The following is a 111,682-nucleotide window of genomic DNA, read 5'->3' on the forward strand; positions in this document are numbered from 1 at the left end:
CAAACTGTACACTTCAAGATATTTCATTAATGAGGTGCAGTGCTCAGTCACAAAGTTAATTGATTAGTCTTATTTCTGTGACTGGAGTGGAAACACTAAAAGATAAGATGGGGAGGAAGAATCAGCTAAGCCTTTGAGTCACAAAAAGGCCTTATCCCTTTGATGAGAAGTGTCAGATTAATCTTCATAAATGGTCATAATTACTTGTGCCTGGAGCTCAGCCAAGTCATTCCAAATAAAAATTAAATTATACAACTGATTGCATGTTCAGTCTTATCTCCAGAGTGTTAGAACCACCACAGTCCTACAGAAAGACGCAGACATTTACTGTATGCTTGTAACAGGGTAAAAGACATTTGCCTAAATATTGAGTAGGCTAACCTAGTATTTATTGATTATCTTTTTCCTTAAACAATAGTTTCACTAAAGCTTGCCTACACAGACTGTTACAGTTACTGTTAGACACCTAGTTTCTTTGGTAATCTGCAGATTACTCTCCATTCTTCATTAAACTCAGTTTTAACTATAATCAGCAGACCCATATCAGATGGGAAATTCATGAATGCTGTTGAAAAATTTTAGATCTTGGGGAAAAAATAGTGACATTATTTAAGTTCACTTACCAGAAAAGGGATAAGTGTACAGACACCAAAGCTGATGACATCTAACACCAGAAGCAACACTTGTCTTGGAGGTTGTGAGGATAGTACTAGTCCTCCCGAAGAAGGAACACTTCTAAAAGCAAAATCTTCATCCATCTAGTAGAATACCACTTAGCACGCACAACCCAGTTCTCTCCTGTGATTATATATGCTTCGGAAATTAATGAAATAAACATGAAACACTACAGATTCATCCCCATAGCAGAAGTCCATAACTAAAAGAGTATACATTCAAGAAAGAAATTATTTGGTCCCTATATGTTCCTTATGCAGCTTATACCATCTTAATATTAGGTCTTTTACCTGGTTGTAAATCAGATATTCCAGAAACATAGCATGTGGAGCTTTTAAAACAATGTTACAAAACTAGCTTTTCCTCATATGAGATGTTGCTTACTTTTTTCTTTAGTTATTCCAATTCCAAATCATACTAAGTAATGCAATAGCTGAAGCACCTCCACTGATTTATCTTGGCAAAGACAGGACAGCTTGCATATTGCTATATTATCTGACAAAACTAATAGGATGCCAGTGTACATTTAGAAATCTAACAGGATTCCACTGTATATTTAGGAAATAAAGGCTGAAGAAAAAATATTTGTAGTATAATTTTATTCACCTAGAAACAAAAGGTCAAAAGTCACAGCATGGAAGTTTATTTTATTTTGTAAACTCATTAAAAAGATGTCCACGTACAAAAGAAGGACATTTTAACAACATAAATGCAGACAAAGGAAACTATGAAAATTCAACACATAAAAAGTTGATTTTTATTTTCTTTCTGCATAATTCCTTGCATGTTCCATACCAGTCTGCACACAATCTTAAGTAGAATTGTTAGAATCATTAAAATTCAAGAGGCTGAACATAAAATCATTTGCTCTGCTATAGGAATGTGTTGCTGAAAGATACAAACCCTGTAGCATGTTAGCTAGAAGTAAGACACAAGACTGAAGGAACTGGCTGAAAGGCTTCTAAATTGTTATTGCGCATTTGTCTTCTGAGAATTCAATCTCAGTTTTCTTTCTGCAAATATTTAGAATATTCCTTAGGGAAGTAACAGCGTTAGACTGAACAGTGGTTTGTCAGAAGACATATGTTTCCATATTGCCCTAATACATCTAATGCAGATTCAAAAATAAAAACATTTCTGAAGTAGAACCATTTCAGTCCCAACAAGTGTTTATTGTGCACCAAAACTTACAGCAGCTATATGACAAGCTACTGTGACATATAATGCAGTCTTCAGTATTGGATACTCTTGACTGCAAGTTTGGACTTAAATCCTTGAGACACTGCCAGTGAAGGGTCAAGTAGAAAACTACATTTCTGTTTAATCTGAGCTAATCTGCAGTTTAATTTGTCCCTGTTTCTCCCCCAAAAATGACTCTCAGGATTGAAAATTTATTCTTGTAACCACTACTTGAGGTTTCTGTAAAATGTTTTCCTTCCGGTGTCCTCCAGTGTAGGCTTGAGACTGTTGACTGTTTCTCTAGATCCACTGTTCTTCACTAAGCCGAGTTTTTCAGTCAGAAACAATCCATGTCACACGTGACTCAATTTCCAAGTGTAAGTGTCCCAGCTTTCAAGAGTTAAGTAAACATCCATGATGAACAAAGAGCAACTTGAATGCCTAGAGTTAATACACTTCCAAGATTTGTGTTTGTCCTCTGCCAGGACGTAGTGCAAGAAATGAGCCCCGCCAACATAAGGCACTTACCTATGTTACATGAGAGGGGGCAGGGGCAAGAACTCCTGTAACATGCAACTCTAGTAAGAGTCTCACTGGAGAAAACATAAGATCTCGCAGACTCAGGGTGCGCTGCCACTTCCTTGTGTGCTGCTGTAATAAAGTCTGCTCTGTAGCAGATATTAGATCCTCCCATTGGCAGCCACTTCATTAATCTTCAATTTTTGATGATCATATTTCACAGAAACAATAAGGAAAAGCAAGAGGGTTGCTCCTTGGATAGCAGCCAGCAAAAAAAAATAATAGTTTAATTGGCAGCCATTAATATTACCTAGAAAGAATTGGGGAGAAAAAAAATACCATTAATAAACAATATACAAATAATAATGTCAATCCCCTCAAGCTTAAGTAGTGAAGACTCTTCTGCAAAACATGGGCAAAACCAAACCAAATCACATTTCCATCCAACGGCATAGTTTTGTTTTTAATTATCCAGAGCAAAAGATGGAACTTCTGAGGAAGATGCACACAGTACAAGGATTGCTTTCTTTTGTGCTTCAATGCCTTAAACCAAGTAATGTCCCTGAAGAAGCTGATATGCTGTTACTGCATGATTTCTTACTTACAAAAAATTGCTGGAAGTGCCTCCTACAACTGTAATAACTTTGTGCAAACAAAGACTACACACATAGAGCAGTGGGCATGCTTCATGAGAGTCAAAACAATTTTAAAAGGCTAAGAATCTTCCTTTCTTCCCCCTCCACCCCCCCCCCTTTTTTTTTTTAAGTCTGGTTTCTATACTGCAAAATTGCAATGCTTTGCTGACTTCAGATAAAACAGCTAAAAACATCAATGTGTATTTTCATATATGATTTACTTTCTTTGTAACGTAAGTGATAGAGTAATAGAGATCACTTATCAATTTTTGAGGAGACAACTAATTTCAAAAGCAAAGAAAGAAAATATCCCTCTGCTGTGGCCACTAAACAGACCCGAAAAATAAATTTCCTCAAATAAAGCCCTGGCCTGTAAACTGTCCAGAAACAGCTCCCAATGAAATGCAGCATTCAAGATGGAATCAAAGCTACACTCATACAGGCTAGTAACTTAAAGCCTTTACCATCTTCACTAGATATGCTTTTAAGGAGCCTGGAGAATGCAGTGAAGTGATAAGGCTTTAGTCAAGGAAAAAAAAAAAGAAAGTCTCTTATGTTTTACAGCTTAATTGAAACAGGTAACAGTATATTTTTTTGTACTATATATACCAGAGTTCTCTCCAGCAGCCTTTTCAGCCCTGCTTAATGCTATATGGTCTCTCTGCATCTGGAGGCCCGTACCTCCCTTCTCTGCTAAGTCAAAAATAAAATTAAAAGAATTAAAAAATGAATGCTATTAAGGAAAAAGTTTTGCAACTCTGTAGATATAAAGAAAGCAATTACTGAGATTTTTCTCTCAGCCTTCTTTTGGAACAAAGTATAGAATTCATGAAACTATATGTGGTTTCTTTTTGGTTCAATTCACCTTTGACAATCCCTCAAAGTTTTTATAAATTAGTGATTTGCACCACATTAAATAATGTTAAATTAAAAAAGCTCATTGCTAAAACATTATTCCTCTATTAAGAAATGTGCACTAACTATTGCTGGACTTCCAAGAACAATATATTGTGGCTCATTTCCAACGTGGCACATGAGCCACAGCCAATTGGACCATTACGATTATCAAAAAGGTTAGAGAGAGTAAAAATAGTGAAGTATACGTCGATCCTAACAAGCTGTTCATGCAGCATGCCTATAAATGTTCAGATTAAATTACTTTAATTACTCAAACTTAAGATTCAATTAAATGAACTTATAATAAAATGCAATAAAATTAAACGGAGTCTTTCCTTGACATTTAAAATACAATATACATGTGAATCTCCATTTCAAGAGCAGACGTGTTTAAAGAGTAGTAATTATCCTTTATGAGATGGGATATTAAACCCATGAAATCTCAGTTTTTCCTCAGAGAAATAACAGTCATTTCAATGGCAGCAATCAAGACTGAAGTGCCAGCAGAGAGTGAACTTTCTCAGTAGATTTCGGAGGCAGCCAGTTACCTCAAATGATATCATGAGTTAGCATAAATAGCAGAAACTTGGTGCACATGCTTATAGTCATTATAGAGCATCTAATGAAAAATTCAGAAGTCATTCATTCATAAAGACTCCTCCTTACAATTCCTACCCTGGAAGACCTAAGTAAATTTTAGATGTGACTTTGATAACTTTCAATAACGATATAGCAAATGAAAATGAGTTATAAACAGTTACTGATATAAACAGTTAAAACAGTAGCCACTATGGATGCTACAAATCCGAATCACCCACTGAGCGCTTCAACCCTGAGCCAGACATATAGCTGCTGAGAAGGCTCGATTGTATATCGAGTCTTTGGACTAAGAAAGGTAGTAATAACCAGTTCTGACAGCTGTCCAAAGGACAATCCACTGAGCTGAGCAGCTTATTCAAAACAGATGACCAATGAGTCATGAAAGGTAACATCTTCCAGTTCTAGCCAACTCTGGATATATTTAGCACAACCTAAATATTTTACAGAGAGAATATTAGGCACTGTCTTCTCTTAGGCTGCTTCAGAAAACAAAGGGAAGGGGCTAAAAAGGCACCATCAAATATCACATCTATTAATTTGTATGAAATTATTATCCTCCTATTGAGCCCTTATCAACTGAATTATCTCTATATAGAACTGCAGATACTCTTCTAATTTTGAAATTGACTGGGGGGAAAAAAAGTCTCAATGTGATTAAATTTTCATTTGGTGAGGACAATTCCATAAAGTTAAGGCTACTTGTCATCTCTTGCAGTTTTTTGAAGAACAACTTATGAACCAAAGATGACAACTTGGGGCATACGTAATGTTCCAGACAACATTACTTTTTGGTAGCATGCAATCAAGCTTAAATGGCAAATTCTCTCATACCAAATTTAAAGTAAGTTTAGGCTGTGCTTTTAAGCCATGTATACACAGTAGGTCTAGCATACGTTTTAAGAACTTCTCACACTCCTTCTGTTGGAACTAATTAGCCCATTGATGATGGTATGATTTTCTGAAATTCCCAAGGTGCCACCTACTGGTGCCAATAATTATTTTTAACTTCAACTGGCAATACAAAGCAGACGATCCATTGGACTTTTTTTAAGAGTATAAATAGCTAGCAGACAGAAATGCAAAATTAACTCATGGTAATTTCAATGAAGTCTCTTGAAACTAGGAAGCTGAATAGTCACTGAGAGAGATGGGTACATTTTACCCCCCGTAACCTCAGAAAGTAATTTCAGTACTTTATACCGAATATATTATTCTTACACACACAATTTAAATATTTTTTACTAAAATACAAAAATTTATAAGTAATTTCTAGTGATGAAATGCAGTAACAGCTGAGCAGGTAATTGAGAGGCCTTACAGAGGCAAAATACTACATGTGTGTTTCCCATGCTTTCATGAGGGCAATGTATCATTTTGCATAGTCACATTACTTCATACTTATATGCAAGATGAAACTTTAACAAAACAATAGACAAATTTATATTTTAAAAATAATAACTGTGCTAAGACTCAACAGTTCCACATGCTTGTTGCTTAACTAGTTCTGAAGGAAGCCTTCTACTTTATAGAGTATGAAGACACTGAAAATAACTTACCAAAATCTGTGTGATTACTCATCCAGCCGATTTCTTTAACAGACACCAGTGCCAACAATCCAGAGCCAACAAATGATCCAATCCCCGAAAAGAAAAAAAACAGCCCCATAATAGCACTCTGCATAGATTTGGGAGCAGCTGAATATGCAAATTCTAGACCTGTATTAAAAGATTAAATGCTATTGGAAGACCTAAGAAACAATAGTAGTTCATTCTAGTTTAGTGTTACAGAAGTTACAGATGTCTACTACTTCTGGTATGTTAAAGACCAGATAGCCTTGGATTTCAGGAAACAGGGAATTGAGGTAGTGAATCCCTATCAGTTCCCAGTTCCCTCTAATTGCTTTATGAACCCTGTTAAAGGTCATCAATACATCAACCCATTAAATGGACAACATTTGAGACATGCACTTTGATCTTATTAATATTACATGTGTAAAATCAAGAAATCTTCTGAGGCAGCATATTCATTTTTCTGTCTAAAATTATCCTCAAAGAAATGTATTAAACTAACTCTAACCTGGCAAGTTCCATGTTCCCCATTTCACTTGTTTCTACACTGCCTATCTGTTGTGCAGTTATTTACAAAGCACACAGCGTTCCCTGCTGAGAACAAAGTACTTGGGAACTGAAGGTCCTGCATTGACCGTGAATATTTACTTCTCACATACTCAGTGTCTGTATCTCTGAATGTCCAGACAGAGAAATTAATCGTAGCTGGAAAGATGGTAATTAATTTTAATTTAATTTTGATCTAGAATTCTCCGAGCTCCTTGGAGCTGGCCTATTCTTTTTAAGGCTTGTAGAAATGGAACTTCAACTTTAAACTATCCTTACTCAAATTCCAACCAGAAAAACCAAGAAAAACATACCAGTGACATCAATTTGAAAATCTGTGCTACTGAATTTTAATATCAACAGAACACACTGGGTTAGGCTCTGCCTTGCAAAGGCTAATGCCCACGATTAACTCTCAGTTTTAGAATAATGCTCCTGTCAAAAATCAAATGGGATTATTCACAAGAGACAGTGAAATACATTCTTTGCAGAGCTTTTTCTCTGACAGGTGAAATGCTTGTTTCAAAACAGTCTACTTCATACTGAAAATTAATGCTACCTCATCTAACATTTTTCTTGGCAAAGACAGCATTATAGACCTGAAAATGGCACAAATCGTATGTCTTGCATAATAAAGGTATGCTTTATTTTCACCATTGATGGAATTTGACTTTTGCTACTCCAGATAGAGTTTAATAGAAATAGACTGGCATTTCTTTTCAAGAAAAGGCTTAACACTTCAAGCCAGATAGGTCAATTTGCCTGTTGTGAGGGAGGAACTTTGTTCTTGTAAACGAAACGGAACTATATGTTCTCACTGATCTAACAGCATTCTGCATTGCTACCTGAGAAATCTCTGATAACCAACACACTGCTGCTCTTTTCCTTTGCAAAACACGTTAGAATGGGCCAACAGCAACCTGTCTGTGATTCTAGAAGGGAACTGAAACGTTCTTCGTGCAACTCAGCTGTGTGGGTTCCTGTAAATTCAAACTGTAACGACAGAATTGCTACAGAGATAGAGAGACATCTGCAAATGGGGAAGGGGGGTGGGGGCAAAATTGTATTTATTTTGAGAATTAAAAACTCAAATTTTTTTTCTAGGCTTTGCCACTAAGATAACAATTCAGATTTTCCAAGGAGTATTTATCTGGCCAATCTCACTTAAAAATAAAAGTAGACTACTCTCAGGATACAGTAGCTTGGTTTTTAACCTCTTATTAAGTTATCATAGCTGTCACAAGTCTGCAGAGTATCAGTCACATTTTAGTAACCGGGCTGTTGTACATTCCGTACAAGTTAAGCTCAAGTATATCACATGAAAGGATCTGGCCCATTTCTTCTCTTGTTCATTTTACAGTTATACTGGATGCGAGTGTTACTGCTGGAAGATGATCTTAAGACTCAAAACAAAAACCAAAATGGGTGTAACACTATGCACTTTTTGCAACAAAATAAGGCACATTTCTAAACCTGAATAATGTTTCCAGCAACCCTAATATTTAATCTGGCATAAAGAATATAAAATCTTTTCTTTGCCTTCAGAGATATTTTTGCCTGCTGGCAGCCATTGATAACAATTTCATGCTACCTCAAACAAGCAGTTTTGAAATTAAACTCTCTAGTTGGTGTTGTCATGTGAGATTACGATTCCCAGTTAAATAAGGGTGCTTTAAGAGGATTGACAGAATAATACAAAAGATTAATGCAATGTGTGTCATCTTTTTAAAGGTAACTCAAGTGTAACTAATGTGGCTTAATCAGAATATGCTTAGTTTTACAGTAAACAAAAAACCAAACTTATGTTTCTGCTCTTAGGATATTTAGTCCCTTTTTGTTCACAATAAACATTTCCAGATCACTATAGTTTTGTAACCATTAACACTTTGCTTATTTTAAAGCCAAATTTCATAGCACAATAGACACCTTTATCAACTTTTAATAGAGTACACTTTACCAATTTCATAATAAGTCTTGAGAGGCCTTCTTAAAGATACCAAGAATTCAGTTTAGATAACAATCAGAAGGCAGGGAAAAAAGCTTTGTAAAACAAATCAAATGAAAGTGTAACATACAAAGCAACTAAGATCTGCAGAGAACCTCTGGTTCAAAGAAAGAGAAGCATTTGCATTTTTCCTAACATTGACCAACAGTTTTTGAAGTTATAAAGCTGTCAGTACAGACCCAGCAAGGGCAGAACAGCAGGGTATTCACTTAAGAATAGCATAAGCCTTAAAGACTTTACTTCTCATGAAGAAGTCCACTAAAGCAGTTGAAAAAACCAACCCTCAGCTTGGAGTTCAGCAAACAGAGAAGGCATCAAGTCCTTGACCTTTCCACAAGCTGCAGACAGGTTTCTTATTTTTCCCTTGCGAGCACCTATAAACTAGTAACAGTGACTGACAGAGAAACAAGAACGTGTAAGAGGGAAGAAATTTATTTATTTTTTCATGAACACTTGCATTTCTGTTAAGTCATCTGTTTATCTGAGTTCAGATTTAACTGGCACAATCCCTAAAGTTGTAACTAAAGGTATTCATTTTACTCTTTTGATAAAAATGCTAAATACAGCCTTAGTTTTAGTAAGTAATTCAATTAAGCAAAACTTCCATCTTCAGATTTTTGTGTGTTAGCAAGACTTCCATCTTCAGATTTGTGACAGCTACTGTTCACACATAATGAAATGTACTGTAATATAGGACAGCAATGACTATGCAGATACGTCCTCTAGCAAAGGATACATATTGATTGCACTGCTAAAGCATACTTTCCATTTACGAATCTGAAGTGTTTAGCATCTTGGGTCTTAGTGTGCTTTAAAGATAATGAACTCTCCCCACATCTTACCAGCTGTTTACTGAAGCAAATTAATTCAAGGACTTGCCTATACATCACTGGGAAGGGGAAGGGTGGAAACTACACGAGGAACCAGGAATGGGACCCTCATCAGATATCAGACAATGACCTCAGACCTTCAGCCAATCGACACTTACAGATGTATCTACAATACTGACTGCTGCAGTACAAAAAGTGAAGAACTAGGATTTCAGCAGGCGCAATCCAGTAGGACCTTATGTCCAAATCTTGTGTTTACTGTCCCAAGAGTTTGTGCTAGGTGCTGGTTTCCAGGTAGATGCTGTGCATGCATAGAACTAACCGTTTGTTGGAGGACCCTGCATTCACATTGCAAATGGGACACTCCCAACAACAACCTGGTGTGAGATATTAACATATCATCCACCAGGAAGGAAACAGTACACTAGTGGTGTTTTTGAATGCATACCGCAAAACTACAAATACACACAAGACAAAGCCATATCTAAAAAGAATTCCTCCAACATACTAAATAACTAAGGTAGAGTTTAACACGTGATGGATATGTCTAATTCTTCCAGTCACATGAAATCCCAGGCCAGACAGCTGGAAGAAAAGCTTAGAGCAAATGAGCAGATAGAAAAAAAAAAAACTCAAACCCCACATTTTCTTCTACTTGCCAAGCAATCCAACCACCTTGTTTTATTTCCTAACAACTGTGATGACAGTAGAACACATGTAACCAGAAACCTGATGGAGCAGAAGTTCTCTGTTCCACTAAGAGGGAACACATGGGCCATGTGACAGCTGGGGCTACCGCCAGCAAGATCTTACAGAATTAGAGAATCTCATTTTAACCCGCTGTGCTTGCCCAGCGTGAGGAATGAAAGTAACCTCCTACAGGGGAAATGAAACCAGGAAATTCTGTCATAAGGAATCGAAGAAAAAGAGCTATCCGTAATGCCCGTTTGAATGGATGATCTTCAAAGTTCAATATTCTGAAACAGTATTTCAACACATTAATTAGTAACTATAGCTAAGCAAATGCTAAATTATTTTTAAATCAAGTCACTGGAGGAGTTCCAATATATTACATCAGGTAGCTCTGCAGTTCTATTTAAGCAGTATCAGAATAGCTACTTCGGCGATCATGAAAGGTTTCTGTTACTGGTAACTAAGCATTGCTCCCAAGCACTGGATATGTAAACACTGTGCTAAGAGATTCGCAACAGCATTTCACTTGTTTAATCATAGTAAACCAGTGTTAGGCATACCACAGTGCCAACACATAAATTGCCTGTGCTTTCTTCCTGCTAATGAGCCCTGCACGTATATGAAACAGACCAGAAAATAAGATTTTATAGTCCTATTCACCCTCTTCTTCCACTTCACTTTCAGCTTAAAAATCAATATGATCACACAGCTGTCCACTACATCAGACAGAACAGTATTAAGAAATGTAAGATCTCTTGCATTTGTTCAAGAAAGGCAAGCTTTGAACAGTGTTTCAGTTTGCCTAGTATCACACTGAAGTGTGACTAAAACAACTACAAATAAAGCAGATAAAACTGTATAAAAAATAGCTACTTCATTATTAACATTCACAAAAAAACTAGTTTAGATTGTCACATAACTTTTCATTTCAGAGATGTAAAATCTCAAGTAACACGGTGATAAATGGTGATAAATCTTTCTAAACATGGTTTATTTATTTCTTCCTTTTTCCCCTCAGAAAGGTGTTTCCACTTACTAATTGACTTTCTAAACCATGAGCTCAGTTTTTAAGCCAAAACAATTACAAAGCACAAATTTTATTTGCAACACAGAGGAAGACTCAGAGGAAACAATACTGCATTAAAACTATTCTTTAAATGCAGTATTGAAAGAGTGTATTGTTTTCCATTAGGGCTTGCAAATATCCAATGCTAACTGGATGACACGCAAAATGTTGGTCTGCTTGAAATTCAGTCTTGAATACATATTCTTATATAGCCAGTTTTCACATGTGAAAGACAATTGTGTGCTTTGCCACTTATATTAAGTTATATTGTATAATAATGTATTTGGGAACATTAGAGCTTATTTATAATGATTTGAGAAGTAAATATTTCTTTTCTAAGAATCCACCATTTATGATAGATGTGAAAGCAGATTTAAAACACACAGAGACTCTTACCTGCGATACTTGCAAATATTTCACTGAATCCAATCAGCACATATTGAGGAATCTGCCACCATATTGGCAAATCTGCAGCATGGTATGTAACATTTCCAATTGTCTGATTAATTGTTTTAACCTTTACAATTTTCAGTCTGTTGCTTTCCAGAATTCCTACATGGAGGGGGGGGAAAAAAAGGTTGACCTAAGATGCAAACACTGTTTCTTCATATTAAGAATTAAATTTGGATTCAGTCCTGCACTGCAATTACAAATTATAAGATAAGAATATGTATTTCCTTATTTCCTAACATAAAGCATTTCAGACTACTTTTGCTATTGTTATTTCAAGACATATAGTTCTTCCGCCATAGAATTAGTGATTATATTCTTATTCAGTAGCAATAATTATACAAATACTTAACCCTTTTCCAGATGGATTAGCTGAGAGCTTTCTCATACAAACTCTTGGTTTTTTTTAAAGACAGTCTCGTTTTCACAAACTACTATTTTGCAGTGTTGAACCACTGCATCTGCCACCATAGTATTAATAAATTAGAAACCATTTTGCTTATCGAAATGGCTACACTAGTCCTGTAGAACTATGAAAACCCTCTATGAATATGATCATGACATTTATATGACACTTACCATCCCAAGAGATCCAAAAGCTCATTAGAGCATGATTTACAAGCAATACGCTGCACAGAAAGCACTTCATGTAGAATGAAAAATAGACATGATAGTGTAAAATATAACAATTTTTAGCTTGCTCAACACAACAGTTTAGAGTAGAAAGTGAATATCGAATAATGCAGTAGGGTTTTTGTTGAAGTTGCCCAGATTAAAGGATTTGCCTCACTGTTACATAAAATGCACAGGAAAGCTCATAGTTAATAAAACTCCCTGCTTCACCCAGAAAGGACCTCTATAAAAGAACTCTCAATATCCTTGGAAATAAGGTGGATTTATTCATCACCAATTCAGAGGAGCAAGGCTGAGTCAATGACACTACTTCCTATAATACATGTTACACACACATGGCCTCCCATTTAGTGCCTGTCAGTTTCGGTCTCTTTCTACTTATTGAGCCAAGATCTGACCTAATCTCGGGGCACAAAATATCACTCCTATTACAAAAAAAATTGTACAAGGCTTAGAAGACAGATGCGATGCTTCATGGATATCATACCATGTACGAGTGATTACATCTGCTTCCTCACTTCTAGCTTTTTCTTTCCTAGAGGCAGCCAAAGGATGACACGGACATTTAATATGATGTTGACTGAAGTTATTGACAGCACTTTTCATATAAACAAGCACAAGCAATTTCTAATGCACAACACAGTATCTGTTCTCCTGTTTCTTCCCAAATCTGTGACATACAAACCTCGAGGGGGCCAACCAGATCACCATCTCTCAGCTAAGTAACAGTGTTCCAAGGGAAATGACTGATGTTTGCCAAAACCACCTCATACCATGACATGCAATTAGTCCTGGTCATGGCAAGAGACCCAAGCTGGGAAGAAAGCATGAGGAAAGCTCCCTGTAGTCCCTATATATAGTCTGTAGGTGAGGCCATAACTAAACAAGAAGTTATAGAACTCACATGCTTAAGAACAACATTGTATTTCATCATTGTAGGGAGTTAAGAGCCAGAGCTCTAAAAACCAGACTGAGGGAGCACACATTAACAAGTGACTTACAAAGTACTTTGAAAAGGATGGAAAGCTGCATTTGTATAACCCATGTTTATTCATTCATAGCAGTTCAGAATCTCTTCAAGTACAAAATCTCACAACAGCTCTACAGTCTAATCTTCCGAGACGCAAGAGTTGTAGAGGGAAAACAGGTTAGAATTACTCAAGTTTGTTTAAATACTACCTTAAGGCCCCAAAATGTTTCTTAAAATGAGTGTTTTCCTTAATAACATCTGTTTTTGAAGTAAAGACTGTTCTGAACTTAGTACCTCTTAGTGCCAGGCCACCATGTTTTCTCTACCTTCCTCACTTCTTTTTAGGTGACCACTGACCCACCTTATTTTTAAGTATCTTTCTTTAGCTCTTCAGCCACCTCACTGCCCTCTGAACTATGAAGAGGTGATACAATTAAAATAAAGCTGGATTTCTTGATGTTTTTGTTTTAATATAGCTGACAAACATTTTAGAGTGAAACAAAATGTAAACAAAGCAGTACAGTCAGCTAAGAACTCAGACATAATTTAATTCATACACATTCAACTCAATTATTGCACCTCAAAACATCTAGTGATCCTCAATGTGTTAGATACTCTTCACAACATAAGCAAATTTAGGAGGCATTTAGCCACAGAGGAGCATAACTACCATATACCAAACTCTGCCATAAATTTATCTTCAAAGCTGAGTACTTCAGAATCTAGAATCTATTGATTCTTTCTTAGACTTTGATAGACAAGCTTCAAGTTTAATCTTACAGTTTTAGTAGTTAAAAGAATCTTAAGTTCTTGCTATAATTGTTTAAACTCTATAAATGAAGTAGATTTTCCAGTTGAATAACCTTAAATACTGCTGCTCAGAATTTAAGATAAAATGCATGAAGCACAGCAGATGTTCATTAAATCTAATCAGTTGTATTCTCACACAATTTATAAGATATTTGAAATAATCTAAACAATCTAATAGGCAGCCTAAGTAGTGTCCAGAACTAATGCCAGTTAGATAAGTAAGTTAAAATGGACATATGGCACAAACAAATCATTAAGATACTTCCAAGACTGCAAGTTAATATCTTAACATCTTCATACATTTAAGATTTTAATCAGTATCTCTCTCTAAGGCAGAAATAGTCGGAAGTAATGTTGTATTTTAAGAATATTAAAATACAGCTTCTATAAATATAATTTAATGAGAAAATAAAAATTTTATGAAACACATAAACCAACAGAAGCTTTCCCCCCTGCTGGAAATAAACTGTTTCCTATGCCCCAAGTTTGCCGCAACTGAAGCTCTTAAATTCATGTTATGATGAAGGGATGTTAAGTTACTCCAAAAGGATAACCTTTCCAACCAGATTGCAGATAACCACCTGAAGAATTCACCTTCTCAGCTTCTACTGTGGAAGAGTTAGGGGGGATCAAACCAACAAAAGCATGCGTTACATTTGCAGATGAATCGAGAATAAGAAGGCATTTGAATTTTTTAAGAATTCTGCTATATGAAACCATTCCCCAACTCAGCTATCATAGCTCGATATGCTTTTTTCCCCCAGTACTAATAAAGACAGATACTGCCGTCTTTGAATTCACTTATATGTGAGCCAGCAGGTTCTGTTTAAAGAGCTGACATTTAACTGTTTTACATCATCTTCTTTTGCTGGTAACAGTGTCCTAAGTAAGAGGAAATAAGAGAAACATTCCTATTTTAAGTTTAAATGACTTTGCTTTAAGAACTTTACTTGCTCACATACAAAGTGACCTTGGCCTAATAAGGTAATTATCTCTCTCATTGAGAGAAATCTTAATAGCCGTATAAAGTGTCCCTCTCTCTAAAATATAGGAGATTACAAGTGCTGAAATTAATTTATTTAATGCTATAATGCTTTATCAATATGTTCATTACAACGATACTAGGTGAAGGCTATAGGTTCTATGAAGCATTGCTCAGAGATGTTCAGTTCCACATCAGCAGTGCTTAACAACTTTAAATCATCTCAAAAGCAGCTGATTTATGGTTCGAACAGAGTTGCCATCTTTTTCCTTTCATGCTATGGCTAAGCTATTTTACACTACAGTAATTCCTAAACATTAGGGAACATTAAGGTAGGGGAGAAAAAACCCAAAGTGGGAGGAAACTCTTGTTCAGCCATAACCTAACTTTATTATTTCAGATAAAGGGAAAGGATTTTAGGTAAAATTTCACTTTTTTAATACTTGGAAGCCAGACTATATGAAGGAACATACTTATTTCTGAACTAACTTGTTTTTCAGGATAAATAAATTTTCAACTTCAAGATAAATGGTTAATAAATCAGACAACATGGACTTCCACAATTCCATAAAGATTATTTTAGAAGGACTAACAGCCTTATATCCAAATGCTGTACACTTTGTTCAGGCAACCCAAACCCTGATCATGAAGCTAAGGCATTGGTTGAGAAAATATGGTCAGAAAACAAATAGTTTTCTTCTACCAAGCATACTAGAAAGTAACACTGTAAGTGAAAACCTTAACTAACAAGTTGGTTTTAAAAGGTATACTTGAAGTCTATTTCAGGCAGGAAAAATGGTTCAATTTTACTGCAAACGTTCAAAACGGTTTAGTAACTTTTTGGATAAAATCTCTTTCATTGTGGGAAATGCATCCATGCAGTTGTATTCTAACTATCCCATGAAAAAGACTTCTGAATAATCTTGAATTAAAGATTCATGAGGGTTTTCTAAAAATGCTGTTGCAAGTAGCTGAATAAATAGCTATGTAGGTAGATCTCAAAGTTGTTCTCTTACCTGCAGCAAATGCAGAACACATGACAAAGAACATTCCAACTGCAATCCTCTTCAGTGAGGACGGGAGCAAGCCATTCCTCTTTAAAATGGGGTCCACCAATTTATCTTTTAAGGGTATTAGGATCAGAATAAGCACTGCATCAAACATAGTCAACCAGGCTGCTGGAAACTGAAAGGACAGATGACTTAAGTTAGCAATTTCATACTTAAGGGTTGATTTTCACTATTATTTAACAAAGGAAAAAATATTTTCCACGAAACGCTGTGGTCCAAAACAAACCACAGTACACTGACAGACACTGGGAAAAGAAAAATCAGAGTGTGTAAAAGCTGAAGAAAACACTCAGCTATTCAGGTTTTCATTTAATTTGGCAGTTCATAATTCTGTTAGCTCAGAAGCACAAATGATTCCTCACCATAGCAGCTCCAACAGTATTGCATATTCTCACTTTCAAGATGCATCTCCAGCTGTGCTGAGGTGGGTGTTGGTTTGGTTTTTTTTGGGGGGGTAGGGTGGGGTGTAGGAGCTGTCCGCTGGAACTGAAGAACATCAAGCGTGCGGACTAAAAAGGTTCTTTACACAAAAGCAAATAACACTGCACATAGTTCCAAGGAAAATGAGGAATAAGAAATTACTGGGGAGATGAAGAGAGTACTCTGAGAAAACAAAAATTTAGAACTCAGCAAAGATGTTTTGCAAAGGATTGTTGGTTTTTTTAAGATTTCTAAGTTTCAGAGGGCTCATATTTTAGGTCCTTCCTCTGAATTCATTTTTGTTAAAACAAAAGTTAACTATGCAAATTCCTTTTGAAAGATGAGATGGTCATCAGCATTATCGCAACATGTGAGTTTTTCTGCATACATCCTGAAATATGTTTAATGGAAAAAAAAATCACTGTCCTTTGGGAGCTTTTCCACCATTAAGATTTTTTTAGTCATAGAACACTTCTCTGAGGAATGACTGATTGTGCCACTCAAATCTAGTAAACAAAATTGTGCAGATTATTTAAAGGAATACATCCCAAGATACATTTTTAAAAGCATTTGAAGTCAATATTAATGGCACACAGGTCAGGAAGTGATTTAATGCAATTAGATAGTCCCTACTATTGTGCTTCCAGTGATATACTCTAGTCTGACAGAATTAAACTTTTTTCCTACTTCAGTCATGAAAAATATTTAATAGCCAGGTTCTGTAGATCTTCTATTATTAGGCCTGGAACTTTCAGAAAAATGCCATAGAACAGTAGAAACAGAGTTTTACTAATGTAATACAAAATTCAATTACAATTAAATTACACTTGTCAAATGAACAAAGAGTATTGTGCAATACATGCATCCTTTCTCATTTGCAAGATTCAGTAATTGAAAATAAAATTCCTGTCCCTATGAATGAGACAATTTCTACCAAGCTTAATAATATTTAGCATCTGTTCTGAGCCAACAAACCAAGACAGTACAGAAAGATTTATAAAAATGTTCTGGTTTGGGGATATTTTTTAAAATTGCATTTAGAACAGTGTGATACTGTACTATGCATTGCACTGACTCTCTGACCCAAAATACACGCACTGCTTGATCTGTGTGTTTCAGAAGCAGATTCAGTTTTTGATACTAAACAGTTTCTGTGTGTGTGTAAACTCGGGGTTAGAATAGATGAATATTTTCTAGAGATTATCCAGGATGACCAAGGGGCCTGTGACAACCTACAGCTACAGCCACAGTAACAGATGAAGACAACCAGATTCCCTTAAGGCTACAAATCTCAACCACTGCAACCATCTCAAATAACCCAAGCCCTCAGCCTCTAACACATTGTGGACATGCACCTCTCACTGCAGATGAGAACCCTATTTCACTGATTGGTTGTAATCATTCCAGTATGGCTGAGATGGTGACTAATTGCAAAAACAGAAGTTAGCAAATCATGAACCTTTAGTTCTTCATAATCAAAGCAGGAGTTTGCACTTTCACAGGAGTTAGCATGAAGAGCACCAAGTCTTTGACTGACATCAAGCCATGTCCATATTAGGCTTTGCCAAAATCTCCCAACTAGCATTAGCGTATGTATGTGGCACATTTTTAGCACCCTCTGCATGCAGACATGTTGTAACAGCAGTCATTAAAAATATTATTGCTTTCTGGTTCTGCATTACAGTTGTCACTGCAGAACTCCAAAGAACCCAGGCAAATGCTTCATAGTTTGCCAACCCCAAGAAGTTATGATGATGATGGTAAAACTGAATTCATCCTAACCTCTCCTTAATGTTTCCCAGGCATTTCAAGATCATGGATTTGAAAATGGAATAAGCTGGTTTGGCTATATAAAAGTATTCAGCAGTTTGATACATAAGGTTACATACATTGCTTAGCAATCTTCACATACTTTGAAAAATGCACAGTGAATTCTGCTGAACTACTCAAATTCTTGCTTATTTTGAAATATTTAGCAAAACTTTAAAACTGTCAATTTCCCTCCCTCTCCCATTCACCTTTTAATTTGCTTCAGATATGATGCCAGCATTAACCTGTGTAACAGTTTGTACAAAGACTGATTTGTGTAATTAGAATCAAGGATGTAGAAATTTTTTGTCATTGCTGAATTTGGTAAGAAAGAAGAGAAATATCAAATGCCTCTGGCACTGCTGTATTTCATACAACCAATCACTTAGGGGTTTTTTTTTGTTTAAAACATATGCTTTTCCATTTTCTACTCTATCAGGAACCTGCAAATTAAAAGGGTATACACATATTTCACTCTTTTCATATCAAGAGAAAATATGTCTTTATTAGTATTGGGCAGAGGTGCCTAGAAGAGCTTACGGAAAACGCAGACCGGATGAGGTACAATGCTGCTCACGTAAAACATTATATTACCACCCCTTTTCTTAATTACCTCAAATCACTTCAATTTGCAGAAACCAAAGTAGACAGAACTGCATTCAAAGATACTACCTACATAATGTGGATTGCAGATCAGCATCCTTCAGGTAGACCACATACCAAGGAAGACAGATAGCAAAAATCAAATTAACTTATTTGACTTATGCTGTTAGATCACAGCAAAGTATTTCAAAATAAAACAAGAACAATTCAGTTGATGCACTGCAGAAAAAGGAGCCAGTCACTGTTATGCAAGATAGAAAATCATTATGTAGAAGTATCAATACAGACTAGGATCACTGTTCTGTTATCCTTGCCTCAAATTCTGCATACTTTAAGTGAACACTAAAACCAGGTAACTAACTTTTAAAGCCACACTTTTAAGTTAGAAAAAGTGGCTACATGTCATGAGTGGTATTTTAAAGTCTTTTCAGCAAAAACAAACAATGAAAGCCATTATTTTTTTTTAAACTAATTTAATTAAACGTAACACTCTACTTACAACTTGAAAACAATTCTAATGCCCAAAAAGGCGGTGAGGAAAGCTCAGTGCTCCATGATCATTTCTACACAATAAATATTCAGACTGACAATATTTTTAATATTCAGACTGACAATGGGACTCTGAAGTCCTGTGTGCACTTTGTTAGAAAAAAGAAAATTCACTTCTCTAGTCCAACAATGACAATGTTCTAACAAGACAGTCAAGTGGTTCATAATAACAGAAAAACACTAAGAGTCCCCTCTCATATGTGAGCAATAAAGAAATGTGAAAAGCTCAATGAAAAGAGCAAAATGGGTTACATATCAAAATTTAAATGTACTAACCTGTATTAAAGTAGAATTAGGTATATGCTAAAAAAACCAACTACCTTGAATGTAGTCCACAATTAAAACTGATGCAAGTAAAACAGAAGCCTCAGACTAATTAGGATTTTTGAATAAGACAATATCTTATTTTTAAATGAACATGCAACTCAAACCACAAAACTGAACCTTGAAGTGAAAATGGCAATGGCTTTCCATGCCCAAAAGCTATGCAAAAAAAAATTACACAAACTGAGAACTTGGTTGAAGAAATTTGCTTTAGATCCTTTTGTTGATGGCATGCATTTAACTGAAGAAGTCTCAGACTACTCTTTCTTTAGTTTTTTTAACTGTGTAAAAGTAGGTAACTAGCATTTGGTTAGTTTAGAAGTCTTACTTAGCTGGTATCACTAACTTCCATTAAGCCTTCAGCTGTGATTCAGAAGCAGCTCAGTTTTCAAGCAAGTTCAAAGAAAAATTAAGTACAAGCATTTTTTATTTTTGATCTGTAAAAAAAGACTGAAGCCATTCTGTCTTACTGATATTAATTTTAAATAAAACAGAAGAAACTTAATTTTAAAAGAACATTTAGTAAGCCTGTTCATAACTTACATTCATACTTTTTGTTTTTACTTCTCAGTACCGTTTCTGCAATTACATGATGCCAGCCTTTCTTGAAAAATATTGATTGAACAACTTCCTTCAATATGCTAAACTGATTCAAGGTAAAGTGAATATTGATTAAGCAATATGAAGTTAAAATGTATCTCAGATTCCAAATTTGCAAATACTAATGTTTCAGTTAAGTAGGGGTATTCCTACTGAGTTTGTAGGAATGCTTCTGTACTACTTACAACTTTGAAAACTTAGGGCATATAGATTTATAAGCTTTTTTCAAAAATTATACTTTGTCCACTGAAGTAAAAAGACACTCTTATTTGAAGCAGTGAAAGTTATCTGAATACATTCAAAACAGGATAGCATGAGCTCCATATACCGGTAGGTATGCCAAAACCTCTGTATTATGCGTCATGCTTCTAAATGCCCAGTATGTGTGGCCACTGATTCCCCTTAGTCACTACCTTAACTTCCTGTAATTTTTATACAATACTTACCTATTTTGCATTTCAACTAAAGAAAACATACTTTTCACTTGTTTTGCCGTGCTTACCGTATGAATAGAGTTGGTGTCATTTGATATTTCAGGAATTTTCAGATGGAGACTTTGCAATACATATGTTGTCTGCATCTAGCATTAGGAAAGATGAGTTGAGATTACTTGGACAAGGAGTACTGAGAACAAGATATTTTTACATTTTTGATAATTAACAAAGATTATACCAGAGGTAAAGTGCTAATATAGCAAAACAAAAAGAATTATTGTTAGAACATTGCAAGATTTTTTTAACCCTTACATTTATTTGTACTAAAAGCACAAAGAATCATTCATGTGACTTTAAAAAGAATTTCTGCATATTTTCCCCAAAAAACATATTTTCTATCCCAATTCGTCTCACTAAGACAGAAGAACCAGAAAGGAATTAATTAAAATGAAATCTAGACCGCTTACCCTGACCTATCTGAATCAACTGCAAGACAAAACAGAGCAAAATATTTAAGATATGTTAATTTGTACAACGGTTAGTTTTAACTACCATTTTAATAATTTTATTTTCTTTTTTATTATTAAGTCAAAATATTTCATCTCTCAGCTTCAGGGTAAGTTTCATATTTATGAAAGAGCCCCCAGAAAAATTTGAAATTAGATACTTTGGCATACCGGTAAGCTAATACAGCTTTCCATGACAATTTTATCTAGCAAATAAAAAAATTCAGAAGAAGCTATCATCACGCAGTATTATTTTTGCTAACATATTATTAAAATGATTCCTGAGATGCAACCCTAGGTGTGTGAAAGACAAGTAGTTAACATTTTTGAACGCATGGGTATTAAACAAGTCAAACTCAATATCAGAGTTCTGAAAAATCCTCTTCAATATTAATCTTCTTTAGAATCACAGCTACTGAACACTAACTGTAAGTAAACCTTATAGAACAGTTTCCCCCCAAAAGCTTCTGTGTGTTTCCTCCAGGTAACTGCTCTGGGGGGTAATTTTCAGACAGGAGTTAGATTTATAACACAGGCTCAGAACTGCAACTTAATGCTAGTGCCCCAAGACCTTTCAAATGCAACTGGGAGAAGAGGAAGTTATGGCCCTTACATTAGAAATTATGTTTTTTAGACATATAAAATAAAAATGTAACCATTTGGAACTACTCACTTGAAAATACACTGTCCAGTAAGGTATTAAAGCCAAAAAGACAGGGATAATCTTGACGAGAGCTTTCACATCTTCTACTTTATCTTCTCTGAATGGGCCCCCACGAGACAGCTTGGCCATCTCAAACAGACTTTGCTTGCGAGGTTGCTGAAGTACTCCCTGGCCTTCACTTTTGAAAAGAATTTGAAACGTTTAGTTAAACAACAACAAAAACTGACATAACTGGCAATCTTGTGACACTTCATTATAAAAAAACTCATGCATATCCAAAATAAGTTACTCATGTAAGTTACAGCAAAACAACTAGGCCAGAATGGATCATCAGCAGGTGAAAGCACAAGCTGAAAACTTCCATTATAAAGGTTTCCTTATTTCCCATCCTCCCCCCACCACACATAAATAACTGCCACTGCAATATGCAGAACTTAAGAAATAGTATCACAAAATACAGGTTATTCTAATTCATTGAATTGTTTTTAAATCTGAATACATCAAAGCCCATTGCAGAGGAGGCACCCAACATCCCTTATCATCAGTGACTAAATTCAGCCACCAGTATTCCATGGGCATCTCTTAAGAGTAGAGTAATCATTGGGAAAGCAAAAAGCCAGTACACATTTTGGCTGTCCATCAAGCCACTTACAATGTTAAATGCAGATTATAGTGTTTTTCAAATCAGGAGGTGTCCCATAAACATATCTAAGCAGAGAAGAAAGTTAACTAATGCTTAAAAGCAGCATGCTTAGGGTACATTACACTTGCAGAAACGTTGAACTGGCAAGACATAGAATTCAACTGAAAAACAGCAGACTTGATCTTGCAGCATGGAGATCCAGTGATCTCAAAATGTGCTCTCTTTCATCCCAGAACTCCCAGAAAATATCTCCAGGACTCCAATTTTCCAGTTCCAGTTCTCAAAGCCAAACTTCATATTCTAGTGTATTCTCTAGTGTGACTTACTGCCAGCTAGTTTGAACTAACTAGTTCCAACTCTTAGGCTGATTCACTGAATTCAGACTGTACAAAAGAGCTCTTTACAAACCTATTAGTTGAACGTTCCACATGTCTCTTTCTTGAGCAACAAGAATATGCGAGAATTTTAAACATGTCTGTGAAGGCACTACCATCAGGTGGTTTTGTGATGAAGAAACTCTGACCACATAAGAAAACCATGAATGAAATCCCAATGCAAACTGTTGGGATACTATATCCAATAACAAAGCTCACATTCTGTTGAATGTATGCAATGCCTCCCAGAGAGAGAATAGCTCCCAAATTAATGCTCCAATAAAACCAATTAAAAAATCTTCTTGTGGCTTCTGGACCCCGATCTTTGACCTGGAAAAGATTAAAAATAAGTCATTCCATTTCTGAAGAAAAGGAAGCCTGTTTATTAGAATTCAATCAAGTTCAATGCACTGAAGAGTTTAGGTTTAATTTAGCATTGTACTGAAATGATTTAAGTGTTTTGGGCTTAGCATGGTATTTGATGAAATGACACCTTACTGAGCTACCCCATTATATCAGTGACCTTCTAGAAGTTCAGCATAGGGATAAAAAAAGCCATATAATACTAAACTACATAGCTTCCCCATAGAGGCTGTTATTATTTCTACTGACTGTCTCTCATTTGGTCATTTCTCTAGACAAAGCTCACTCAGATTAACGTCCCATGGTCCAAAGTTGAAATAACTATTATTTTATTTAAAAAAAGTTAAGCTACCTAAAAATTCATGTATTGGCAGTATTGCAACAATTGCTTCTTCCAACTGTATACACATAACAGTTAAACGTATTCCATTTTCTAAGCCTGAAATGACTACTTGGTAATTAAATCACAAATTTAGATTTTAACACAGTCCTAATGCCTCTCATCAGAACATAAATTGAAGACTTGCCATTCTTACCTTTAAAAAAAAAAAAATTTGGGTTGCCTGAGGTGTCACAAGGCCTCAGTAAACATTTATCCCTCTATTAAGGCAGCACTGTTCATAGTGCTATCTTTATGCTTGAAGCTCTCAATGTCACTCCAGAGAAAGTAAAGACATCCCTGGTTTATAGAATTATCCTGTACAGTTTTCACCATCTTTATTCTGTATTGCCTACCATAAGTCACCCCATGTTTTGTAATTAAGTCACAGGAGCCCAGCATCACTCATAGGATATGATGTAAGAGAAATTATGCAAGTTAAAATTTGAAATACATTAAAAAGATCAAGTAGTCTGTAGAAGAATTCCTAATACCATATTTGTCACTGTTTTATGACTGAAAGGCCATTAACAGTGACTAGCAAGTCGGTGCTGTGCACCAGTCTTGCCAAGTCAGTTGTTTTTTGATTTCTAATTGCAAGTTTCCCTTCCTCATTTGCCAGATCTTCAAAAGACCTGTGTTTAGTTTGCAATATGAAAAGCAGGCTATGTCTTGAAATAAATTTTTAACATTGTCAGTTCTGATTTACAGCTTCAAGTTTCTCAGTGGTGCACAAACCCACCTGTACCATTTAACCAAGCCTAACAAAAGAAATATTAAGGCATCTATTCCTATGCATAGTTAATAGCATTGTTAGGCATTCAGGTAGGTCTGTTAGCATGAAAAATACAGTCTTGGAGCCTAAACCCAATAAATTCTCCCCTTCCAGTTTCAACTTGGTACTCACTTCCTAATTTTAACAGTCATCACCTGCAGTAGCATATCAAGCTAGGAATTCCTTCTAAACCCCCAAAGGCAGCAGGATATTAGCAAACAATTACATCGTAAACATAGTACTCCAAATTATGTAAAGAGTTAGCAATCTATTTTATGAAGTTTCCATTTCTTCATCATCAAATCTCAGTTCTCTTATAATTTCTGCAAGGAAGATGACTTCCCATCCTCCCTCTTACATATGACCTTGCTCACATCTATGCAAAGAAAAGCTGGGAGATGAAAGCAAACTTTGATACAGGTAAGAAAAGGGCAAGCACAGCATGATGCTTCTATCAAATATTATCCCAGCCCCCAACCATTAGCTCTTGAGAAACTTCCTGAACCAAGGATGGCTTCTATCTACTTAATAAATGTAGCAGATCTCCTCTCCATGAACTCGTCCAGCCTGCCTCTGAACCCAGGTCAGCTTTTAGAATCCATAATATCCTGTGGCAAAGAGTTCCCCAGCTAATTACACAGTGGGAAGAACCACCTCCTTTTGTCTGTTTTGAACCTGCCCTGTACTAGCCTCACTTGTTTTACCTCGTTCCAGGAAACAATGGAAGACAGCTGAGCTTTATCCCATCCCTGGTCCATTTCTGCCTCTCTCCCCCTAACCATTATTTCCACAAAGCACTGTCGCATCTTCCTTCTAGCTGCCTTTTCAGAGATAGGAAGTGATTCCTTGCATAGAAACTACTGACCATGTCTGTGGCCCTTCCCTGAAACTTTCTTCTCCATCTCCAGTATCCTTTTTGAAACAGAGTGACCAAAATGAATGCAATGCTCAAGGGACAGACGCACCACACACTTACAACGAAAAGAATCCATTTTCTGCTTCCTTATCAAAGTATATGCACACACTAAAAATCACATCACAGCCATGACTGAAATGCCACTATGGCATTTTACTGATAAACATTAACAACTTAATAAAAATCACACTGAACTAGCTGGTGGAATATCTTGTCAAAGTGGAAGAACTATGAAGATGCCTTACCAAAACCAGAAAACACGGTAGAGTTAAAAGGCAATCCTTGTCGTTCCTTTCAAACGTCACATCGGCTGCCCAAAATATTAGCTAAATTACATTTACAGCAGACTACTCAATGTTTCCCCCTGCTGGCTATTACTTGAGCTGTGTGACAGCACAAAGTAGATCAGTTTATTCTCTTCATAAGTAGACGCTACATTTTAATAAGGGACCAAGAAGAAGAAAACCATGTTAGAATTTTATTATTTTATTTTTATCAAGGGCAAGTATTTTTCACAAAATTGCAGGAATTCTCCTTTTTCCCCCTTATGCTTGCATTATTTTCAATCACCCAAACAGAAAGAAAAATCTGTCACTCCCTCTGCTCAATTTCATCTGTGCTCAAGCATAACAGTACTCTCCTTGTGGTACCAGCATCACCAGCTTCATTATATTAACATCCTACCAGCAACTGCAGCAGCAAAATGATGCACATAAACGGCACAAGTGTGGTGTGGGTCCTGGATCGAATCTGTCCTGTGGGCTAAGGGTTCCACATCCCTGCACTGAAAGTCAAAATAGGTATGTTTAAAAGATTTTGTCCCCATCACAACCAAACAGCTTAAGAACAGTAGTAGTGCCTAAAAGGTATGAAAAAGGTCACCTTCTTAGATTTACCATGTATTAGTCAAACCCCTTATGACAGGAAAATGCAAACAATATCAGCGAAATGCCATGGCTACAGTGCAAGACTTCCTATCACGGAACAAATACACTGTAGTAAAACTGTTTCAGAGGTGCTCTGACTCAAATTAACATTAGCAAGTATCTAATACACACAATTTATTTGCTCTAGCTAACACATTGTTTTGCAAATGAGCTCAGATTCAGCCATTTTCCACTGAATTTACCAATGTTGGACAGCTGTCACTTATTTATGAACTCCCACTGCATAATATCCAGTCCTGAGTCTCCAGGTCACTGTTCTACATTCTTCAAACCTTTCACACCTTTTTCCCCCCTACTAAAGGGATAGCACATCATTCTCCAAGAACATTAAGGAACAATCCAGTAGTGCTTCAATAAAAATACAGAATGACCTACTGTACCGTACAAGGAGCATCCCAATTGCCCTAGATTTTCCTCTTTTAAACTACAGGTCAATTTTTAATTAAAAAAAACAAAACAAAACAAAACCCCAAACCAACCCCCCCCCAAACTAAATAAAAAACCCAGACCGAAAACCCCCACCAACAAAGAAATGAAGGAAATGAGCAACTCTAAGCTTCTGGCCACAGCTGCTTTATCAGTCATTGGCCACATGTCAATGCTGCCTGCATTCAGGTGGGCCTCTAAAGAGGAAATAAAATAATCTTGCTACTTTCAAGACATCGAACAATTTTTGCAAAAGAAAATCTAACCTAACACTTGATTTTTCTACAGTCCAAAAGGTGTTTTTCTTGATATATCTGATAACTATCCTTTACATATAGTTAATCCAAATGCAGAAAGAAAAGCACAGTGACACTGAGTTATAACTGGGACCTACACAGCACTGGATTTCAAAATAGTAAAGGAATAGTTCTCAAAAAGCAAAATTTCTAATACAAAACACTTACATCAGACTGATTATGGTCAGGTGAGATGTAATTATGACCACAGTTTTCATGATAAAGAATCCCGAGTGCCTGGAACACTATGTTATGGCAACTGTGTAATCACTAGGTTATTTACAACCACTTCCAATAGAGGACACATCAGCTGTGTAACTCTGCACTGCAATACTCTAAACTCATTTAGGATATAAGGTTAACATCTTAACAATCAGAACAAAATTTTAAATGCAAATAAACCAAAGAAAGAGTAACTAGAAAGTTAGTTACAACACCTGATGAAAAGTCATTACAAATATCTGACCGACAGCAACTTCCACAGCACAGCTGACCCTAAAGTTAATACTTAGACCTCATTCTGACTTAGAAGAAAGATGATCACTGGCTGAATTATCCCTCCCCTGGATTTTTCAACACCAACATCTTTCTTAGGAGATGATCCAAGTACTAACCAAAGCAGATCGTACAGCTTGAAACCAAAAATATTACACAGCTCAAATATTAAGATTCTATTAGATTCTCCTGATTTTTATGTAAAGAGCCAGGAATCTATACAAGCATCATTGCTTCTCCATAGTTCCTGTGTTTAGATGCTTTGCTTTGTCACAAAGTAAATTTCCTAGCTCTCTACAGCTAGGTCAATTTCAAAGAAATGGTTATCCACAGGATTTCTTATTTTTGCTGCAGCTAGTGCCTATCTGGCACCTACCATTCCACTGTGACATCTCATTTATGATATCAAGTATTTCCTAAACCCCAACATTTCAGAGTTCCAGTATGTCATAATCTTCCCTCTCTCCCTCTTCACATCATGACAGATCCAAAGCTATGACCTCCTATTGGACTCGCATGAAAGGAAAAAGATTATTTAAAAGTTACTGACATTAGCAGTTTTCATGTGTTCCTGCAATCAACTGACAGTCACAAGTGACAAATGTAACAAAAACCACCAAACTTATCCCAGCCAGCTACGTGAGCAGTCACACAACAGAGCAAGGATGAAAATGTAGAAGCTTGCACTTGTCCTTAGCCTCCAAAAGGAAGAGCAATGACAACAGTTTTCCACAGTCAAATTTACTCTTACAGAATTCTGACTTTCTAATCCATCACTACAGACACCAGTTATTCTTTGAGAGCATCTGGAGAGAGCTCCATAACAGAGCTATACAGTACTACTCAGTTGCTACATAATTTCAAGTTTTTATACTAAAATTTGGCCAGTCCACATTTAAAGTCTGCTTCCTCTCACTAGTGTCATATCTATTCTGTTTCTGTTGGAAACAGAAACAAATTAGTACTGCCCATGTGAATGCCACAACTTCAGTTTTCAAACTGTTATCTGCAGAGTCTTAGACATCCACAGTCTCCTCACAAGTTCAACACCACCACCACAAGACTAACTTGCAGTTAGTGACCTTCAATTCTTTATACATGGTCCCCCATCCTTCCCCAGAGTCTGGAAAATCTAAGTTCTACAAATAAATAAATAAAGGTTGAAAATCATTCTAAAGCTATCTTTACACCAGCAATTTCCAACAGCGTCCTGCCTCTGCCGATGCTGCTGTAACAACAATGGTTTTAGCAAAGCTAGAAGATTTTTGTCAGGTTATGGACTGATGGATTTAATGACTATGAGGGCAATTCAGAAAGAAGATATACTGTGGGTTAAAACTAGCATCTCTAATCACCATAACCCCAAACCAGATTCATCTATAATTAGAACAATGATTATAGCTGATACCAGATCGGTAGTCTACTACTAATGTTGGCTTCAGTGTTGAAGCTAAAGCAGCTTTCACAATAACGAGGGATAGTCATATTGTTTCCTAACTACAGAAAGTCACAAACTGCTACACAGAACAGGAAGTGACTGCAAAACACTCGCACTCAAAAGGGGAACTGGAAAGTGCCAGGTTATACGTATCACATGATTATAAACACTATTCTGAGAACCATCAGTTCAGATTTAGACCTGTACGATGGATCAATCTGCAACTTCTAGAAAAATGGAAACACATTATAAACACAGTGAAGTAAAGCTGGTCTACACTTAGTTTGCAGTAACTGGGTTTTTTGCTAAGCTGACTGGCAAAAGTTACTCTATAATAAGCCCACTTAGTCACTTGTAACAGCACTTGAAAAGCATCTATTTAACAGAAATTAAGAAACTACATCTCTTTAACCTCAGAGGAAAATAAGTATTGGAATTTAGTTTCCAATTTTCCACAAAGTGATTCTTTTCTTCTAAATAAAAAAATCCTCATTATATTTGGGTTCTCCACCCAAATTAAAGATCCTCCGTTAACACTGAAAAATTTACGTGGTAATTTTTTGAGAGATCTGCAATGAAATGTAATTAACAATATCTGAAAGGTGGTTCATGTCAGCTAAAGTACATGATATACAATTCATATTTTCCTTTGTTTGGTATTTAAGGGAAAGAGGACAAATCTTATCAGCACACATCCAGCCAAAACATGTTTGCATTGTATTCTGGCCTCCCAAGAATGTGACTCTGGGAGACAGGCTTTATTCTCAGCAATATACATCCATCTGCCCAGCAGTATACTACATTCCTATGCAGGGAGAAGGCACCCAAGAGGGCCCAAAACTGCACAACAAGGTAAGTGGTATGCTGTAATATATTTAACAATAGATAAGCCAGAAAAACAGAGAAGGGGAAAAATTCAATCCTCAGCAGAGCTCTAGTGATTATTATGAACCAGAAAGGAGTATTTCTTTTGCTTTAACCTACATAAATCACTGTGAATTATCTGCAAACCTAGCCAAAAACTGCTTTCCCTGAAATCCTGGGGGGGAAAGCCTTTAAAAAATCCAGCTACAACAGCTACACTTCCATTGGCAATGGTTCCTCTTTTGCTCTGTTCCTGCCATTATTTATCTCTTGTATTTAACGTTCATAAGGTGTTCTGGGGATAAGGAGTCACTTTTGAAAAACACCTTATAAGATAAAGTCATATTAAAACTATTTCACTTGATGGGCTCATGCTGGCTTAAACAGAACCAATACACTGGGGACACACAATCCTAGGCTATAATAATGTTTTACATTTATATACAGCCTTTCACCCAGAACTTCAGAATTTGTAATATATGAAATGCCAAAGAATGACAAATGTAAACTGCACAGCAGAGAACAGAGGTATGTTTGGCAAAGATATTGTGGTAGATCCTACCTCTCACAAATAATTTCATAGCATTTCTATGTGAGGAATGCTATAGCATTCCAGACTAACCAGAACTCAATGAGCCAGTAAACAGACATGCAACTGGATCAGACGTACTTTCCTTGCTTTGTCATCAAGAACGGTTTGATTAGAAAAGCTGCTCAGTATCTAAGCATCTGAAATTCTCAATTTTTGAAGCAGAAATTATACTCCAACATCCACAGTCAGCATACTGTGGCGTAAGATTGTAAAAAAATACATGCAACAGTGCATTCCAGTCGATACTGAACTATGAGCTGTCTCTCAGATATTTTCTGTAAAGCCACTTTGTTCTGCAGTGATGATCCAATGAATGATATCACTGAAGTGGATCTGAGTAAGGTCATTTGACAGGACACGTCCTTATGACAACAGCCCAGGTAATACATATACCATGTTGAGAGCACCTTCCCACCAGTCATCTGGCGTAACATTAGCCTGCACAAAAATATCACTCAAAGGCACAGTGCAGTACACAGAGAATACCTAAAGCATAAAAAACTGTTCTCTAGCCTTCATTTATCACAGGATGATAAAGGCCTCTGACCACTGCGCTAGAAGGCCCATGCTACCTTTGTCAAAGCTAAAAATGTATATCAGATATTTCACCTGATGAGCTCTGAGGTCAAAATAACTGGATACAAACTCCACAACAGAGGATAATTAACAATCCACTTAGCGGCCATGAAATATTCAACCCAACTCCTCAAGACGGCGATGGCTTAGGCAAATCAGGTACCACACCTAAGGCAGGGCTACCAGAAAACCAAGGGTCATAAGAGATCAGACACCACACCGACACCAAAATTATATCAAACAGGGTACAGCTTAACAGCTTGCATTACACAGGGAACACAGCTGGATGATCTGATTCCCTCTGAGACTTAACACCTACACAGATGTGAATCAGTAGGCGCACTGTCCATCCCACCAAAGCAAGCCCCTCTCCATGACTGACAGCCATCCCCTGGTTCAGACTGGCACCCACAAACGACTCGGCAGCTGCCAAATAATACTTGACCTGGTCCGCCCCAAAAGGGGTGATGTTGGCCTTGACCGACCCGACGCCCAGCCCCACGAGGACCAGTCCGATGAAGGTGGCGGTGGCACAGTAGCGGGTGGCTCCCACCTGGGAGCAAGGCGCCATGGTGGTGTTGGCCACCGGAGAGGAGCAGTTCTCTACAGGGAACAAGGGGATGTCCCCGCAGAGGCCCTGGCGGGTGTGCGGTGCAGCGATGACAGGGAAGGCCAGCATGCCCAGCAGGTAGAGTGCCATGCTGAGCAGGATGGTGCCAAACTTGCCCAGGAGGGCATCAGCCAACCAGCCACCGAAAGGCGACACCAAGTAGGTGATGCCCATGAAAAGCAGCAGGGCCTGGCTGGCCTGGGCACCCTCCCAGCCGTAGGGAGGCCCGTTGAGGAAAAGCACCAGGTTGGAGGTGATGCCGTAGAAGGCCACTCGCTCCAGCAGCTCGGCCAGCAGCACAGCGGCACAGGCCAACCGCCGCCCGTGGAAAGCGCTGCTCGCTGCCCGCCCGCGCTCCCCGCTGCTCAGCAAGGGGCTGCGCTCGCTCGGCTCGGCTTCCTCCATGACGGTGCCTCCTTCCCGGCCCCACCGCGGCCCCGCCGCGCTTCCCGGCCCACCCTGAGGAAACTTCGCCGCGGTCGCGCGGCGCGGCCCGGCCCGCCCACGCAGGGGACGGCGCGCCGCCATTGGCTGAGGGTGCCGTCGCTCCGCCGGCAGCGCCGTCACGTGGGCGGCTGGGCTGCAGAGAGCGAGGCGAGCCGAGGCGGGGCCAGCGGGGCCGGGCTATGGCGGACCGGAAGCTGCGGGGCGGGGCCGCTCGGCGGTACCGGCTGCGAGGGCATGGTGGGCCGGGCGCCTGGGCCCAGCCGGCCGCGGGGCGCCTCCGCAGCGCCGGGGCGGAGCCAAACCGAGCCGAGACGGGGCTTGGTTACACCTCCGGGTGTGCGGAGCTTCACCGCGGAAGGGAGCTGGCAGCTTTCTCCCCGCAGGTTTTCCCTCGCCGCTTTCATGAGGAGGCCAGGCGGGGTAAACAGGGCGGGGGGGGGGGGGGGCTGCAGCAGGCAAAATTGATTTTATGGTTATTTCGTGCGTTAGTTCAGGCTGGGAATTACGTTTTGGGCATTAACTGGAGCCGTGTGACTTCATTAACGACAGAGGATCAGCTCTGGCTTCCTGAGAGCCTTATTTTCTCCTTAGGTTTATCCGGCAATAACAATGACATGCGGTTTGTTTTCCTACTTTGCTTCTCAGCTGTAAACGCAGAAGCGAGGGTTGTCCCCGTAAAATGGCCATCCTCGTGAAACGGCCAGCCCGAAAAAGCCCGTCAATGTCTGTTGTCAGTGACTCTTCGGCTGTGTTACGCTGCCGCTGGTAAACGCCGCGGACTCGCCTCAGCGCTGGGCCGGCATCACTGACCTCGCAGGATGGATGTGTCTGGTCTGAAGCCAGGTTTCTCTGAGGTGTACCTGCAGTAATAATATGCCCTAAGTACACGTGGAGAATCACAGAATCACAGAATTGTATATGTTGGAAAAGATCTTTAAGATCATCGAGTCCAACCGTAAACCTAACACTACCAAGACCACCGCTATACCATGGCGCCGAATGAAGGCTCCGATTTGCACGGCACAAAGCACATGATTAAAATGAGAAAACGCATAGTCGTGGTTGCAAGATCGGAGCCCAAAGATGTTCTTCCGTTCCACCATCATCTATGCTGAGGTAAAGGTTGTGAAAGCACGTAGTTGTCTTCCACAGCAGATCTTACAGACATGTTTTTGGCCAAACAAAGAGGGAAAGATACTCGTGGTTGTTTACCAATTTACCAATTAAAAAGGTAAATTGATTGACATCATATAGTTACACCCAACATCTAGGTATGACTTAAAATTTTTGGAATGGCGTTGGTAATTGAGCAAGCAATGCTTGTAAAAGTAAATATATTTATTTAATGATGCACCTTTGTAAATAACATATGCCATAAAAATGACTCATTAAATATACTTGCTTTCTTAACTAGTTAAATTTCATGACAAAGGACAATGAGGAAAATGCAACTAGCTGCACAGAGATCTCTTTTTGTGAACTACTGCAACACGACTGATTCTGTAATTTAAAAAATTACATTTCAGCTTTGCCCAGCTTAATACAGTAAATCATATCAATTGTGATTACATTTTCTAAGGGGTCTAGTAGTATTTGCTAGAGACTACAAACTAATTAAGCGCATTTTGCATTATTGTGTGTTTTAATAAATGCAGATATCATGTTCTAGGCCCTTCATAATTCACCTTGGTGAATGGGGTGAGATTTTTGTATCGGCCTACCCAACCACTATTACAAACGCCTCGCAGTGCTGAATAGTATTTGAAATGTACATTATAAAATGTTATTTAAATCTTCATGTATTGAGAAGTAGGTACTCTCACTGGAATTCAAAAGCTACTGTTGTAACCCGAACACTCTCTCTGGAAGTATAGCAGTTTCAGGAAGGTGATTTTTAATTTTCCTCCAAACAAGAACACTTAGCTACAGTATATTTAAAACTTCTTAATCAAGATACATCCCTGAATGCACCTATGTCTATACAGTGATACATTCGTGCATGTACATGTTTTCAAAGACACAACAATACTTAATGCTGTGAAGACTTGTAGATTTTTGTCAGTCAAGACCTATATAACATAAAAAACAGAGTTACCATAAATAGTAATGAAATTCAAGACCTCTTTGAATGTTTCCTTTATTTCCTCTTTATTTCCCAGATGACTGGTTAAGTTTCCTCATTTGTCTCACAGAGCAGGCCTTTGATGTTTGCATTTTTGTCTTTTTTGTGTTAATACACTAAATGTGCTGGATAGTTGTTGTCCGGTTTTAGAACTTCAAAACCACATCTTCCCTTTAACCCAAAATATGACTTTCTGAGCATCACCACATATCCTGCTTTAGGCCAGGCAACTAGGGAATGTCCCCATTTTGGATTACGTAGGCTGTTTTAGGTACAGGGCTGCAGCAATAGGGCAACATGTGTTTCTTGGTTGGCACACACACGGCCAACGTTTCTTGGTGTGACGTGGCCGGATGGCAGCTGGATGAGCTATGTTGTGTGGGGGAGATCTTGGAACCAGAAGGAGGGGCTGTTGGGAAAGGACATAGAGTAGCAATGTATCAGGAGACTGCATAAGCAGCTGCATAAGCTGCATGCTGCATAAGCTTCATGCAGTCCGTGTGACACATCGCAGGTCTGTTAGACTGACAGTTAGGCAGCAGTGACTAACAGAGATGGCTGGTGCTAGATTTGAGGGTAGTAAGTGCTCTCAAAAGCCCAAATATGCTTCATATGGGCCATTTACAGTGAAACAAACTTCAAGGCTAGAATCCTGGCTGGATTAACAAAAGCCCTCTAAATTTCAATGGGGCTGGGATTTCATGCCAGAAACACTTTCTAAAATGGTGATGAAAATAGCTTGGTCCTGCCTATGCTTAAATTAGCATTTATATTATTTTTAGCATTTATGCAAGATTTGTTGCTCTTCTAAGTTGTATCCATCTTTTTTCGTTTGGATGGAGTTTAAAATGGTCTGAACAATGTTGTGCTAAATTATTTCTAAGTGATAACTCAGTGAGATGCAGACAGTTGAACATAGCTGTGCAGCATGAAGACCCATTAGCAAAATGCGAGCCAGCATACCAAAATGCTTACAATTTGCCAGAATACACTCCAATATATATCTTTATCACTTCTAAACGCTCAATTCCTGAATACCTGTCATCCTCAGAGATCCACAGGAGTTATTTGAAGAACTACTATTTTAAAAATTATTAAAGAGCCTTGCTCTGTATGTGGCATATTTTTCTCCCTCTACCTGACATTGAGACTTGAAGAGTAATTTAAGCCACAATAAGCAGGCACTGCAGTTTGCAGACCACCTTTGCCTGTCTTCTACAGCCTTGGGGAAGCATCTGTGTGGCCCTGTGGTGAATTACATCAGGGAACCAGACCAGGTTGTAAGTATACAAGAAAAAAAGTGAGTTTTCTGTTAGATCAAGCCCTCCTTCTCATCTATCTCATGGCCACAAATGTCCTGCACACGCTCCCAATGTTTTTACAAAATGTTGAGTCAAGTTCAAGGCCGTGGATAGCTACAGTCAGCCACCTGGCCCCTATCAATCTGCCAAGAGACTCCCTAAACTGACCTCTCAGTCCTACTGCCTCCTACCCCACCCATCTGATCTTAGCTGCTCACTGTGTTTCTAATTTTAATTGGAGTTTATCCAGAAGACTGGCTTGATAGTTTGGGATACAGTTTTCTTGGTCCTGAGTTCAGGCTCTTCCTTTTTCTCTTCTCTGCTTTGTTGTATCTTTTGGATTTGTATCTCCTCTGCTTTGGAGGCTGTGGTTCCTCACCAGAGCTTTCCTCTGGTCTTAACACGCCTTTGGCTCTGCTTCATCATATGGCCTTCCTGACATTTAGCATGGTCTTTGACCATCCCGTTGCCTTGTTGTTTGGACTAGCACATTCCTCTGGCTTTTCTGGTTGTTGGCATCTGATCCACAAATAGTTTTTTCTCCATTCCTGCACTGCATATGAACCACCTCCATCTTGGGAGACCCACGGCGACTGGTGTAGCTGGGGAACTGCCTCAGGAGATGATGGCCGATACCAACCTTCCCCTGATGTTCTTCTCAGGAGGTCTCTTGTGCGACCAACAATTTAAAGCTTCTCTGAGGCCTTGATTTGAGCACATCATCTTTGTGACTGTTTAATGAAAATACATAGCACTATTTAGAGGTGGGGGGAAGGGACCCAAACCTACTGGCACAACACCGGGAGCCTGGCTCTGTAGTCAAGTGTCCTCTGGCACCTGGCAAGGCCGCGGCCGTCCCCTCACCAGACGGGTCCTGCCACCCTACGGGCCGCGCTCCGCCCTCGCGGGTGGGTCGGAGCCACCTAACGCAGGGCTTCGCGGGGGGCCCGGGCATCGCGGCCTTCCCGCCCCCCCGGCCGCGGCGGCGGGCGGGCCGGGACTGCGCTAGGTGGAATACGCGCTCCGCGGTGCTGTTTCCGGGAGGCCGCGGGGCCGCACCCCGGCCGCCGGCAGGTGAAGGACGCGGCGGCCGCGGCGCTGCCCCTCAGTGAGGTGGCTCCCGCCCGGGCGGACAGGAGGGCAGCTATGAGGCTGCTCTTGCTGGCGTGCCTCCGAGCGCAGACAGGCAACGCGACCACCGCGGCCAGGATACAGTAAGTGCTCCCCGCTCCGCGATGCGAGGGGAGAGGGGGATCCCCGCTGCCTGCCCGCTTACCCCTTGGGATCCTCGCCACCGCTCCTGCCTGCGCTCCCCGCTCATCGGCGAGCCGGCAGGGAGGCGGGGCCGGCGCCCCCCTCCCCTCACGCTGAGGCCGCCGCAGCCCTCCCCGGCGGGCAGAGGGGGCTCCGCGGTGGGGACCGGTGCCGCGGGGCTGGCGCAGGGGGCGGCGGGGGCCGTCCGCCATTCGCTGCCCGCGCTGGCGCACGGAGGCGGTGTCTCTCCCGCCTCAGCCGCGTGGATGGCTGGCGCCGGGGGTGTGTGAGGGGGACGGCGGCCGAGCGCCGAGGCAGGCCCTCTCTGACAGCGCCGGGCGGGGATCTGCCGCTTGCCGGGGATGCTGGCTGCGTGGCCGAGCCCGTCTCCGGGGAGGGCGGCCCCGCCGCGGCTTTGCTGCAGCTCTGTCTGGGCAACGTGCCCCCCTTTGCCCGTACTACTGGGGAGTAAGGGAGAGGGGGAGCCGAGGGGTTCCCCCCCAAAAAAAAAAAACAACCCACCAAAAACCAAACAAAAGACCTTTCTGCTCAGGGCAGTTTGCTGGCGCAGGAGCAGTTCGCACTTGCAGGGTGACCCAGGCTCACAAGCCAAGAGCAGAGGTCCCCTCAGCAGCCGCCCCGCAGAGCCCTTGCACAACCGGTGTTAGTCAGTGGTGCACTGGATTTCCTAAGGGCTGCCCGCTTTGGGAAATACCCAGAATAAGATGAGAAGTCAATGCGAAGAGCGGTAGGCTCTGGGAGCTTTGAAATAAGGGTCTGTACAGGAGCCATCCTGGAGCAGCAGTTGTGCAAGAGCTACTCCAGTTACTGCCTTGCTGTGGGGATTCAACATGCAGCTCTTACGGGGGTTATGGACATGAATCTGCAGTGCTTTGAAATTGGTTGGACTAACAACTGCAGAAATATTCTTAACGTCCCCATTTAACTTTTTCTGTGATGTGGAAAAAGGATGTGGCTAACAGCATTTCTGGAGGGCTTTGCTGTGCATGTGAGCTTTGTTTAAAAAAAAAAAAGTCACCATAAAAATTAAACAATTTCTGAATGGTTTTGTCCTCTTGAGGCCCAAAATAAGGACTTGGTTGCTTCTTACTTGTCAAAGAGTCATCCACAGTTTAGTTGTTTTTCTTAGGATGAATCTCTTAGGATAGCCGCCTGCTATTACAAGTTTTCCCTGACCTTGATCTGCGTATTATCACACTTTTAATGTTATGCATAGAAATAGTCCTCTGACATTGTTTAGGTTTTCACACCAGTTGTGTCATACCAAGTTCAGTCGTAGATTTGTGCAGGGCTACTGTATTGTATAACATAGCGGTAGAACATACCTGTTGCCTCACATCAGTCACCCAGGCATTGAAGATATAAAGCAAATGGAGCATAAAGACCAGAGAAAGCTGAAGTTTTCTGTATTTTAAAACAATAATCATTAATAAAATGTTGAGATAAATATGTTCTTATGTTTATAATACAAATTTTTGTACCTGTACATGTCGGCACAGAGTTCATGTGTTGTCGTTTGTGTGGCATTCTGCATTTCCTTTCATCTCTTACCTTTTGCTCTCACTGGGTAATAAAAAAACTAGTTATTCTTGGGGACATCAATGCTCATTCTTCCTCCATAAGATTATTTCTTCTACCTTTACAAATTAAATACTTACTTACCTTCATCTTCCACTTCAACTTGGAGGAAAGTCATTCAAACATTTAGACTGTGGAGCTATTCCAAGGTAATCTAGTGGAAAGCAGGTTTTGCATTATTTCTAGTTAAACTAAACTGAATAAGCCAGACAAACAAAAGTCCACATTTTATTTTGAATTGTCTTTTAACTACACTGAGATTGACTGTGATCATGTGAGCATACTGCATCGAGACACAGTGGTTTAGCAAGGTGCTTTTACGTGAGTCACAGTAACCCTCAATTTTGGTTAGCCTTCTCCACCTGTGAGTCATGCATGGTGGCCTAAGATCATGTGTTTTAGTATGAAAGAGGGCATAGACTTGGTGAGATGCAACAGCTCAGCTGACAGATGGTTTAACATATTACCATGTTAAAGCAGTCATTTGCAGCTATGTGAACACATCTGCAGTGATCTGTGTAGAGTACACCAACTTGCTTTAGCATCCTGTTGCTTATAGGCATACCTGCCACAAAGTGGATGCTGCTTTCTCATGCACATAGACCTTCAAACAGAAAGAAAATAATGAGTGAAAGGTCAATTTAATTCATGTTCACAATAAAGGTGGATAACGGATTCTAACAGAAATAGTGTTTGAGAGTCAGTAACTTATGTCATGTTCAGTTGCTACCTAATCACCTACCATAAATGTTATTTATCGTAATAATATAAACGAGCCTGTTCAGGGAAAAAAAAGTCTGATCAGGAAAAAAAGTAAAGAGTATTAGCTAGCAATTAAATCCATCTTCCAGACTAAAAGGCTAGTGAATTGACAGCTATCACTAAAACCTACGCAGATACTTCCATCTAATCCTGGTTTTCTTAAGACTTGATGCCATTAAAAAAAAAAATAAATCTACATGTATGGCTAAAGGCTTGGGCATGTCACTTCTCGCACTAATCTGCCATACCTGAGGTTAAGTGCATATGGTAACCTTTGTAGCATATGTGTTAATACACAGAAAATATATATTCCAATTAATATTTGGCTTCAGTTGTATCTGTGTACATGCTTATGAATTTATTTGTTCAATCTTTTTTTTATATTGAACCATGGCAACTTTTGGTTAAGTATAAATGAAACAATGAAGTTGTCTCCAGGTTGGACACTTGCCAGCATAGATTAATTTTATGGCTTAATACCACTGGGTATACTATATACTATGTTTATGATCCTAGAGCTGTTCCTATAACTGCTTCATCTTTTCATAAATAAGATATTAATTTCCTGAGTTTAAAGTAACTGGTGACAAAGATACTAGAATCTAATTTGGCTAGAAATCAGCTTGCTAAAACAAGTGATATAATGAATGTGCTGTGGGCTTTATTCGTAGTGGTGTGCATAATCTTTAATCACCTTAAAAAATATGAGCAATGAGTAGAGAATAAAACACTAAGCAAAAGTCTTTGGTTAGGCTGCCATTCTTCAGCCTTAGAAATGAGGTCAAAGAGGGTGTTAGAAAAGAAAATAAATGAATCTTCTCTGGCCTTTGAAATGTTCCGTTCATCTTTTATTACTTGGTAGTAAGGAGGAATAGAAATCTTGAATTAATTGGTTAATTAGAAAGATTTAGATGAAGTATTTTGTCAATATGTAAATATCTTTTGGAGAGGGAGAGATTGTTTCAGTTCTCATTTGAAATGGGACAGTTGAGATAGCCATTCTGTAAATCTCCAGGCAATCAACTGCAAGAGAATTAAACCCACAAATTCAATAATGCTTATCGTTCCTCTTTACAATCATTTTTCAGCTTAGACGTTTATTGGAATAATTCTGAGCCCCAACTTTTCTTCTATTTAGTCTTACCCTACCTGCTAGCATTAAAATCACACAGAAGAGCACTCGTACAGCAGAAGATCCTCTTCTCTTCCTGGTAGATCATACGAGGTCTTTTACCTACCTGCGTCTGTTTGCACAGTGCTGGCCAATTCCTGCTGTTGGTTGTGTGGCCATCCCAGAGCAGGACAGCTGCAAGGCAGGCGCTCATCCTCCACCTTTGGAACCGAGATGCAGTCATTTACATGGCCTGCACCTGATGTATGCTGCATCCCAAAACGTTTTGTGGGGCTAGCCCCATTTATAAGGCAGGATTAAACTTTGCAGGGTTATTTTGTCTTTCCAAAGGACAGTTATTGACTTCAGAACATAGAGACAGAAGGATTCTCTCCCCATTTTCACTCACATTTTTAATTTCTGTTCTTATTCACAGTGGATTTTATCATACTTCATTCATGCCAACACAATTTGTCTGTGTTTTTCAAAGGAGAAGTTTGAGAGAGAAATAAAATGAAGAATACTTTGCTTTAACAAGTCTGAAAAAAATTAAGATAATTTACAAAGAGAAAACAGAGAAGATCAAGCAGGGTTTCAGCTCTTGTAATTCAACCAACTTCAGTGGGAATTGCAAGTATTCAGCTTGGGCCAAGTTTCAGAAAAGGCAGTGGAAGTGACTGCTCACTTACTAAGCTTTGAATTGTGCTTTAACAGTCGTTGATGCATAGCTGCTTTACAGAATAGACAGCCTAGGGAAAGAGATAATTAATATTTTTGGATGAAGCCTATTTTGTGCCGTTCAAGAAGTGTGAGTGTATCTACCTACCAGGAACTTTTTGGAAATCAAAATTCTTTGTCTGCAAGTAATTCTATTGAAATACCAGTTGAAAATTAGAACATAAATGTTTTTGAGAGGAAGACTTCACAGAAAATAAAACAAGTTTCAAAACTATTATACTTTTGAAGTAAGCATACTTTTAACTCGCTTGTGTCTTAGCTTCTGCCATGCTGTGTTTGGAACTATAAAACTGTTTCTGTATATGAAGACCTCTGAACTGCAGATTCAGGTTGAAGGAGGGAAGACTGCTAGCCAGGGTAAGTGAGAAGTAGCGATCAATAATGTAGGAAATAAAAAATGAAACATTGTAAAACATCACCTGGTATTTCATAGTTGTGTTAGAGAAAAATGTTTTTCTATAGAAATCTTTAATAAAGGGAAAACATGTCAGAAAAGGGTTGTACCTTTTAGCAATATCTCTCTGCATACAGTATAGATCCAGAGCAGACACAAGTTTCACTTACAAGCCTCATGATTTCCAAAGAGTGTAAAAAATATAACAAAAAAGATTAATTCCCTGAATACTAAAATCATTGGGGCTGGGAAATATTTTGTCCAATATTCAGATGTGTATAAGTATCACAGTATAAGCAGTGACTAATACAATATACTCTAAGAAATGATCTTTCAAACTTACTGAATGACTGAAGTTTTCCCTGTTTAGTTACTTCCTTGCAAAACACCCAAAATCTGGAATCTGACAGCCGAACTCCATTTTAGAAATATTATTCTCCCCAAGTAGTGGCATTGGCTTCCATGAGAGTTTTGGTAGAAGGGCAAGATATTGCAGAGCAAGGCAAATTCTGGATCCAAGCAATAATCACTGGTTATTAAGACACTTACTTGGAGATTTATCACACACAAAACTGTGGTAGAGAGAAAATGTAGCCTTGAGATTTAGCATTTTCAGTGTTGTCTTAGATTCACGGACAGCAGGAGACGTGTTCGTTTTTATTTTCCATTCGGAAAGTATTTGTTTAGGAAATGGCAAAATAATGTGAATACACAGTTGCCAGGAGAAGAAATGATATGGATGATATATCTCTTCTGTCTTGGCTTGATTCAGGGACATCTGTGACTTTGTAGACAGATCAGCCTTCAAAAAAAATCTGCAGTAGCTTTGCAGCACCCTCTTATCATGTTCCTTGATAACAGCATATGTGTGAAAATCATAGTCTGCTTTTTTTTGGTTATAAAGATGAAAAGTCATTTAGAAAATATGAAAATATCACTGTAAATTTCAGTACTTAAATACTACCCAATAACTCTGCTTCTACGCACATATATTTCCATATATGCATAATCTGAAGCCTGTGACTAATCATATTGAACTCAATGGTATGTTTATGAGATTAAGGCCTCTTTACATCTGGGAATTTGAATTATTCTGGGAATAATTTGATAATTTTTCCTTCTTAAGCTATATGCAAATTTTTTACATGCTCCCGAGTCATTATGTGTAGAAAAAAATTGAAGTAATAGAGGTAGTCCACAATTTCTGAGCTTTGGAACACTTGAGGGAGTCCCCCTCTATTTACTGCAGAAACAGCTGTCATTCATCTGTGAGATTTGGAGCTATGGAAACTGCGGAGGAAAGGAAAAGTATTCATTCCTAGTGTATTTAAAACAAAAAGACACTTTAGGTTGAAATTCCTAGCTGAGTTTCTTGATTCCTGATGTCCTGAGAGAGTTATTTTCAAATTAATGGTAATATGCAAACATATTGCTTGTACATGATGCTGATTTATGGTAATTGGAATACTGATGGGAAAAAATTCTTTTAGACTATTTAATGAGCACCTGTGAAATTATGGAATGCATGCACGAGCATCCCGAGTATTTGCCCGAGAGAGTTTCTTTCCACAGCTGTGAGATTTGGGCATCATTATTTAGATATAAATTGAGAGCCTCTTTCAAAAGGCAAGCAGGTACTTGGAACAAGTTCATGGGACAACTGATGTAAATAATTGCTGAACAGTGTAAATAAGGAGCTTACAATCTGGCTGGTTTTTATTATTTATTAGTACTTATTGTAATTTATTGGTCTTGTTTCAAATGGTGAAGTTAAAAGTAAAATGAGTTTCTTTTTCGAATAAGGAAGAAATACAGCACCATATGTTGTGCCAATGGAGCTCTGTCTGATATAGTGCTAATACATTCCTTCCAAGGCCTCAAGACATTTTACAACATTTTTAGCACCAATTTCTGCAGTAATGACTAACTTCTGCAGGACAGAAAATTACATTCCTTGGGAGGATATGAAATGATCAGGAAAGGAAAGAGCCAACATTATCCAAGAAGCTATTGAGTTAGCAGGATTTTAATGCCAGAACAATTAATACGCTATAAGAAATAAATCAACTGGAACAATATGTAATAAGCAGAAAACATTCTTGTGGTCCTTTTATAATACTGAAAATGTAAACACTACATGTCAGCAGATAGAGTGTGCTAGTTTCTATCAAAACATGAATTTTTCTCCTATATGTTTTTCGGTTGATGTAATTGGAAACATTGATAACTGATTCTGGTTTTGGTGGGAGGAGTTATGAGTCTGGAGTATAAAAGAAAAGACTAAAGCAAAGCTCACCGAAATTCCTGAAGTAAAGCCTCCTGTAATCAATCAATTTCTTGACTTTGGCAGTCTTTGAATCAATGTTTTAGTATGAGGAACCACTGTGTATAAGGATGAATGGGTGAGCTGACACTAGAATGGGGGGGGTTGTTGTTGTTGTTTTTTCTTTTTAGTAATTGAGATTTTTAAAAAAGACTGTGAAAGTATTTGTGCAATTACTTTTGTGTAGTTTTTTGCTTATACTTCAATTATCCTGTGCCTGTTTTACAAATGGGTAAACTAAGACAAGAAGCAATTAAATCAACAATCAAACAGAAAGGGAATACAATTTCAACTATCCAGTTTTATTTATGTATTCATTTTTTTGCATGTTCTGTATTTTTAATAGCATTGATTAGCTGAACATACTTGTGCTTTCTTCACTCGGTGGCCTTTCTCCAGAACAAGGATCTGAGAATCTCTCAGACCAAGGTCTAACAGACTCAATTCAAAAGGAGTCTTTTCAGCATATTAAGCTGAAGCACAGTCAGGGAAGATCCTGATCATACTTCACTTCTGCTGATTTCCAAAGGTGATGTTGATACATTGTAGGCTTGGGCCTTAAAATGGATGCAGATTATGTTGCTTGGAAGTGTGCCTGGGGCTTCACAGTGGTGAACGTAACAAATACTTTCCAGGTAAAACAACCCCTTGTAAATAGCTCCATGGTTGCTTGAACACAATTAGCATAAAGGTGAATGTTGGGGCAAAAATCATTAAGGAAAAACATTTTGATTAAGCGTATTTAATATACTGGCATGCCTACAACATTAATAATATCTTTTTTTATTCTTTTTCTGTTTGTTCTGATAATGAAGGAATCATCTACATGCTGCAGGTCACATCTGTGTTCTTAAAGATGCTTTCATGTATGAAAGTCCAACTGAAATAGCAAATCTGACCTCCACAGACAAGTTTGATGCAGCCCTGGCCATTCATCTTTATAAAGGAGGCAGACTTCTGCAAGGTAATCTGCTTTCTATTTTGCAATAAAAATATCTCTTAAAAAGGTACTGAAAGAGAAGAGAATTAATACAAACAGTTATAAATGGCTATAAATGTCTAAACCCACATGTAATGTAGTTATTCTGTTTATCCACTTTAACAAATGTTCAGAAATGCTGAAAATCTTTCTCTGTGGGAGATCTGATCCAGAGAGGAGAGCACTAAATAAATGTACTTTTAAAGCACATAGTGCATTTCATAATTAAGTACTTTAACTACATTAAGATACGAGCATTATATTAACATTAAGATACTTTCAGCAAATGCGTTCTTTCAGAGGACAATGTGTAAGCTAAGTATAGCTGAGGTCAAATAGAAGAAAGCAGAGAGGCTAATTTGATTTTTCTGCTCAAAAATGAGTCAGGGTTTTTTGGACATGAAATAACGTTGAGATGTTGTTCATGCCAGTTAAACTGTAGGAGACAGGATGTTATCAGACAAATAATAAAATTTTCTATTGTATCTAGCCATGTAGAACAAAATTTTAGCCTGCCATTAATGATACACTAGAAGCACTGGCTTTTGAAATTACAGATACTGTCACCTAGTGAAATTGCCAGTGTGTATCCATTTTTGAGATCACCTTTTTATTGCACAAATCTATTCACTTGGACAACTGCACATAATTTGATACTTTCATCAGATCTCAGTACAAGTTGTGTTGTGCTAGTTTTCGGACTTCAGAAATCCCTCCGCAATTTGTGCTGGTGGGTTTTCAGAAAGGCTGAATTATTATGTTTGACATGCTTGTGTATCTTTTGTTACAATGGAGCTCTGATTTCAGTAGGGACTCTAGAATACAAATAAAAGAATAATTCTGTAAGATGATCTCTGCTAACATATGTATTAAGACTTCTCTTGTTGGAATACAGAGATGATTGTTTTTGTGACAAGACCTAGAATTGTTTTGAAAGAGGCTTATGGAAAGTCTGAGAACTATCTCTTTTTTTTGCTAAGAAACAAAAAATAAGGTTGGATTTTAAATGCTTATGGTAAAACTTTATTGCAGTTTTGACATGCATAGCATTGCCCAAATGCTGTTGCTATTAGCTTTTCAAAATCTCAAGTGACCTGCAAAGCCTGATACTTGAATGATTTACAAAAGCTCAGTAATTTAAATAAATCAGAGTTCCAAAAAGCTGTTCCAAAAAGCATCTGCAATAACTGAAAGAAAAATAAAACAGGAATCTGTGAAAAGCAAGACCATAAGTAGTATGATTGCTGGGATTATCCTAGTCAAAGTGTAGAAGCTATTGTAGACTTCTTGGAGGAAAAAAGTGATTCGGAGGACATTCCTGGTTCTTGTAACATTTAATCTTTCCATAGCCTGTATTAAGAAATAACTTAAAGAAATTAAGTGATTACAGTCATACTACCATTACTACCATACTACCAATCTTTTGGGCCTCATGCTGGAAACTTTGTTTACATGATTGGGGATGTATGATCAACACATATAATAGATGACATAATAATTACTTACCTTTTTATTTATTAGAAAGGCAATATATATTTTATATTGTATTACAGAAAGTCAGTCTCTTGAAGATTAGTGCTGTGGTGCTTTGATGGTGCACATTAAGTCTCTTCACCTTCACATGTTAGAGTATAATATCTAAAAATGCCAAGGAAAGTCTTTAAGTAGCCAGAATGGCAATTAGTCTTTCATTCTTTTTGTTTGTTCTTTCATTTAGTAATGAGGAAATTAGCAATGCCAATAAATCCTCATCTTACAGCTCACTTAATTTTCAAATATAAATGTGAAACATATAGTATGTTTTCTATCTTTATCAACATATTTATTTAATTCTCCATTTGCTTTAAGATTTCCTTATTTGCTTGTTTTTAACCATGAATTTTAATTATGAGAGTTCACTGAATTTAACCTATCGTTTCCCCCCCACCCCATAAGACACTGTGGGTAGCTATAGAAACTGTCACCAATAGTTTTCACAGCCATGAACATTCAAGGTCAGTTACATTATCTGTCAAAAGGAAGAACCTCCATCAACACGGTAACCTCTAGTGCCCTGCTCGTTGGTCCACTGCTGAGGACGGTGTTGTCTACTGAGTCCTTGATCCCTCTCCCCTTCCATCTGATAGCAAAAGGGAAAAAACAAAGCATATTTTCTGCCTTTCTTGATATACAGTCTGTAGTGGCAATACAGCCTAACTGCTTATTCGTGTTCGCAGTCAGAAGGAAACCTTGGCTTCATCTGTTAAGCTAACAGAAATGTGCAAAATCCACAAAATTGGTCACCTTAATGACAGGTTTTGTAGACTGTCTTACTGGAGACTGTTTCTTTTACAAAACAACTGCCGTCCCATTTGGAATTTCAAACTATGTTCTTCTGCATGTAGTAATTAGCCACCATGAGACTGTTATTTCTTAGCTTAATGTGGCGTAAAACTGACCACTTAATCGGTTTCAATGCTGAAACAATCAACAGTAAACATTATTGTCTGCTGTCTTGATTAGTTTAAGGGGAGAACATTACTGGTGACTTCTCAGTTACTGAAAATAACCTGACTCCAAGAAAAGAAATACTATTAGAAAGGAATCTTGCACTACTATTGAGTTTTGTATTTTCATCTAAGTAGTCTTTGGCCTTGTCCATGTAAGTCTAGCCACTGTCAAAATACTACCCTGTTTTGGTTGCTTTAACCTTACGCAAATATTAATTTATTCTGATGCTGTGTGTCAAAACTAGGTTTTTACCAGAGTGCAGACACCACTAGGATATGTATGATTTTGTTGATACTTTAAAATTTGAATGTTGATAAGGTCTTGTGCACAGACTGTCCCACAGCCAACGTGCCTTCCTCTACTCTTGCTGTTCTGAAAACTGTAAGGCATCCTAAAACAGCTTTCATAGTTTGGGTAATCACAGAAGTGTTTATATTGGAACAACCAATTATAAACACAGATCCATCTTTTGGGATGGAATTAGGCAAAACAATGGTTTTGTTGCAGGTTCACATATACTGTCTTATTTAATTTGGTGACCTTTTCCAATACTGTGGCTCCATCTACATTTTTTGTAGCAGTAAAATCAGCTTCAGAAGTCAATATTTAAAAAAGAAAAAAATTTTCAGTAACCAACTTTGCAGGATGGTTACCCAAACCACTATATTGGAATGCCTGAGGGGCCAGTGAATGAGTGGCTGAGGCTAGATACCTGGGACCAAACTTTGCAAGACTGCATCTTATTAAAATGTGAATAACATTTAAAATATATATGCTGTTTGGTGGGCTGCCATGTGTAGAAACTAATTGATTGGTTTTATTAAGCATGGAAAAGGCAGAGAAAATCTCATAGCTCTACTACAGACTGACATGCTGTGAAAGTGCATAGTTATTGTATGGGTTTTTTCAGTGCCAAAACCATAAAAATTCAGGTTTCTCCAGTTTTCTTTTTGAAAGGCTTTTGCTTACATACGTGATACAGTATTATCAATATACTTTTCCACTCTTAATGTCCCCTTCTAGTCATTACCTTGACATGTTGGTCAACTTCTCATCATAGTAATTGCTTTGCAGGTAGCAGAATTCCTTTTGGAATCATCTTTGGTGGGACAGATGTAAATGAAGATATCAAATGTGAAGAGAAACATCGGGTAATGGGAGCAGTGCTAGGAGAAGCCAGGTAAAAGCATGTGTGGAAGGTTTATGACAGGAAATTGCATTTTTGTAATGGCAGATCTTTTAGGAACTGATCCATAAATGCTTAGAATCACTGGGAGATGTGTAGGCCAGCGGACAAAGGATAGACTATTTGAAATCCTTATGCTCTCTACATATTATTTTATGATTCAGTGATGGAAGTAAAACAGTTTCTTCATAAAATATAGTCTGTATGCAGTCCATTCATTTTATATTTCCTCTGTTACAATCGTTTCATTGTTTTTGTCCATGTAAGAGATAGCAGAGGTAGTGCTGAAACTTGGTCTCTGGGGCTGTGAATTTTCAAAAATACTCAAATCCCATTAAAAGCTAATGAAATCTGTGTTCTTGCTAACTAATGCTGTGCTTTGTCTACTGAATTATAACTGTTTTCTAGAATAATAGAACTATGCGTGTCATGAGGATATAAAATTCTAAGGCAGGTAGAAGAAATGAGAAGAATTATAGCAAGAATACTTAACCTGGGATTTGGCAGCATATTGCTCTGTAGAATAATCTGCTTTATGGGTAGACATTATAAACACAGCCTTTGATGAACTGTAGCAACTTGACCGTGGTTTATTTGACGTGTTTGTAATGCATACTACTTTATGCAATCAAGTTTTAATTTCTTACCAAAATTATTTTAGCCTGTTTATATTTGCAGAGATTTAGGTAAAGAAATGCACATCTAAGTATGTCCAACAATATCCATACAGTTCTCAGTTGTACAGAACTATCCTGGCCATGAAATGACTGATATTTGGTATTTAAATAGTGAATCTTTAGTAGTGGGGGTGGTTAATGGTGAGTTAGTGGTGGAGGTATGATTCTTTAAATAGCAAATCTTTGTTAGCGGTGGAGGTATGAATATTCTCATTAAATCTTATTGTAGTAATATTATTAGCCTAAACAAGGTTGGACCCCATTTGCCAAGGCCCTGTGCCAGAAGTACTAAATGTTGCTCCAAGTTGTTTGTTTTTTTTTAAAACCTCTGTTTCTTAGTAAATTCTGGTTTATGTTACATATATCCAAACATATAAAATATTTGGTATTGGAACTAACATATTTTATGCATTAAGTGCTATCTGCACATACAGACCAAGGTGCCCAGCAGTTTGACTTAAGTGAGATGACAACTAAAAATAACTGGCATTTGTCCTGTTGCATCACAGAATCAAACGTGTTTTTGGAGGCCTCGCATTTAGCTTGTTGACGGAGTGCTTGATTGAAAAGCAGGTGACTCAAGTATAAAGAGCTTTTGTTCTTTTTTTCCTGCTAATGTGGTGCTTTCTCTAGATACATGAACAAAGAAGCAGAGACTGAAAAAAGTCTTTAAGCAAATTCTCTCAGTTTTTTAGGTGAATTGACAAAGGAGTATTTTCAGGGTATTTAAAGTCCGGAAAAGTTCTAGTGACGTGTCAGTGTAGTCATCAAATGTAGTTCAAGAACTGATCAGAAATCAGAGAAAATGACTAAAAACCAAAAAGGTTTTTGCAGCATTTCTCATTGTTTCAACATCCCCAGAAAAGAAGTTTCCTTCTGCTTGATCCAAAGTTCTGTTGACTTCAACAGTGTTTGATCACGTCCATGGTGGGCCAATAAGCCCTTTTCTTATTGGAAACTAAAGCATTTTATGTATGTAAAGCTTCCAATGGATGAAATTAATTTAATAGATAGCTTAAGTCTTATCAAGATAGAGGCTAAGGTTGTCACTTCATGTGTAGCCAACGTAATAGCTCACTGATGGCAGGGATGGCTCTACTGCTACCTCTCTTCCTCTCCTCCTTTCTCTTGCTTGTGGCTGTGTGATCCACCCTTCCTTGTGCCAGGATTGGACTGCTTTCTGAGCAGGTTTAACTCACTAAATGGTGTAAAATTGGCTTTTTTTTTCCCTGGGTTAGTATTCTACCTCTTTAATAAGAAAAGTCCGCTTGTGGAAGAATATGAGAAGGATGTCTTTTTGGTGGCAGTAAGTTGCTACAGCAGGTCACTTACTTAGCTTCATGGAACTATACTGTGCCTGAGCTTCTGGTGACTTGAGTACTCTGAAGAGTCATCACTCCAGAATTGACCTCTGCGTAAGCGAAGGGGTCCCCAAGTGTACAAGGTGAGATAAAATTTAAGCATCTGGAATGTCTTATCAAATCCAGTGGTACTGCTTGCATACTTACTCTAGGAGAGCTTAAATACCTTGCTGAACAGAGCTTGCTCAGGATACTATCTCTGTTCGTTCATCACAGCATTCTAGCTGAGACAGATAACTACAGTGGTTCAGAGACGGCAGTATGGATTTTGGTTCATGTTAGCAATGAGGAAATGCATACAGAATCTGAAGCAGGCTTATTATCTTTGCTACTACTACTATATGTTCTAACTATTATTAGCTAACTTAACACTGGCATAGATATGCAGTTCTGTCTAGAGTGCCCTATAAGATGTGGTAGGTAAACAGATTTTAAAGACAGCACTTAATCACGCTCATTGAAAAATCATTAGGGCATGTTCGTACGTCTTAGTGTGACTTGTAGTTGAAAAGCACTTAAGGCCCCATTCAAGAAAAAATTTATATACTTGTTTACTTTTGTTATAAAATAATCAGATGTCATTCTTTAAACAGGTCTGAAGGAAGAGAAAAAATATATCTAATGTGTCAGTTAAATTTCAGCACTGCACAAAATGAAAAGTATATAAAAAGAGAATTTCTGAGTGTGTCCATTTGATCCAGTTCCATGTTTGTGGTGGTTTAACCCCAGGTGGCAACTAGGTACCACACAGCCGCTCGTTCCCTCTCCCCCTCAGTGGGATGGGGAGAGGATCGGAAGAGCAAAAGAAAGAAAACTTGTGTGTTGAGATAAAGACAATTTAATTATTGAAATTAATAATAACAACAACAACAATAACAAATTGTAATGAAAAGGAAAACAAGAGAGAACGAGAGAGGAGCAAAACCCAGGAAAAAAAACCAAGTGAAGCAAGTGCTCACCACCCGCCAACCGATCCCAGCCCGTCCCCGAGCAGCGATCGCTGCCCCCCAGCCAACTCCCCCCAGTTTCTATACTGCGCATGACGCCCTATGGAATAGCCCTCTGGCCAGTTGGGGTCAGCTCTCCTGGCTGTGCCCCCTCCCAGCTTCTCTTGCACCTCCTCGCTGGCAGAGTATGGGAAGCTGAAAAGTCCTTGACGAGTGTAAGCACTGCTTCGCAACAACTAAACCATCAGTGTGTTATCAATATCATTCTCTTGCTAAATCAAAACCACAGCACTATACCAGCTACTAGGAAGAAAATTAACTCTATCCCAGCTGAAACCAGGACAGTTTAAAATATGATCTGTCACAAATATAGCTAATATAGCATGTGCAAAAACTGTGCTTTGGTAAATGTTTTTTTAATGATAATTAAGTTAGGAACTTGAAGTATAGTTTAGTAGCTTGGATTTTCTATGATGTTTCAAAATATATTACTGCATCCTTATGCAGTTCATAGTATTTTCTCTGCTACAGGAAAAGTAATTCAGTTTTCTAGAAGTTATTCTGAATGGATCTCTTCTCCAGTATTATCACTAGTATTATTCATTGCATAGTTATTAAAAGAAACATTGATTTTTTTTCTTTATTGATTGCAGGGTTCTAAGCAGAAAGTATCATGAATTGTAGATTACTTGTCCAGTACAATATACCACCACATTCCATAAAACAAAGTATTGAACACTGTCTAGCTTTATAATGAGTGTTTCATTTTAATCAAATTCCTCTAAATGGTGGTTGTACTCATCTAGGGTGTTTTTTTCTATTGAACAGCATTTTGTAGACTTGGGAGCAACAGTTTTTTTCTGCTTGTTAATGTGATGTATTGAAAGTATAATTGCAAAAACTGGAAAGGGAGCATGTGCAACTTGACAAAACAAGCATTTTCAAAGGCTTTAATAACCTTAAAGCTGTCAAGTTGTATATGTGAAATTCATTGTAGTACCATAAAGCAGATACTACAAAACAAATGTATGGGAATAAGGTTTGTTTAAACAAACAAAAGTAGGAGTTGTAATTCAGCATTTATGGGAGTTCTAATGAATGATTGTGATTTCATGTCCTCAAATTATAACATAACATCTCGAATGGAAAAGCACTGTTCTGGTTGTGACTTGCAATGTGCTCCATCTCTAACCATTGAGATGTCATAGGGTTGGCTCAGGACAGAAACGTTACATTAATTCTGTGGAAAAGAAACACTGAATCCTAAGTGTAATATGTGATAACTTCTGTTTTATATCCAATATCTGTAAAAGCAATTAAAAAAAAAGGAATTTTCCGGACACATTTTCCAGACACATTATGTCTCATATGAAGGAGGTGTTCAGACATTTCTGTTCCACAGGACTGATAGTCTTCAGAAATGGTCCCATTTGTGGTTCCAGTTAACACTAAAGTTCCACTTAAGAACAGCCAAAGCATGCGCTTCTATTTCATCACAACTTAAAAGCTACATTAAAGCCCAGCATATTCTTAAGATCTCTTCTGAACAGGGATTCTTTATTAACTCTGACTCCATAAAAATATCTCATATGACTACTTGGTATTACGCCAAGCTCCCAGTAAGAATAACTTGTTTATCTAGTATGTTAGAAATCAGACTTCTGTGGCTGAAGTCTCTCTGTAATGAGACATCCGAAAATGAAAACTGTTCATATCAATGCTGCTTTTAAATAGTCTCTGACATAACTCTTCTCTTATGTGGAATGATAGTGTACTACATATGTTTCTCAAAGGCATATAAGGAGGAGTCTGGATGAGCCATTATAAACAACCATAAGGGAAAAAGTGGAAGTGAGCTTGGGAACAGAATTCTCCCTCCCAGATGAAAACCCTAGCCATTAAGTTATTCAAGTACACTTTTGTTTGCTTGTTCTTACTTTGGCGTTATGATTTATATACATTACAGACGATGAGTAGATGGTGTTCATATACTATTCTACAGTTCATTCATTTAAACGCCCTTCTCATAAAAAAGAAAAGTCTTAACTAGAGAACAGTCAAAATGCCCTTCTATCAGTATTATGTCTGGCTAGTGTAATAGTCTCTTTGCGTGAAATGAGGACTGTGGTGAATCTCATTTCTGGGCACCCCATTCTTCCCTGTTTATTATAAAGGAATATCAGGTGTCTAACTCAGCACTGCAAATTTCATCCCCACTGAAGATGCCTAACATTCAGAGCTACAGAGCTGAGTGTCCAAAGTCTGTGAGGTTGCAGAGTTGAAGCCCAGTCACTGGATCATCCTTCTTCTTTTTTAGTTTATTTAATTCTGATATTTTTCCTGAAGAATAACATTTTGGTCTCTCAGTTTGTTACTCATTGACAACTTTGACTACTTAGAAATAAGGAGAGAACATTGGGGAAAGGTTTAAAAAAATTCATCTGCTCATTTGAATTAAACTCAGTTGCAGTGGGTTGCAAATAGTGGGACTGGGTATTGTCAAACGACAATAGTATGAAACTAACTGGACTTAAGATCCCTTCTTACCTAGCTTTCTGGTTGTGAAGAGGGCTATTGCAGCTTGCACTGATGTAGAAACAGGAAATGCTAACTCACTACTGCAGCTGTATATATTAATCTAGATAAACTGAGGGGTGTTCCCATTATTTGGGTTTTCTCTTACTTTAAGAAATCCTCACTTTAACTCCCCAAGAGCTCTAAGTTTTAAAGCCTGAAGAGATACCGTTTGTTTAACTAGTATTTTCTGGTAAAACAAATAGAAAACCTGCTTTCTGTCTTTCCATCTATAATCATTTTTATAAGCCTCTGCTCTTTGTTCTTATAAAGATTTTTTCTGAAGTACTTCTCTGTTTTTATATTTAAACACTTTAAGCAGATGATCCCAACTATTTTTTGTCCATTTAACTAGGTTTGCAGTGGCTTTCACAGTGAAAATGAAGGAACTGGCAGCAGCAGAGTGGGTATGTTTACATGATGATGGTGATGCTTTTAGTATTAGCAATTATGCATTCTACTAAAATGTTTTCTAAATAATGCTAGAGAATAGCAATAATCTTCATATTGTCTATTCCTGTTTTTCCTTTCAGAGAAAGCATTTCATATTTATGTACTTCGACAGGTCAAATAGATCTGGCATTTAAAAGCTGTTTAGTATTTGAAAAGAGCATACAGCAGTTTAGGAAGTGCTTCTCTGTAACATTTAAAACTAATCATTGCTGTTGTTATCAGGTCTCTCCTGATGCCATAGGCATGTATTGTTTCTTTTTTCTATAATTTAATAAACTTCTTTATGTTGCTAAAATTCCACTAAACAGCTTTACTTACAATAAACAATTTGGAAGAATAATTTGAAAATACTTGTTTTGTCAACATTGGAAATAGAATGAACTTCTTAAGGTGAACTGCAGAGGTAAAACTGAAGTTGTGCTAAGCCCAGCAATATGTGATATACAGCCCTGTTGGCCAGGCCTTGAGGGATATGTAGCACATAAATAGCACTTAACTTTCTTAAAACTCATCTCTGCTTCTGAAAACAAAACGAAACACACTGTGCTGAATGATATGTGAAAAATGCTGATTAATAGTATTTTCATTCAACAGTATAGTGGTTAAATACATTTGGCAATGTATTTGAAGGAGATCATTTAGCCAGCAAAGAACTGGGAGTGATAATGGTTCATTCTCTTTCTCTTCACTTAGTAGGTACCATTGCATCTGCTGTGTTGCAAGTCTACTTCAGATATTCAGTGCAATTATTTTTAGTATCTGATGCTCTGTTTGAAAATAGACTGGGTCAACATTTTCACCTTTATGTGGTTGAGTTGATGGCAAACTGCCAGTGGAGAAAATTGAGACAAATCCTTGAAGTGTAGACAGTGCTTAATCCTGGTTTCTGAAGAGCAGAGGAAGACCATAAAGAGCTGCCAGTCATTTGAGTACAAGGAGTGGTTTTGGGTAGTGTCAGGCTGCACTGGTGACCTGTGGAAAAAGTCCATACCAGGCAGTAGGGCTTGCTGATCTAGCTTGTTAGCCCAGCTGATTTTCTGTGCAAGTTTAGCTTTCCAACTAACTTATTGGCTAAAGACTTGTACTGAATCACAGAGAACTGCAATGAGCACCAGATCCAGTGAAGGGCAAGCAGTAACTATTTGGCTGACAGTAAGGGGCAACACAGTGGCATAAAAAAAGCAAGGCAGGACCACCCTCTTCCAGCTGCAGCGAGCTGTTAGCTCCACTCAGCTCATCTTGTGAAACTTCAGCTGAAGCTGAACAATAAATGCAAGAAGTAGAAGCTAACTGCTTGGTATCTCTTCAGTTCTGATTTGCATCATAATATAATCATTAATACACCCTTGCCTAAAAAAAATCACTTAGAGTGGAGCTTGCACAACAGAACAATTTAATATTCAATACTTTGTTTCAGCATTAATCGATTTTTTTGTCTATTTGCATTAGAAGAATACATGAGCTGGCACAGGATCTGGTATTTACATTACAAATATAACTTTTTAAATAGTTACTACGATGAACTTCATAATGGGTAAACGTGAAAGGGTACAGCTTCTGTCATAGATCTTATGCAAGAAAAAGACAAAAGTAACAGAGTATAAGGAGGAGAAACAAACATGAACTTTGAAATCCTTTTGAAATCAGCACCTCAAATGTTTTTAAGTACTTTACTTTGATTGATTTTACCTAAACACCTTTGTGCTCCAGGCCTATGAGACTCACTCAGTGTTTTGGAGAAGGTGGCAGACAGGGAATTGGAGGCAAGTCTGTCAAGCCCTGAACTGGAATACCACCTGCTGACCTGTGTCTTACATGCTGGGGTTTTGAGTTCTTTTTCTAGCTGTATCTTCATATAAAGGGTGAGAGGAAATGCCACACATTTACTTTCAAACAGTGAAGAACATGAATACATCTTTTCATACCTAGGTCACAAAATATTAACACTTTTTACATCTTAACTCACACTACTGTGAACTGCATTATTCCTCTAATGTGTGCTTTATTAGTTAGACAGTCAATTAAGAATTTAAATTATGAACATGTAAGCAATTGCACTGTGCTCAAGGGCTGTATCTTCCAACAAATTCTTTTCTATTACATTGGATAAATTATCTTTAATTATGAAGTACATAATACAGCATTTGTAATAATCTGTATTCCAAGTGAGTTTGAAAAACTGTAAAAGATCTTGTGCTTACGGTCAGTGTTTTATTTCAGTAGTGTAAAACTGATGCATAAGAATTACCTAAGCCAATTTTATTAGCATTCAATTTCATTTTTCCATTCTCCTCAAGACCATTTAAAATAAAGAACATAACAGAAAATTGATCTATAAAGTGTGAATACATCTGTACGCCCTGTTACACAGTATTCCTGCTATTTTCTTCTTGATGATCCAAACCCTGGCAGGATTATATTTACTCACCATAAACCATTAAAGGTCCAGCGGAGCATGAAACCAGATGCTTAACTTAAGCTTATTTTTGAAACTCGGTGGTTTTAGGGAACTAAAAGCCTATCTTCACCCACCAGAGTTTCAGGCAGAACTGTGCAGTATGTCAGCTATGGAGGCAAGGCTGGCTTAAGCTGCCCTCTGCCCCATCTGCTTTTTTCCACCTTCTGTTTTGCTGCATCTGTGTCCTAGCACTGAATTTCAGCTATCCCCCTTGTCGTGCAATTTTAAATGCTGAAGTTGGCCTCCAGCTCGCAATGCTGCCTCCATTGTTTCAAGGCTTTTTTTAGGATTGGAAGATCGGATATAATCTAAAGTGCTAGTTATTCATAGGTAAGAGAAGGACCAAGAAATGTTAAGTAATAAAATAACCTATTCAACCATTTTTTCTTATTTTTAAGTGCTTTGAACACAAAAGTTCATATAGGCTTTGAAAGATAAAGTCCATAGAATATCCTTAGTCTTCCACTGTAGCATAAAAAGTGTTATTTTTCCCCCACTTCATTTATGTGTGGATTTGCTGCTTGTTCATGTAGTTTTTGTGACTTAGTTAATTCACTCTGATTCTCAGAAACTGCCTCCTTCCCATCTGTGAACTGCTTGTTGATGACTATTCACTTTTTTAATGACCTCTTTTCTGTCCACTTCTCTTTCCAGTTCATTTTTAATAACTAAAATAGACTGTTACAACTGGGCAGTGGACTGGAGGGGCAGTCACATAGGAGTGACAGGGGAAAAACAAAATGTTTGCGAGTAAAAAAAAAAAACAACAACCAATGCTTCCTTGGCTTCTGATTTCCTGAGCTGATTGGTTCAGGAATTGGTTGCTTAACAGTTTGTTTCTGCATTAATTCGTGTTCTCCTAATACAAGTTCTCTTCCTGCCTTCAAGTCATTATCCTGGAGGTGTGATTTCACAGTTTGCTAAGGATGGGGCTGGGGTGGGAGAGGAGAAGGGAAGGCTGATGTGCAGTGTGACATGAGGCACTGGTATACGTGATGCTCTGCCTTGGTTAACTCTGGCTGTGTTATTCCAACAACTTTCCACATTAAGAGGCAAGTCTGCATAGCAATATTTAGCTTGAAGAGTTCAGCAGTGTATCAGCAGTGTATCCCACCATTCAAAAGTGGAATGGTTGGAGGGGCAATCTAGTAGAGTCCTTTTTCCATCTGTACTTTAATCCTTAATCTTAATCTAGGTCCTTTAATCTAGGTCTAGGACCCTTAATCTAGGTCCTTTTTCCATCTGCACTTTACAAAAAGCCATGGCAGGCAAATAGACAGTGACTCAGAGAGTCGCAGGCTGCTAGGACTGTGCCTCTCTACTTAATGAAATTGGCACCGAAAAGGAGGCAAGATTTAATCTCAAGATAGGAAGGACTGGTGCTCTCAAGAAAGTTGTTAATTTCTGGACGCCATGACACTAAACTAAGCAATAGCATTAGTGGAACTACTTGAAGGAATATAATTTCAAACTGAAACATTCAAGGTAATATTGAGCAAATCTGTTGGAGACTACACCAGTTGAGTAACACCTTCCTTAGCTTACTCCTTTACAGGCATTGCAGCTGGTGCTTTTAAAACAACTAGGAATTGTCTGAACAGAAAGCTTTGCATAAACACTTTGAGCTCAAAAAACTCTGCTTGTTTGCTGGGGAGTGTTGTTGGTTTTTTGCTTTTGGTTTTTTTTCAGTGTGGAAAGATCCCAAGAATATTTCAATATTTTAATGAAAAAAATGTATTCCACAAATTCATGGTTGGAGTTATAGAAAGATATTGAAATAAGAACTTGCTTATTTAGTCACCTAAATTAAATAACTAGCATAGTAGCACTTCAGGAGTAACTTTGGAAATGTAGTAATTACCTCTTTTACTGTAGCTATTTTAAAATAATTTATTATGCAATTTTTATTTGGGAATATTCTGCAATAACTACTACTGGCCAGTTTTCCTGTATAGACAAGTCTACATATAGTTGACAGCAATTTTTGAAAAGGTTAGAGGTAAATGGGGTTTGTTTCATGCCTGATGTGTTTAAAAATTCTATTATGGATAAATGTAGACTGTGGTTTCAAAACCAGCTATAATTTTTCTTTCAAGACTAGCATTTTTGGGGAACTAGGGCTGTTCTGCAGCTGAAAATCTTTTTATTCTAGGGAAATACTTTAATTTTCTATGCAATAAGCAGGTTAATGATTATGAGAAAGGATGCAGAGATAAACTGAAAAATATGTTTGTACTAACTTGGTAATTGTGTTAATTGCAAAATTGATTCATTGATACTGTAAATGTTCATAGTAAATGTAATTTAAATTGCTGACTGTTGGCTTTTGGTGTTACTTAAATGTATCTTTCTAATAGTCTGTTTTGGTTTTTAATAGTCGAAAGAAAATCATGCTGATGTGCATTTTGTTATACTAGTTGGGTTCTTTTGAAGATTGAACAGATCTTTTATGGTGAACTATGAAAGTTACTTTTCTTCTCCTTCTCTTTAAAGCCAGATGCTAGGAAGAAAATATATGTCCAAACTCAAGGTGAGAATTTTGAAATATTGATGAAGGCATTCAATTTATTTGAATCATGTGTTTAGTACCTTTTTGTTTATGTATCTACCTTTGTTGCCCTGGAAATATTTTGCTGAAATGGGTATGGGGTTTGAAGTCCTGGCTCCGCTGAAGTTGAGCTTTTTGCCATTGACTTTAACTGAGGCAGTATTTCAGTCTCTTAGCCTGAATTTTCAACTCATTTGGTGCTTTAAAAAAAAAGTTTTCTCTCATACCTTGCAGTAGGAATCTGAAAGATAAGGTAGCACCAAGCTTTCTCCAGAGCATACAGCAGTTAGTAGCCTAGGAGTAGACCCTCAGTCTGATTTTGCACAAGGTGCTGAATGCTTATTCTCTGAAACTCCAAATTCCTTTAAATGCTTTAAGTTGAGTTCCCAGAATAATGATACCCAACAGTATGTAATCCAAAGTATATCACTTAAGCGAGTAGTCTAGGGAACACTCAACTCAGCATTTTAGATGTGATTACTTAAGCTACAGCTCCTGATTTTATTTATCTAAAAATAACTGTCTACAGATTCCAAAACTCCTTCCATTTTGTATATTTCACTTTCAAAGAAAATAAAATTATTTTCAAAACTTGTTATTTTGAAATAACTCATTGTGAGGTCTGTTTAGCCCGTATTTAGTCTATATTTAAGCCCCTTTGAGGTAATAGTTAACTAGGAGATTAAATAAATTAATAAAATAGTTTCATTAGTAAAATAATTAATCTTTAACATAAGGCAAACCAGGTAAATTAATATTCAGTTTAGATTAATATTTAATTTTGATATAAATTTAATTTATTTTCTTTGCCTTACATTAAGGACTTGGGTTTCAACTGACCTGTATCTGTTTTGGAATAATATCCTCCCTCAGATAATATTATCTCGTATGTAGATTTTAAAAGGCCAAATTTAGCATGATGTAAGTGAGCTTAATTCCGTGGGCTGCTGAAGAAGTTCATACATTGTGTGATTGTGCAAAATTTTAAATTGAATTTCAGTCTGATGACTATGGAAGGATTGTGCAGACAACCTGACATTGTTGGGAAGAGAAAAGCTTGAGATGGGAACAGCCGTGTATGGAATTCAGTGTGCTTGACAGAAATACTGTTTTTTTAGGGAAAGACTTCTAGAACTGTAGTTCAGCCATCCAGGGACCAATCAAACATGTGTTTCTCTTTTTTTCAAAACAGGAATTAAGACTACACCCAGTGAAACATTTGACTGGTACAGATTTCTACAAAATGCAGGTAAAAGTAACTTTTTTTCTGTACTCACTGTATTTTTTCTTAGTAGATGTCAATGATGAAAGAAATTTAGAATGCGAAGGTTAACTGATTATGTAATAAAATGACTTAATGATATGAAAAATGAAAAACTCTTAATATTAGATTCAGGCAGAATATTGATCAGATTAGTCTGGTTAGTAAACTACCCAGACTGCCTCCAGATTTCTGGTCTGTCCAGGGCTGAATTGCACCAAAAGATAAACTGGTCATGACATATGGGTCAGTGTCCCTTAGAAGGTAAGCTGGACCAAAGCACCAATAACCTGAGCATGCTGTGCTTTACAGCTGTGTGATAGAAACTGTGGATTTCTTTTGCAGAAGAAGTGGTGAAGAAGGGAAATACGTGTTGATGTTTTATTATTTGGGCTTGATCTAGAGCCTGTCTCTGTTTTCACCAAAGTAATGACACGTAAGGCAGATGACCTAATTTAAAGTCACCTCATCTTGGCAATGCTTTAATTGCTACAGCTGCCTTTCCCCAAAAGAAGAATTTGTAGGCATTTTACTGTGGTAAAAATATTTCAATATTATATTCATCAATCTAGTCTCTGATAGTACAGCTGTTCCCTCTGTTACGAATGAATCCTCACTATTCAATTGCTTTATCACATCAGTAAATGTGTGCCATTATTCAAAACCGGTGTCCAATTTTAAATTGAGCATTGTGAGGTTATTTTGTTCTCAGTAAATCACGGCACACAAGCACAGCGCCACTAAGATTAATAATTTTCTGAAGTGAAATGATTTGTCACTTGCTAGCACAGCCTTAGTGTTGATTGGATCCCATGCCCAACCATTTTATGATTAAAAGAGCAGTCAACAGATTGAGGAGGGGGAAGCTCCCCCTAAAGTGCATTTCATCTAATATATTAGAGACAGTTTTTTGCCTAATGTGTACTAATGCAAAAGTGCAAAATAATTCATAATGTACATGAAAAGCAAACTAAAATGTGACTCTAACATCTGTGCCTGTTAAATAATAACTTGAAAACTGGCATCAGATTATTCAGTATTGTTTTTTATGACTGTTTCATCTCATTTATCTTATCAGTCTTGTCTCTATTTCCATCTCTAGTGGCAGCCTACAATTTCCATGTCTTTTAATATTACATTGTATAATATTGCATAATATTACATAAATATTATGTAATATATGTAATATTGCATAATATTACATCAAGGCAGGCTTTTTGGCTGTACCTTTGTGCTTACCACAGACTAATTAGGAGTTCCCACTGAATTGCTTTTCCAGGGATTTGCAGTTTTAGAGTGTTTAAAATTCTACTAAACTTGGAGCAATCAGTGGAAAACTATCAAAAATAGAAGGCAGTTTTGCTCAGAAGAATATGATTTTGATAGTGTAGGCTTGCACAATGAAGTGCACTTGAAAAGATCCCTAGCTTTTATGCAGATAAAACTGTCCAATCTCGTTCACCTCATGGCATTTATGATCCTTTTTTTAAAAAAAGACTTTTTTTCATGAAGTTCTATTCCATATCTAAAGGCATGTAATGATTTTTGTAGGAAATATTCCTCCAGATAACTCTTGCCTGTATCTTTAGCAGTATGCTTGAACATTTGTCAAATTCAGGATTCTCAGGACTGAATGTAAAGAAATAGCACGTGCCTTACAATGCAAATTATAATACATTTGAGGCATCAGTGTTAAACATCCTTGGTGATCAGGCCATACATTGAAAGATCAAGTTGTTCTTTAAAATGAAATAGGCTCGTCAGAATATTTCAGGAGTTTTTTTAATAGAACAGACTTCTTATGAATATTCTTTGAACTGATTTTTTTTCAATCATAGAAAAGCCTTAACGTTTGACTCATGTTAAATATAACACCAGTACATAAATAGTCTCTTTAAATCAGTGTAATGGCTTCAAAAATAATTTAATGGTAGATTTAAGTGAGTGGCAGAAGGTCATTTTACTGTGGGAGACTTCCCCCCGCCCCCAGCTCGCAAATGTGAATGGTACTAAACCAAAAGCTAAGGAATCCCAGCTTTTTGTACATTTCATTTGATAGTTTGGGTTACTAACATAAATAGCAATTGCCTAATACAAACTGAAGCAGTGCTGGGAAAGGTTTTTTATTGTTGTTATTATGGGTGCAATACAATCTCAGTACAAAAATCATGGAATTAGTATTTTTTTCATAGTCTCAGCAGCAGACTTGAGAGTTGCAGAGGTGATGTTTGTGTAGTGTTAGTGTGCTAGCTCCTAGCTGCAGTATTTTCAGTGGCTGGCTGTTAAAACATATATCTACAAAAAAAGAGCTTTTAAAGTTAATTTGCATTCTGGTTAACAGTCAGCTTCACAGCATTTGTCTTATGTGGATGAGAGATTGTAAACAACAGTAGCCAAACCAAAAAGCTGTACAAATTTCAACAGAGACTTCAAGAAGACAATGTTTTCAGTATATTTAGTAACTCAGACTATTTAGGGAAGTACTACAGCCCATCTCAGTCTGGAGGTCAAACCAGATATCAAAATGTTTTTCTCTGACCTTATAGTACAGGAATCTATATAAAGCATAATCAGTTTTGTTAGCAATTTTAGATGCCTGTCTGTAGACTTGAGAGAGACAATGGAAGTTCAGGCTTTCGCTGAAAATTGATTGACAGAAAATGACAAGACAGTCTAAGTAAATGCGAAAACTCAGACTGATCTTCTTTAACAACTTAGCTCCAGGATGGAGCATAGCTACTTAAGATCACAGACAGGCTTGATGTCATCATACCGTGATGAAAGGCTCCTTTTGATTTCAGTGGAATGTGGCTGAAGCTTGTAAGATGTAAACCCTAATAAACACTTAGACATTTTGTGATTAGAAGACATAGATAACTAACAAAGTCTATACTAATGAACTGAGAAAGTTCGTCTACCCAACAGATAAGACTAAAAAGTGGTTTCCTGGAAGGTGACAGAGAATCATAGGATCACATGCTTATTGCACTATCAAATGAAATATGCAATATACTTTTGTAGTTCAATTTTTCTACTATCAGATAATTTCTGCTTCATAGCACGTCTATTTTCAGAGCTTGAAAAGTTTACATAACCTGTCATGACACAGACAGGGTTTTACAGAGGCATTATATTTTCCTAAAGCTATGCTGGAAAAAAAGACCCACATAAGAAAAATTAAATAATAAAAGTTCATGCAGATATATAGCTGACCATAGAAATAATGATATGATAGCAGCAGTAAACTGTGTTCCCCAACAGATCTGAAAGCATAGAGCTTTTTTGTCGTCTGATCTGTTAGAAATAATGAGAAACGGGAAAAAAGGATTGCTGGAGAATTTTGTCGTCTAATTTTTCTGGATTAGTAATCTGCCCCTGGAAGTTACCGGGTTCATTTAACTTCTGTTGTCTTCACAAACATATCAGCAACTCTAGCAATTATTCAGTATTGAATGGAATAGCAGTATAAACACTTTGAATATAGTTATTACCTCCACTTCCCCTTAATTTCTAGGAAACAAATTGCTTTGTAAAATAAAAGCTCGACTTCATAAAACATTAATAAATGTTTGAGATCTGCAGGTGGTTAAGTATGTTGCTGAAATAAGACCTAATTGGGCTAATAATTGTCAAAGTTCTGTGTCATCAGTGACTTCAATTAAAGAAACTTCAGAGTCAGTATAAAGTAAGACAGCTTGTTGAAGCTGTGCTGCAGTAGGGTACTGCCGTCTCAAACAAGCTGGAAAACTTGGCTGGTCTGAGCAGCTTGTTTTTAATAGCTGACTTGTGAAAGAGACACAGAATCAAACTCTTGGTGCTAAGAGACTAAAAGAGCTAATTATGGTATTTCTGCAGTGTGTAGGGAGATTAACGTAAAGAATAACTACGAATTGAAAGATTTAGAGTATCAAAAATACATGCCAGAGTTGGACAAATTCATCTATGTTTCAAACTCAAGAAAATAAAATAACCATCTTAGAGACTGCAATCTCAGCAATAAACCTATGGATTTCCTTTTCTAGGAGATCAGTTAATACTTTTAGATGCATAGGAGATGGATAGATGAACAATTTTCAAGAGGAGTAAGATACCTGCTGTGGTTCAAAGTGAACAGAAAGGAAAATGAGAAAGGTTATTCACCCTCACCATCTCGTCCTGGCTTAGATTTTGTTTCGGGACAAAACCAAAAATGGATGACTAAGCCCAAATAATATGGACGTGGTATTGTTCTCTAAAGGTCCATAGAACACAACAGTGAACTTGAAATCAGGGGTTGGAAAATTAATCTTCAAATCTTTGATCATCCTTGACTTAATATTAATAAGAAATGTTTTGACTGCAGACTGGTTTTTTACATTACTGGGCAATCTTTGTATCCTAAATTATAACCTATAAGTCCAATATTGATATACTTGATAAAATATACTTAACCTCTAGTACAGATTGGATTTTAAGCTGTAAAGGAATGAACGCATCTTGGAGAACTTTGGCTTTGTGACATTGTTGGTTCAGGTCCAAAATAATAACTTTGAATGAAAAATCACATTGTTCCTTTTTATATTTTTCTCCTCTCTAGAGATTTCGAAAACACCCTACAAAAGCACAGTAAAGACTTTTAAATAAGAAAAATATTTTTATTTTCTTTATTTGAGCAAGTGGTGAGAAAATTGCTCACTTAAGATGTTCTCAAACTGCTTCTTTACCTCTCAGCAAGCTAATGCTTGATATTACTCATTCACTTAGAGGCCTGCAGCTTTCCAGTAAGATTAAAGATTTGCAGTAATATATTTATTTTTACTGTACATTTATGATTACTACATTTTTTCCCTGATAGTACCTAGAGGGGTGGAGTTAAATGAATCTCTTTCAAAATCTGTTTAGATAACACTTCTACTTATTCTTGCCTTTCTTAGGAAAACAATGTCCTCACTAATGCTTCAGAAGTGATTTAGGCTTTTGTGGTAGCTGTTTGTGTTCATGTTTTGCTATCCTGGCATCTAAGTACAAATTTTTATAAAGGGCGAAGTGTAAACTATCATAGTGTGTCATAAGAGTAAAATAGTTGATGTGACAAACAGTTATACAGTTTCAGATAAGGAACAAACTAGGAGCCAATGAAATCTTAAATAATAAACTGCTTATTTCCAGTGTTGCATTATGAAAATGTTTTCCACTTTTAATATACTCCATTCTCTCATTCTGTCTTGCAACTGAAGACCTCAAAGCAGTTTGCCAAAAGTTAAACCCAGTGCCATTGCTTCATGTGAAGCAGTTATTAAACCTGCTTGCAGATGAATGGGTAAGTCTAGATGGATAAGTCTAGATTTGAGAAACTTGCTCTAGGCCACGCCATGACTCAGAATCACAGCCAGAAGGAGAACGTAAATCCTGAGTATTAATCACATTTCATCTATTAGCCAATGTATTTTGTGCCAGGTTCCAATGCTATCAACAAATACACTGGTACAGCAGTTGGATACCCTTTTGATCATCCTATTCCACTCTGAAATTTTAAGTGCCAATGCTACGTTGTTGTGTTTCAATTTTGAGCCGCATAATACTGCTCCATCATGAAAAAGGAGTTGCATGACTGTGGGAGTTCCATGTCAGTCTTAATCTTCCACTGTGTCTGTCTCATTTCAGCTCACCTGCAGTTCATTTGTTACCTGTGGTCCTGTGTGGTATATCAGGACAGCATACCATCAAGCTGATGAGAGGAATGCGTTTTCATAATCCTGTCAATCACTGTTCTTGTTTTGACCTCTCACAACTTGCTAAACAGGCCTGCTAAGCAGGCCCAAGACTAGCTGTGGCCAATGTGCAGCTGGCTTTTATAGATAAAGCCAATGTAACAAATCAGAGTACAGCCATAGACAAACACTGACAATGCATATTTAAAGGAGCATCTCTTACTGACATTAAACAATTATTTTTGACACTGATTACAGTGGCAAGACTTGACTTCCATTTAGTGTATAGTGATTCTGAAGGATGGCTGGAAAACATGTAGCATGCAGTCTTTTTTTTATTGCCAGTGATTACGTACAAATCTTTCCATTTTGTATTTTCTTTGCGAAGCAAACAGAAGGATGCCTGAGCTAAGAGATAATGAAGCACGGTGTCCCGTTTCAGATCTTTGCTTTTGTAACACTAACAGAAACGGGGAGAAACAGACACAAGCATTTCTTTGTTATTTGGGTGTTTGCGTGTCATTCAAACAAGATAGTGACATAGTGAATGTATCAAAAGAGCAAATCAGTTGATTGTGCCATATTGACATGTTTCCATTTCAGAATTGAATCACACGAGGTGGTAGTATCTTATTGCAGATTAAGTAGCCTATCTGGGAAAGGCAGAATGATAACAAAAATTCACATACTGAAAGTCTTGTTTAAGCTCAAGGAAAAAGAAAAATTGTCTTCTTTCAAGTACCAGTTTTCACCCGGCTGATGGCTATAGCTGGTAAAGGCAGCTATTGCAGTTATTCTCTTAATATGTTCCCCTTTTCAGCGTTCTATGTGAGGACAAAGCATACTAAAACGATTTATTTCTTGTACAAATGGCTACCTCTTTTTTTTTTCACAGCAGGGATGCTAGCAAGGTTTGAGAAAGCAACAGGTGGGAAAAAACTGATGCAGGCATCATCTTGATGTGTGAATTTAACCATTTGCAGTGAATGAGCAGAAAGCTAACAAGATACACAAGTGTTGCTGAAGTTTGATCCTAAGTAGACAGAGAATAAGTAAACTCCCAGCACTAAACAGTGGCAGCGATGTGCTGGTAATGCAATCTTCTCGGGAATGTCTTTATATGCTTCTGAGTGGATTGAGTGGGGAAAGCCGGCCTGTAAAAATGAATTAGGTGAAGACTAAGATCTACAGCATACAATAAAATAAAACTCCAACTGATTCTCACTTCACTAAATTGAATGGCAGAGGCAAATCCTTTTTTGACTAGCCTGTGTATGACAGTTTTTAGAAATGCCCTGTAGGATCCAGTCTGTAGTCCAGTCTGCCCAATATCTGCTATTTCAGAGAAAAGTGCATAAAATTTCATGACAGACAAGTAGGGCTTTGTAAAGTTGCACGAAGGGGATAGTCTGCAGTGAGAGTTCAAGCTTGTGAATGTCTTTTCAAAATAATAAAGGTCAAATAAGTGGGCTATTTTCATTAATATTAATTTAGGTAATTTCACTAGTGAAATAATTAGACGGTTATTGATGAGATTCTTGGGAGAAGTACCTTTAAATGCCACAGGAACAGAACGGCAAAATCCAAATTACAAAGTACAATTACTGTCTATAGGGCCAGTTTCCTGTTTCTCTTTGCAGTTAAGGTTTTTGTACAGGGAGCAGAATGGCAGTCAGGACTACACAGAATCAGTCTGTTAGGGCTTTTCATTGTCAGAGCACTTTAAACCCTTAGCTAATAAAATGAAAAGACTGAAAGCTATAAGATAGAAACAAAAAGATACTAGAGATAAAAAGAAGCAGTTATTTCAAGCATAGTTAATGTTGATTAGTGTACTGTCACATCAAGAGTGGAATAATTCTATAGTCTCTACATGAGAACAGGAAGATCTGGTTTCTCACTACTGTCTGACTGAGCTTTCAGCACTGACTTTAAGGTTATTCCAAAATAGCCAGAGATGAACATTTATAGGTGGGAGTTCATAATTTAAAATGAATATTTGTGCCATATGGATAGTTAAAATGCAATCTGAATTTTGCTGACACTTTCTAGTAATTTGTTTTGTGTGAGTTTATGTCATGAATTGAAACCACTGCTGCATGTCTTAAAAAGAAACAGTATTCATGGCCCATTGCACCAGAAGAATGGCTTTTTCAATCCAAATGTTTGTGTATTATAAATTACAAATTATTTCTTGGTCCAATAACCAGTAAAATATTACTTACTGTGTCTGCTGCAGCCACTCTTGACAACTCAAGCTCCTTAAGCTAAAGGAAACAGACTCAGTAATGAACCCTGTGACAAGGAGCATTTAAAAGTCCATGAACTGGATTTTAATTTTAAAAGCAATAGCACTTGAGTATGTCGTGAATCACCACTCTTTTGATTCTCCGTCTCCCACAAAATAGAGGTTTGATGCAGAGCTCATGTTAATACAGTTCCTTGACATGAGGGGAGATTCTCCTGGCATATTCCTTCCAGGGCCTGGAGCAGACCCTGCAGTTAAGTTATACAACACGATGAGGAAACATAACCTGGTACAAAGTTTGAGTGATCTTAAATTACAAATTGCAGCAATTCTGTGATGCTGTATAAGCAGCTGAGTTGTTCCTGCAACTCCTGGAGAGTGGAAGGGAAAGGGAGGAGGAGGAGTCCTCAGAGAAGGGAGCTCTGCAGTGTTCAGCAGCAGCAGATCACCGTGCCACCACAACTGCCCTGCTGCCTTCCTCTGTTAATCGTAAATCCCCCAGACAGTCATTCTGACCATGCAGCATAGCCCTCCTGGTAGCTACGTGACGTAGCCCCGGCGTGGAACCCATGCATTAACGTCCCACAAAGAGCCTGCTGCTGAAGAGCAGCAGTTTGATGCTCCTTGTTGAACTGCCTAGTGTAAGATAATACGTGTCATCCATCCTTGCCAAGAGCTCAATAAACAGGTGAACTGAAGGACAGCAAACTGAATTTGTTCAGTATGGTAAATCAAACATGAACATTTCAACCCCTCTAGTGTTTATTAAATTATGTTTTTGTTATATGTGTTCATTCAGCAATTTGTGAATTATGTTGTTTTATCATAAACACATTTTACCAAAGTTCATCACATAGTGACCCTTCTCCAGAAGCATGTTCTGAATTAATTGTGCTGTCATAGAGCCAATGGCAACTGCAATATCATACATCAGATCTTCTTTTTCTAATATAGCCTCACAATATCCTTGAAACAGGTCTTGAGTTAGTTATTATATGGATGCATTTTTTTTCTTCTTATGGGTAGAAAAATTAGAAACACAATGATTTGTATAGTTGCCTTGTCAGTCAAAGCTGGGTTCTGGTCTTCAAGAATACCGGCCACTGGCCATTTCTCCAAATCCTGCACATTCACTGCCTCTGGAAATAAACTCCTGTGCCCTATAAAATGACGAGCATGAGTAAGTTCTCCACTGAGTTGATTTGAGGACTGATGTGAGAGCAAGAAACAGAGGGAACAATAATGGGAATTTTTCAGAATCCACCCTATTAGTGCTTTTACCACTTTATGTGCTCATTCATGAAACAATTTGGAGTGTTCAGCTTTTTTCTCTGCATTCAAACTTTTAAAATTATTTGTTACAGACATTCCTACAGATACAGGCAGTTTACATATGTTTCTTTTGATATGTGGACTTCGAAGAGTCAAAGACCCTCTGTATTTAGTAGATGTATTTTCAGGTAGGTACCTGCTCTTTGAATACCCTTGTTTTGTCCCTGGATTCAGATGCATTTCTTTTAATGTTCCTAAGTTTGGCATAAGCTGTTTTATTCATTGCAGAAAACTTCATAATATATTTACATTTAAAAAAAGAAATGTTCATGTAACCATTGATGTGTTCAACACATTATCTCTGTACTGCGTCTTTTCCATCCTGCTGGGAATTAAAATCCCATTAATATCAAAGCAATATTTGATGATTTCACTTGCTGGGAAAACTATTTTGCTGTTACCTACAATATTAATGGAAGACAAAAGAAGAGTTCACCTACTTCAAAATAACTTTTTTATCTTACTGTCCTGTGGCTGTTACACACATTTAACGTTACACACATTTGCATGTGTGCTAATTAATATCATTGAAGTTACAAGCAAATTTTACCACCCATCGTTATGGCTCAACACTGTAAACTAGGCTGAAGTTTCCTTGTTCTCACGTAGGTGGATGTTTTGCCAGGTTCTGTTTGTGTCTGTAAAAGGTTCAGATATTCCAAGTTGGAAATTTAACCTCCGCTATTCAGCTTACTTTTATAAGCCTTTACCACCTTCTAATGCTTAGTAACAAATGTGGTTTATTAAAGTCAAGTAACTGGTTTTGTTCTATTCTGGTATTGAAAGAGCAGCAGATTTCTCTTGTGCATATAACTGAGTATTAATTGTAATGGTTGTACTTGCTTCCACACGTTCCTTTACATAGGGAAAAATTAAAAAAATTTTGTCTTAGTGGCCAGAGTCACTGCATTATATAGAGCATTGCTCTCTTGAGATGATTCAAAATTAATATCTGAGCTTAGTTAAATAACCCTTGAATCATAAGAGATTGCATGAAGCAGAAATGCTAAATACTAACTTTCAGATATGCTAATCATTTGAATTCTGAGAAGTAATGTGAGGGCTGAGCATAAAATCTGGTACACATTCAGTCTTTTAAGTAGTGATACAATATTTGCCTAGTTCTTCTTTATTCATTCAGCTATTTACAATTATTTCAGAGAAAGAATTAAATTAAGTTAAAAATGAATAAAAGATGTTCCCCTTCTGTTTTAGATTGGCACAGAAAGGATCCCAGTGTCCATCTGGGCATAATTGGACCTGCAGTAAGTTGTTGTAATTTTTATTTTATTTGTATGTCTGTTCCTAAATACTTCCGTTTACTTGCATCTGAATATCACAATAATTCTTTCCAAACTGAACCTGAGTCAGAGGACTTCTACCTGTTACAGAGATAAGAAGGTACAAACCTAGGAGTTGTAAAGGCTGTTCACAACGGGTCTAAACTGTGGAAGTGGAAGCGATTCCAGTGCTCGGACTTCCAAAGTTCAGAGTCCTGTTATCAGCTAAAAGGCCTCCTCACTCAGCATGTGCTCTGCTTTTGCATTGCAAAAGGGAAAGCAGCTAAGAGGGTTTTTCCATGAGGATATGCACTGAGATAGCCCAACTCTATTCAGTTCGGTTTTTATTAATGCAAACTGTTATCAATAGCACTAAAATAGTTTACAGCAGCTGAATATTTGTTTTATTATACTGGGTTTTTTTGTTTAGAAGACTTGGGCTAGTTTTATGAAGGGCATTTGCAGCCAGATTACTATAATTTTATGTCTAGCTCAAGAACATGACTTGATAATGCTATTAATCTATTATGGTCTCTTACAACAAAACATTTAGTGTTTCATTTGACTACAGAAACAACTTCTGAAGATAAAAAGTATCAAAATATTTGGATTCTAATATTGACTTCTGTTTTTATACCTGTGGGATAGTACCAAATTTTTTAGAGAATCAGAAAGCACTAAAATGTGAACTCGTGCAAATAAAATATTGGAAATGCCTATTTCAATATGAATAAATTATAAATGAACCTATCAGATATTTTGAAAGGCAATAGTTGCCATCTAGAAGAATTTTTTTTAGCAGGTATTGTTAATGAGGATTTTTAATACTCTGAAGGTGATACCAGATGCTCATTATCCCTGTTCTTACATCCTTTATTCACGTGGAGGATTGCACCTTTGTTCCATTCCATTTAGATTTTGATGCCATTTCTGGTAGTCTCAATTCATACACAATTAACAGTTGTCAGCAGGTGCAAAGTGATGTTAGATTTCTGTCTGACACCAGACAGCAAGGACAGAGCTTGAGCTGACAAAATTGGTGAAGTCTGTTTCACATTTAGAATCTGAGTGCACTAAAGCCTGGCATACAGGTATCTGAGAGAGAAGGTGGGGTTGAATAAAATACGTAAAATCAGAAACTGAGTTGTTCTTATACGTCCACATCTCAGATTAAGCTTAGAGTTGGTATCATTCCTTCCAAGTAAATTATATGTATTTTAGTAAAAGTGCTGGCCAGTATTAATATGAGATTTAATTTTTTCCCCCTAAGTCATAAAGATCCTGTTTAACAAATTTGGAAGTTACAACTTCTAATTCTCTCTTTTCACAACAGGGTCAATCAGTTAAATGGCAGCTCTTCTGTGATTGCTAACTCTCTTCAGATAAAACGTACAGTTGGGTTGCTGTCCCAGAATGTTGTCATGAGTTTCTCAGCAATGGTTTGCTTTTCATGAAGCAGCAGCTTCTGAAAGAGTTTAAAATCAAAACTATCAGTCATTATTATGAAATAATCTTCTTCTAGTTGTGGAGAAAGGTTTGAAAATGTGGGCTTATGAAGCATGAAGATAAACAAGAAAAACTATTGAACCCTCCCAACTCCACCCCATCATTTTTAAGTCAAGTAGCATAATTTTTGAGGAAGTAACAAGACTGAACTTCTCTGAGGAGGGAAGCATGCACCACTTGAGCCAAGTCTGAGTCTGTTCTGAATGCTTAAAAGGGAGTAAAGGGTTGCATAAATTTTCTGCCAGTCCTTTCTTTCCTAACGGTCTCTTAAAACTTGGTGTTTGAGTATCCACCATTGTTTCCAGTTATTTCCACTCTGAGATGTCTGATTTCACCTGCAGAAACTGAGGCCTTTAGAAAGGAACCATCCATGAACATGTAAATGTTTTTATGATTTCTGTTAAGTACAGTGCTGAAAAACTGCAAAACCACAAAATGCACGGTTATTTTCAGAACCATGAGAGAAAGGTGAGCATTTCCCAATTTCTTAATCTAACCAGTGGAAAAGGTATGAGTAGGCAGCTGAAACAAACTCTTGCTGGTGCTGAAAGGGTACTAAAAGCTTCACTGTTTCATCTGGGTAATGTGTTCGTGTCCCTCTGTTAGTCTCATCTCTGATTCATCTTCACATGAACCTGAAAACTTGCAGGCAGTCTGTTTTATAAGAAAATAAATAAAATCTGAATGGGCAAATAAGAACTATTTTTCTATTTTCTCATTCAGTTTTGTTCTTTGTAAATTTTTGGGCATAGAATTTTATTTTTAAAAGCTGTTTTAACATTTTTTTTTGCATAGAATTTTATTTTTAAAAGCTGTTTTAACATTTTTTTTTCCTGCATTTTTTCCATGCTAATACACAAAATTATTTGGAAGTGAACTGGTGTGGAAGGCAAATCTAGAGCAGGTGTAATGAAGCTGTGCTTTAGAATCAAAAGATGCACTTGCTGCCTCCAGTGAGGATTTTAAACATTTTAGTCGTCTTTTTAAATTTGCTTCATTTTTTCATAAGCTAACATCTTTACAGTAAGCTACCAGAAATAACCCTGTGGCAGTGCATAGGCGGGATCAAGGACTGAACCTCCTTAAAACATTTAAAAATGTATTTCTCCCATAGTACTAAAATACTGCTAAGGGATGAAAATAAATCTCAGCTCTATTGGTACTTAGCTCTACTTTTCTTATTCATGTTACTTCTCAAACCACAAAATCTTAAGAAAATCAGTGCCGTTACCTGTGAAGCAAGTCATGTTTATTGTGAATATTTTAAAGAAGCACATTAAGATCATATTAATTAAGAATATAAAGAACAAAAGGCCCACACGCTCGTTTCAGCTTTGCTTGCATAAGATTATAACATTTTCCCTACATTTGCTATGCATGGTTGTCTCAAATGGTGCAATCTAAGTAAAGTTGCAGGATTGGGTCCTGTATAATGTAAAAATTTTAGCATTTACCTCCTCTTCCAGATTTCCTTTTGTTCATTTCTGTAATGAAATTTGAAATAGCTAATTTTCAGCAGCTCTATGTTCCAAGAATAGAAGCTTATGAAACTTTAAAAAAGGCCACAAAACTTGTGTCCAGCTGTTGGGTAACCTCTTGAAGCCTACTTTGTACTCTCTGCATAATTCTTAACCGTTCTTGTAGACAGTACAGAATATTGCTGTGTGTGTAATGATACTGTTTTTCATTGACAGCTATTTTTCATCTGTCCAACGTCTTTCCATGCCTATTGAGACAGTTTTAGTTGAATATCTGCCTCCACAGATGGAGGGACCTATCAGGTCATGTATCCCATCTATTTATAATGGATGGCTGTTACCTACTGTATGTTTTCTGGGCTAGTTCTAAAATGAAACAGCTGTTGACACAACTAAACTAAGCAATTGAGCAAATTCTTCCTCTCTGTATTGAATATGCTTGCAGATAGAGCTTTTCACTCTTGAGTACTCTGGGTGATATTCTGTCAGAACTTTAAATGTACTAAGACCTGCTTTTCCCTACAAAGTCTAGAGGGCCACAGTAGTCCCAGTGTTATAATGAAGATGTTTCTGGACCATTGCTTCTGTCTGAGTTAATTTTTATATGACAGGAATTTAATATAGTGTCTTTATAGAAGATTTCCTAGATTTTGATCATGGCAGGCCCTGTGCTTAACAGGCACCTTCATCTTTGTGCAGCGTTTGATCTGTGACTTTCTGGACTGTCAAACATGTCTCAGATGTTTCTTTGCCCGTCAGCAGAGTAGAACTTCCTGAATAGCACATCTGGTCCTGTTAGGTGTAGTTTCTTGCTATGTGCCCACTCCCCTTTCCATGTGTCATCTTATCTCATCTGCTCTGATAGCAACTATTCCTACAACGCAAGCTGCCTTCCTCTGATCTCTGCTAAATTGATGAAAGGTGCAGCTCTCTGAAGGCTCTTCCTCTGGATGGACGATTTTTTAACAAAAGATGATAGGTAGCTGATGATCATATTTGCCTGCCACAGTCACAGGTAAAAAAATAAAAAGTGGCAACAGTCTACCTGTGGAAGAACTGGATCATGGAAACATTTTGGGTGGAAGTAACATACTTTTCAGTAGCTTTTTCTGAGACTGTGCTAAGTTGCTAGGCATCCTGCCATAGTCAGTTGGCTTTGGAAGCATTCACATCTTTTAAGTGCATTTCCAACTTACTGAACAGCTTATGTTGTATCTAATTTCTGTTATATTGAGCCTGTGGTTAGATAACTGTGCCCCCTCAAGTTCCTAAATGTAGCTCAGGGGGATCACTTCGCTAAGTCATTGCTACACCCATCCTGAAAGTAATATTTTAACTCAATTCTCATATTCGGGCCAGGCTTCTTGGAATATCTACCAATAGAAGAACACAGCTTAAAGGATTGTTCTGTTTATGAGGCCACAGAAGTAGATGGGATAGAAATTAATATCATACAAATTTTATGAGTCACAGGCTGTAGTTTTTCTCATCCTTCTAAAGGTAGAAGAGCAAAAGACCATATCCCCCTGCTCATTAAATCACTTGCAAGTACTCCATTGATTTTAATGGAAACAGAGTATAGTTCCTCATGAAAGGAACTCAGCATCAAAATAGTACTTTGGGGAAAAAGCTGAAAAGATATTTACATAGAAATAGCAATTGTGAAGTTCAGTATGAAGTATCCAAGGAACCTGTGACATGACATACTGGTTTAGTGTATGGATCTGTATCATACTCTGTCGCCAGGATCAGGTAGTGCTTCAGGAAAGAGCACTTGATTTTCCCCCCTGCTGTTACCAAAAATACTTTCTTAAGCAGTTATGCAAGCCTTTTATTTCTTGCATTCGGTAGGAATTCCTTCCTTAGTGCAAGAGCGATTCACTTGAATCTTTTAATTTATGAAGCCCTCTTTTCATGAAATAATTAATCTTGTGTTCAAAGTACACAATCATAGTTATAAAATAAATTCTGACTGTTTTCCAAAAGAGTTTTCTAAAATGCTTTGTGAGTGTTCTCTATCTCATAATGTGAAAAAAAACCAAAATAAACCAAAATATTAACATGCTTAAAAAAAAAGCCATGTTGTTCCCAGTACTTACAACTGCTGCATGCTGTGCAAGCTATCATAAATTATTCTAATATAGTCAGTCAGCCTTAATAAAAAAAGTCTAGTTCTGTTCTTCATGTCTAGTTAAGGATTTCCAAGTTCTGTTTATTTCTTTTAATCATGTTAAATGAAAATAGCAGGCATAGTTAAACTTTGTAAATAAACCTGCTGGAGTTAATTGCCCAGCTTAGACAACTTTTTAATAACTCCAGCATGCCTTCACGTTAGACTATATTTTAGAATTTTGTGTTTATTAGTTTTCAAACAAATGTTTCTGTCAGTGCATAACGTCTATCTGACCGTCTGAGTTTACATGCAGATTGCCTCCTGTGTTAACTAAAGCCTGAAAAGTTCCTTTCCTTCCTCACAATGGTTACTCCATACATAAAGGGACGGGCAATTGCCTGGCACATCAGTGCCTTGTTCCTCACTTAGGCAGTAAGTTGTCAAATCGGTCATTTGAATCGTGTTAGCCTTATCAGAGTCATCTGAAAACAGTCATTCATGTTAAGTAGGTCTAGCTCTAATTAGAACCTGCAGCCAGAGGGATGTCAGGGGAGAAGAAATGGAACCTCCCCTTCTGACAGTAGCCCAAAGCTATGCTGCTTTAGAGTAGTCACTTAAAGGTTTAGAGTGCAGTAGTCAACTCACGCTGTGCTATCCTGTGCACTCCCCCCCCAGCTGGATAGTCCAAGTGTCAGTCACTCACGAGAGCGTTTGTCTGAAGAGTCAGATGTAACTACCAAGTCACAGATCTGTGGTATGATTTTAAAGCTCAGCACATTCATGCATTTCAATATTTAGTAAAAAATATGCTAAAATTTATTTTTCTTTTCTGGGTATTTCAAACATATGCTATAGTGCTAAGTAGTGTCATATACCTGTGTGTATATTCCTTTCTAGGTTGATCCACTTTTTACAAGTGAAGTTAAGGAAAAAGTTAAAAGGTAAGAAATTAATGTTAAGCCTTTTATCTGTTCCAGGTGAAAGCAGTTGGCTGACTAGTTTTTTAAATCATGTGTGTAAATGCTCTTTTGGATATACAAATGAACATACATGCACAGCTTTCTGTATGACTGACAAATGTGTACTGATTATTTGGCATGTAACATTCTCAGACTAGGTATTCTACGCATTTTAAATTTCAGAATAACCAGTAGATCTCTTCATGTTTTGCGTTAAATCACATCTAATTTAGTGTGACTTATATTTATTATTCTTTTGGGTCTTTTCATTCTTTCTTTCATCCTGGCCTCTGCAAGACTTTGCATGCTTGCTGTTGGTAGGTAAATGAGTAGATGGACAAGATAACCCTGTATAGCTTTTTTTCTGTCCCTAGTTTATATACTTCCAGATTGAAGGATTTTTTTGTGTGTCTGCAGAACCTAGAATTGTCTGACTTGAACAGAACAACCATATTATCTCTGATTGTTAATATCTGATAATAAAATCTGCATAAAAATATGTGGTTTGCAATTCCATTTTTGGAGCCAGAGATAGCATTTTTTGTTTCCTATCAGGTTATTAATGGGAAACATGGCTCCTGTAATCATGCATTTATATTCCAGTTGATATAGTTAGTTATCTCTACAGAAGCTGGATGTTACTGCACAATCAGAAAAGCAATGTTTAACAAAGTCTAGTTGACAGGGAGCTGGTCTTAATGTCAAATACACTTGTGTTTCCATCTGGCTTAGTGATCTCATGTTGAGGTTAAAGAGGCAGGAGCAGGCTCATCAAGTGGAGGAGATGCTGGCTTTTCAAGAATGATCACCAGTCTTAAAGATCTCATTCACTTAATCTGAGACTGAACACCTAATTACCCTATTTTTCCACCCTTCACCCTTGATTTGATTGACCTTCATTAATCTGAGGAAGATGAGGACAGTAGAAATGTAACTCTTCAGAACCAAAGAGTGCTTATAATGAAAGAGGAAGCAGAAGAGATCTTTCAGAACCACATTCCATCCCCAAAAGCCAGCATCTGAAAAGTCGGCATCTCCTGCAGTTGACCATTCTGATGATAGCGCTCCATTTCCCTAAGTATTTAAACTGTGTGTTTTTCATAAATCTCTGCGTGCATCCTCCCTATATTACACAAATTCTTTAAGGGAAAATTGCACCCCTATCCATTGAACTCAGCTCCTTCATTTAGGAGACTGATTGTGGTTAACAGAGCATGGTGTTAAGTGATCAACTATAAAACTTCAGAACAACAGACAATGAAGTGGGAGATAGCAATGTATACTGTATTGAGTTTATAACTGCATTTACAGATAGAAAGCTAACGAAAACATGGTAAAGCGGCTTGCCCAAGGGCAAGCTATTGTTAGCATCAGAACCATGCCTGAGTTGCTCTGGACACCTTCCATCATTGCCCTAAGTTTTAGGAAGGATTGTTAGAGCACATTCATAGGAGGTGTCCTATTCGTGTGCATTTTATTTCTAGGGCACCCGGAGTACATTTATTACAGGAGATGCCACAAGATGATCTTCATGCTGCTATGAAAAGGTGCTTTGCTGTGGTGAACAGCTCCATTTCAGAGGGGATGTCTGCTGCAATCCTGGAGGTAATTGCATCTTAGCGGTAAGGTTTTTCAGTGAGGTTACAGTGAATCTGAAATTGCCTTTTATCACTGGAAATGTGTGTCAACATTTTATGTCCATGTTTCAAAGCTAGTAAAGACCAAACTAAAATATTTCTTTTTGCAAGTGTTAGTAATTAAAGTTTTCTTCCCTTGAACTGACAGTTGTTTATGCCTTGTCTATTTATTTTTTAAAAGACAGAATGTAATTTTATCAATTCTGTTAAATTAACAATACAGACCTGAGATATAAGAATCATTCTGATTTACTGGGGTTGTCACTATTCTTGATTCAACATCCACTTCCTTATAATGTTGCTAGAATAGACTTTCATTTATTTTTACATCCTTTCAAAAAGCAATCTAAGAGCTGTATTTGGTTATTTAATTCTGAAATTATTAATGAATGAATGACACGCTCAGTTATTTCTTTTGCCCTCAGTGTTGAAAATTAATAACCAGGCTTATTTCATACCTGTCAAAGTAGGGCGCTGCTTAGTATCAAATGCTTTCTAGGAAAAAAATAAATGTGCTTAAAGTGGAAGTTCTTTGGGCAGACGCCTTTTACTATTACTTTTTTTTTTGGTGACTGCTGAATGTTGATTCGTGATGACCTCAGAAAATCACAGAAACTATTACATGATTTGTATTAATGAATCTCCTATTTCTGTTTCTAATGAATAATCACATGTTGCATTTCCAGCATGCTTTTCTTCCACACACCTGAAAGCCCTTCATAAGTAAGAAATAAGTGAGCATTGTAAGAATTATGGAAGTTAGGTGATGGTAAGATAGCAAATGTGTATTTCCTTTCTAAAATGCCAGTGCTCAGGGGTGGAAGCAGATGCTGTTTCACAGCAACAATACTCTATAAACAACAATTACTACAGACTGTGACATTTCCAAACTTATCAGTGTGGCAGGCTAGACAAATTTTGTATGTTTGGTAGTTGAGATGAAATGTAGTGTACCAACACAGTACACAGCCACAACTAAGTCAGTGACTCAGAGAAGTAAAAGTTAAGTAACTGTCACCTTCTCCTCACCAGTTACATGTTCCCATCAGGACTACTCACATAACAGTTGACGAAAAAACAATCTGATTTATTTCCTGAGAGTGTCAGTGAGTTAGAGAAGTGGGGAAGAAAGGGGGAAAAAAGCAAACCAGAAAGACTGTTAAGAGACACAGCATCTGCAACAGAAGTGCAAGTGTGCTTGGCCTGATACAAATTGCTATGCAAACTCGGGACTGATGGGACAATTGGTATAGTTTTCCCCAAAATTTTCCCATCAGATTTGAGCAGTTAAAAGGCACTTCCCTTAGCTTTTATCAGGAGAGGGAGCAATCCTGTAAGTTCAGTGTCTTAACAAATATGTGGTAACTCAAAGGAAGAAGGTAATGCCAGGTTACTTCAGACATAATGTTGAGCCTGTTTCAGGAATTACTGATTTTTGCTCTCTTCTTTTGAAGTTGCAATTCTGACAAGTTTTGAATCTGTTAACTATAAGACTAAATCAACAAGGAAAGTTTTTATTTGAGCTCTCCTCTGTGTGGCTGAACTATTCAATTATCCTATCAGGGCTATTAAATAGTCAAATACCACCTCTAGTGGAAAGCTGTTCCTTTAAGTTTCCACTACACAGTGATGTTGAGTAATTTATTCCCATTTCATACCCAGACCTGTCAGAAAAAAAAAAACCAAAAAACAAACCCTCCAACAACTGTTCTTCTCACTGAAAATTACTACACAAACAGAATAGTAAATACTTCCTGTTATATTTCTCTTCTTTCTCTGAGAATTACAAGACTAGTCTGGCAAAAGAGCATTCTATGCAGGATGTCTTTATATACACTTGCAATGTTAGCTTCCTCCATTTTGTTGTTTTTCTTACATGCGAAAAATATATATAATAGGATGAATCATCAAGAAGTATTTATTTTAATTTTTCATGCTGAATTTATTTATAGATATATGTATTTTTTTACATATATAGTAGATTAGTTAGAATTACTTTTTTATCTTACCTGTAGCTGTTCATACCATGTCCTAGGCTAGTCTTATGATTGATACATTTAATTCTACTGAAGACACTACCTTTGCTAAAAAGAAAGTTAATCAAGATTTAATCTACCTTTAAGTCTTAATCTGAGTTTAACAGCTAAACATGCTAAAATAAACTAGCAATTGACCATAGCGGAAAAATTAAATTCTCTCTTCTAAGTGCAAGACTTGACCTATAGTAGGCTGTTAGCTATTTCCTTGTACTTTTTCATGGTAACTTTATCATAAAGAGAAGAGAAAAAGATCCTGCTTTCCTTTCTTCTGTTATTACATTGGTGGAATAATGTCAAACGTAATAGTCAGGTTTGGTTTGTGTTCATGCATAATCATGTGTTGAAGATAAAATGCAATTTCAAATATTCTGAAGTGGAATATTTCCTCCTGGAAAACCTATAACCATAGGTGTAACCCACTTCTTTTCACCAGCCTCAGTCCTATATTGCCTTGTTGTTGAATAGTGGAGGAAGGACGGCTTAATCTCTGAACTGATAACTCATAACTTGGAGTTTATTATGGAAGTCATGTAACGGGGATAAAAAGAGCTGGCATGCTTTCAGAAGTCTGAGCATGCTAGTTCAGGTGCATATTGGTTACAAGCAAATGAGTTACCAATTACAGGTGCAAACTGAAATCTTGCATCGTAGGAAGGACAGTCCAATAGGCATGGCACAGGGGTTGTGAGACAACAGCTCCGGTCCCATCTGAGTCAGGATTTTCTACAGGCAGAATCAGGTCTTTAGTTATCTCTTGAGAAACAATCTGACACTTTCACTTTTTAGTACCTCAGACCTGTTCAGTACCTCAGAATTCTTCTTCTAAAGTTATAAGGGTTTTGGTATTGTATGTCTCTTTACTAGACAGTTGTACGGTGGGATTTGATGACATGGTTATAAAATACCCTAGTGTAAAAATGTCTCTCAGAGGAAGTGTCAATCTGATAAAGTCAAGTCCCTGCTTGAGATGGCCAGCAGTAGGAAGGACCATCTGTTAAGATCCTGTTAAATTAATAAGGCAGAAAACTATGTATAAAAATCTTTTGGTCCTAGGCTGGAGATAACATCTTGCTTGAATTTGGAAATGCAGCTTTCATTCTCTTGAAAGTTCAAAATTTAACAAGGTCATGAATCTGTAAACAGTATTTTTAGTATGAGATAAATATATAATAGATAAATGAGATAAATATATAATCATATATATTTCAACCTGCCTTAAGGTATGAAAGAACTAGAAACCATAACTAATTACTTTGTCATCTGGTACTGCTATCTCAGAGATTTTGCCTAACAACTGATCTATTTTTTTGTTTGGCATTTGAAGAAGAGAAAACAAGCATTATAGCAAGCATTTAAAATACATCTCTTCCGCAGAAAACTCAGGAGTTCTGCATGTTCCTGGGCATGTGATGGTGAAAAAGGCACTACTACTGGAAAATTTTACATGTTCTCTGTATATAGTTGGTAAGAAAAAGGTTTTGACTCCAGCACCATTTCATCAGAGTACTTTTTCTGTGCTCTCAAGAGTATTCCAACTGTTGTAAAAATCATTAGATTGTTATGCTTTTACCAAAAAAAAGCCAATTAAAAAAAATCATCATAGAAAAGGAAGATGGCCAGATTCTGTTCTGCTGTAGGGCAAAATCCAGTCTTAGACAACATGTGAAGTACAGGCCTAGTAGTTTGGAATATAAGCCACAGCAAACTATAAAAATAAAAAAATAAAAATGAAGGGGTGTTGTAGAACAGTAAAATTGAAGAGGGACCAACAAAAAGATGTGTAGGCTAGGAGGAAGAAAATGAGGGACAATCCAGAAGACAAAATAGTAAATAAAACCTCTATTTACTCTATAAGCCTTATACTGCTAGTTAGAAATGCTTATTGTGTAACATGCTTCCAAAGCTGAAATTTACACCCTGCATCCTTCTGAAATAGCATTAAAACACAGTTGCAGTCAGAATAATGTAACAAAACAGATGGCCAATGGACTAAAATGTTATTTTATGCTATTATTTGTGGAACCTAGGTCAGTAAATTATACATATTTTCAACAATGCAAATTATTCTTTTTACTGCTTAAAAATAGACTAAGTATCTAAATTAAATTCTAAGCTACTTCATGCAGTAATTATTTACAGCCCAGTCCATTTGTTTAAGGCTAGCTGGTATAAAGCCAGCCCCTCATCTTATGTATTTGGCCATCTGTTCTGTGTTTCAGTAGCTATAATTCATTGGTACCGATGTGCTTTGGGACCCCAAAGTTTTTTATGTAGCAGTTACTGCCCTCCAACTCTATGAGATAGAACAAATGTCTTTCCCTTTAGAGTTCAGAAATTATGGAAAATTAAATATAAACTCAGTGATCAACTTCAACGAGTCATCAACTATGTAGCATTCAGAAACAGAAGTGAATGAACATATCTTGTGACCATTTTTTTTAAAATGTGCGCTACAGTTCAGTCTAAACTGCAGTACAGCAATATTGTGCCAGCCTAAGCAATCACACCGTTAGGTGCAGTCCAACACAGAACTGCCACAGGGCACTCACGTATTTGATGGTCACTATCCATGTGCAGCCCAACAGCACAGTGTCCACTATTCACTGCATCTGACGTGCTCGAATCCAAACTCCTCTCTGTCTTGCAGGTAACTATTGTGGGGATAGTGGCACTTCCAACCATCAGTCCGGGTGTGGTAGTGCTGTGTTTTGTGTGTTTTCTTCTTTCATTCTTTCTTTCTTTCTTTTTTTTAATGGTGCTCTTTCCCTTGAACGTACAATCGCTTGTTTGGAAAGTAGCCAGACCTGAAATACTCTTACAGTTTTGGTTTTTTTAGAAGGAGAAATACAGAGAGGTGAGGAGAGGGCCTTAGGCAGGTGACAGTGAACGCTGCCACACTTCACTGCCACTATCAAGTTCTTGATTTTCAGTTCAGAAGTTCAAGTAAAATATCTTCATTCCCTGTTCATTGAACATGTTTGAATGAAATCAACAGCCAGCAGACTGAACACAAGGGCATTTAAGCCTATCAACAGGAAGGGCTGAAAAAGAGCTGAATCAGAAATTCTGTCTCTCTTTGAGATGCTGGTGCTTCTGTGGGAACCCCGTGTTAGGTCTATAGTTGGGTAATTAGAGCCAAAATCAACTTCCTCGGCCTGCAGGTTCAAAACCTGTCAGGCAGAGTAGGGCACTGGTGTCTCTTGTTTCCTCAGTGAACTTTGAAGTTCTATGAACTTTGCTTTACTGATAAGTAGATACTGTCATCATATGTTTTTGTAAACCTACCTTTGGAAAACAGATTTGTTTTGTTTACCAGTGAAGTCAGAGCAAATGACAAAACAATTTGTGGATGACCAAAAACTGTATTTCCTCTCACCAAAATTACTTTTTTTTTAATTTTAAAATAAGTTGTATCTCAACAACTTTATTTGGTTGTTGTATCTGGTCTGTAGTTTTTACATTTCTCATTTATTTATTCTGGTTTGTGTTCACTTCATTAATCTATTTATCTGAATTACCTCCAGCTGATCCAGTAGTTTCTGATACAAAATGTAGAACAGGTTATTTCATTACGGGCTGTCATTATTTTTAGAGCTAACTGCTGCAAAGCAGATGTTCATGCCAGAAAGACTATGGAATTTCTTTGTCCAGAGTAAATTAATCTGCAGTGGTGATTTAAACAGGGTTTCTCTTGGATATTTTAAGCTATTAAGACATGTTGCTAAGTCACAGCAGTCCCTCACTGTTCAAAACAGAATTGGTTCTGTACGTTATCAGCCAGGGTGTTTTTGTCTTCAGTTTTGTCCGAACTATAAAAAGCATGTTTTTTTCCTTGGAGTTTTGTTTTCTTGCTATGTAGACTGAAGCAAAATTGCTCCCCATCCGGGAGTGTAATGACAGTAATTAAAAATGCTTTCAATCTGAAGTGACAGGGAATCAGTATGAAACAGATTGAAGATTTGGGGGAGTGAATTTCCTTCTCTTATTTGACACTATGATAATTGTACAATATGAGTTTTTCTGGTTTTACAGTCAGTGCATCTCAAAACTTCCAAATTCATCAATAGTAATTAAAATTTCAGATCAGGATATGCATGAGTAACAGAGTTGAGTGGCCAGGGTTTGCACACCAGTTACTTCAAAATCTAAGCTGTGTTTTTAAAAAAGTTGCCAGGCGTTAGGTCTCTTGGAAATTATTTACTAGCTTTGAACGGATGCTGTGCTGCGTCTCTGCTCCTGATTCTGCAGGCAACCTGAAATGCTATGGTGTTGAGACCCCAAACTTCCTTTCCTTTTTTTATGTATATATATACATGCACACATACATATACATACAAATAAATGAATAAATAAATCAAGCAACCAGCCCATAATTTATGTGGAATCAAATCCTACTTCTTCAGATGTATTCCTTGGTCTCTGAGGAGTCCCATACCAATAGCTTTGTAGATAATGTTTTGAAAGCATAATGTGTTCTGAAAGCATAACCTTTTCTCTCCCCTCCTTGGTATAGTTCAGTCGGAAGCTGCATCACTGCATACTCCCCTGCATTCCCTGAATGCTCAAAGTCCAAGACAGGCTATAGTAACAGATGCTGTCAAAAGAAAAACTCCTTCCGGAGTCCTATATGACCAGTAGGAATCAGAACGGAGGAGGAGCCAAGTGATTTCCACAGTCACCTTCACTGTTGTTGAACTGCCCACATCTCTCCAGTTCTGCACGTTGTAGAAAATCTGTGAAAAAATGTTTTTTAATGGAACAAGAACAGATACCTTGTTAGGGAGAACTGGCTTTTTGTGCTATGAACTAATCTTCTAATCTGTGCACAATAACAGTAGGAGTTACAGTGACAACCTTTGATCTGAACCTTAGTTTTATCCTCTTCAAGCCTGCCATATGTCAGGAGCTTCCAGTCAGAAACAAACTGCATACTTTGAGGTGGAAAAGAATAAAGGATGAAACAGCTATCCGTTGACTTTCTGGATTGATTGCTTCTGATAATATGTTCCAAGCTACAAGACTAACAAATATAAAGCATATATATATGTATGACAAAATATAAACAAAATATTTCCGAGAAGTTCCATATAGGACATCACCTTAGACATGGTGTTTTTCAACTAAAAAGTTGGAGAGATGGGAAAGAATTTTGGTTTGTTGTTTCTGCTTTTCATTTTAAAATTGTTGTCATTAACATCTCAAAATCCCTGAATCCTGATAAACTGTTGTTTCCTTTCTCTACATTCCTGCAGGCAATGGATTTAGATATTCCAGTGCTGGCAAGGAACATTCCTGGCAATGCAGCAATAATAAAACATAAGGAAACAGGACTGCTATTTTCAGATCCCCAGGTAAGAAAACAACAAATCCTTAGACCTTTCCCTTCCAAAAGTTAGGTTCATTTTCCATTACATGCTTCTGTCTGTTTGGAAACTTGGCTTTTACTTTCAGCAGTTTTTCTCAGGTTCTCCTAAACCTCTAGGTGTTAGACTGCCTTTCTTGAAGCTCTGCTCTTGTCTCACATTCACTTTGCAGTTCACTAAACTTTTACTAGGTGTCAGCCTTGCTGAATGTTTGTCTAGCCTGTGCTGCTTTAGAGCCTGCCATCTGAATGGGGCTCGGTTCTCATCAACCTGTTGCAGTGTAGTTTTGAAGATTCCATAAGCAAACCCTGGAAGAGATGCTATGCATATGTCGCATTTCCCTTCAAGTACTGACTGAAATATGAGCTCATATTAGACAAGCAGTAGCTAACCGAAAGAGAACTATGAGCCTGAAGTTTTAGATAATACCTTATCTATAATTTGTAGCAGTAAGTGTTAATATAAAGCATTATTAGGTCCAAGATATTGCTCAGTCAGAAAATAATTAATGACTAAAATTAAGCAAAGTGTTAGAATGGAGTTTCTGTGAAGATAAGCAAGAGTGGGGAGAGAGGGAACACTACCCATATTTAAATGCTGGAAATTTTCATTTCAGTATATTTTCCTGCATTATGGCTTTGCTTTTACATATTTGTATAAGTTGTGGAAGGTGACTTTCAGACACAGATTCCATTAGTGTTTTTATCCAACTCAAGATTTAAAAAACCCTACTAGAATAGTCCATTTGAGAATTTTGCAAAGTAGAAAATTTATCATATTTATTTATTTTGTGGAATGTGTGATTAATGCAGCCTATTAAGTTGTGTTTCAGGAAGGTGAGTTTTCTCTGTTAGTTTTGGAGGCTTTTTAAATAGAAAAATTCTTGCAGCTCATGTTTGTTTGTTGTTTTTTTTTTCCCTCTGGAATATTCAATGTTTCCAATGGTTTCTACAACAAAGTTTCTTTGTTAACTTCTGGAATTTATTTTGTTCCTGGAATTTATTTGAAAGTATTCCCTCTTCTTGCAATATCCCTTGGAAATGGGGTACTTCCAGGCTAGCAGAGGCTGAGATGTAAAGCTATTTATAAAATTATTTGTACATGTATTCCCTGCAAAAAGCCCATTGACTTTCATATGCTTCTTCAAAACTTCAAGGATATATGATCATGTTGAACACTCAGACTGATGGCTCTCCTGATACTAATTCTGATACATTCTGTTGTTTCCCTTAACATGCCGGTTATATTTGGCTTGGAATTCAAATGCATTATTCATACCAGAGACCCAATTAACTTCATCATACATCCTTGTAAGAAGCCTCTTCTGTGATCTCCAAGCATCTGACATTCCAAGTGTTTATTTGGAATTCAAGATCAATTAAAAATATGCTATATATTTCCTCACTTAAAGGAAAGTGCAATTTTAAGCACAGAAGTAGTCTCAGTGACATCAGTGACTCGGTACAAATGGCTAAGGACTTTCTTTTGTATCAGAACTAGAGTCACAGGCTGTAAATATGTCTAGAATGCTATAATCTTAGTTTATAGAAACCCCTTCTATCTGACCTCCCTTCTCTGCAACACGCTGTGCCAAAGATCAGAAACCCCCCTATTCTGCTGCTGCTCATTGACCCCCTTTTTGCTGTTATTCTATCTCAGTAGTACGCACCATCTCTTTTGAGTAAAGATGGTAACTTGCATTACCATATTTGCTATCATACTCCTAGGTGATATTTGTACCGGAATCACTAATGTTTGTGCAGTTACCCTATCTTAGAAAGGAAAGTAATATCCCTGCTTTCTCTGTAAAACAGCAATTGTATCTCATTTAATAAAAGCCCTTTTATACTTTCATTGGTGTCAAATAATGTATAAACTATCAAAGTTTGCAGATGAGTCAGGAAAATACTTGTTTGCAGGCTAATAATCTAATCCCACTGCGGAGTTGTTGAAAAACTTCGTTCTTGCAGAGAGGAGCTCAGAATGCCAATCATCATCACTCATGGTTTCAAAAATAAAGTAACCATTTACTCTTGTTCCTTATCTCCCCAAGCCATATCGAATAGAGTTTTTAAACCACTGTACACAGTCTATCAGAGGTTGAGAGTTATATGAGATCAAAGAAATGTGATTAAGTTAGAACACTTAGTTTCAAGATATTCCTCACATTTTTTATTATTGGAAGAAGGAATAGTCTGCCCATGGCACTTTGAATATTGCCTTAGAAGATTCAGTCTGACAACAGGGATGGGAAAACATATATTCTGGCAAGAAGTTTTCTGGTTTTTTGTTACTCTGATTATGTTGACATCTTAAGTATCTGGTAAACTATTTTCTGCTGTAACCTCGATTGCAGCAGGTTAGTTCGAGAAGATGCTTTTAATCATACAGAGAGATTAGTATTGTATTCAGGTGCTTGGGAAAGTCTGTCTCTGTCTTGAAGAATCTGGGCCACCAAAGATTTTTGCGAAAATGTCAAAGACATTTTCATTGCTAAGTTTAGTGGATCCTATCTGGTTGTGATGATGCAGACTGTATCATAGGTCAAGAGTAGAAAGCATTGCTTATTTTCAAGGTGTTACTGATCTGGGGAGGGAAAGCTTTACAATACGGTTAGCTTAGATATGAGCAATTGTGTCTGCTCTGTGGACTATCTTATCTTTTGAAAGCTAAATTAGAGGGATAGAGATTGACCGTTACACAATGAGAATCATTTTAAATTGTCAATGCTGTTGATTTTCTTCTTTTATTCTTGCTGAAAGTGAGCTTTTGTGGCTTACAGAAAGTAGGAAATTTTGTGCGTAATTGGAGTCATCATTAACCATTTGCACATAGGCTGAAGCTTCATTACTGGAAGTAGCAAAAGCCTTGCCAATCACTGAAGACAATACTCAGGTGGAAGCAGTTAACGTAAATGTGAAAGCTATGAAACGTTTTGCCCTTGATACTACATCATCTGTGCACATTACTTTCAAATCATGGTTTGATCCTGCCACTACTTGGATTTACAAGTTTATGGAATATTTGCCACTGAGTTAATGGGACCTGAAATAAACAAATAAGTGAGAGATAAGAATAGCCAGCGGCTTTTGGGCAATAAATAACGCAAAAGCATGTTACAAGGGAAGACGCAAAGACTTATTCAGCATCCTACGTTTCAAAATTATATGTTCAGCATATGTAAAAGCTCACAGAAGAAGGTAAATAAATTCAAAGCCAATAAGAGAGAGGCCAAGCATAAACAGAGTTTGAGAGAGAGTGGGACCTGGAAAGACTACTGTTAGCAGAGACAACTTTTGAAGTGGTAAGAGGGAAACGCAGCTCAGCTGAGTACAGGCAGCAATACATTGAAGGTACATTGGTCTCCTCTGCCAAACATGGGTCAATGCCATTTCTATCAGGGCTTCAGGCTAGAATATAGCCAAAGTTTTTAGACCGTTGAACCTTCACACTGAATAGACTAATTTGCAGTTTTTGGCAGTGCCAGCAATCACTGTTTGTACTCCCCTAGAAATACTGGCCTGTTGCCCTGTGAACTACACAGATGTGCCAGCTAACTTCTGAGCTTTGCCTGCCACTAGGTAGATCTGTCACTATTCTGAATTTACATCTGGCATTTGCCTTCCCTGGGGTGATTCTCTGTTGTTTAAGAATCATGTTCTTTTATCTGCTGAAGCTGATATGAAATGGTTTAATTGCAGACTTACTTTCATTATATAAATAATATATTAAGCATGCATCTTATTTTCATTATGCTTATGCGTGAGCTGCGGCACCGGTGTAGTTCTCATGGTAATTGAAGGAATATTCATTCTTTTTACTCCGTGCACTCATTTTCTAGCTTTATCTCCCAGATACCTGTATTTCTGGGTCTCTGCAAAATATTATACAGACTTTCTTTTAGGTACTATATAAAGAAGCTGACATTTTCTTTAAAGATGATTGGTCAATTTAGCAGGATAAAAGTGTATTATGGATGTTGCTGTTGAAAAATGCCTGTGTTTGAAGTGAAGTACTACCCATAAAAAGGGCACCTGTAATACCAGTTCTGGATGTACATAAGGTGGTCTTGTCCCCTGCTTTTTCTGGGTTGTGGCTAACTACTGAGGTTCAACTTTTACAGTGGTTTTCTGTCACATATGTAGTAATTATACCCATTTCTGTATGTGAACAAAAGGCCTGTTAGAAATACGGATGTCCCCCAAGTAGTGAGATAGCATGCATATCACCTCCTTCATTTTGGCTGCTGAAGTGCATACCCTTATGGTTGATAATTGAAAAGTAATTTGTGAATCTTGCTCCTCTTTCACCAGAAGTGAAGCTTAGTTCACATCTACAACAAAATATGAGAGTGCACAAATATTTGTGCAAATATCACTTGCACAAATACTTACAGCATAACAGCTGATAAAGAGACATGTTATCACACCATAAGTAGGTTGTATATCATGGGCTTCTAGAAAAGAAAAACGAAATGCTCGATTTTCTGAAAGAGCTCTGAATGTCTGTGTTCTGCAAGCGGGAGCCCATGCTTCAGACTTACCACGAAACTACAACTGAAATGCAAGTCAGCTGGAGTTAAGGGAGGCACCTGAAAAATGAAGTTACCACTATCTAAAGCTGAGCATCCAAAACTGAAAAGAAGCTAGGCTCGAAGAGTATGAGGCAAAATCCAGATAAGTCATAGTGAATCTTCCCATTGGTTTCCAGTCAGATTGCAGGTGACTTGTAGGTGGTCACATTTGATTAGCAGAAGAAGTAGGGATAAAGCTGAGAAGTCCATATTCTCTGTCTCCTGGTATTTTTCCATTTGCTATTTCTCCCTCCTACAGTTTCTCAACTTTCATGCTTTGGACTCAGTTTGGCATTTTCCTGAAATTATCCCCAGCATTAAGTATTGTAACTATGAATAAGGATCTCATTTCTTCTACCATTTACATGTTTCCAAGTTTTTGTCCTCTATATCCACATTTTAAAAGAATGCTAATAGGACTACCTGTCAAGAAATGTTACATTGCTGCTTCTGTTCTTAGGTAATTTACATAAATTATTTTTAAACATTACTTTAAATAAAATCCTCCACAGGAGCATAAAATTAAAGTTGGAATGTAGTTCAGTGTGAACAGTATTTATTACTGTGATTATACAGGCAATTGGATGAAGCCAGCATAAGTCATGTAAGACACTCCCACCTTCCCTGTTCTGTATTCTTGGCAGATAGGGAGGAAGGAAAAGAACGTGTCTCTGAAGTTGGAGTCATTGGCCGTATCTGCAGTGCCTGATAGATGCAGCCGCAGGGTACTCTCTAGACCAGACTCACCTATCTTCTTTAGGGACAGTCTCACAAGCAGTCAGGAAACACCCTCTTCAAACCACATGGGTCCCAAGTAAGGAACTGAATACACTAGATAAATGGGCCCATGCCTGAATGCAAGGTAGTTGTGGATGGAAAGCAGGCTGGATGCGAAGCATGTGGCCCTCATGGCTATTCCAGAGGCCACTCTTTCAGTGCTGTGTGGACAGAGCAAAGATTACAAGCAGTACTGATTTTATGTAAAATAAGAGGTCATTGATATGCATGTATGAAAATCATCTTATTCTATTACCTAGTTACAAACCTTTCCAACAGAACTGATGTGCATCTCTGACTATTTAAATTTCGTGGCAGTGATGCATATATTGATAGTTTGTCTTGTCAGTGAGAGTCAAAGCAGTGATTATAACACGTTCAATGTGATTTCACATATCAGTGTTTCCCAGGGGTCACATTATAGTTATGTATTATGCATAGCCATCACTTGCATTACAACAGCAACATTGATTCTGTGGTAACCAAAGATTTTATATCTGTGTATGTATTTATATACACTGTGTACTTAGGTTTTCAAGTATAGTTTGCTAGTTAACCTAGTGTTGATATGAACTCTGGTCTTATTTGTGGTATTTCCTTTCATAGCTGACAGATTGTGTAAATAATATATCTCCTTCTGCCATCCTTTTTTTGTCCCCCATGTCCCTATGCACTGATCTTCACTACCAATTGTGTAGTAATGTATTATCTTAATTTTCCATTGACACAATAGCTATCCACTTTTCTGAGCTGAACCAAGACACTATTTTGCAAAGATCTGAGTACATTTATAATCAAGCTGAAGTATTGGAAGTTGTCTCTTGATAGAAAATTAGACCAGCTGCTCAGAATAGATTAGTTCAGACATCAAATCTCCTTTCACACGTTTGAAGTTCACAATTTCTCTTCCCTACAACTAAATTAGAGTGGCAGAGGAGCAGGCAAAGGAATAGTTGTAATCTGCAAGGTCTAGTGTTCTGCCCAGTAAAGTTAAAGGAAATTCATATATGGCTTTTTTGCAGAGCTTGTTGAGCTAACACTGACCTGGGCTAACTGCCCAGATGCATCTACTCCAGAAGAGCTTGTCGCTGCATGCCTGCTCTTATCTTTATACTGTGACTATATTTATGTAGTGAGTTTTTTAGTTTTACCATCAAATTAACTAAAGATGTCACAGTAACAATGAGATACAAGTTTAGCTGAGCTGAGATCAAACAATCTGATGCCAGCTGTCCTCCATGCAGGAAACCAGGCGAATTATTCCATTTATAACCAGCCTGGTTTTCTAACACTTGGGTAGGCAAACAATTTTTGTGTCATTAAATTTGTTGCCCATATTTGCCCTAACGGTCTTCAGATTGTCTTTGATTTTAAATGTCTTAGTTGGTGGGCTGCATAAAATAATATATAAAATAATTATTTACTGATCATTGTTTATGAATAAACTGTAGTACTTGGCCTTGAAAAATGACTTTGAACAGCTTCATATATTGGCTCAGAGTTGAAGTGCTTTACTGAAATCAAGATACGGGTACAAGCTATTTCAGTATCATTAGAACTTCAAGGAACTTTTAACTTATTATTTTCTTTATCTTTTCTAGGAGTTTGTTGTGCTGTCCAAGAGTTTGATGAATGACCCCATTATGGAAAGAGAAATTGTAGCAAGGGCCAAAGACTATGTGAAGAAACATCATTCATGGGAAAGTGAAAGAAAAGCCTATCAGAATCTTGTCCTCAGACTCCAGTGAACTGCAAGACTACAGCTGATACCCAGCAGTCTGTGTAGAGCACTTTAATGATGGATATGTAATTAGATTTGGGTTTCTCTTGGTTTCTTTTTAGAAGAGATAGTAAGACATGCATTATTATTCTATTCAAACATACCAACATCACAGGAGTTGCCTGCTACTTCAAACTATCAAATTTATCTAATTCAGCACACTGTCTGTAGTGTACCAATTCATCACAGACTAGTATCATTTTGTAAGATCACATAGGAGAAATATACTCCTTGAGCAGACACAAAATTTTTGTTGTTATAAGGCCTCAAAGGGAGGATGATTTCTTGTGCACAGTGGAGCACTCCAGCACACGGAGCTTACATCAAATGTTCTGATCGTGTTGCATCCTAACCAAACTGCAGTGGCAGTTTTCTTTCCAGTTACACCAATCTGAATGTATTCAGGTACATGTGACATGCACATACCTGTTCATAAAGCCAAGATTAATTATATATACAGAGTATAAAATTATTAAGATGGAAGCTTTCTTAAGACTGAAAGATCAACGTCTATTGACTGCATAATGATCAGGGGGCCAAAAAGCAAATGGAGTGTTGATGCTTGGGTAAAGTGAGGGGTATAGGGCATGTTTTGTACTGCCCTCTAAGTACCTGAATTGCTTTCAGATAAGCTGTTATGGCCAAACAGTCCTGTGCCAGACCCATTTTCTCTTGGGTCCTGGGACTAGAGCAGGAAGGTTGGCACAGCACCTGACAGCCGTACATGGCTTCACATTCCAGAACTGCACAGTGCTGCCCGCAGCAGCAAGACGTGCTTGCAGACAAAGATGATTTGTTACATAAACTACCTCTCAGTTTGCCAGTTTCTTTGATACCTCTGTGATTTACCTATTTACTAAAAGATTTATGAGAGCTGTAAAAAGAGGTGAAGCGGGGGGGGGGTGGGGGGGGGAGGTATTTTCAATTTACTATGAATTTTGGTACTGTTTGTTCTCATTTGTGGCTTTCAGGGTATATTGTAATATACTGCAGCAGGCTGTTTTAAAGTCAGACTTATCTGTGCTTGAAGTCCATAATAATCATTCCTGCCAGCCCAGTGATTATGGACATATCTTTGAATCCATAATTGGTCATCAAAGGACTTATATTTATAGGAAAAAAGAGGGTCATATTTTTAACTACTTGTTATTGGGAAACTCTGCTTTGTATAGGCTTGATCCTGCTCCCATGAGAACCAGTGACAAATTTTCTATTGATTTGAATGGTTGTTCTATCAGACTTTTCTTTGTAATAATGAAGTTCACTCTGTATTTTGGGCTTTCCTCTTTATTTTCGATGTTTTGCAACTGTTGGGACAGTAAACAGGAAAGTAATTTGAATGTCGTATATTGACTTCTCCAAAACTTCCCCCCCCCCTTTTATTGTAATGGGCTTCTGCTCAGCATTGCCTTCGATAACACAATCCCCAAGGGCAAAACTGGCCTGATTTCAAACACAAGAATTGCTACGCTCCCTTTTGAGCACATTTTTTCCTTAATATTCCTGGTGTGTCCTTTGACATGCTGGGATGTAAGTTCATCTGCACTATTTCTCAGTTTGAAAGCCACCAGCCAACATCTACCACTGAATTTCTAAATCTGCAACTGAATCAGCCTGTTGGGTTTTCCGTGCTCTCTCAGGAGGAACCATATTTCTTTGGACATCTCCGTTACCAGTGAGTAGTGAGGCCTCTCGTGGGTTTGCAGTGTCTCTTTTGGCCACAGCAAACTATATACTAAAGGACGGACCCCTAGAACATGGATTTTTAGCATGATGTATGTGGTATGGGACCTTTATAGGCAATAGAAAAAAAAAGACCATTTATAGCTAACTAACTGAGCCAACTGCAGGAAGTCCTGATCTTCTCAAAACATCTCACAGATCTCTTCTGCTGGTGTATCTCTGATAATCTGCTTGTTTGGCTTTGATCCTTAGACCTCCTCCCACCCCCCTTCCTATAGTATTGGTTGACTTCTGAGAAATACAGATTATTAAAAACAAATAAACAAATACATAATGTGGGATGGAAGTCTAAGCATTGAGCTAATGGTAAATGATTAGTAATAGTAGTGATTAGAAAGTTTTTTTCTAAAGCGTGATATATTTATTACCAAGCTTCAAGCAACTAAATAAATTGATCTGGAATTTACGCTATTTCCAGCAAAACAAAACATGTTCAAGTGAGAAATTCTGCTACACCCTCAGAATGTAATTAACATATGATTTTTCAGGCTGTATTTAATCTATAAATATGAAATCTGCATCTGGGAAACAGCATGCTCATTTGCATGTGATAACCATACCAGAAGCACAAACAACCCTTCTGCAATATATGCATTAAGAAAAAAAAAAAGAAAACAACCAAAACAGTGGTGAGATCAGCCCTCAGGACTGTTCTACAGTCATCAAACGAGGCAGCATTCATCAATCAAGGGCATTCAGCTTTGATATCATTTATCACATGGGCTTGTGTTCTGCAACATGAAGCCTGTCTATTAGGGCCTAAAGGTTGGGGCAACAATTGCTAGGGAATTTCATCACAATAAATTGCGATTGAATTTATGTTTTAAATTTAATCCAGTCTTATGTTCCCGGCCCATAAATATTCAATGAGTCTTGTAAGGCCTTGTAAAGAAAATATTAGACCCCATGCAAGCCATTTTAGGTTTAATTATCTTTCAAGCAACTTCACTCAAATGATTTTATATTTAAGAATAATCCTTTTGTTGTCCTGCAGCCCTAATTATAGTATTTCTCTTCCCCCTCCAAAGCCCCATTTCTTATCCCAGCAGCTTTTTAAGCAAGGCACACCTCCATGAGATACAGATACAGCTCCAAAAATAGCACTTGTTCTGTTTGCAGGAAAAACCTGCATTGTGCATTTACCCCGCGGCTAATTCTGTATTTCAGGACCTTGAAATGTACTGTTAATTAATCCAATTACATGCATTTTATTTTGCAATTAATTCTGCCATTGAATCCACAGGAACTGAATGAAAGCAGTGGACCTGTACAATGGGTACTACTATGCTGTTTCCTTTCTTGGCACGATTACTTCAGAAGTGGAGACAATTTGGTAGTGTGTGGCAAAACCCAGCTAGAGCCTGTGGTGTGTGGAATGAGAGCTTCCTGAATTAGAATTTCATTTTAATTAGCCCTAAGGCATACATATTCCAATTTTTAGAGGTAGTTTCTACATTCCCATTACAGACTTAACCAGTGCATGCCCTAAGAACACTGATACTGAGTTAAGTCTTGGCATTTTTGTCTGCTCCCAGGCAAAAAGTTACTGTTGGCTTAAACCAGTGTTGTGGTTTAACCCTGGCCAGCAACTAAGCCCCACACCACCCAGGCGCTCGCTTACTCCTCCCCGGTGGGATGGGGGAGAGAACCAGAAGGGTAAAAGTGAGAAAACTCGCGGGTTGAGATAAAGACAGTTTAATAGGGAAAGCAAAAGCCACGCACGCGAGCAAAGCAAAGCAAAGCAAGGCATTCCTTCACTCCTTCCCGTGGGCAGGCAGGTGTCCAGCCATCTCCAGGAGAGCAGGGCTCCATCATGCGTAACGGTGACTTGGGCAGACAAACGCCATCACCCCGAACGTCCCCCCCTTCCCTCTTCTCCCCCAGCTTTACATGCTGAGCGTGACGCCATATGGTGTGGGATAGCCCTTGGGTCATTGGGGTCACCTGTCCTGGCCGTGTCCCCTCCCAACTCCATGTGCCCCCCCAGCCTCCTCGCTGGTGGGGTGGGGTGAGGAGCAGAAAAGGCCTTGACTGTGTGTCAGCACTGCTCAGCAATAATGAAAACATCCCTGTATTATCAACACTGTTTCCAGCACAAATCCAAAACACAGCCCTGTACTAGCTACTGTGAAGAAAATTAACTTTATCCCAGCCAAAACCAGCACTTTCTCCACCCTTATTTCATACCATTTACGTCATGCTCAGGTACCACACTATCCAATACAACCTCATTAACCACCATCCTCCTTCCCATCCTTTGATATAATACACAGATATCATTCCCTTAGTCTATGGCCCACCCCTGCCAAATGTCTGTAAAATGTCCATAAATGTCCACAAAATGTCCACTGAGTTCATTTAGCCCGTGACTTTGGGCTCCCTCTGTTACGGTGGTCACTCAGGACAGGAGAGGCGGTGTGTTGTGTGGAGTCACTGGGCACCAAAGCCAGCTCAGGTCAGGTCACTGCTGCACTTGCACTGCTTCTTGTAAGGCTTCTCCTCCATTGGTTCACGGGGTTCCTGCTGTAGTAATTCCTATAACATGCAACTCAGATCGTGGGTTACAACAATTTAAAGGTATTTCCATTACAGTCTCCACCCCCGGTCCCTTTGCGCCAGGTTATAGGGTTTCACATTGCAATGAACTCCTCCCCTTGCTCCTAGCCTGGCTAGCAACAAGGGGTTCCTACTATAGTAATTCTCATAACATGCAATGCAAAGCCCGGGTTACAACAATTTAAAGGTATTTGCGTTACAGTCTGCACCCCTGGTCCCGTTGGACCAGACCATCAGGTTTAACATTGCAATGAACTCCTCCCCTTGCCCCTGCTCTGGCTTGGACAAAGCCACAGACTGCAATCCCTTAGGGGAGTACCTGCTCCAAGTGGAGCCTTATCTATGAGCCACAGTGTCTTCAGGGGTAGCAGCATAGACTTATCCACAGCCACCATCGCTTTGAGGTGCACGTGCTCCAGCGTGGCCTTATCCATGGGCCACAATGCCTTCAGAGATATACCTGCTCCAGTGTGGCCTTTCCCACAGCTGCCGTCCCTCCAGGGGCGTACTTGCTCTGTTGAGGACTTATCCATGGCCACACGCTTTGAGGTGCTCCAGCATGACCTCATGCACAGCTACTGATGCTTCAAAGTGTACCTGCTGCAGCATGGGCTTATCCACAGCCACAGATGCTTCAAGGTGTACCTTCTCCAGCATGGACTTATCCTTGGGCCACAATCCCTTCAGAGGTATACCTGCTGCAGCACAGACATAACCACGGCCACAGACACTTCGAGATGTACCTGCTCTGGCATGGGCTTATCCACGGCCACAGACGCTTCAGGGTGTTCTGCTCCTGCATGGACTCATCCCCAGGTCACAGTCCCTTTGACCTGAGTTCACACTGGAGTTCCAGCCTGTCCGGTCCAGCAGCACAGAAAGAGCAGCGATGCCCTGGCCATCCTCCAGCCCTGGCGCATGGCCATTGCTGTTATCAAAATGTTCCCAGGCAAAGCAGAGTCAGATGATCAGCACAGCACGCAGCGAGAGGAAAAAGCAGCCACTAACGAGCACCAGACTCTAATATACAGTATGGCAAGCAAGCCTATGGCAAGTACAGAAGCCTGCCAATTAAGAGCTAAACAGCAAAAACCAGCTATAAATTCCATCTAGCATGTTCCAATAAAATCTGTCATTATCTCTAACCCTTCAAGCACCATGTTGGGCATCCAAAAAGGACTGCTGTGCTTTAACCCCAGCCGGCAACTCAGCCCCACCCAGCCGCTCGCTCACTCCCCCCACAGCAGGATGGGGGAGAGAATCAGAAGGGTAAAAGTGAGAAAACTCGCGGGTTGAGATAAAGACAGTTTAATAGGGAAAGCAAAAGCCACGCACGCAAGCAAAGCAAACCAAGGCATTCCTTCACTCCTTCCCATGGGCAGGCAGGTGTTCAGCCATCTCCAGGAGAGCAGGGCTCCATCACGCCCAACGGTGACTTGGGCAGACAAACGCCATCACTCCGAACGTCCCCCCCTTCCCTCTTCTCCCCCAGCTTTACGTGCTGAGCGTGACGCCATATGGTGTGGGATAGCCCTGGGGTCATTGGGGTCAGCTGTCCTGGCCACGTCCCCTCCCAACTCCTTGTGCCCCCCCAGCCTCCTCGCTGGTGGGGTGGGGTGAGGAGCAGAAAAGGCCTTGGCTGTGTGTAAGAACTGCTCAGCAATAACAAAAACATCCCTGGGTTACCAACACTGTTTCCAGCACAAATCCAAAACACAGCCCCATACTAGCGTCTATGAAGAAAATTAACTCTATCCCAGCCAAAACCAGCACAACCAGCAAGGGTCCCAGCTCTGCAGTCTTGGCTCTGCTCTTCTCCCCAGCAAGTGGAGCCAATGCTGCACTCCCCTCCTCTGCTTCTGCCCTGCCGGGGAGAGCATTAACAGGCAAGTGGTCTTACCCCTTACAAAGGGTCTCGGTAGGAAATAAGGGGATCTTCGCTTCCTAGCGTCAACACAAAATTTGTCAGACTCTTGTCCTTTGCCAATCAACAGCTGGCTCTGAAGACCGGCCTTTGGAAAACAGGTTGTACTCATCTCTACTAGCTTATCTTAGCAATAACCAGAGCACCTTAGAGGTGGACTGTACAATGTGTCAGGAGGGAAATAATGTACTCTGATAGAATTGGGGAAAGGATTTATTTCTCTCTCTCTTTCCAAGGTTTTAAAGAAAACAAAAGTCAAACTTTTCCCTTTGGACTCATTACAGCTCATTTTAGAGATTTTAGAGTATTTCAGACTTCAGAAGGCATGAATGAAACAAAGAGCAGCAGAGGAAGGAACTGGAGTATGACTATGGCTGTAAGGATATTAGCACATGCTTTCAACATTTAAGAAAAAGCTATATCTGGGGAGACTTCGCTCCAGAAATAATTAGTGACATGGCATTTAGAGCATTAACATTTTAAATGCAGCTTTTGCACACAGAGAAGTTGACTGTTACCATAGTTATCAGGGATGCCAAGGTTTGCAGGACTTCTACGTGTTCAGCCATGATCGCTTTGGTAGCTTGGCTGACTCCACAGATTAATTCAGAGCCCTTTGGGATGCCACTTGCAATCTGATGCTGACCATTGTGACTTTAAGTTCTAACAGAGCCTCGGAGCTCCAAATGAGCAAAAGGTAGTTACTTGGTGGTCTCAGGGAAATTAGTTTTGTTGTTTTGCCATTAACCTACTTGACATACCAGGACTTAAAGACAACACAAAAGAAAATGTTAAATTATATATTGGGAGATTTAAAAGTATTAGTGTTCCTATATAATTTACCATCAATTTAGACTGAATATTAAGCAATCCAAACATATGCAAATGCTGCCTTTATGTTTACTGAATGCACAAGTACTTCAGTCTTTTTCAACATATTTTCTCCTGTCTGTTGGGATCCTAACCCGTTCTGTCTCTTTCTCCCCTCAGTCTCTTTAATCTTTTGGTCAAGAACTGTTCCACATGAAAATAAAGAAACAGTTTTGTCAAAGGCTTGTCAGAGGAGATGGGTGCTTCCATGTGGAAATCAATCATTTAATCGCTTAGTGGGATCTGAGCATTTTTTTCATTAAGTTGTCCAAAGTAATTTCATCACTCCAGAATTTATTTCGCTTCCACCCTCCTCTGTCTGGTTGGTCCAAGCCCAGTTGCTTTAATGTTTGCAACTTAAACCCCATATAAGAGCAGGTCTCTACAGCCTGAGCTGCAATTGCTTGGTATCTCCTCGCACATGTCCCAGTATTCCTGGATGCCACGGGTACCTTTAATACTGCCTGACGTAGCCAAAGGAAAGTCTTCATCTTCCAAAGTCTTAATTGCATTTAGAATTTTTTCAGAATCTACTATAAAAAAAAGACTTATGGTCACCAATAAGTGCAAACTCTAAGATAAAACCAGGATTTCTAATTTTTTAAAAACAATCTAAATTTTCTAAAGGGGGTGGATAATTTTTATATGCAATTTAATCCTCTTTAAATGAACCATCTTTTCCTCAAGTAACTATTCCATGTCATTCCTATGACATCTAATTTTAGGTATTAAATATTGAGGGCACTTGAAATCTCTCATCCTTTCCAAAAATGTAGGCCAGCATTTGTTTTGTCCAGTGCCTGAAAAATGATTTTAGAAATTCATTTCCCCTAGAGCATTACCATTAAGATAATTTAAAACATTTGTTTAAAATTAAACAATGCATTTTAATAAGAACAGCAGAGAACATCTGGTTACTGAGGAATCACAGTTGCGAACACTTGACCTGAAAAAGCGTTTAAAACACCCCTACAGCAACCTTTAACCCTTCCTACTCCAGAAGCAAGTCATATCACCTCTTTTATGATATTTTAGTATGCTTCTTACATGGCAATTTCCATTCTTGTGTACTTCAGCACAAATCTTCTTGAGACATAAGTCCAGCTATAACTATAACCTTGCTAGATAGAGGTCACTTATTTCATTTGTCTGATTCAATCAAGTTACACCAGGCATTGAAACTAAATGCCCCTGTACTGCTTCAAAAATTAATCCCTGCCGTTGAAAAGGTGCGCTGTTATTTTAGTGGCTTTAATGAAGTGAAATGAGTTATGGAATCTTTAATTTAACTTGAGTAATATATCAAAAGCTTATATGCTTGGAGCATGGCCTTTGCCATCCCTTACAGTCTCTTAGCTTCTTTCCTAGCTTTTTTCCTTTTAAAAATATGTTTAAGTAAGAAGTCACCTGAAATTACATTAAAAAATATATAATTCCTGTTAACTTGTACAAGTGTTCACACCTTGCATCTCCCACTGTGTGCATGCCTGGGCCACCTAAATAATTTTCGTGCTTTCCAGAGGTAGTGCTTACCCATACCCTTTAGCACTAGGGCTCAGTGCAGTTGAGGAGGGAGGAGGCTGCAGGCTGTCCCTATGGCTTTTAGCACAACGGTGTTCTGGTCTACAGCAGAAATAATAAATACTGTTGGCTCTGCAATCCCTGTTTATGTACCTGGCATAATCCGGGAACAACAGTCATTTGAAGAGCAAGGTAAGGCTGTAAAGGTAACACACTCTAAGGAAGTAGTAATGCTCCCAAATATTGGTACAAAATATTAGCACTTCAGTCCCGATTTAGAAGTCGACCGTTGCATTCAGCGAGTCAGCCTGTGAGACCGTCGTGGCATTACCTCTCGCTCCTCAAACAGCATCAGCAACTGTTGGATTACAAGGTGCTATCTGACGTGAATAAAGGCATTAAAGGCTGGCTCACACTTTGTAATGTGGTTTAAAATAAGTTTGTCTTGGCCAAGTATTAGTGACAATATAGCTATTTACAGACTGCACTGCAAGGCAGGCAAAAAAGTTGCATCTTTTTCTGTATGAAAGTATAGCAAAGTAAGAGGCAATGGGGAAATTTAATAACCAGTTTCTGGAATAGGAGAACATTAGTATTACATGTTCTGAATATTCATCATCTTTTAATACCATTACACTCTCTTTTTGACCTCAGTATGACCCTAGTAATGATTCTGTTCTGAACAAGTTTAAAGTCTTTCACAAAGCCTGTAGCTCGTCTTCAGTTTTGTATTTACTGTTCCTTACTGATTACATCTCATTGTTGTAGCCTTGGGAAAGGCTCCAAGGTGTCCCTGGAGTATTGTGCATCTAGTTACCTAGTGCATCTTCCATCCTTTTGAGTTACTTTTCTGTAGCTTAATGAGATCATTTTTCTATCCCCTCCACTCTTAAAACGTTTGTCCCTGCATGTCATTTGTTTGAATAAAACATCGGGATGTGTTTAAGCTTGCACAGGGGGAGGTCTCCCAGCCATCATTGTTAAGGTAACGGTTCCATGCTGAAGCTGCTTCTGTCTTTTTATCCCAATGTTTGCCAAGCTCAGATTTTGCCAGTAGGCAGCTCCACAGCACGATCGAGCCACCTAACCCAGCTCAGATATGGGATGCCCTTTGCAGTGGTAGCCCAGAGCACAGGGCACTTTGTATTGCTGAGAAGCGGGGCCTGTAGATGTGCCCGTGGACATACAGGGAAAACCGTAAATGAAATGGGAAAGTCAGCCAAAGCAGAAATAAAAGGAGAGGTGTACCCTCAACCCTTCTCTCTGCTGAGCAGGGGAAGCTTTGAAGGATTATTACTGATGTCTTTCAAGAAGTTTGCATTTGTTTTGAGGATAAGGAGAAGACCAATTCGTAGAACTATAATTCCCTTCTCCAGCAGGTGAGACTGCAAACGAAGGATGACTTCTTTTTTTCCTTAGAAGAAAAGGGCCTTTTAGACTGTTCTGCGAGGCTAGGATCTCCTGATGACTGATGGCTGCACATGCCTCTACGGGTCACTGCAGGAGCTCCAGCCTGCTAATACTGTTGTAGCCCTCGCTTGAGTTTTGCCAGTGCAATGCAACATCGTTCTAAATGCCACGTCAGGAGACAACGGAGCAGGCTGGGGGGCTGAACTGTTGTGTGGAAGGGAACACATCACACCGCAAGGCTTTCTCTGGACTAGAATAAATCCTCTGGTCATGGACTGTGATCGCTCTGCAGTCCAGTGAACCACAGTGGTGGGATTTTTGTCGGGGCTGAATGCAAATGCTAGTTCATAAGGACCAGGTTGGGACTGCTGAGGCCGACTGCTTTCATCCCATTGAAACAAAGCTTCATCATACAGCTGGTCGCACTGTAAGATCCCAGCTTCAGGAGGCTTTGAATGGAAGGACAAGGTTAAGAGACTCAGTCTCTATTGTCACGACACTCCTACCTCATTCTGCTAACAGCTGTAAAGTTAAATCCCATTTTTAAACAGGAAGAATTGATTCTCAGGTCTGTAGCTCTTAAGCAGCAGTCATTAATTCTCGTGGATGGCTCCTGTTTATGTGTTTTGTTTAATGTCACCAGTCCCAGCCCCAGGCAGTTAATGGAACCGGTACATTAAAAGCCATGTAACGGAGATGTGCCGAGGTTCAGCTGGCATCTGTAGAGTCGATGGGCAGCTCAGGAAAAATGGGGAGGTTTCATGCTACACTGACCTGTCTCAGAAGAGGCCAAATTCCTGAATATGAACTTCAGAGGCAAAGAACGGATGAGGGTGACATGCCTGAGCCAGTCCGGCAAGAAGGGGCAGTGGTAGATTGCAATTGGTGCCAGCGATGGACACACAGCAGCTCAGCTGGAGAGAGAGAGAACAAGTGCTTATCCCGCCTGCAAAGAAACAAGCAGAGGCAATCTTGGATCCATGGAAGAGAAATGAATCCCCAGCAGGCGAATTTCTGCATGAAGACAAATAGTCAGGAACTGATTTGCTCTAAACTACTTTATGGTTAGCAAGATTAATCACACCTTCATGTGAGGATCTCATAAATACAGAAAACTATTTGTCCAGATTTCCTTTATGGTCAGTGGAGAGTCCAGGCCTCATCAACATGATGGTTCATCAACACAACCTTAGGTGAGGATGATCCACCCACTGAAGGCATTTGTCTCCATTGGGTGAGACCTTTCCGACACCCACATCTCAGTAAGATAAATTCCACCCCAAATTCCGGTACCGACTTTCTGACAAGGGGTTGGGGACTGGAGGACAGAATCCTTTTGTAGACAAACACCTGAAGGAGGAGCCACAAGAAACAGATACCCTGGAAGTGAGAAAGCTCTCTAAGCCCTTGTGAGCTGTGCAGGTGAAAGCAATACCCTGCACGTGTGCTGTGTGCAGGGTTATTGTCTGGGGTGCACCGTTAGGATAGCAGTGGCTCTAGCTCCAGATATCTCTGTTTCTCTTCGCCTAGACTGGGCAGCTCTGTGATACGGGGGTACAGCCATTCACCAGAATCTAACAGGAAGAGCGGGCAATGCTGTGCGTCCATCCGGTGAACACCGCTACAGGCCACCAACAGCAGAAGCGGTCCCCAGGCTTTAGCCACAGCCCAACTTGCATTTTGCCCATCACCTGTACTTTCTTTCTTTGTTACTAATTTTTCTGCATTTATACACATTTAAAACTATTAATAAATGCATCATTTTTGCTATAACATTTGGGGAAGGAAATGCAATCTGATTGGTTTATAAAAATTAACAATAGGTAACTTTTAATTGAAGAAAAGTTTGTTTCCTGAATCACAGCAAACCAGGTCTCTACTTTAAGCAAAGAAAACATGATGGCTTGATCTCAAATCCCCCAGAGACCTGTACCCAGCCTTAGCTTTGCACGGTGCAGGTGGGCAAGAGTCAGTATATATTTATTGGGACCTTCCTAAAGCGTCACACTGCATCACCCGATGTAAAATGCGTTCCTGCTCCACTACAGTTCTCACACAAACAAATAACATGTGCGCACAAGGACTTCCATTAATGTGTCTTGATATTGGAAGATTTCCGGAAAGTCAGAAATTTAATGGGAAGTGAAATAAAATGAAAGCCTGGAGATGAAGCAGGCACTTTTGTGATGCGCTTTCAGAAGCTGTCACATAATATAGATGCTATTCTCCCCAGCATCTTCTTAGTTTTGCCTGTAAAGGCATGTCTCCCTGTTCCCATCTATTTTTGGTAAGGCCAAAAGTCTCCCAGAACACTATAATTATCTCCGTCAGAAATGTCAGAAGAGTTTACAGCTGAATTAGGTGTCTGCCCAGAACAGGAAAATCAGGTACACCCTCATGTGTGTTGAGGAGGTATTAAAATCAAGTTGCTGCACACGGTTTTCAGGGAAAGATTTGGGAATCTGGCTGTACTAGCGGGAGGGATTTGTATAGCATCTCTGCTTTAGAAAATAAGAGCAAATAAGTCATATTATCCCTCTGGGCTTTAACTTCAAGCCATTAAAGATTGAGCAAGATAAACTTACTTTAAATAAAACCTTGTTGCTTCATTTGTTAGAAAGGAGAAAAACAGATGAGCCCCTTAATATAAATGCAATAATGAGGATACCCTGGTGATGCTTTCCCTGCTTTTCCCTTTTTTTTGCCAGTTTTCCCTGCAACACATTCCAGGGTTAGAACCTCTCTGCCTAGTTGTCTGAAATAAGTGAGGTCTTACTTTAATGAGAAAAGACAAATTTTGTTATGGCAGTGATAAAATTCATTTACATTAAGTTTTATGTGTGACTGAGTATCCATATACGCAAAAAGTGAAAATTACACATACGTTTTCAACAATGTATGTCAACTGGCAGCATCTTGTTAAGAAATGTAAAAAAACCCCAAGCCATTATTAAAGAGGATAAGCCTTGCAAAGACATTTTTGAAGGACATTAATGGCTAAGACCTTGAGTTCAGATTTGGGGAATGCAGAATACCAAACGGATGCCAGGCTACACGCAGCCTCTGCGCCTGTCTTTGCTCCGAGGTGCCAGGGCCTGATTCTCAGTGGAACTCCCATCTCCCACTGATTCTATTAAGAATATTGGCTGCGCAGTACACCTCTGAAATCAAGCCTTTGTGTCATAAACGGGGCACTCAACACTAACTGCTGCTTTAAAACTGAGGATTTTGAAAGGTTCCATCCCGTTAGTTCCCCTGTATTTTCCAGGCCAACGGAAAACTCCGAGAAATCCAGATTTTGCAGAAAAGAGCTGTCGTGACAAGTGCATTGTCATGTATTTGTGACAACACTCAGCACATAACGCCAGCGTGAAAGGCTCCGTCTTGGCCTTGGCTACACCGACTGCCTCCGCGGAGCGGGGATAACCGTGGGCTGATACAAAAGCTGCAAGTATCCATTCACAGAGGAAGCAGATTAATACCCGAAGCCGCTGAATAATTTCTATTGTGGATGTATATATGCAACTGCGTGAGCAAAATACCCATGTTTTGCTGCATATTATGCTCCATTATTTTTGAATACAATAGTTCTCTTGGCATTAGTACTAAATGAATGGTAAGTTCATTTCATCTGAAAGACTAAACAAACAACCGCTAACAATGAGAATAAATCAGATTGCTGCAGTACTTTCAAGTAGCTGGTAAAAATAATATTTTAATCAAATAACTCAGCTGTAACTGCCATGAACTACTGGGAAGGTTAAGGCTGTGGCTCAGTATTCCAGTGAGAAAACACACAGAATTATTCAAAACACACAATTTCATCGCCACCGCTTGACTCGGATTAAAAGCAGAAGATGGCAGTCTGAGTTTCTATCTCTGCTACCGAGTTGAAGGCACCAACAAAACAAAGGTTAATGGAATATTCTGAAAGACAAGCCATTTAGCAAGAAAATGCAATGCTATATAAAAATAACTACAGCCAGACTGGAGTGGTTTACTCCAAAATAAAGATTTCTTTTTTTTTTTTTGGTTTATTCCAAAATGAGGAATAGGCTCACATTTAAGACTCTGGACTAGTGTTTGTGAGATGTGAGTTCAGTTCTCGGCTGCAGCACGGACCGCCTGGTGTGGCCAAGCTCGCACAGGAGATGACTGCCCTATTTCATGGGAATACTGCCAGGCAAGAGCAACTGGGAAGTCTGAGCTGCTCAAACACGGTGATGCTTAAAACCAAAGTGAACACTGCAGGTAACACCATTTGGATGTGCTCTGGGGTAGCTAAAATTAGAATTTAGCTCTGAAGGATTTAGCGCTCACTGAAGTCTGTGGGAATCACACTTCAGTGAACTCTGTGTCAGGCCTTTTCATGGGCCATGAGCAATATGTAGTTTGAAACATATTCTCAGTTAACCTCAGTGAAATGAGAAATAACGTGACTGCAGTCTGTGCACTTGCATCAGATTAAAACCAGTCCTTAGCGTGCCTTAGATTTAACATAGCTCCTATGCAAAGGAATTAGAGCTCAATAAGAGCTGATAACATTCTTTTTTGCCTTTTTTTCTACAGACAGCCTTACCTAGAGACTGCCAGGTTATTTTTTTGGGACCAAAAGAAAGCACCACGGTCATCTAATTCAAACCCTTGCAGAGCAGCTACCTTCTGACTTCCTATGTCCAGCCTGGTGGCAGCACCTGAATCAGGACATTGCTTCCAGAAAAATACCTAAAAACACAAGCGATAAACCTGTTGCAATCCTTGGTGACTTGTTCCCTCATCGTAAGAAACTTGTTTCTGGTCTGCGTTTGTACAGCTACAGCTTCATACCCTGATGGTGATGTCTTTGCCTATGGATTAAAGAGTCTGTTCAAATTTATGTTCACCACGTAAGTACTTAGGGGTTGTGATCAAAACACCACATAAGCTCCCTTTGATACACAGCATGGATCGCACTCTTTGACTCTCTCTCTCTCGGAGATGTTTTCCAGTCTTTTAATCATTCCCCTCTCCGAATCCTCTCCAGTTCCTGAGCCAGCATGATTAGGAGGCAATGGCTGGAGCGAAGAGGAAGATAAAAACTCCTACATTTCTGAAAATGTTTCATTTTTAACTCGTTTTTGCTGCCCGATACCTGCTAGAGGCTGAAAATTCAGCACAGCCATGCAGACTCGACTGGTCTGTTGAGGACATTGGCTTTAGCAGCTACTCAAGGATCGGGCACCCGCCCCGCTTCTGCTTGGCACTAGCAGATGGGGTGTTAGCCAGCTCCTAACTCCGCGCCTGTTCGTGAGCCACACTTCCCAGGCAGCTGCTTGGGACCAAGCTCTGTCTCCAGTTCATCGGTGCATGGCCGCTAACCTGAACGTTGCAGCTCCAAAACCAAGAGGGGAATTAGCCCCCCGAGAGGTTTTAAGAACACAAAAGCCGTCCGTCTGTGACCGAGAGCCACAGCCCTGCTCTGCGCCTTTGGAAACCAGATCCGCAGGAGAGGTAGCGCACAGGCGTGTTGTCAGAGGCCTTTTAAGTCTGTTTAACAACCTGAACTCTTTGCTAGAAACCATCTGATACCAACTAGACTAAAACCAAATGGACACAGTAATAAAAGCTAATTTTGATTGTGGACATCAGCACAGAGTTAGAGGGTACTACTACACGGCTGATAGCTACAGCTTCAGAGGTAAAAAAGGACTAACCCAGCAACTGTCTCGTTGGTCATTTAAAAAAAAAAAAAAGACTTAATAAAATGGTGTTTGCTGGGCAAGAGACCAGTTGAAAGTGTTGCACTGTGCTGTAATAATGGAAAGAGAATATTCCCCAAATCGAACTGCCTTGCAACTGAAACAGGCACTTATAATTAAAAGAAAAATTTGCAGGAAAAGCTATTGCCAGTGCTGCACGGCTGCTTTCCCCCGCCGTTGAGCTGCCCACCCGCACAGCCTCCCCGGAGAGCCCTGCCCAGGGCCGGGGTTTGGCCGTGCCCCCAGCCTGTCCCCCGCCTGGCCCAGCCCCAGGGCTCCTGCCTGCGCTTGCCTGTCCGTCTCTCACTGCCCGGCCTGGAGAGAAATCAAACCCACTTTCCTCTCTCTGCCTCAACTGGCAAATTGGTCAGCAGCGTCGCTGGGGTGTCGGGAGCGGCTGTTTGCTGCGGCGGCGGCTGGGAGCAGGCGGGTGGACGGTGCTCCGGGCACAAACCAGCACGACCGCGGCTCGGGAGGATGAAAACAGCGTCCGCAGCTGCACTGGCTCGGCAGGGCCAGGAGCCCAAGCGAAATGTGTAAGAAAACAGGTTCATCGCCGGGGAGCTGACACCTTCCGCGCTGTGCCGGCACTCACCCCGTGCCCGGCTCTGATGGCCTCGGATCGGGGCTGTGTTTACCTGGGGGTTATTTTGTTTGTTTCCTGCAGTGATAAGTGCTGCTGGGGAGAAGGGTATATGCCCACGATATTATTGTTTCCCTCCCTTTTGGCCCATGAGGCACCTGTAGGTCTTGCTTAGAAATGGGTGTGCACGTAAGTACGGCCGGTGCCAGGCAGCCTGCGGGAAGGCTTACGCCAGCCGTGATACAGCTCGCGAGGCTTTAAAAACCCAAGTAGTTACTATATAGTAATAGTGCCTGTACGAAAAAATTAGAAAAGAATTCATCTGCCACTAGAGTAATTAAAATAATTGTCACCACAGGAAAAAGCTCTGTGGAATATTACTCCTTATTGACTTTGATGGGAAACAGTGTTTCCATGACTGATAAATCAGGGGCTGACTTTTGTCCCATGAACCTCTGCTTTCCAGTAAGATCTTTAATTGACTTCTACATAAAGATTATGAATGACTCAAAAACTGGTTTACGCTGCAACCAGTGAAGTGTTCTTTTTTCCACACCAAATATTTAAATGCCAGGCCATTAACAAACAGATTGTCCACTGGAAATAGGGCTGCCTTTGGAGGCTGGGAGCGCAGGCTGTGTTCCTTATTAGCCCTTTCCTAGTCCCTCTACGGCAATTTAAACTGAAGTAAACTAACCTGTGGATGATTAATTCACTTATAAAAAAGTATAAAATAGTAGTTTTAATCACCCAGCTCTATTATTTCCACCAGAAAAAGTTAATTTGAACAGCTGCAAATGAAGCCGTTTGAGTCCAGCTTTACCTAATTAAGCTTATTTAAAAGGCAGAAAAACTCCCCAACCCTCCAAAATGTTACACAAAAATTCTCATAAGGCATTCCCCAAACCAAAGCATTTTATTTTATATTGAATATTCATTTCCATAAGCAAAAAATTAAAAAAAGAAACAAACAACAAACGCAACCACACAGCAAATCAAGACTTTATGAGCTGAAACTTCCCCTGCTTTGCATAGTTGCAACACCACCTGGGCCAGCCCTGCCTCTCGCGTTTTGGTGCCTCACGCAGCTCAAGAGCTCAGATCTGCTAGCAACAGCTATGGTTAAAGAACGGCACACAAACCAGGTGGAAATTATTACTGCCTTGCTCTGTCTTGGCACCACATGTAAAAGCAACTGTCATCATGTTGGGTTCCCCCAAACACGCAGCACAAGATGCTGAAAATCTCAATTAAGAGAATTGAAACGCAACAGCAGCCTCCAAAAAAATGGAAGAGAAACCCTAAGATGCTTTGCTATATTGCTTGTATCACATAGGAGTTAGAAGTCCAGAGGTGATGAGGGCCCTTGCAAGGGCAGGCTCTCTGTTTCATGACCAGCGCTGTCCTCCCTGAGCTGTCCCCAACTAGAGCTGCCAGTGCCACGGAACCACCGGTGCCAGCCAGGCACAGCTTCCAGGGGACTCTATGAAAAAGGCAAGCCCCAAGCCCTTCCTGCTAGCTAGGAAAAACCTGGCACCACCAAGAAGGCAAATAATTAACAATAACCTTTAAAAGGAAGTGGCTGTTAATAACTTGTTTCCAGAAAACTGTCCCAGCCCCTTGACTAAATGCAATCAATGAATCACACACAAGGTCCCAATATCAACCGTGCTCTGCATTTAGGGGCAAATATAGTCTAAACAGCCAAATAATCATGCTACTCTCTCAATACATACAAAATTTATGGTCACTGCAATATTTCAGCAAAGGCACTTTTTGAAGGAGGAACAGGCCGCAGAGCAATTAGGATGAAAAAGAGTTTTGGCTGCCTTTGGCTCAGCGGCTC

At 38.5% G+C, this 111,682-nt stretch overlaps 2 protein-coding genes across 5 annotated transcripts; one reads left to right on the forward strand and one right to left on the reverse strand.

The window, feature by feature from the left end:
• Positions 1–1,278: 1,278 nt before the first annotated feature.
• Positions 1,279–32,290, reverse strand: SLC15A4 (solute carrier family 15 member 4). 2 transcript variants are annotated; one of them, XM_072879614.1, is made up of 8 exons: positions 31,567–32,290; positions 23,089–23,384; positions 22,047–22,215; positions 20,936–21,013; positions 16,075–16,243; positions 11,610–11,765; positions 6,062–6,220; positions 1,279–2,683 (listed from the first exon to the last, which is right to left on the reverse strand). In XM_072879614.1, the coding sequence occupies exons 1-8, from the start codon at positions 32,257–32,259 to the stop codon at positions 2,535–2,537; spliced, it is 1,869 nt and encodes a 622-aa protein (XP_072735715.1). In that variant the 5' UTR covers positions 32,260–32,290; the 3' UTR covers positions 1,279–2,534. The 2 variants fall into 2 exon arrangements, with proteins under 2 accessions (XP_072735715.1, XP_072735716.1); XM_072879615.1 differs by lacking the exon at positions 11,610–11,765.
• Positions 29,858–94,374, forward strand: GLT1D1 (glycosyltransferase 1 domain containing 1). 3 transcript variants are annotated; one of them, XM_072879618.1, is made up of 13 exons: positions 29,858–29,941; positions 41,325–41,422; positions 44,598–44,746; positions 48,326–48,431; positions 54,352–54,403; positions 59,401–59,437; positions 60,648–60,704; positions 70,019–70,114; positions 71,202–71,251; positions 77,261–77,304; positions 78,807–78,927; positions 86,251–86,349; positions 93,313–94,374. In XM_072879618.1, the coding sequence occupies exons 3-13, from the start codon at positions 44,647–44,649 to the stop codon at positions 93,457–93,459; spliced, it is 909 nt and encodes a 302-aa protein (XP_072735719.1). In that variant the 5' UTR covers positions 29,858–29,941; positions 41,325–41,422; positions 44,598–44,646; the 3' UTR covers positions 93,460–94,374. The 3 variants fall into 3 exon arrangements, with proteins under 3 accessions (XP_072735719.1, XP_072735718.1, XP_072735717.1); XM_072879617.1 differs by lacking the exons at positions 29,858–29,941; positions 41,325–41,422 and adding an exon at positions 32,413–32,598; XM_072879616.1 differs by lacking the exons at positions 29,858–29,941; positions 41,325–41,422 and adding an exon at positions 36,454–36,815.
• The last annotated feature ends 17,308 nt before the right edge of the window (positions 94,375–111,682 follow it).

This window comes from Ciconia boyciana, chromosome 15 (assembly GCF_034638445.1).
Source record: "Ciconia boyciana chromosome 15, ASM3463844v1, whole genome shotgun sequence".
In the NCBI taxonomy this organism is placed as follows: Eukaryota; Metazoa; Chordata; class Aves; order Ciconiiformes; family Ciconiidae; genus Ciconia; species Ciconia boyciana.

Coding starts and splice junctions, on each gene's coding strand:
- GLT1D1 (XM_072879616.1), top strand. CDS start 36,748: ATGAGGCTGCTCTTGCTGGCGTGCCTCCGAGCGCAGACAGGCAACGCG. Junction 44,747..48,325: donor AGGAGGCAGACTTCTGCAAG/GTAATCTGCTTT, acceptor ATTGCTTTGCAG/GTAGCAGAATTCCTTTTGGA. Junction 77,305..78,806: donor GTTAAGGAAAAAGTTAAAAG/GTAAGAAATTAA, acceptor TTTTATTTCTAG/GGCACCCGGAGTACATTTAT.
- SLC15A4 (XM_072879614.1), bottom strand. CDS start 32,259: ATGGCGGCGCGCCGTCCCCTGCGTGGGCGGGCCGGGCCGCGCCGCGCG. Junction 23,385..31,566: donor CCCCTTTTGGGGCGGACCAG/GTCAAGTATTAT, acceptor AATCTTTTCCAG/GTCAAAGATCGGGGTCCAGA. Junction 16,244..20,935: donor ACACCAACTCTATTCATACG/GTAAGCACGGCA, acceptor CTGTCCTTTCAG/TTTCCAGCAGCCTGGTTGAC.